The 140061-nt window shown below is 44.7% G+C and overlaps 8 protein-coding genes, 1 long non-coding RNA gene and 1 pseudogene across 15 annotated transcripts; 5 read left to right on the top strand and 5 right to left on the bottom strand.

The window, feature by feature from the left end:
* Positions 1-3069: 3069 nt before the first annotated feature.
* LOC133235866 (histone H2B type 1-C/E/F/G/I-like) lies at positions 3070-3495 on the bottom strand. The gene has a single exon (XM_061397667.1). The coding sequence runs from the start codon at positions 3459-3461 to the stop codon at positions 3081-3083; it is 381 nt and encodes a 126-aa protein (XP_061253651.1). The 5' UTR covers positions 3462-3495; the 3' UTR covers positions 3070-3080.
* A 26867-nt stretch (positions 3496-30362) lies between these two features.
* Positions 30363-37106, bottom strand: PSMB9 (proteasome 20S subunit beta 9). Of its 2 annotated transcripts, none has more exons than XM_061397858.1 (6): positions 37016-37106; positions 34874-34941; positions 32593-32724; positions 31797-31926; positions 31411-31552; positions 30363-30546 (listed from the first exon to the last, which is right to left on the bottom strand). In XM_061397858.1, the coding sequence occupies exons 2-6, from the start codon at positions 34930-34932 to the stop codon at positions 30419-30421; spliced, it is 591 nt and encodes a 196-aa protein (XP_061253842.1). In that variant the 5' UTR covers positions 34933-34941; positions 37016-37106; the 3' UTR covers positions 30363-30418. The 2 variants fall into 2 exon arrangements, with proteins under 2 accessions (XP_061253842.1, XP_061253841.1); XM_061397857.1 differs by lacking the exon at positions 37016-37106 and adding an exon at positions 36811-36958.
* TAP1 (transporter 1, ATP binding cassette subfamily B member) lies at positions 37088-46093 on the top strand. Its single transcript, XM_061397849.1, has 11 exons — positions 37088-38053; positions 38483-38597; positions 38736-38866; positions 39823-40028; positions 41151-41348; positions 42178-42306; positions 42469-42657; positions 43505-43678; positions 43912-44074; positions 44339-44475; positions 45466-46093. Exons 1-11 carry the CDS (start codon positions 37456-37458, stop codon positions 45676-45678), a joined length of 2253 nt encoding a protein of 750 aa, XP_061253833.1. The 5' UTR covers positions 37088-37455; the 3' UTR covers positions 45679-46093.
* Positions 46094-46611: 518 nt separating this feature from the next.
* On the top strand, positions 46612-50672 carry PSMB8 (proteasome 20S subunit beta 8). Of its 3 annotated transcripts, XM_061397855.1 has the most exons (7): positions 46624-46768; positions 47239-47449; positions 48224-48371; positions 48531-48642; positions 49425-49554; positions 49908-50112; positions 50351-50672. In XM_061397855.1, the coding sequence occupies exons 2-7, from the start codon at positions 47303-47305 to the stop codon at positions 50437-50439; spliced, it is 831 nt and encodes a 276-aa protein (XP_061253839.1). In that variant the 5' UTR covers positions 46624-46768; positions 47239-47302; the 3' UTR covers positions 50440-50672. The 3 variants fall into 3 exon arrangements, with proteins under 3 accessions (XP_061253838.1, XP_061253839.1, XP_061253840.1); XM_061397854.1 differs by having other exon boundaries at positions 46612-47449; XM_061397856.1 differs by lacking the exons at positions 46624-46768; positions 48224-48371 and having other exon boundaries at positions 46794-47449.
* A 545-nt stretch (positions 50673-51217) lies between these two features.
* Positions 51218-54303, bottom strand: LOC133236074 (uncharacterized). Its single transcript, XR_009732719.1, has 2 exons — positions 53454-54303; positions 51218-51634 (listed from the first exon to the last, which is right to left on the bottom strand). It is a non-coding gene; the product is annotated as an uncharacterized LOC133236074 (long non-coding RNA).
* Positions 54304-54408: 105 nt separating this feature from the next.
* Positions 54409-62367, top strand: TAP2 (transporter 2, ATP binding cassette subfamily B member). 2 transcript variants are annotated; one of them, XM_061397850.1, is made up of 12 exons: positions 54409-54573; positions 54993-55490; positions 55579-55693; positions 56451-56581; positions 56829-57034; positions 57483-57680; positions 58127-58255; positions 60201-60389; positions 60503-60676; positions 60830-60989; positions 61226-61362; positions 61588-62367. In XM_061397850.1, exons 2-12 carry the CDS (start codon positions 55001-55003, stop codon positions 61816-61818), a joined length of 2160 nt encoding a protein of 719 aa, XP_061253834.1. In that variant the 5' UTR covers positions 54409-54573; positions 54993-55000; the 3' UTR covers positions 61819-62367. The 2 variants fall into 2 exon arrangements, with proteins under 2 accessions (XP_061253834.1, XP_061253835.1); XM_061397851.1 differs by lacking the exon at positions 54409-54573 and adding an exon at positions 54679-54843.
* A 9272-nt stretch (positions 62368-71639) lies between these two features.
* On the bottom strand, positions 71640-75179 carry LOC133236066 (tRNA wybutosine-synthesizing protein 5-like; annotated as a pseudogene).
* Positions 75180-78175: 2996 nt separating this feature from the next.
* On the top strand, positions 78176-86992 carry LOC133236064 (HLA class II histocompatibility antigen, DO beta chain). Of its 3 annotated transcripts, none has more exons than XM_061397846.1 (6): positions 78176-78358; positions 84190-84456; positions 84901-85182; positions 85828-85938; positions 86188-86219; positions 86377-86992. In XM_061397846.1, the coding sequence occupies exons 1-6, from the start codon at positions 78268-78270 to the stop codon at positions 86404-86406; spliced, it is 813 nt and encodes a 270-aa protein (XP_061253830.1). In that variant the 5' UTR covers positions 78176-78267; the 3' UTR covers positions 86407-86992. The 3 variants fall into 3 exon arrangements, with proteins under 3 accessions (XP_061253830.1, XP_061253831.1, XP_061253829.1); XM_061397845.1 differs by having other exon boundaries at positions 78178-78358; positions 84187-84456; XM_061397847.1 differs by lacking the exons at positions 86188-86219; positions 86377-86992 and having other exon boundaries at positions 78177-78358; positions 84187-84456; positions 85756-85920.
* A 93-nt stretch (positions 86993-87085) lies between these two features.
* LOC133236065 (rano class II histocompatibility antigen, A beta chain-like) lies at positions 87086-104365 on the top strand. The gene is made up of 5 exons (XM_061397848.1): positions 87086-88412; positions 95927-96038; positions 99883-100152; positions 102315-102596; positions 103142-104365. The coding sequence occupies exons 1-5, from the start codon at positions 88296-88298 to the stop codon at positions 103321-103323; spliced, it is 963 nt and encodes a 320-aa protein (XP_061253832.1). The 5' UTR covers positions 87086-88295; the 3' UTR covers positions 103324-104365.
* A 19906-nt stretch (positions 104366-124271) lies between these two features.
* Positions 124272-130670, bottom strand: LOC133236063 (SLA class II histocompatibility antigen, DQ haplotype D alpha chain-like). Its single transcript, XM_061397844.1, has 5 exons — positions 130469-130670; positions 128350-128598; positions 126604-126885; positions 125779-125956; positions 124272-125080 (listed from the first exon to the last, which is right to left on the bottom strand). The coding sequence occupies exons 1-4, from the start codon at positions 130542-130544 to the stop codon at positions 125802-125804; spliced, it is 762 nt and encodes a 253-aa protein (XP_061253828.1). The 5' UTR covers positions 130545-130670; the 3' UTR covers positions 124272-125080; positions 125779-125801.
* Positions 130671-140061: the final 9391 nt, after the last annotated feature.

Genomic DNA, 140061 nt, shown 5'->3' with positions numbered 1-140061 from the left:
TGTATTAACACACAATGTTACATTCGTTTCAGTTTACGACAGTGATCCAAATCTGTGTGTATGACATGGTCACTGCAATAAGACCAGTTACTCTGTCACCACACATAGCTGATACCATAGTCTTTACTATACTCCCTATGTGTACGTTACATTCGGGTGACTTATTTACTTTATATCTGGCAGTTTGTACCTGTGAATCTCCTCCACTGATTTCATCCGCCCTCCCAGCCCCTCGCCCTCTCAGCACCGCCAGTTTGTTCTCTGTATCTGTGAATCTATTTTTTGTTGTTGTCCATATTTTTTTTTCTGTCACTGCCTATGTGGATCCCTATATAAACTCACATGGGATTTGTTTTTCTCTGACATTTCATTTAGTGTAATACCCTCCAGGTCCATTCATGTTGCTGCAAATGGCAAGATTTCATCTTTTTTATGGCTGAGGAGTATTCTGCTGTATATTTATGTACCACATCTTTTTTCTTCATCTATTTATTGATCCACATTTAGGTTGATTCCAATCTTGGCTATTGTAAATAGTACTTCAATGAACAGAGAAGTGTGTAAAATTAGTGTTTCATGTTCCTCAAATAAAGACCTAGAATTGCTGGGTCCTAGGCAATGGCACCCCACTCCAATACTCTTGCCTGGAAAATCCCATGGATGGAGGAGCCTGGTAGGCTGTAGTCCATGGGGTCGCTAAGAGTCGGACATGACTGAGTGACTTCCCTTTCACTTTTCACTTTCATGCATTGGAGAAGGAAATGGCAGCCCACTCCAGTGTTCTTGCCTGGAGAATCCCAGGGACGGGGGAGTCTGGTGGGCTGCCGTCTATGGGGTCGCACAGAGTCGGACATAACTGAAGCAACTTAGCAGCTGCAGCAGCATGATAGTTCTATTTTTAGGTTTTTGAGGGACCTCCATGCTGTTTTCCACAATGATGGCACCAGTATTTCTGCCAGCTGTCCATGTGGGCTCCCTGTGCTCCGCACCCTCATGAGCGCTTGTTACTTCTTGTCCTCTCGTCGGCCGTTCTGACAGGTATGAGTGGTGTCTCATCAGGGTCTGACTTGCCTTTCTGCGATGATTAGTGAAGTTGCTCGCCTTCTCATGTGCTTGTTGGCCATCTGTGCATCTTGGGGGAAAGTGTTGCTTCAGGTCCTCTGCCCAGGTTTTAACCGGGTTGTGCTTTTCTGCTTTAGCTGCATGAGTTCATTACACAGTTGGGATACCAGCCCATTGTTGGGTATGTCATGGGCAAATGCTGGCTTCAGTTCAGTAGGGGCCTTTTTGCGCTATTGGTGATGTCTTTGCTGTACTTTTCAGTTTGGCGTAATCCCATTTCTTTATTTTTTCTTTTGCCTAAGGAGACATATCAAAAATATATAAGGGACTAAGTGCTGATTGTTTATCTTTTCAAAGAATTAATTCTTAGTCTCTTAATTAATCTTCTCCTTTTAAAAAGTCTGTATTTCATGTATTTCTGCTCTAATCTTTATTTTCTTTCCTCTGTGAACTTTGGGCTTTATTTGTTCTTCTTTTTCTAATTCCTTTAGGTGTAAAAGTAGGTTATGTATTTGAGATTTCTCTTGTTTCTTGGGATTAGGCCTGTATTGCTTTGAACTTCCCCCTTAGGATTGCTTTTCTGTGTCTCATAGATTTTGGACAGATGTGTTTCTATTTTCACTTGTCCCAAGGTACTTTTTGACTTCTTCCTTGATTTCTTCCTTGACCCACCGGTTGTTTAGAAGCGTGTAGTTTAGTCTCCACGTGTTTGTGTTTTTTGCAGCTTTTTTCCTGTAGTTGATTTCTACTTTTATACTGTTGTGATCCCAAAAGATGCTTGATATGATTTCAGCCTTAAATTTCTTGAGACTTATTTCGTCACCAAACATGCGATCTGCTTTGGAGGATGTCCCCCGTGCACTTGAGAAGAACGTGTGTCCCGCTGCTTTTGGGTGGAGTGGGCACTGCAACTGGGCGGAGACATGAGGGTCATTGACTCGATGGGTCAAGAGATTGGGTGAGGATGCGGCAGCCCGCTTGTGGGAGGCTCCTCCTTCAGCACACACACCCTCCCTCCATCCAGGGAGACTTAAGGGGAGGAAGGTGTTCAGATTCAATGTATATTTCTGCAATTTCACTTCAGCTAAGGAAAAAATGTATATATTTGTTATCAGTATGTATCTTTTCTCAAGATTCCATTATTCCATAATGCATCTCAATTATTCAAATTTCTTTTTTTTCCCAGAAGTCCTTAAAAAAATTTTTTTTATCTTTTAAGCCCAGAGAGAAAGGTTGAATTAACAGATTTTAAAAAACCCATGTCTCTGAACCTCTATAGTTTCTCTGTTAGATCTTCCATGGAAGAGACAATCAACAATCTAATTCTTTCCTTCAGGATGCAAAGTTGTTACATCCAAATTCCTCAACTCCTTAGAGTAAAAGTCTCAAGAAATAGTATCACATAGTATCATAACAGTGAAACTTCAATAATTAATTTTAAGAAACCCTTTCAGACTTCTGCAACCAAAGAAACCAAGCTTTTTATACTTCTTTTTTTAATTGAAGGATAATGGCTTTACAATGTTGTGGTGGCTTCAGCTGTACATCAACACGAATCAGTCATAATTGTATATATATATCCCCTCCCTCTTGAGCTCCACCCCACATTCCACCTGTCTAGGTCATCACAGAGAGCCAGGCAGGGCTCCTGGTATTATGACTGTTCAATTTCAGTAGAAGTACATCTCAGGCCAGTTTTCAGAAAGGCAGGTTATAGGAGAATGTGACCAGAAAAGCGTTGCTCAAATGCATAAATCTGTTATCTAATGTTCATGAAGCAATGAAACCTCAGACTGAACTTCTAAATAAACATTTGTAGCTACAAATGAACTAGAGCCTTTTCTTCTCAGCTTAGTATTTCCTTCTGCCCTATAGTGAAGTCACTCAGTCGTGTCTGACTGTTAGCGACCCCATGGACTACAGCCCACCAGGCCCTCCATCCATGGGATTTTCCAGGCAAGACTACTGGAGTGGGGTGCCATTGCCTTCTCTGTTAATAGCGGCTAGGCATATTATATTTACTTGGAGCTGGTATACTTGGTGACAGCCTTAGTGCCCTCGGACACGGCGTGCTTGGCCAGCTCCCCAGGTAGCAGCAAGCGCACGGCGGTCTGGATCTCCCTGGATGTGATAGTCGAGGGCTTGTTGTAATGCGCCAGGCACGATGCCTCGCCAGCGATGCGCTCGAAAATGTCGTTGACGAATGAGTTCATGATTCCCATGGCCTTGGACGAGATGCCGATGTCCGGATGGACTTGCTTCAGCACCTTGTACACGTACACGGAGTAGCTCTCCTTGCGGCTGCGCTTGCGCTTCTTGCCGTCCTTCTTCTGGGCCTTGGTCACAGCTTTTTTAGAGCCCTTTTTAGGGGCAGGAGCTTTTTTAGCCGGTTCAGGCATGTCTATAATGACAACACCCAACAACACAGAAAAATCTGAAAATGCCCTATAGGTTCAGACTAATACTGATTGTAATTCTCTACTACCACCTAGTGGAAAATCCATCTGTTTCTTATTTTAAAAATTCCATAGTAAATTCCATAGTAATTCCATAGTAAATCAGATCAGATCAAATCAGATCAGTCGCTCAGTCATGTCTGACTCTTTGCGACCCCATGAATTGCAGCAGGCCAGGCCTCCCTGTCCATCACCAACTCCTGGAGTTCACTCAGACTCACGTCCATCGAGCCAGTGATGCCATCCAGCCATCTCATCCTCTGTCGTCCCCTTCTCCTCTTGCCCCCAATCCCTCCCAGCATCAGAGTCTTTTCCAATGAGTCAGCTCTTAGCATGAGGTGGCCAAAGTACTGGAGTTTCAGCTTTAGCATCATTCCTTCCAAAGAAATCCCAGGGCTGATCTCCTTCAGAATGGACTGGTTGGATCTCCTTGCAGTCCAAGGGACTCTCAAGAGTCTTCTCCAACACCACAGTTCAAAAGCATCAATTCTTCGGCGCTCAGCCTTCTTCACAGTCCAACTCTCACATCCATACATGACCACAGGAAAAACCATAGCCTTGACTAGATGAACCTTTGTTGGCAAAGTAATGTCTCTGCTTTTTAATATGCTATCTAGGTTGGTCATAACTTTCCTTCCCAGGAGTAAGCATCTTTTAATTTCATGGCTGCAGTCACCATCTGCTGTGATTTTGGAGCCCAGAAAAATAAAGTCTGACACTGTTTCCACTGTTTCCCCATCTATTTCCCATGAAGTGATGGGACCAGATGCCATGATCTTCGTTTTCTGAATGTTGAGCTTTAAGCCAACTTTTTCACTCTCCACTTTCACTTTCATCAAGAGGCTTTTGAATTCCTCTTCACTTTCTGCCATAAGGGTGGTGTCATCTGCATATCTGAGGTTATTGATATTTCTCCCGGCAATCTTGATTCCAGCTTGTGCTTCTTCCAGTCCAGCATTTCTCATGATGTACTCTGCATATAAGTTAAATAAGCAGGGTGACAATATACAGTCTTGACATACTCCTTTTCCTATTTGGAACCAGTCTGTTGTTCCATGTCCAGTTCTAACTGTTGCTTCCTGACCTGCATACAAATTTCTCAAGAGGCAGATCAGGTGGTCTGGTATTCCCATCTCTTTCAGAATTTTCCACAGTTTATTGTGATCCACACAGTCAAAGGCTTTGGCATAGTCAATAAAGCAGAAATAGATGTTTTTCTGGAACTCTCTTGCTTTTTCAATGATCCAGCAGATGTTGGCAATTTGATCTCTGGTTCCTCTGCCTTTTCTAAAACCAGCTTGAACATCAGGAAGTTCACGGTTCACATATTGCTGAAGCCTGGCTTGGAGAATTTTGAGCATTACTTTACTAGCCTGTGAGATGAGTGCAATTGTGTGGTAGTTTGAGCATTCTTTGGCATTGCCTTTCTTTGGGATTGGAATGAAAACTGACCTTCTCCAGTCCTGTGGCCACTGCTGAGTTTTCCAAATTTGCTGGCATATTGAGTGCAGCACTTTCACAGCATCATCTTTCAGGATTTGGAATAGCTCCACTGGAATTCCATCACCTCCACTAGCTTTGTTGTAAATATCTGGAGAATACCTTGGAGAAGGAAATGGCAACCCACTCGTGTTCTTGCCTGGAGACTCCCAGGGACAGCAGAGCCTGGTGGGCTGCTGTCTATGGGGTTGCACAGAGTCGGACACAATTGAAGTGACTTAGCAGCAGCAGTAAATACCTGATTTCTTATAAAGTTATCTTGTTATAAAAAGTTCAAACCCTACAGAAGAGTGTAAAAAGGGTAAAAGGGCTCCTTTTCTCACTTCCCCTTCCCCTATCACTCTGCTTCCCAAAGGTAACTGTGCCCTGTGTCCTGTATCCTGCAAGAACACTTCCTGTATTTTTTACATATTCAGATGTACAGCAGAAAAATTCTAAGACATCAGCTGAAGATTGTTTTGTCCTTCTATTATAGAGACAGATAAAGCATCACCACTTCATGCCTTGAGTGGCCACAGGCAGACAAAGATGGTCAAAAGGTTAAACTCTTGGAGGGATAGATTAGGAGTTAGAGATTAACATAAACACACTACTATATAAAACAGATAACTAAGATCCACTATCGGAGAAGGCAATGGCACCCCACTCCAGTACTCTTGCCTGGAAAATCCCATGGACGGAGGAGCCTGGCAGGCTGCAGTCCATGGGGTTGCTAGGAGTCGGACACGACTGAGAAACTTCACTTTCACTTTTCACTTTCATGCATTGGAGAAGGAAATGGCAACCCACTCCAGTGTTCTTGCCTGGAGAATCCCAGGGACAGGGGAGCCTGGTGGGCTGCCATCTATGGGGTCGCACAGAGTTGGACACGACTGAAGCGACTTAGCAGCAAGATCCACTGTATAACACAGGGAACTGTTCTCAGGATTTTATAATAACCTGTAAGGGGAAAGAATCTGGAAAAAATGTATAACTGAATCACTTTACACCTGAAACTAACATAGTACTGTAAATCAACTATACTTCAGTTTTTTTAAAAAAAGATAAAAAATGGTGAAGCTTTTGAACTTAAAGTTTACTTTTGAAAACTATGGTAGAAGAAAGAAGAATGAAAGGCCTAAATTAGTAAATGTCTGGTCAGTAAATGGTAGATTTGGGAAGGACTCCTGATGAAGTTAGTGCCACTTTTCTTGCCTGGAGTTGATACAGGATCTATGGGCTGAGGAGAGTGTCAGGGACTGGATCGGAGCCTTACACTCTAATCCTTCTAAACTGTGTCACAGATGCTTTTGTTTTAGTTTAGTTTAAATAATTTGAGTTTAAAAATCTGACCTACTAAATTCGGGAGCAAAAAAGGAAACAGTATATTTGATGTGCTCTTCTTGACCTATAACCTATTTGGTTTTGCTGTCCCAATAACTAGAGTGACGATAAAACATTTAAAAATAAATGTAAGCAGGTAACATGATAATTATAAGAAGTTTTAGGTCTCTTATACTCAAAGGGTTTTGTTATTTGCTTTTAAAATGATTTAAGAACATGAAAAACTTTATTGAGGTGTAATTTACCTAAAACCCAATGGAACCATTTGAAGTATTCAGCTTGATGAGTTTTTTTTTTTTTTTTTGAAACTTTTTTTTTTTCCTCTAATTTTATTTTATTTTTAAACTTTACATAATTGTATTAGTTTTGCCAAATATCAAAATGAATCCGCCACAGGTATACATGTGCTCCCCATCCCGAACCCTCCTCCCTCCTCCCTCCCCATACCATCCCTCTGGGCCGTCCCAGTGCACCAGCCCCAAGCATCCAGCATCATGCATCGAACCTGGACTGGCAACTCGTTTCCTACATGATATTTTACATGTTTCATTGCCATTCTCCCAAATCTTCCCACCCTCTCCCTCTCCCACAGAGTCCATAAGACTGTTCTATACATCAGTGTCTCTTTTGCTGTCTCGTACACAGGGTTATTGTTACCATCTTTCTAAATTCCATATATATGCGTTAGTATACTGTATTTATGTTTTTCCTTCTGGCTTACTTCACTCTGTATAATAGGCTCCAGTTTCATCCACCTAATTAGAACTGATTCAAATGTATTCTTTTTAATGGCTGAGTAATACTCCATTGTGTATATGTACCACAGCTTTCTTATCCATTCATCTGCTGATGGACATCTAGGTTGCTTCCATGTCTTGGCTATTATAAACAGTGCTGCGATGAACATTGGGGTACACGTGTCTCTTTCCCTTCTGGTTTCCTCAGTGTGTATGCCCAGCAGTGGGGTTGCTGGATCATAAGGCAGTTCTATTTCCAGTTTTTTAAGGAATCTCCACACTGTTCTCCATAGTGGCTGTACTAGTTTGCATTCCCACCAACAGTGTAAGAGGGTTCCCTTTTCTCCACACCCTCTCCAGCATTTATTATTTGTAGACTTTTGGATCGCAGCCATTCTGACTGGTGTGAAATGGTACCTCATAGTGGTTTTGATTTGCATTTCTCTGATAATGAGTGATGTTGAGCATCTTTTCATGTGTTTGTTAGCCATCTGTATGTCTTTTTTGGAGAAATGTCTATTTAGTTCTTTGGCCCATTTTTTGATTGGGTCGTTTATTTTTCTGGAGTTGAGCTGTAGGAGTTGCTTGTATATTTTTGAGATTAGTTGTTTGTCGGTTGCTTCATTTGCTATTATTTTCTCCCATTCTGAAGGCTGTCTTTTCACCTTGCTAATAGTTTCCTTTGATGTGCAGAAGCTTTTAAGGTTAATTAGGTCCCATTTGTTTATTTTTGCTTTTATTTCCAATATTCTGGGAGGTGGGTCATAGAGGATCCTGCTGTGATGTATGTTGGAGAGTGTTTTGCCTATGTTCTCCTCTAGGAGTTTTATAGTTTCTGGTCTTACGTTTAGATCTTTAATCCATTTTGAGTTTATTTTTGTGTATGGTGTTAGAAAGTGGTCCAGTTTCATTCTTTTACAAGTGGTTGACCAGATTTCCCAGCACCACTTGTTAAAGAGATTGTCTTTAATCCATTGTATATTCTTGCCTCCTTTGTCGAAGATAAGGTGTCCATATGTGCGTGGATTTATCTCTGGGCTTTCTATTTTATTCCATTGATCAATATTTCTGTCTTTGTGCCAGTACCATACTGTCTTGATAACTGTGGCTTTATAGTAGAGCCTGAAGTCAGGTAGGTTGATGCCTCCAGTTCCATTCTTCTTTCTCAAGATCGCTTTGGCTATTCGAGGTTTTTTGTATTTCCATACAAATTGTGAAATTATTTGTTCTAGCTCTGTGAAGAATACTGTTGGTAGCTTGATAGGGATTGCGTTGAATCTATAAATTGCTTTGGGTAGTATACTCATTTTCACTATATTGATTCTTCCAATCCATGAACATGGTATATTTCTTCATCTATTAGTGTCCTCTTTGATTTCTTTCACCAGTGTTTTATAGTTTTCTATATATAGGTCTTTAGTTTCTTTAGGTAGATATATTCCTAAGTATTTTATTCTTTCCGTTGCAATGGTGAATGGAATTGTTTCCTTAATTTCTCTTTCTGTTTTCTCATTATTAGTGTATAGGAATGCAAGGGATTTCTGTGTGTTGATTTTATATCCTGCAACTTTACTGTAGTCATTGATTATTTCTAGTAATTTTCTGGTGGATTCTTTAGGGTTTTCTATGTAGAGGATCATGTCATCTGCAAATAGTGAGAGTTTTACTTCTTCTTTTCCAATTTGGATTCCTTTTATTTCTTTTTCTGCTCTGATTGCTGTGGCCAAAACTTCCAAAACTATGTTGAATAGTAATGGTGAAAGTGGGCACCCTTGTCTTGTTCCTGACTTTAGAGGAAATGCTTTCAATTTTTCACCATTGAGGATAATGTTTGCTGTGGGTTTGTCATATATAGCTTTTATTATGTTGAGGTATGTTCCTTCTATTCCTGCTTTCTGGAGAGTTTTTATCATAAATGGATGTTGAATTTTGTCAAAGGCTTTCTCTGCATCTATTGAGATAATCATATGGTTTTTATTTTTCAATTTGTTAATGTGGTGTATTACATTGATTGATTTGCGGATATTGAAGAATCCTTGCATCCCTGGGATAAAGCCCACTTGATCATGGTGTATGATCTTTTTAATGTGTTGTTGGATTCTGATTGCTAGAATTTTGTTAAGGATTTTTGCATCTATGTTCATCAGTGATATTGGCCTGTAGTTTTCTTTTTTTGTGGGATCTTTGTCAGGTTTTGGTATTAGGGTGATGGTGGCCTCATAGAATGAGTTTGGAAGTTTACCTTCCTCTGCAATTTTCTGGAAGAGTTTGAGCAGGATAGGTGTCAGCTCTTCTCTAAATTTTTGGTAGAATTCAGCTGTGAAGCCGTCTGGACCGGGGCTTTTGTTTGCTGGAAGATTTTTGATTACAGTTTCAATTTCCATGCTTGTGATGGGTCTGTTAAGATTTTCTATTTCTTCCTGGTCCAGTTTTGGAAAGTTGTACTTTTCTAAGAATTTGTCCATTTCTTCCACGTTGTCCATTTTATTGGCATATAATTGTTGATAGTAGTCTCTTATGATCCTTTGTATTTCTGTGTTGTCTGTTGTGATCTCTCCATTTTCGTTTCTAATTTTGTTGATTTGATTTTTCTCCCTTTGTTTCTTGATGAGTCTGGCTAATGGTTTGTCAATTTTATTTATCCTTTCAAAGAACCAGCTTTTGGTTTTGTTGATTTTTGCTATGGTCTCTTTTGTTTCTTTTGCATTTATTTCTGCTCTACTTTTTAAGATTTCTTTCCTTCTACTAACCCTGGGGTTCTTCATTTCTTCCTTTTCTAGTTGCTTTAGGTGTAGAGTTAGGTTATTTATTTGACTTTTTTCTTGTTTCTTGAGGTGTGCCTGTATTGCTATGAACTTTCCCCTTAGGACTGCTTTTACCGTGTCCCACAGGTTTTGGGTTGTTGTGTTTTCATTTTCATTCGTTTCTATGCAAATTTTGATTTCTTTTTTGATTTCTTCTGTGATTTGTTGGTTATTCAGCAGCGTGTTGTTCAGCCTCCATATGTTGGAATTTTTCATAGTTTTTCTCCTGTAATTGAGATCTAATCTTACTGCATTGTGGTCAGAAAAAATGCTTGGAATGATTTCTATTTTTTTGAATTTACCAAGGCTAGCTTTATGGCCCAGGATGTGATCTATCCTGGAGAAGGTTCCATGTGCACTTGAGAAAAAGGTGAAATTCATTGTTTTGGGATGAAATGACCTATAGATATCAATTAGGTCTAACTGGTCTATTGTATCGTTTAAAGTTTGTGTTTCCTTGTTAATTTTCTGTTTAGTTGATCTATCCATAGGTGTAAGTGGGGTATTAAAGTCTCCCACTATTATTGTGTTATTGTTAATTTCTCCTTTCATACTTGTTAGCATTTGTCTTACGTACTGCGGTGCTCCCGTGTTGGGTGCATATATATTTATAATTGTTATATCTTCTTCTTGGATTGATCCTTTGATCATTATGTAGTGACCTTCTTTGTCTCTTTTCACAGCCTTTGTTTTAAAGTCTATTTTATCTGATATGAGTATTGCTACTCCTGCTTTCTTTTGGTCCCTATTTGCATGGAAAATCTTTTTCCAGCCCTTCACTTTCAGTCTGTATGTGTCCCCTGTTTTGAGGTGGGTCTCTTGTAGACAACATATGTAGGGGTCTTGTTTTTGTATCCATTCAGCCAGTCTTTGTCTTTTGGTTGGGGCATTCAACCCATTTACATTTAAGGTAATTACTGATAAGTATGTTCCCGTTGCCATTTACTTTATTGTTTTGGGTTCGAGTTTATACACCGTTTTTGTGTTTCCTGTCTAGAGAATATCCTTTAGTATTTGTTGGAGAGCTGGTTTGGTGGTGCAGAATTCTCTCAGCTTTTGCTTGTCTGAAAAGCTTTTGATTTCTCCTTCATACTTGAATGAGATCCTTGCTGGGTACAATAATCTGGGCTGTAGGTTATTTTCTTTCATCATTTTAAGTATGTCTTGCCATTCCCTCCTGGCTTGAAGAGTTTCTATTGAAAGATCAGCTGTTATCCTTATGGGAATTCCCTTGTGTGTTATTTGTTGTTTTTCCCTTGCTGCTTTTAATATTTGTTCTTTGTGTTTGATCTTTGTTAATTTGATTAATATGTGTCTTGGGGTGTTTCTCCTTGGGTTTATCCTGTTTGGTACTCTCTGGGTTTCTTGGACTTGGGTGATTATTTCCTTCCCCATTTTAGGGAAGTTTTCCACTATTATCTCCTCAAGTATTTTCTCATGGTCTTTCTTTTTGTCTTCTTCTTCTGGAACCCCTATGATTCGAATGTTGTAGCGTTTAATATTGTCCTGGAGGTCTCTGAGATTGTCCTCATTTCTTTTAATTCGTTGTTCTTTTATCCTCTCTGATTCATTTATTTCTACCATTCTATCTTCTAATTCACTAATCCTGTCTTCTGCCTCTGTTATTCTACTATTTGTTGCCTCCAGAGTGTTTTTAATTTCACTTATTGCATTATTCATTATATATTGACTCTTTTTTATTTCTTCTAGGTCCTTGTTAAACCTTTCTTGCATCTTCTCAATCCTTGTCTCCAGGCTATTTATCTGTGATTCCATTTTAGTTTCAAGATTTTGGATCAATTTCACTATCATTATTCGGAATTCTTTATCAGGTAGATTCCCTATCTCTTCCTCTTTTGTTTGGTTTGGTGGGCATTTATCCTGTTCCTTTATCTGCTGAGTATTCCTCTGTCTCTTCATCTTGTTTAAATTGCTGAGTTTGGGGTGTCCTTTCTGTATTCTGGCAGTTTGTGGAGTTCTCTTTATTGTGGCGTTTCCTCACTGTGTGTGGGTTTGTACAGGTGGCTTGTCAAGGTTTCCTGGTTAGGGAAGCTTGTGTCGGTGTTCTGGTGGGTGGAGCTGTATTTCTTCTCTCTGGAGTGCAATGAAATGTCCAGTAATGAGTTATGAGATGTCTATAGTTTTGGGGTGACTTTGGGCAGCCTGTATCTTGAAGCTCAGGGCTGTGTTCCTTTGTTGCTGGAGAATTTGCTTGGTATGTCTTGCCCTGGAACTTATTGGCCCTTGTGTGGTGCTTGGTTTCAGTGTCGGTATGGAGGCATTTGATGAGCTCCTGTCAATGAATGTTCCTTGGAGTCAGGAGTTCCCTGGAGTCAGGGTTTGGACTTAAGTCTCCTGCTTCCGATTATCGGTCTTATTTTTACAGTAGTTTCAAAACTTCTCCTTCTATACAACACCATTGATAAAACATCTACATTAAAGATGATAAGTTTCTCTACAGTGAGGGTCACTCAGAGAGGTTCACAGGGTTACAATGGAGAAGAGAAGAGGGAGGAGGGAGTTAGAGGTGACCCAAATGAGATGAGGTGAATCAATAGTGGAGAGAGTGGGCTAGCCAGTAGTCACTTCCTTATGTGCACTCCACAACTGGACCACTCAGAGATGTTCACGGGGTTATACAGAGAAGAGAAGAAGGAGGAAGGTAACAGAGGTGGCCAGAAGGATAAAAGGGGGGAATGAAAAGGAGGGAGACAGATCCAGCCAGTAATCAGTTCCCTAAGTGTTCTCCACCGTCTGGAACACACAGAAATTCACAGAGTTGGGTAGAGTAGAGAGGGGTTAGGGAGGAGACACAGGCGACCTGGTGGAGAAAAAGGAGGGTCCAAAGGGAGAGAGAGCAGTCAAGCCAGTAATCTCACTCCCTAGTGAAAAATGGGTCCTGAAGATTGGGTCTTTAAAGGTACAAAATTGGTAACAAATACATAAAAGCAAAAATTAAAAATCTAGAGTAGAGTTTGGAATTTCAAAAATACGACGTTAAAGAAAAGAAGAAGGAAAAGAAAGAGAGAAAGAACGAACAAACAAAAACAAACAAGGTCGCGAAAATTATAAAGAAAGTACAGGTACAAAATTGATAACTAATACCAGAAAGCGAAAATTAAAAATCTAGAGTAGAGTTTGGAATTTCAAAAATACGATGTTAAAGAAAAGAAGAAGGAAAAGAAAGAGAGAAAAAACGAACAAACAAAAACAAACAAGGTCGCGAAAATTATAAAGAAAGTACAGGTACAAAATTGATAACTAATACCAGAAAGCAAAAATTCAAAATCTAGAGTAGAGTTTGGAATTTCAAAAATACAATGTTAAAAAAAAAAAGAAGAAGAAGAAAAATAAAGAGAGAAAACAAACAAACAAATACGAACAATGTCACAAAAATTATAAAGAAAATACAGGTACAAAATTGATATCAAATACCAAAAAGCATAAATTAAAAATCTAGAGTAACGTTTGGAATTTCAGGTATACAATGTTATATAAAAGAAGAAGAGAAAGAAACAGAGAAGAAAAAAAAAAAAAAGTCACAGAAATTATATATAAAAAAACTATAGGTACAAAATTGATAACATATACCAAAAAGCGAAAATTAAAAATCTAGAGTAGAGTTTGGAATTTCAAAAATACAATGTTAAGGAAAAGAAAAAAAAAACAAAACCAAAAAAAAAAACAAAAAAAAACACAAGGTCAAAAAATTATAAAATATATATATATGAAGTTTGATGAAGAAGAAAAAAATAGGGTCTTTTTTTTTTTTTTTGCAAAGTAATAGGTTATAAAAGTGAAAATTAAAGGAACAATAGAGGACTTAAAAATTTTTTTAATTAAAAAAAAAAAGAAAGAATGATCGTAAAAATAATAAAAATATATCTAGGACTTTTTTGTTTTTGTTTTTGTGGGTGTTGTGGGTTCAGTTCATTTTTGGCTAGTTCCTTGGTCAGATTTATATTTCTCAAGATCTATAGGCCCCTTCCTATGTAGTCCGTAGTAACCACAGGGTTTTGATCTATTGCCTGTAGCTTCCAAGGCGCTTCCCTCTGTTATATCTTCTTCTGTTTGCTAGTCTCTTCAGTATCTGGTTTCCGCCCTGACTCAAAGGGCACGGTGGAGGACACTTTTTTTTTTTTTTTTTTTAGGCTTACTTGTTCAGTCGCGCTGTGGGGAGGGAGGGAGGGATGCTGCAAACAAATAACACTGGCGTGGGCTCGCAGTGCCTCAGCCACCCTGGGTCTGCCCCTGCTCACGGCGCGTGTAGCCTCCCTGTCCACACTGCTCGGACTCTAGGTTGTTCCGCCGGGAACAATCCGAGGCTGGCCCTGGGCTGCATGCACCTCCCAGGTCCAAGCCGCTCAGGTTCAGGCACTCGGGTAGTCCTCAGAGGCGCAGACTCAGTTGGGCCTGCGTTTTGTGCTCTTCCCAGGTCCGAGCGCCAATTTGCTCTTCCCAGGCGAGCGCCAATGCTGCGACTTATCGCCTCCCCGCCACTTGGTTATCTGGATGTAAAACCGGTGCACCTTCTCAGGCAGATGTTGACCGTCCAGACCCCCAAGAAGTTTTAGTTAGCAAAGAAGCCTGCTTACAATTTTATAGATACTGTCTCTCTGGGGCTGCGATTGCCCCCTTCCGGCTCTGATGAGTTTTGACAAATGAATACACGTGTAACCACCACCTCAGCTGATACATAGAACATTTTTCTTGCCTCAAAAAGTTCACTCTGTCTTGACATTTTGCAGCCACTTCCCACTCTGCTGCTGCTGCTGCTAAGTCGCTTCAGTCGTGTCTGACTCTGTGCGACCCCATAGACGGCAGCCCACCAGGCTCCCCCGTCCCTGGGATTCTCCAGGCAAGAACACTGGAGTGGGTTGCCATTTCCTTCTCCAATGCATGAAAGTGAAAAGTGAAAGTGAAGTCGCTCAGTTGTGTCTGACTCTTAGCGACCCCATGGACTGCAGCCCACCAGGCTCCTCCATCCATGGGATTTTCCAGGCAAGAGTACTGGAGTGGGGTGCCATTGCCTTCTCCCACTTCCCAGTCTAGTCACTTACTAATTTGATTTCTATCACTTTAAATTGATTTTGGGGGAAAAAAACTAAAGGACTTCTGTCCTCAGATTCATTTTGCTGTCTCAATTTCTGGGAAGCAAACCTAAATGTAGGCATACATATTTAATCTAATTAACACAGGACATGCTTTTATTTTTTAAACTATTGGTTCTTGTGACCTTTAGACAATGTTGCAAATCATTTGACAGTTTCTCCACTTACTTTCTCCCTAAAAATTTAAAATTTCACCTCTAAGTGAAAACTTCTAAGATCAATAGTGATTATGTTAACTTTGTAGTCTCACCTAAATGATTTTATAACTTTGGACTAATTTAAATTGAGCTAATCAAGAAATAACTTTTGATTACCTGCAACATGCTTAAAAGAAATAACAATTTATAGAGACAAAGGAAGAAAAATACTGACTCACTGAAAAAGACTGAATCAGCTTTTATGTATATACTCTTGACAATATTTATTTTTTGCAAAACTCAAATTAAGATGGTCAACTTAAGATGAATGGATTAAAAAATGTGGCATGTGTGTGTGTGTGTGTGTGTGTGTAATGGAATATTTCTCAGCCATAAAAAAGAATGAAATAATGCCATTTGCAGCAACCTAGATGGGCCTAGAGATGATCATATTAAGTGAAGTAAGTCAGACAAAGAAAGACAAATACCATATATAACCCAGGGGTCGAACCCTGGTCTTCTGCATTGCAGGCAGATTCTTTACCATCTGAGTCACCAAGGAAGTCCCATGTATAACCTATATGTGGTAATAAATAAAATGATATAAAGGAACTTGTTTATAAAACAGATTCACAGACAGAGGAAATAAAGTTATGGTTACCAAAGAGGCAAGGTTGGTGGGAGGGATAAATTAGGAATTTGGAAGTAACATACACACACACACACTATTATATATAAAACAGATGACCAACAAGGACCCACTGTATAGCACCGAGAACTATACTCAAAATTTTGTCCTGGTGTGCTGCAGTCCATGGGGTCGCAGAGTCAGACATGACTGAGCAACTGAGCTGAACAGATACAGGAAAATAATCTGAAAAAGAATATGTGTGCTCAGTCACGTCTGATTCTTGGAGACCCTGTGGACCATAGATCACCAGGCTCCTCTTTCCAAGGAATTTTTCAGGCAAGAATACTGGAGTGGGTTGCCATTTCCTACTCCAGGGGATCTTTCCAACCCAGGGATTGGACCTGCATCTCTTGCATCTCCTGCATTGGCAGGCAGTTTATTTACCACTGTGCCACCTGGGAAGCCCCCATACTACACTTGATCTTAGCCAGAAGGCCGAGAAATGAAAAAGAATATATGCACATACATATTTGCATGTGTGCATGCTCAGTCACTTCAGTCATGTCTGACTCTTTGCGACCCCATGGACTGTAGGCTCCTCCGTTCATGGGGATTCTCCAGGCAAGAATACTGAAGTGGGTTGCCATGCTCCCCTCCAGAGGATCTTCCTGACCCAGGGATGGTACCCACGTCTCTATATCTCCTGCTTTGGTAGGCAGCTTCTTTACCACTAGCACCACCTGGGAAACCCACATATATGTAAAACTATACGCCTGAAACTAACACAGCACTGTAAATCAACTATACTTCAATAAAAAAATGATGGTCAGCTCAGTGTCATACACACATTACTGTATTGTATTAATAAGATTAATTTACATTTAAAGCTGAAGCTGAAAGCTTTAAATAATATTGTCATCTAACTATATTTCTGTACATTTAAAACACATACATAATGATGAATTAAAATTAATAAGCAAAAAAAGAGAGGATTTGTTCAAATTTGCTCTTGGAATATTCACTGAACTCTTAAAAAGAAATAAAAAAGTTTTTTTTCCCCTTGAGTGTAATCAGCCCAGCCAACAGCCATTTCTTTTCAGAATACTCTCACTCACTCAGTATCCTGATAATTTGAATATTTTGCTGATACTTCCATGTTCTTAAATTGTTTTAAAAACAAATAACAAAACCCCTTTGAATCATGAGAGACCTAAAGCTTCTTATAATTATTATGTTAACTTCTTTATTTTAAAATGTTTTATTTTCACTCTGGTTATTGGGATAGCAAAAGCTTTAACAACTGCCCACTCTTAAGTGCCTGTCCATTTATATTAGTTAAGTGACCAGTTTCCATCTGAAAAAAAAATTTTTTTGTCCCCTTCCTGAAGCCTAAACTCTGAATTGAAAATACTAAAATTGTCCAGCTATTTTTTACTCTTAAAAAAACCCTTTCCCCCCCACTGCTGCTGCTGCTGCTGCTAAGTCGCTTCAGTCGTGTCCGACTCTGTGCGACCCCAGAGACGGCAGCCCACCAGGCTCCCCCATCCCTGGGATTCTCCAGGCAAGAATACTGGAGTGGGTTGCAATTTCCTCCTCCAATGCATGAAAGTGGAAAGTGAAAGTGAAGTCGTCCAGTCGTGTCCGACTCTTAGCGACCCCATGGACTACAGTCTACCAGGCTCCTCCATCCATGGGATTCTCCAGGCGAGAGTACTGGAGTGGGGTGCCGTTGTCTCCGTTCCCCCCACTAGATAGCCACTACTTATTTGACCACTAGGTGGCGCCAAAGGCTTAATCTGTCACCACATGAACTGCAGAAGGACGTTATTTAGGTGCACTTGGCAAGCTTCATACACTTCCCACTACGTGTAGCACTTAGCACACGCTGTGGTGAAGGACAGCACAGCGCATTCACTTTGAAGTCATTCCGTACTCTCAAAAGAGCTACCTTGTGTCTCAACCCCACAATGTAGAAAGAGCTGACAAAACACAGGGTGCTCAATCTTTCTTTGATTAATCTTGTCCGGATAAAAGTATTGCAGATTGTATGTGTGTGTGCATTAGTTGCTCAGTCGTGTCTAACTCTGTGATCCCGTGGACCGTAGCCCACCAGGTTCCGCTGTCCATGGGATTCTCCAGGCAAGAACACTGGAGTGGGTTACATTTCCTACTCCAGAGGATCTTCCCCACCCAGGGACTGAACCAGGGTCTCCTGCATTGCAGGCAGATTCTTTACCATCTGAGCCACCAGGGAGCCCCACTGCAGATTGTAGGGGTTTATTAATGACTGTAACCCTGGAGAAGGGCATGGCAACCCACTCCAGTATTCTTGTCTGGAGAACCCCATGGACAGAGGAGCCTGGCTGGCTGCAGTCCACGGGTTCGCAGAGTCGGACACGACTGGAGTGACTTAGTATGCACGCACATAGATGTTTCAGAAAGAGTAAAGCACACTCTGGTTCATATTCCAAGTCTGGCAGACTTATTTTAATACATTCATTTTAAAGAAGCTTTGTTTCTGGGTTTAAAATACCCTTGTTGATTAGTAGAAACCCTAGTCTTCAATTTACAGGCTGGATTAGAAGACCGTGGAAAGTGGCCAAAGTCCCTCAGTGTCCAGATGTGTACTTACCTTTGGGGTAATGACTGGTAAGTCTTTGTGAAACTGTGAGATTTCTAGATTCTATTCCTCTATTCTGATATTGTTGGTTACTGCGATTAATTAAACCCCGCTTGCCTGGAGAATCCCAGGGATGGGGGAGCCTGGTGGGCTGCCGTCTACGGGGTTTCATAGAGTCAGACATGACTGAAGCAACTTAGCAGCAGCAGCAGCAACAGGACCAAAGAGATGTTTTCTGTTTTTCTCTCATAATTTCTGAAGCCCTTTGCTAGAAGCTGTCATCAAAAGTGGGTCTTCTGGGATTTCCATGGTGGTCTGATGGCTAAGACCCTATGCTCCTGATGCAGGGGGCCCCAGTTCCTGGTGGAGGAACTAGGTCCCGAATGCCTCAACTAAGACCTAGCACAGCCAAATAAATAATAAAGAAAAACAAGTGTTAGAAAATTCGGTCTTCTGAGAGAAACAACAGAAAAGGACAATCTCAGGGCTCAGTTGAAATGAGATGACCATGATTTCTTGATCCTCACTCTTGCAGAGCATAGAATTATGAGAACAAACTGGTCAGTGTAAGCTGCCATTGCCACCTGTTGACACTTGTCAAACTGTACCAGGGACTTAAAAATGGGAACTTGTAAGACTGCTTTAGTACAGAAGCAGAGGAAGTCACTAACATAGTCTGTTAGCCCTTTTGTTGCTGTTGTTCAGTCGCTCAGTTGTGTCCGACGCTTTGTGACCCCATGGACTGCAGCACACCAGGCTTCCCTGTCCTTTACCATCTCCTGGAGCTTGCTCAAACTCATGTCCATTGAGTTGGACATCCAACCATCTCATCCTCTGTCGTCCCCTTCTCCTCCCACCTTCAATCTTTCCCAGCATCAGGGTTTTTTCCAGTGAGTCAGCTGTTTGGATCAGGTGGCCAAAGTGTTGGAGCTTCAGCTTCAGCATCAGTCCTTCCAATGAATATTCAGGACTGATTTCCTTTAGGACTGACTGCTTTGATCTCCTTGTAGTCCAAGGGACTCTCAAGAGTCTTCTCCAATACCACAGTTCAAAAGCATCAATTCTTTGGTGCTCAGCCTTCTTTATGGTCCAACTCACACATCCATACATGACTACTGAAAAAACCATAGCTTTGACTAGAGGGACCTTGGTTGGTAATGTCTCTGCTTTTTATTTTATTTATTTATTTATTTTTAAATTTTTAATTAAAAAATTTATTTCTTTATCTTACTTTACAATATTGTATTGGTTTTGCTGTACATTGACATGAATCAGCCATGGGTGTACATGTGTTCCTCATCCTGAACCCCTGTCCTGCCTCCCTCCCCATCCCATCCCTCTGGGTCATCCCAGTGCACCAGACCCGAGCACCCTGTATCATGCATCAAACCTGGACTGTTGATCCTTTTCACATACGATAATATACATGTTTCAATGCCATTCTCCCAAATCATCCCACCCTCGCCCTCTCCCACAGAGTCCAAAAGACTGTTCTGTACATCTGTGTCTCTTTTGCTGTCTTGCATACAGGGTTATTGTTACCTTCTTTCTAAATTCCATATATATGTGTGAGAATCCCTTGGACTGCAAGGAGATCCAACCAGTCCATTCTGAAGGAGATCAGCCCTGGAATTTCTTTGGAAGGAATGATGCTAAAGCTGAAACTCCAGTACTTTGGCCACCTCATGCGAAGAGCTGACTCATTGGAAAAGACTCTGATGCTGGGAGGGATTGGGGGCAGGAGGAGAAGGGGAGACAGAGGATGAGATGGCTGGATGACATCACTGACTCGATGGACGTGAGTCTGAGTGAACTCCGGGAGTTGGTGATGGACAGGGAGGCCTGGCGTGCTGCGATTCATGGGGTCGCAAAGAGTCAGACACGACTGAGTGACTGAACTGAACTGAACTGATACTGTATTGGTGTTTTCCTTTCTGGCTTACTTCACTCTGTATAATAGGCTCTAGTTTCATTTACCTCATTAGAACTGATTCAAATGTATTCTTTTTAATGGCTGAGTAATATTCCATTTTGTACTTGTACGACTCCTTCCTTATCCACTCGTCTGCTGATGGACATCTAGGTTGCTTCCATGTCCTGGCTATTATAAACAGTGCTGTGATGAACATTGGGATACACGTGTCTCTTTCAATTCTGATTTCTTGATGTTTATGCCCAGTAGTGTGATTACTGGGTCATATGGCAGTTCTATTTCCAGTTTTTTAAAGAATCTCCATTCTGTTTTCCATAGTGGTGTACTAGTTTGCACTCCCACCAACATTGTAAGACAGTTCCCTTTTCTCCACACCCTCTCCAGCAATTATTGCTTGTAGACTTTTGGATAGCATCCATTCTGACTGGCGTGAAATGGTACATCATTGTGGGTTTGATTTGCATTTCTCTGATAATGAGTGCTGTTGAGCATCTTTTCATGTGTTTGTATGTCTTCTTTGGAGAAATGTCTGTTTAGTTCTTTGGGCCATTCTTTGATTGGGTCGTTTATTTTTCTGGAATTGAGCTGTAGGAGTTGCTTGTATATTTTCGAGATTAATTCTTTATCAGTTCCTTCATTTGCTATTATTTTCTCCCATTCTGAAGGCTGTCTTTTCACCTTGCTTATAGTTTCCTTTGTTGTGCAGAAGCTTTTAATGTCTCTGCTTTTTAATATGCTGTCTAGGTTGGTCATAGCTTTTCTTCCAAGGAGCAAAGTGTTTTTTAATTTCATGGTTGCAGTCAGCATCTGCAGTGATTTTGGAGCCCAAGAAAATAAAGTCTGTAACTGTTTCCATTGTTTTCCCATCTATTTGCCATGAAGTGATGGGACTGGATGCCATGATCTTAGTTTTCTGAATGTTGAGTTTTAAGCCAACTTTTTCACTCTCATCTTTCACTTTCATCAAGAGGCTCTTTAGTTCTTCTTCACTTTGGTGTCATCGGCATATCTGAGGTTACTGATATTTCTCTTGGCAATCTTGATTCCAGCTTGTGCTTCATCCAGCCCAGCATTTTGCATGATGTACTCTGCATGTAAGTTAAATAAGCAGGGTGAAAATATACAGCCTTGATGTACTCCTTTCCCAAGTTGGAACCAGTCCCGTTCTGACAGCTTCTTGACCTGCATGCAGATTTCTCGGGAGGCAGATCAGGTGGTCTGGTATTCTCATCTCTTTAAGAATTTTCCACAGTTTGTTGTGATCCATACAAAGGCTTCAGAATAGTCAATGAAGGAGAAATTGATGTTTTTCTGGAACTCTCTTGCTTTTTCTATGATCTAACGGATGTTGGTCAGAGAAGGCAATGGCGACCCACTCCAGTACTCTTGCCTGGAAAATCCCATGGACGGAGGAGCCTGGTAGGCTGCAGTCCACGGGGTCGCTAAGAGTTGGACATGACTGAGTGACTCCACTTTCACTTTTCACTTTCATGCATTGGAGAAGGAAACAGCAACCCACTCCAGTGTTCTTGCCTGGAGAATCCCAGGGATGGGGGAGCCTGGTGGGCTGCCGTCTATGGGGTCGCACAGAGTCAGACACGACTGAAGCCACTTAGCAGCAGCAGCAACAGATGTTGGCAATTTGATTTCTGGTTCCTCTGCCTCTTCTAAATCCAGGTTGAACATCTGGAAGTTCTCCATTCATATTCTGTTGAAGCCTGGCTTGGAGAATTTCGAGCATTACTTTGCTAGCGTGTGGAATGAGTGCAACTGGGTAGTAGTTTGAACATTCTTTGGCATTAAGATAGTCTTCACAGAGCTAGAACAAATAATTTCACAATTTGTATGGAAATACAAAAAACCTCGAATAGCCAAAGCGATCTTGAGAAAGAAGAATGGAACTGGAGGAATCAACTTACCTGACTTCAGGCTCTACTACAAAGCCACAGTTATCAAGACAGTATGGTACTGGCACAAAGACAGAAATATTGATCAATGGAATAAAATAGAAAGCCCAGAGATAAATCCACGCACATATGGACACCTTATCTTCGACAAAGGAGGCAAGAATATACAATGGATTAAAGACAATCTCTTTAACAAGTGGTGCTGGGAAATCTGGTCAACCACTTGTAAAAGAATGAAACTGGACCACTTTCTAACACCATACACAAAAATAAACTCAAAATGGATTAAAGATCTAAACGTAAGACCAGAAACTATAAAACTCCTAGAGGAGAACATAGGCAAAACACTCTCCGACATACATCACAGCAGGATCCTCTATGACCCACCTCCCAGAATATTGGAAATAAAAGCAAAAATAAACAAATGGGACCTAATTAACCTTAAAAGCTTCTGCACATCAAAGGAAACTATTAGCAAGGTGAAAAGACAGCCTTCAGAATGGGAGAAAATAATAGCAAATGAAGCAACCGACAAACAACTAATCTCAAAAATATACAAGCAACTCCTACAGCTCAACTCCAGAAAAATAAATGACCCAATCAAAAAATGGGCCAAAGATCTAAATAGACATTTCTCCAAAAAAGACATACAGATGGCTAACAAACACATGAAAAGATGCTCAACATCACTCATTATCAGAGAAATGCAAATCAAAACCACTATGAGGTACCATTTCACACCAGTCAGAATGGCTGCGATCCAAAAGTCTACAAATAATAAATGCTGGAGAGGGTGTGGAGAAAAGGGAACCCTCTTACACTGTTGGTGGGAATGCAAACTAGTACAGCCACTATGGAGAACAGTGTGGAGATTCCTTAAAAAACTGGAAATAGAACTGCCTTATGATCCAGCAACCCCACTGCTGGGCATACACACTGAGGAAACCAGAAGGGAAAGAGACACGTGTACCCCAATGTTCATCGCAGCACTGTTTATAATAGCCAAGACGTGGAAGCAACCTAGATGTCCATCAGCAGATGAATGGATAAGAAAGCTGTGGTACATATACACAATGGAGTATTACTCAGCCATTAAAAAGAATACATTTGAATCAGTTCTAATGAGGTGGATGAAACTGGAGCCTATTATACAGAGTGAAGTAAGCCAGAAGGAAAAACATAAATACAGTATACTAACGCATATATATGGAATTTAGAAAGATGGTAACAATAACCCGCTGTACGAGACAGCAAAAGAGACACTGATGTATAGAACAGTCTTATGGACTCTGTGGGAGAGGGAGAGGGTGGGAAGATGTGGGAGAATGGCAATGAAACATGTAAAATATCATGTAGGAAACGAGTTGCCAGTCCAGGTTCAATGCATGATGCTGGATGCTTGGGGCTGGTGCACTGGGACGGCCCAGAGGGATGGTATGGGGAGGGAGGAGGGAGGAGGGTTCGGGATGGGGAACACATGTATACCTGTGGCGGATTCATTTTGATATTTGGCAAAACTAATACAATTATGTAAAGTTTAAAAATAAAATAAAATTGGAAGAAAAAAAAAAAATAAAGAATTGAAAGGCAAAAAAAAAAAAAAAAAGATAGTCTGCTAGCCCTAGATCAATGGAATAGGGAATAAGACTGAGTGAAACTGTTAACCCATATTTAATTGTGGTGATTTGTTTTAGAATATGGTTTTAAATGTTCTGTTTTCTGATAAGCTTGTGAATAAGCCATTTTATTTTCTTCTTATCTATCTATAATCCTCAACGTTAGCCTGTGCCTGTGGAAAATGAAACTCAGTGTTCTTTGAACCATGTCTTTCTTGTTCCAGTGAAACTTCAGAACTCAAGAAAAGTATTCTATCTAAATCTTAATATAGACTGAAAACTACTCAAGAAAAATGAAAGATAATGATGACCCTAATGACTGGAATTCCGACAAATGCTTTTACAATTTTTAAGCTTAGAAAAATCCCAACTCTTCTTGGTTAAAGGATAGTGAGTCAAATTTTGCTTTTTAGAGCTACCATACCTCTAGAGACAATGAAATATTTTTGTGGCCAGCCTCGCTGGTGGAATATATGATGATTCTATAGAAAATCTGGTATATGGTTCTTCTCTGCAAATACTATGCCAAGTGCTTTTATGGGTTGCTTTGTCTTTATGGCAATGTAGTGATAAGCAGTGGTTCACATCCCCTAATTCGGAATCCTGAGCAGGCCAGTAATGTCACATATAAAAGAAAATCTCATTTAATTGGGTATGACCAGTCAGTAATAAGAGAAAGGACTGAAGTTTATATGTGGAAACAAGGCCTACGAAATCCTCTGAGCACATCAGTTCCTAGTTTATTAAGTCACTGCCTGACAGGTTGAAAGGATGTTTTTTATTTCTGTTTTTAAAAAATATTTATTTACTTATTTGACTGCACCAGGTCTTGGTTGCGGCATAAGGGATCTAGTTCCCTGATTGAAATTATTGAACCCAGGACCCCTGCATTGGGAGCATGGAGTCTTAGCCACTGGGCCACCAGGAAAATCCCAGAAAGGATGTTAATTTCTGGTGAGCCAGGATCATTGATGAACTTCGGGTGTCTCAGAGAAAATGAGATTTCATCCACAGTGAAAGGCCCTATCAGCAAAGCTCTGAGAAGGTGAGTTGGGGGAGGGTTCTTGGAATCAGTAAGTTGATACATGGCAATAAAATTATTTCTGGTTATCAAAGGGGTAAATAAAACTATGACCTTATGGGCAAAAGTCTTCTAGAGAGACGACAACTCTCTAGTCTTAACATCACTGAGACCTCTATTTGTTAGCCACACAGCAAGGCGATCGTCACATCTTATTCTAAAACAGACCATATAAAACAGCCTGTCAGATTAAGGACATGGAGTTAGAACATTTCTGGAAAATTTTATTTGGTCAACTCATTACCTTAAGGGTAGGAACCATGTAGGGAAAATATTCCAAAAATTGGAAATAAGGCAAAAATCAGCTTTCTTGATTAATATTGTATGTGAACATTTTCTCATAATCCTGCCTGACCAAAATCTGAGTGTTTTCAAGGATTGTAACTTGACTAAAAACCCAGCTGGCCCTGTACCATGAGAGGTTGATCTGCAGAAAGCTGATAAGGTCTGATGACTTTGCCTTTTCTCTGGTGAGGAAGATAAGTCCATGGTTATGATTTTATTGCTTGTAGTACATTAACCATTCTGAATCTCCAACAGCCATTTCCCAGACTATGTATGTACATCTTTGGTTTGCAAATACTCTTTGAATCTAGCCTCTTATATTCTTCCTGATTCCGATTCATGTTTGGTAACACTTTAAAAAGTCTAACAAATACATTTCTGCAACATATGGGAGGCACATCATAAACAGATAAAGCACCCCCTGCAACTGCCAGCCAGAACCGATCTGACAAACCGCTTTACTTCTGCTTCTAAGTGTTGCTGTTTGCTGTGTCGTCAGGAATTAGACTTTACAGCAACCACCGCTCAAACCACTTCCAAGCCACTTCTGTGTCAGGAACTTCACCTTTTTTTAACGCTGCTTCTCCAAAGCCAGTTGCTTTTCTTGTCACCTTTGCCAGTGAAATGAATGGAGGGGAGATTCCCATTTCCTCCTGTTGCTTAACTGTGAATTGAAGTCTCAGGTGCATGAATTTGATTTATTAAAATTTTTTTAACTTATTTTTGGCGGTGCTGGGTCTTTGTTGCTGCTCTTGTTATGGCGAGCGGGGGCTACTCCTCATTGCGGTGTGGGGGCTTCTCTTGTTGCGGAGCACAGGCTCTGGGGCATGCAGGCTTCAGTAGCTGCGGCTCGTGGGCTCAGTAGTTGGGGCTCCTGGGCTCTAAGGCACAGGCTCAGTAGTTGGGACTCATGGTCTCTAAAGCACAGGCTCCATAGTCCGGGCTCCTGGGCTCTAAGGCACAGGCTCAGTAGTTGGGGCTCATGGTCTCTAAAGCACAGGCTCCGTAGTCCCGGCTCCTGGGCTCTAAGGCACAGGCTCAGTAGTCGGAGCTCATGGGCTTAGCTGCTCTGAGGCATGTGGGGTCTTCCTGGACCAGGGATTGAACCATGTCTCCTGCACTGGCAGGGGGATTCTTCACCACTGAGCCTCCAGGAAAGCCCAAATTTGATTTTTTTTTTAAAGTAGGACTTAGGTCCTCTATTGGTGCCCTGACTTCCAAGAGGGCCAGCAGCAGTGGGCTTTCCGCACTGTACTATGGAAAGGCACGGTCCAGAAAGTCCCGGGAAATTTTATGGCATTTTTAAGGTGTTCAAGTCTGATGGGACACATAACCAGTGTCCTTACATGAATTGTGAGGGGCTGTGTGGAGTGGCTGCTGTGATAAATGCTTTGGTTCATGGGTTACATCACTAGTTCTTCAAGTTCAGTTAACCCCCAGACTCACAAGAAATCATAAAATGATTATCTTTGTTTTAAGCCTCAAAGTCTAGGGGTGGTTTGTTCCACAGCAATAGATACACTATTTTTTTTTCTTTCTCTAATTTTATTGAAGTATACTTGATTTGCAATGTTGTGTTAATTTCTGCTGCACAGCAAAATGACTCAGCTATACACATTTTTTTTCATATTCTTTTCCATTATGGTTTGTTTCAAGACATTGAATATAGTTCCCCGTGCTACACAGTAGGACCTTGGTGTTTCAAAACATACTGTATTATGTAGCTTTGTGTATGTGTGGCTTTTTTACTCAAATTATTTCTATGAAATTTATCTTGTTGCATTATTAGTAGTTCATTAATATGCATTGCTTATGTAGTATTCTGTTGTATTAATAAGCTATGTTTGTTTCCTGTTGAGAAACTATTTTTTTAGGCCATTTGAGAAAATTTGTGGACATCATGACATTTTACCCTGAAATAGTTTGGCATGTGTATTTTAAGAATAAGGACATTTCTTCTACAGAAGCAGAATAACATCACCTCCAAGATACTCACGTAGGATATAATATTATCTAACACGCAGTCCATATTTAAATTTCCCCTGTGATCCTAGTAATGCCCACTTGTAAATGATTGTTACCTTAAGCTGCTAAATTTCAGTGTCATTTTTTACATAGCAATAGGTTACTAAGATCTGCAATGCAGGAGACCCAGGTTTGACCCCTGGGTTGGGAAAACCCCCTGGAGAAGGAAATGGCAGCCCACTCCAGTATTCTTGCCCAGAGAATCCCATGGACAGAGGAGCCTGGCAGGCTACAGTCCACGGGGTCGCAAAGAGTCGGACACGACTGAGCGACGAACACACAACACAATGCAGTGGGTATGATACCACTGTAGAAAATTTCCTTCCTTATTTCTTTAGGTTTGTTAATTGCTATTTTCCCAAAGTTTTAGGAGAATTTTTACATCATTTATTTTAAACATTTTTTTGTTCTAATAAATATATTTGAAGTTATAAAATTCCCAGCACTCCTTTAATCGTGTCTCACAGAATTCAATAGCTAACAGTTTTACCGTGTGCTCCTGAATGAGTAAGTTTCTTTTATGACTCATCTTTTAAATCTGCTATTTATCAAAATTTTCTTAGTTTGCAAACCATGAGAATTTTAGGTGTCCTTTTGTTATCAAGTTCTAATTTAATAGGGTATGGCTGCTGAGTGTGGTTTCAAAGATATTAATACTTTGGAGTTTATGGCATCATGCATATTCTCTTTCAGTAAATGTTCTACGTGACTTGAAAAATTATATATATAGTTGCTTTTGGATGATTTTCTTTCTTCCTTTATTATTATTTTTAAAATACTCTTAGAAGTTTTATTAATTTTTTTAGTTCAAAAATTAAAAACATTTTTTTTTGCCTGCACTGGGTCTTCAATGTAGCATGTGGGCTTATAAGTTCCCTGACCAGGGATCGAACCTGCATGCCCTGCATTAGAAGATGGATTCTTAGTCGCTGGACCACTAGGGAAGTCCCTATAGTTTTTTAAAAAGCTTTCCTCCTTATATTCATTGTATTTATTTATTTTAATCTTTTGGCCATAGCAGGTGGCTCGTGGGCCTTTGACAGTGCAGTGTGTTAACCCCTGGACTGCCAGGGAGGTCCCTGCTTTTTAAATGAATCTTTTGAATCTTGTACCTGATTTCATTTCCTTCTTTGCTTTCACTACCCTGTAGCTTAAAACTAACTAAGCTTGTGGATAGCTGGCTGGTCAATGCATGGCCTGGTAAACCGGCTTTCTGGGGAAAAAAAACAAACAAAACCCAAAGTTCTGATACGTAGCATTTCTGGTTTCTGTAGTATAAATATTTCTGCCGTGGTCAATGTCAAAACTACCAGTGGTTAACAACTGCCTTTCGAATCTCCTGAGTGTTTTACAATCTGCTCTTGTTAAGCTGTTCAAGACAGCTCCAGCATATCACTGCTCTTTTTTAAAAACAGATATTCATGTTGTATTTTAGTTTTACCTCTTGGCTTCATTTATTTAACTTTGTCTTTTCTCCAATTATTTTCTTCTTTTCCTCCTCCTCCTTTTTACATTGTAAGCTGCTACAAGCCCTTTGTGGAATGAGGGGCAAACAATGCAAATTTTTTGACCAATAAAGAAAAAGCCGGCCATCCGGTTTTTAAAGGTTGGTATCTACATTGAGTTCTCCAGTTTTTAAAGGTTGGTATCTGCATTACGTTCTCAAGGCCTCTGCTGTGCTGTCTGATTTTGTGGCGCACATGTGCAGTTTAGGTCGTCACAAGGATTCATCCCTAGAGTCAGGGAATCCCCATCCCCAGCTCTCTCATCTGGGAGATTCCCCTGCGCCCTCTGGCCCACAGGGGCCGCTTTCTCCCTTCCCCTGGCCAGAACCATAGTGTTTTTCTCGGAGATGAAGCTCAGGAGTGCAGCTCTGCAGTCGACGCTGGACTTCAGGGCAGAGCTGTGAGAGGAAAGTGGAAAAGCCTCTGAGCCCTCCTTTCCCCTCAGAATGCTGTCTCCTCCGGTTTTCAGTCTCTCCACAATCCACCTGTTTTTTGTTTATTTTTCAGAGTGGTTTAGTGCCTGCTTTTGTCTACTCTCCAGTGTTCTGAGTTGTTGTAATCAGCAGGAAAAATATACTCAAAACTATTACACTGAATTTCAAAATAAGTTAAATCTCGTGGCTAGAAAGAACTCAAGGCAATAGTAATTTTAGATTCATTTTCTCCAAACCGAATACATACTACCAAGAACATAGGGATGTCTTAGGGTGCTTTGTATGTTTCCCCTGAGATCTGGAAAGAAAAGCAGACAGAAGCTTCCTCGGTGGCCCACTAGGATTCTGTTAAATATACCTCTTGACTGCTCACTTGTGTGTCAAATGGCATTGACTGTCATTAAAGCATCTCAGAAGTCACTCAACACCCCATTTGACAGAAGAGAAAACAAGGGCTCAGAGGAGGGGGGTGGTTTGTCCTGTTTCTCAGGAAATGCCTGGCAAAGACAGGTCCAGAGCTCAGCCTGTTGAATACCGTTATTCAAACATCAAACAGCGTCCCAAGTGTTAAATGTTGGGCTGGGCTAATTCTTGCAGATTTCAGGGAGGAGATGGTATCTGAGTCTTGAGGGAACAGGTTTCACGTCAGTGGTAGAGGAAGGGCATTTGTAAACAAAATCCCACATCTCCACTTTTGAATTGCCATGACTTACTCATAGTAACCTTCCATCGATTCTTACATTGAAGAGTCAATAGTTGTAGCCCATACCTAAGGTCTTTTGGTTTGGGTTCTAAGACATAAAAAGTTTACAGGCATGTAGCCAATGCTCAGTTCAATAAATGTTGCTTTTTTGGGTTATTGTTACTATTCTTTGAAATTCACAAGTCCCCCTTCCACAAATATTTAAACACTTATCATGTTTTGGCTTCTAATGTGAATGAATGCGTTATGAGAGGAATCCTTTTCCATGTGATCTGGCTGGTGCTTCTAGCTAATTCTCAGGTGTGTAGCTGTCTTAGCTACCTGAGATCTGTCACGTACACCTGATTCTCACCTGCTCCCCCACTGCCCTCCTCTGGGAAAGATGTTTTAGAAGTAGGGGACAAAAGAATACAAAAGATACGCTAACATTTGGGTGGGCAGAAGCCCCCTTCCCAAGCTTCACCTCTCTGAGTGCACACGGACCATATCAGCTTCTGGTTCCAGAAAGTTTATTACAAAATAAAGAAGGAGAGTCCGAGGAAGGAGATTCACTCGTCATAGAATCTTGGCAGCTCATCGCCCAGGATGACGCGATGGTCCACCCCAGCGCCCGTGATGGTGGCCAGGTAGATGACGCCCCCGCTGGAGCCGTCCCGCTTCATGGCCAGGGCAATCGCTGCAAAGGGTGCCGGGTGGAGAGAGGAAGCGAGAGCAGCTTAGCTGCAGAAGTCGTGTCCCATGGGACCTCCCTGGTGGTCTGGTGGCTAAGACCCTGTGCTTCCAGTGCAGGGAGCCTGGGATCCATTCCTGGTAAAGCAACTAGATCCCACATGCTGCAACTAAGGCCCTGTGCAGCCAGATAAATAACTATTTTTAAAAAACGGTTTCCCTTCCCTTCTGCCCATATGCCTACTACTACATGCAGACTTCAGAGCACATCTCCTAGAGATGCGTATTTAGAGATGCAACTTAGAAAAATACAAAGGTCTTCATGCAATGTCCATGGTCTCAATACTCCCACCATGATGATTTTGTAACAAGTAGATAAGCAAGCAGCTCCCAAATCCTTGAATATGTAACAATTGGCTCTTACGGGCTGGCCCAAGCACACAACTCGTTTCCTGCGGTCACCCTAGATCTTTGGTGTGCGCAGAACAGTCTTGGTTTACGCCTTTTGTCCTGAAGTGCGTTAGTTCCTCAGTCGTGTCCGACTCTTTGAAACCCCATGGACTGTAGCCCGCCAGGCTCCTCTGTCCATAAAATTCTCCAGGTAAGAGTACTGGAGTGGGTAGCCATTCCCTTCTCCAGGGGATCTTTCCAACCTAGGGATCGAACCCAAGTCTCCTGCATTGCAGGCGGACTCTTGACCATCTGAACTTTGTCCTGAAAGCCCATCTCATTTAGCCTTTGCACCTTCACTCTCAAAGGTGTCCCATTTGGACATTTCGTTAGATGGGCATCGATGTCTTTCTCGTCCTCACACTCGACGTCCTTACCACGTGTAGCCCCTGCCCCAGGTGCCCTCCCACCTGCGTATTACCATTTGTGGTGAAGCGTCTGCACTCCTCCGGGGACATGCCTGGTTTATACGCTGCATCCACGTAACCATAGATGTAGGTGCTGCCAGAGCCACCGATGGCGAAGGGCTGTCGAATCAGCATCCCGCTCATGGTCCCGTACACCTGGGGAGGCACCCTCCGTTCAGACTCTGGGAGCCTGCATCCTCTGCTCAGCCCTGAGACAGGCAGGTGGTCTCCACGCCCTGCAGTGAAGCCCCAGCACCTCATACGCTTCTCCTTTGAGACGGTCCTATGCTTTTAGGGGCAGTGTCTTTGGAACTCAAGGCTGGAATGCCATATAACCGCCATCTCCCTCTCTGGGGGAGAGGGTAACTCCAAGGAAGGGGGGACGCTGGGAGAGACTCACCTGGCCCCCTTCGCGTTGGTCCCAGCCAGCTACCATGAGATGTGCGGACAAGTCCTCTCGATATTTATAGGTGATGTTTCTCACCACGTTGGCAGCAGCCAGAACGAGCGGGGGTTCCTCCAGTTCCATCCTGAAGGAAGGGTTAGGAATAGGTGGTGATATGCTTTCCTGGAGGTCCACCCTCCTAGACCATCATCCTCATCTCTGCCAGGTGACCCCTAAAAACTAGCTGTAAGGATTCAGACTCCAGCTCCCTTCCCAGTGGTGCAGGGGAACCAGAGTCTCACATTACCCACTAGGAAGAAGGTTTCAATTGTTAATTGTTCTCCCTCCTTTACTCTGTCCCCCGCCCCCCGGTCCCCAGTGACAAAAGTCTCCTGGCTGCCGGAGCCCTGCACATATGGGTTTAGCAGATAAGCATCACTTCTGCCCCGTGACCTTGGTTCCCACACGGTCACCACCTGATACCGTGGTGGGCGAAGTCCTCATTTTCTTCCTCACTATTTATATTAGAAGAGTGATCTGCAGTGTTCAAATCACTTTTACGCATATTTTTTGGTTTTGGAAATAACTATCTGGTGAGGTAGGGGAGGTGTTGTTAGTTATCTCTGCTTTACAGATGCAGAAACCAGCTTTGAGAGAGCCAAGTGCCAGTTCAAAGAGAAATGAAAGCTGAAGGCAAAGCAAGAAGTTTTCATTTTCCACGGTAGCACCCCTGGAATAGGACACGGTGCTGGCGTTCACTGAGTGGGGGAAACTCTAGGCAGCCTGGACGGGGGAGCCCACCGTTTCATACCCATGGAGCTCCAGCTGGTAGGCGGCCATGTCCGCTATGGCCTGAGCGTCAGCAGCTGAGCCGGAGAGAGCGCAGTAGATGTGCTGGTGCAGCGGGGAGAGCTTGTCAAACACTCGGTTCACCACCGCCTCCCTGTCAGCAAGCAGTGCAAAGTCATCAGCGTCAGAGTTGCCAATTAAAAAAAAAAGTATAGTTGATTTGCAGTGTTGTGTTAATTTCTACGGGGCTTCCCTGGTGGCTCAGCGGTTAAAGCGTCTGCCTGGAATGCGGGAGACCCAGGTTCGATCAGCAAAGTGATTCAGTTATACATATATACTCTTCTTTTTCATATTCCCTTCCATCATGGTTTATCACAGGATTTTGAATAAGTTCCCTGTGCTGTATGGTAGGAACTTGTTGTTTATCCATTCTATGTATATAACTGCGTCTGCTGATCCCAGACTCCCAGTCCTCTCCCCGCCCCCACCTCGGCAACCACAGGTCTGCTCTCTACGTCTGTGAGTCTGTTTCCACTTTGCGGCTATGTTCATTTGTCGTAGTTTAGATTCCATGTATACGTGATATCATATGGTATCTATTTCTGACTGTGCCTAATTTGATCATCTCTGCCATTGCTGCAAATGGCATTATTTCATTCTTTTTTAGGACTGATAGTCCATTGTGATATATATATACACACACACACACACAATATACATATATATCACATCTTTAAAAATTTTGTATTGGAGTATAGTTGATTTACACTGTTGTGTTACTTTGAGGTGTATGGCAAAGTGAATTATATACAGTTATCCACTCCTTTTTTAAAATTTAGTATAAAGACAGTCCTCAGAATGAGAGAAAATATTTGCAAATGATGCAACCAACAAGGGATTAATCTCCAAAATATACAAACAGCTCATTCAGCTGAATATCAAAAAACAAATAATCCAATCAAAAAACGGGTGCAAGATCTAAATAGACATTTCTCCAAAGAAGACATACAGATGGCCAAAAAGCACATGAAAAGATGCTCAACCACTGATTATCAGAGACACGCTCTATCCACTCTGTACATTAACAGTTCGCACCTGCCAATCCCAGACCCTGTCCTCCTCCTTTCTCCCACCCTAACATCCACAGGTCTGTTTTCTTTGTCTGTGAGTCTCTGTTTTTGTAAAAATAAAAACTACAATGAATTATCACCTCACACTGGTCAGAATGGCCATCATAAAAAAATCTACAAACAATAAATGCTGGTGAAGGTATGGAGAAAAGGGAACATCGTTAATACTGTTGATAGGAATGTAAATTGGTACAGACACTATGGAGAACAGTGTGGAGCTTCCTTAAAAATCTAAACCTAGAACTACCATATCACCCGGAAATCCCACTCCTGGGCATATTTCTGGAGAAAACTATAATTCAAAAAGATATATACACCCCAGTGTTCATTGCAGCATTATTTACAAAAGCCAGGACACAGCAGCAACCTAAATGTCCATCAACAGAGGAATGGATAAAGAACATGTGTACTGCTATGAACACAAGGGTGCAGGCATCTTTTTGAATTACAGTTTTGCCTGGCTATATGCCCAGAAGTGGGACTGCAGGATCATACATCGAGTTGTTAAAATTTCTGATGTTCTTTTGACAATAGAATGGCTTCAGAGTACATGAAATTTAATGCCTGGATTAAAGCAGGAAGGAAAAAATTGTCTCAGACAAATGAAACCCTGCAAGTAATAATCAAAATCAGACTTACATTTTATAATAAAACAAAAATACTACATTAAATTAAGAACAATCTTCCCCTTACTAATTTTTCTTTGCTATTAACCATCTTGAGAAAGTTGTATGTCCTATGGCATGTAAAGTAAGTAATGTTGATCTAATCCTGTATACTTTTCTTGTATGTGGGGAAACTGGCCAAAAGGGAGAAAGACAAACTTAGTTCACACAGTGGATCAGAAACCAGGATACCTGCTCGGCAGAACCATCTTTTCTATCTCTAAACACAGATGGAAGGAAGACCTCTGAAATCCCTATTTCCTAAACTGTTTTCAGACCCAATTCGATGACCCCCTGGGACAGGCCACGTTAGCATTCAGGCCCCAGATTGCTCTCCATGAATTCAGAGACCCAATCCCTCACCCAATATCTTATTATAGTGCCTTTCTGAAAGGTTCACTCAGTTTCTCCAGAGCTTCAGTATGCCAGTCTCTTTATGAATGATTAAAATTGTGCATTAGGCGCCATGGGCTTCCTTCCAAAAGTACCCAGGGTCACTGGTACTCACCCTGCAGACACCCGGGAATCCGATCCCACCACAACGCCCCCATCAAACTCTACTGCCATGATGGTTGTCTGCGGAGACATGGGATAGAACGTCAGAGCAGAAGAGCCTTGACCCTTTCATGTTAGATAAGGAAACATTCTCAGAGAGGGGAGGCAACTGGCTCAAGGTTATCTGGTAATTTAGGCCAGAGTTGACTCCCAGGATGGGATTTTTTTTTCTTCCCGTTTTGTCTATTGTCTTTCCTGGCTGCAAGGGAACGTCAGAGTCTGGCTGGTGGTATCACATAGAAAGAATGGCATCCCTAAAATTCTTCCCGCTGTGAAGAGAGAGGTGGGATGAAGCTCCCAGGGGCTTAAGTGCTCCCTCTGAGTGAAGGGCTCAGGGGGGCACTTCCAGGCCCTGATGACGCAGCTGCACAAATGAATGACCTCTGCTCGGGCTTGTTGTGTGAACAGATGTGCTGCAGATCTTGCCACACAGCAAGTGACCGTGACCTTGGGAAACAAGCTCAAGCCTTTTTATTAGCCCAGAATCGTCCACCCCACTCTCCCCTTAATCAGTTTACTGAACAAGGGAAAACATCTCAGAGGTCAGTGGTTACCATGGCCATGTGTCAAGGAAGGAGTAAAATATCAAGAAACACATGGGGCAGTTTAAAATAAAGGTCTCATTTAAGAATTTCTGATCAAGAGGTAAACAGCAAGGGGACTTCCTTGGCGGTCCAGTGGTTAAGACTGTGCTTCCTTTGTAGGGGCCATGGGTTTGATCCCTGGTCAAGGAACCAAGATCCCACATGCCATGTGGAGTGGCTAAAAAGTAATTTTTTTTTCTTTAAAAGAGTAAATAGCCAGGGGAAGAGATCTGTAGCAAGAGAGGATTTGATTGGGGAGTTTTAGCTGACTTTTCCAGGAAAAGTGAAGGAGAAAAAAGCCACATTTTCTTTTTTTTAACTTTAAAGATCCTACAAAGGAAGAAACTGCATCATACAGAAGGCAAGTGACTTGCCCAAGGTCACACAGGACTAAAACCCCCATCCAGCTCCCAGGGTTTGTTCTGACTTGTACTTCTTACTTTCCACTGTTCATCTGGTGGTGAGGGGAAGAGTTTCTAATTAATAAATGATTTCACTGCTATATTCCTCAGGGCTTCATAAGTTGTTCTGGCCTCCGGGGATATTGGCCGGGGTGCTCATTTTGACACACTGATTCATCGTGAAGAGCGGACCAGAGATCAGGAGTAACCCCACCTGAGAGGTTACTCCGTTATAACAAGGCTGCCGGAAGCTGAGAGTGGTGGCGGTCACTTGAGAGCAGAAGCCAGCCAGCCAAGGGCTGCCACCAGCCCCCCGGGGGCCCAGCCTGGGCAAAAGTCCTCTAGCAGGTTGTGGAGGTGGATGAGGAAGACACCGGGAGGGGAGCACGGTGCACCCGGCCCAAGTAGCTGCCTTCCTTCCTGGACCAGGCTGGGCACTGGCAGCGCCAGCTCACAGGGAACCCTCGTGAGCAGTGCCCGGTCCGTAAGTTCCCCCGCGCGAGTCCATCAAAGGTCTGTGGGACGCGTTCCTCCCCAAGTGCCGTCCTGTTCACTCTGGGCACCGTGTCTTTATCTCTGCGCACCTTCCCCAGCTCTCTCCCCTTCATTGAAGCAGCCCCTGTCTCTAGTCCAGAGTGAAAGCGAAAGCGCTCTAGAGCAGCTTCCCCTCAACGCTTTCAGATCGGAGCCCAAGCGCCCCTTCCCCGCCGGCCCCTCGCGCCCAGTCCCTTGGCGGCCACCCGGGCACCCTGCTTCTGTACGGAGACGCCCGTGTTCCTTTTGGGATGCGCGCCCCGGCTGCTGCAAGCGGTCTCCTCCCTCTTGCGAGTCTCCGAGTTCACCCTGTGGCGCTTCCAGGGTCCGCCCGTCCCTTCGTCCCTCAGCTGATGCTCCAGACTCATTACCCCGGTGTGGACTTCTCCTGCCCGGGGCAAGTCCCCGTTGGGGGCTCCGGTCCGCAGCATCCCGGCTCCGCGAGGCTCGCCGCTCCGGGCTCTGGTTTCCGACCAGGGACCGCGCGCGGCACGCTGCCCGAGGCCCCGCCCTCGCGCCGCGCCCGCCAGGGGGCGCCCGAGTCCGCGCCGCAGCGTGGGGCGGCCCGGAGCTAACCTGTGCGGGGCGGGTCTACCCGGAGATAGATGACGCAAGAGACCGGGGCCAGCGGATCTGCCCAGAGACGGATGACGCAGGAGCCCCGCCTGCAGACCCGGGGCCAGAAAGTCCCGGGCAGCGCGGCACCTGCAGGCGGGGCTCGGGTGGCGATCGAGGAGGTCAGCCTCGGATCTGAGGTCTCCGTGCTCCTCCCAGGTGCTCTGGGCCGGCCGCCTCCGTAGGGGCCGGGCCTGGGAAGCCGGGCCGCTTTCGTTTTCTCTTTCCCCTAAACCGCCCGCTTCTGGGCAGCGCCGCGGGCTCGGCTGGCTCCCGGGACTTTCCGAGGCCCCGCCCCGGCCCGCCCCGGCCCCTCCCCGCGGCGGTCCCGGCTCCAGCCCCGGGCTCGGAGTCCTACAGCACCCCGTCGGGGACAGCGAGATCCGGGACCGCGCGCGCCCATGGCCTGCTCGGGGTCCCCAGTTCCCCGCGGGCGCCCGCGCCTCCCCCGCGCCGCCGTCGGGTGGCTGGGGACGGCGCTGCTTCTCCTCGCCGACTGGATGCTGCTCCGGCCGGCGCTGCCCCGAGTGGCCTCGCGGCTGGTGCCCCCTGAGCTGCCGCTGCTCCGGGTCTGGGTGGCCGGCCTGAGCCGCTGCGCGCTGCTGTGGCTGGGGGCCCGCGGCGTCGTCGGGGCCGCGCTGGGCTTCCGGAGGGAAAGCACGCGAGTCCTCGGGTGGCTGGCTGTTTTGGAGCCGCTGGCGGCGGCGCTGGGCTTGGCCCTGCCGGGACTTGCCTTGTTCCGAGAGCTGGTCTCCTGGCGAGCCCCCGAGGATGCGGACAGCGCCGGGCACCTGCACTGGGAAGGTCGCCTGGACGCTTTCGCTTTCAGCTACTGGGCGGCACTGCCCGCGGCCACCCTGTGGTATAAGATCAGGAGCCTCTGGGTGCAAGGAGCTCGCGGGGCTTTTGGCCTGGCGATGAGTCGGCTTCTAGTCTTCCTGGGTCCGGAGAAAAGCCACGTGCAGTTCATTCTGGCCCTGGTGTTCCTCTCCTGTTTCGGTAAGGGGGGGTGGTGCAACGGGAAGGGGGACGGGACTGGAGGACTGGGTAAGAATCGAGGGGCATGGTCAGTGAGATCAATTGGTGTGCGTTCTCGGAAATGTGGGTGAGGGGAAGGGGACCCAGCTCAGGTCTTGATCACCCCACTGGAGCGGGAAGGTCCTGACTGGGTAATTGTCAGGGGTCCTGGACTCCAGGGCTGCCCTGCGTGTTGTTGCTTTACTGGCCACCGTGGACAAGGGCTTTTCCGGGGCAGCCCATCCTACAACCGCTAGGCTTCCTCATTAAACCTCTAAAGGTCTTTGGGCCCCGTGTAAGTGGAGATGGTGTCTTTCTGCCACTGCTCTGCAGAAGAATGAATAAAGGCCGGTGGGCCAGGGCCTGGTGAGAGCTGACCTGCTTAGACTTGCTATTTGTTCCCCTCCGCAGGGGAGATGGCCATTCCGTTCTTCACTGGCCGGCTCACCGACTGGATTGTACAGGATGAGACCGCCGCTGCCTTCACTCAGAACGTGACTCTCATGTCGGTCCTCACCATAGCCAGGTCTGGGCACTGAAGTTGGAAGGCTGGGGGACAGGGGATTCGGAAAAAGTGGGAATTGGAAGTTGGGGCTGCCGTCCAGGGTAAACTTCTGGGGGACCTCCTGACCGCCCTGGGCCCCCTTCTCTTGTCTCCCTGTAGCGCAGTGCTGGAGTTCACAGCGGATGGAATCTACAACAGCACCATGGGCCGCATGCATAGCCACTTGCAGGGAGAGGTGTTTCAGGCTGTCCTGCGCCAGGAGACAGAGTTCTTTCAAAAGAACCAAACAGGTTTCTCATGAAAATCTTTTCACTATCCATTCACTTACTGTTTATATACCCATAAAGTATTAAATTATTAGTCTCTCAGTCATGTCCGACTCTTTGGGACCTCATGGACTGTGGCCCACCAGGCTCTCTGTCCATGGAATTCTCTAGGCAAGAATACTGGAGTGGGTTCTCTAGGGGATCTTCCCGAACCAGAGATCGTACCCAGGTCTCCTGCATTGCAGGGAGATTCTTTACCATCCGAGCCACCAGGGAAGCCCATACCTCCTCTTTTACTTATAACCTTGATTTCTATCTCTCACACATAAACATTGTCATGTCTTATTCTCAACATGTCTCAAGAGCAAAACATACTCCTTTTATTTAAGAAAAGCCTAGTGTTTCCATCCAAGCCTTACAGACTTATCCCTCTGTGTGTGTTTAGATACAAATGAGTGGAATTTAAAACCTTGGAATTTTGAGATCACAGAGTCCAGCCACCTTGCTTTGCAGAGAAGGGAACTGAGGCCATCCCCAAATGCTGGCACTTGAATAGATCCGTATGGACAGAGATGAACTCGGAGACAGAACCCCTCTCTTGATTCTCAGTCCAGTGCTTGCTACAGTTTCCTGGACTGCTGTCTAACAGCAACTTTGTTTCTCTCCAGCTATGTTAGATGATCTGCTTAAGTTTTTCCTGCCCCTGTACCTGGGATATAAAAGTTCTTAGAGAACAGAAATCTGTCAGAGAAAAGGAAATTCACAAGTGCATCTTTTTTTTTTTTTTAAACTGGAAATCTTTAGCCAGTCTTTTCCTCTGGAATACTTTCTCCTTGTGTTGAGGTTCCAAGTCTCCCTAACCACTGACCTTGTCTTCTCAGCCTTCTTAGAACCCTTCCCTTGGCACCCTGGCTCACCTGTCCCTCCCATCACTCTGAGATTCTCATTCACACCACCCTCTTCTCCCCAACCCTTGACAGGTGAAATCACATCTCGGGTGATAGATGACACGTCCACCATGAGTGAGTCTCTGAGTTCGGATCTCAGCCTGTTGCTGTGGTACCTCATCCGGGGACTGTGTCTCCTGGGGCTCATGCTCTGGGCGTCCACGTCCCTCACTATGATCACCCTGGTCGCCCTGCCCCTGCTTTTTCTTCTGCCTGAGAAGATGGGGAAATGGTACAAGGTGTGTCTGGGGAGTTGCCTCAACCTACACTGACTCCTATTGCCCAGATGTGGTGGGCTCGCTTCCTGTCAGGGTTCTTTCCTGGCGCCTGCACTGATTCATCATCTCTGTGGGTCTATTTGTGCACATTCTTGGGCTGCTCAGTGTCAGTTTTCATGTTCTCCGTGTCTTCTAACGTCTCCCACAACCTGAGGTTAGGATTAACATATAGACACTACTGTATATATATTAATAAAATAATCAGTAACAACCGACTGGATAGCACAGGGAACTCTGCTCAATACTCTGTAATGATATATAGGGAAAGAATCTGAAAAAGAATAGATATTGTGTTGCCATTTCCTTCTCCAGGGGATCTTCCCAACCCAGGGATGGAACCCAGATCTCTTGCATTGGCAGGCGGATTCTTTATCACTGAGCCACATGGGAAGTCATATATATATGTATATATATACATAAATATCTATCACTTTCCTGTACTACTGAAGCTAATACAATATTATAAATCAGCTATGTTGTTGTCTAGTTGCTAGAAAGAAAGTGAAGTCACTAGTCGTGTCCACCTCTTTGCAACCCCATGGACTGTAGCCTACCAGGCTCCTCCATCCACAGGATTTTCCAGGCAAGAGTCCTGGAATGGGTTGCCATTTCCTTTTCCATGTTTAGTTGCTAAGTCATGTCCAACTCTTTGCAACCCCCGCCCTGGACTATAGCCCACCAGGCTCCTCTGTCCATGAGGTTTCCCAGGCAAAATACCGGAGTGGGTTGCCGTTTCCTTCTCCAGAGGATTTTCCCGACCCAGGGATCAAACCCATATCTCTGAACTGGCAGGTAGATTCTCTGCCACTGAGCCACAACAGAAGCCCCCAATATAAAAGAAAATAAAAGAATATGACACCGATCTCAGGAATATGACCCCCATGGCCCTTCTGAAGCATTTCCCTCTTTTCTGTTTCTCTTTGGTATGGGGGCGGGGGAGTTGGTGAGTGGTAGGAGCTGTGTCTTTTTCTCTCTTGTCCCTCTGCTGCCTCTCACCTGTAATCTCTGATTGGATAATTCAGGTCCTAGCATCCCTCATGGTTTGCCAACCTTGTGTGGTATCTCTGGTTCATATCTCCACAGGTGCTGGCAGAACAGGTACAAGAATCTCTGGCAAAGTCCAGCCAGGTGGCCATCGAGGTGCTGTCAGCCATGCCTACAGTTCGGAGCTTTGCCAATGAAGAGGGTGAGGCCCAGAAGTTCAGGCAAAAGCTGCATGAGATGATGGTGCTCAACCGGAAGGAGGCCCTGGCCTACGCGGTCAACCTCTGGACCTCCAGTGTGAGCACCTGGGCATGAATGCCTATCCCCTGATATCCCCTATCACCATTCCCCTTCCCCTGACCCTGCTCCGCACTCTTCCTTCACTGGGCAGGGGTGGGTTCAGTGTCTGTATCCTAGCAACCAGGGGCTGGGTGACCTAGTGTTCTGAACCCCCTCCTTCTTTCTAGGCATGCTACATGGCTTCTTTTCCCCATGGTGCACAGAATCTCCATGACCCCCTTTGTAGGAAAGCACCATGTCTTCCAGTCCCAGGACTTCTCCTTGCCTCATGGGGCAGCATGGGGAATGGCAGGTAGCTTTTGTTGGGCAGCTTCATGCTGGGACTATGCAGATGAACTTGTGAGAGACAAGGGACTAGCAGAAGCCAAGGAGGAGGGGCATCTTGTGATGTAATTGACCGAGAATTAGACCAGTGATCAGAAGTTCCTGCCTTGACGCTACCACTTGTTAGCTCTGTAGCCATGGGCTATTAATAGTAACTTACCTTCTCTGAGACTTATTTTCTTATTTTAAAAGATGAGAGTGCTATAACCTTGTTTATAAGATTCTTGATATGAAAATTAGATGACATCACGTTCATGAAAGCCTCTTGTGAACAGCAGAATGCTCCCCAAACAAGGCATTCCTGGTGATGGTGATGATGGTAGTTGACTTGTATCCTGTGCGCCTGAGTGATCACACCACGGGATGCTGTGATTCATCCTTTAATCCCCATTGAGCCCCATGTGTTACTTGGTGCAAAGGGACTTTCTCTCTCCTTGATATTAACCATTCTGGTTCTTGACTTTCCTGCTTCAGTCCCTTTTTCTCTGTGGTCTCTCCACAGCTCTCAGGGATGCTGCTGAAGGTGGGAATCCTGTATTTTGGCGGGCAGCTGGTGACAAGTGGGTCTGTCAGCAGCGGGCGCCTGGTCACCTTTATTCTGTACCAGATCCAGTTCACCATAGCTGTTGAGGTGAGGTCCCTCCGTGGCCACTCCCCAGTGCTTTTCCTTCCTGTGTGCCACCGCCATTCAAGTCGCTTCCCTTCCCTCCCTCACCCTCCTCACATCCTGTAACCCTAGCAACAGACTGGGTCCTTCCTGCATCCCACCGCACTATTCATACCTCCCCTCCAGGTGCTGCTGTCCAGCTACCCCAGGGTACAGAAGGCTGTGGGCTTTTCAGAGAAAATATTTGAATACCTGGACCGGGTCCCTAACTGCCCAAAGAGTGGATCATTGGCTTCCTTAACTTTGCGCGGCAGCGTCCAGTTCCAGGATGTCTCCTTTGCCTACCCAAACCGTCCGGATGTCCCCGTGCTGCAGGTACAACCTACAGATCCCTCCGTTCCTCCAGCCTCCCTCTCAACTCGGTCATCCTAAATGGTCTTCCTGCCTTCAGCCTGCTTAGCACCATGTACAGACCCTCCCTCACCCCTCAGAGGCAAAGATGAGTAGCATTTGTCCCCTAAAACTGCCCCAGGGATTTCCGTGGGTGGTCCGCTGGTTAAGAATCTGTCTGCCAATGCTGGGGGCATGGGTTCGACCCTTGATCTGGGAGGATCCCACACACCATGGGGCAATTAAGACCATGTGCTCTAGAGGCTGTGCTGTGTAACAAGAGACGCCACCGCAAAGACAAGTCCACACACCATAAATAGAGTAGCCCCTGCTTGTTGCGACTAGAGAAAGTCCGGATGTAGCAGTAAAGATGCAGCACAGCCAAAATACACACATAAATAAACAAAAAGCCGCCCCAAACTCAAGAATAGTCCAGATTTCCAAGGAGAATGGGAGTGGATGCTCTTAGGGAGAAGGTTCTCCTGTGAGGCATCACCGAAGCAGAGGCTGTGTCTCCAGACTTCCGTATTTCCTTTTTCTTTCCAACTGTGCTTTTGAATATGATTTTTTCTTTTTTCCCCACAGTGTCTGAGATCCAGCGTGTGGCTCTTGGTGCTTAAGTTCTGCCTTTGTCTTTGTTTCATCTTTCATCTCTACTCCACGGGGAGCAATCTATGTCTGTGGGAAGGGAGGAGCTGTTGTATTTCCCCCGCTTTTCTCCTTTCTTCTCTGGGGGAAGACGTAGGCGAGACACCATAATGAGTGGATGATACCTGGTCTTAAGGTTAGGGGCCTCTGGCTCTCCTTTAGTGTGTGGTTCTCTGGCTTCCAGGGGCTGACCTTCACCCTTCGTCCTGGTGAGGTGACGGCGCTGGTGGGGCCCAACGGGTCTGGGAAGAGCACGGTGGCCGCGCTGCTGCAGAACCTGTACCAGCCCACCGAGGGCCAGGTGCTGCTGGATGGGGAGCCCCTCCCCAAATACGAGCACCGCTACCTGCACAGACAGGTGAGCAAGAAGATGGCATGGGGGAGGGCAGGGAGCCTCAAGTCAGGAGAGCCTTCTCCGAGGGCACTCTGAGCGGAAGTTAGGAGACCCTGGGGGAGAGGTGGGCGTGTGGTCAGCAGAGAGGCCGTGTCACTCTGTGACAGGCTCTCAGTGGAGATGCTCAGCCTTCAGTCTCTAGATGACCACACTCCTGTGTTCCTTGTTCTATGACTCTGCACTGTATTTTGTCCTAGGTGGCTGCTGTGGGACAAGAGCCTCTGCTGTTTGGAAGAAGCTTTAAAGAAAATATTGCCTATGGCCTGGTCCAGGAGCCGACCATGGAGGAAATCACAGCTGCTGCGGTGGAGTCCGGAGCCCACGGTTTTATCTCTGAGCTCCCTGAAGGCTACGACACAGGTGCTTGCTCCCATCACCCCCCAGACATCTTTACCTTCACTGAAACCCCAGTAGTCTTGCCTTCATTCCTTAGGTCCTCCCACCCCACTGACATCAGTTTGAAGTTAAGATCCTGTTCTCGTGTCTCTTGCATCCTCATATTCTCAGAACTCCTTTACCTTCCCAGAACCTTTCTTACCCTGCTGCATCCAGCAGTCCTTGTTGGGTGTGCGTGTGTGTGCATGTGTGCTTACCCAGTCCTCGCCTTGGCCCTTGTCTCTGCAGAGGTGGGTGAGGCTGGGAGCCAGCTGTCAGGGGGTCAGCGACAGGCAGTGGCCTTGGCTCGAGCCCTGATCCGGAAACCACGCGTACTCATTCTGGATGATGCTACCAGCGCCCTGGATGCAAACAGCCAATCCCTGGTGAGACAGTCGTCTTCTTATCGCCTATTTCCCACCCAAGCTGCCTTGCCTCACTCGTCCTCTGTCATTATACTACGTGGAAATTTTCCAATCCAGTCCTTGTAGTTCTCAGTTCCCATGAGCTTCTCTCCAAGGTGGCCTAGTGCCTGGAGCCATATGCTCAGTCATATCTGGCTCTTTGCAACCCCCTGGACTGTAGCCCACCAGGCTCCTCTGTCCATGGAATTTCCCAGGCAAGAATACTGGAGTGGGTTGCCATTTCCTCCTCCAGAGGATCTTCCTGACCCAGGGATGGAATCCGAGTCTCCTGTGTCTCCCGCATTGTGGGTGGATTCTTTACCCACTGAGCCATCAGGGGAGCCCAAGAGGCCTAAAACTGGTTAGAAGAGATGATCTACAATCCTGAATCAGTGAAGCCAAACATGAGCAAAAGGCCATGCTTGTAATGCTAATGTGAATTGAACTTTTTCTACGTGCCAGCCATGCTGGATGGCCCTTCACATGTACTCTCTCCCTCACTTATCACGAACCCTTGTGAGCTGGCTCTTGTCATCCTCATTCAACAGATGAGCACATGGACACTAAGAGAGGTGGAATTACCTGCTCAGTGTTGTGCAGCTGTTGAGTAGCAGAACCTGGACCCCAGTTAAAGTCTGCTTGACTTGAATGCTCATGCTCTTTACTCAGTTTATTTCCTTAAAAGAATATAAAAATTAGGGTGGAGAGACTTTCCAGTACCCTCCCCTCTCTTGTTTTGAGTTTCACCCTAGGACTCTTTACTTTTATTCCACTGTTGCCACCTCATGTAAACAGCCCTTCACAGATCATAAGTTTGACAGAGAAGCACTCAGAAGGAGACTCTTCACTCTCTTTGAGGTTATTGGCAGAGGTGGTATTGATTGAGGCAAAGTCTCTCCCAGCTCTGGAAACACAGGTGTCTTCCTGAGCCGGGAGGGGTCCTCAGCTCTGACAGTCTGTGTCTTTTCTCAGGTGGAGCGGCTGCTCTATGAAAGCCCTGAGCGGGGCTCTCGATCAGTGCTTTTCATCACCCAGCGCCTCAGTTCGGTGGAGCAGGCTGACCACATCCTCTTTCTGGAAGGAGGCACGATCATTGAGGCAGGAACCCACCAGCAGCTCATGACGAATGAAGGACGCTATTGGGCCATGGTGCAGGCTCCTGGCGGGCCAGGGGCTCCAGAATGAAACACTCCTCAGACCCGCAGACTCTGTCTCCCTCCCTCACTCCCTCCTTTCTATAGTGGAGAGTTTGAGAACAGAGGTCTTACCAGAGCTGCAGCATGGGCAGCTGCTTCTGAAACGTAACCCCCTAGGTGATGCCTGAAATTTTGCCATGAGTGTTACCTGCTCTCCAAGCTCCTCTTGTGGTGATGCGGATTTCAGGCTTGAAAACAGGGGTGCTAACTCCTTGTGTAACTGGGTTTGGAGGCAGGGTTGCTGTGGCTAGCACCCAGACAATGAAGAGATTTAGAATGCACATGGAAGGTCGGCTTCTTTCCAGTCCGACCCCAGGCAGATGCTGGCCCATAAATACACTACAGTTTCTTGCGTAAGTACACTGTAGTTTCTTGATATTTATAATAAAATTGGTGTTTTGTTACCCTGGTTTCTCATGTTTTCATTGGCCCAAGTGGCCCGCCGAAGTTTGCAGCGCACTTTTCGGAAGCCGGATCTTTCCCTCCTTCGGCATCCTCAGTGATCCCCAGCCCGAAGTGTGGCATCTTCTCCCCTAAGTGTTCTGTTCCCATGGTTGCTCTCTCCACTTCTCCAGCCCTCTGTGCCAGCCCCCCTAAGAGTGAGCCAGACAGGGATGCAGCGTCCTCCAAGGCGCCAGCAGCAGCAGTGCCTCAGAACCTGGAGGAGGAGGCTGGAGGGTGAGCACGGCTGAAAGCAGTTCATCCCTCTCGCCAGCGCCGGCCCTTTGCAGCGGGGTTCACCGCGCTGTGCGGTGGAACCTGCCGGAGTCATCAGTGTAGTGGGCGGGGCGCTCTAGTACACCTCCTCCATTCAGAGCGCGCCGTGCTCGTGTGACGTCAACAGTTGCTGGGCAGATGAGGCCTAATCAGGTTGCAAGGAGAGGCGGGGTTTAGAAAAGGCGAGCTCCGGAGTGCTCGGTCCAGCAAGAATTACGCGAGGAGCTGGGGGCGGAAAGCGCAGTTCTTGTGGGTGGCTACAGGTTGGGGAGACCGTTGAACTGGGAGAGGCCCTAGGAGGCACCAGGCGGAAGTCTGGGGCTGTGCCTTCTCCTGGGCGCTCCGTTCCCCCACTCGTGCAGGTATATTCGGCGGGCGGTCGCCCCGGGACCTGTCCTGGGACTCAGGGCCGCCACGCACTCCTAGCCCTCCCCTACTTTTTATAAAACGAGGCTCCTAGGCGCCCCCCTCCTCCGTTTCCGCTGAAACTGCTCCCAGGTTCTCGCTGAGGTTGAGCCCGTTTGGGGTGAGGCTGCGCTTTTGATGCTATGACCCCCACCCCGCCCCGTAACTGTCCCCGGAGGATGCCGCAGGCTGGCCGTGTCTTTCGCTGAAACCTCATCGCCGGGTGGGGAGGGGGGTGGCTTTCGAAGCCGCTCTGTCTTTCTTCCTTTCTTCTAACGGCCTGGCACCCTCGTTTCCCCAATTTCCATGAAGGCGAAGCAGAGAAGCCTCTTCCCAACCTAACACTCCCCGTGCCCGGACTCGCACGGGACGGCTCCTCGGAAAGGGCAGGGGGATGTGGAAAACATTTTGGTTCCCTCCCCTTAAGGCTTCGGGCTTTCGCTTTCACTTCCTCCTCCGCGAGCCGCCAGATCTCTGGGTGCTGGGCGGCCATGGCGCTGCTAGACGTGTGCGGAGCCCCCCGAGGGCAGCGGGGGGACTGGGCTGTGCCCCTCGCGGGAAGCCGGCAGCGCTCGGACCCCGGCCACTACGGCTTCTCCCTGCGATCTCCGGAGCTCGCCCTCCCCCGGGGCATGCAGGTCAGGGCTCTAACAAAATCCCGTGGGAGGCAGGCGGGCGGGCGGGGGCGGGGGGTGCAGTGGGGGTGTGCGCAGAGTAACGGAGGGGCTGCCTGGAGGCTGTTCCGAGGCGGGGAAACGCGCAGGGGGCATCCTTTAGGAGAGCCTCGTTTGGGGTCCAGGGCCGGAGCTGGGGAAGAGGCCACGTGGGACCTGGGGGCTGGCCGCCTGAGGGCTAGGAAGTGCAGATTAGGACAAAGAGCTGAGGGTGGGATCCCCGTTCTCCATCACACACAGATCACGGAGTCTTCCTTATTGGGCGACCCTATGATACAGGGGCTGTAGACTCTCTTGGGAAACCTATGACCTTGAGCGGTTGGCCTGGCCCCGGCCATTCATTGTTGTGTGCCTTGGTCAAGTCCCCTAGCACTTGGTCTGGGTCTCCTGGGCCTCTCTTCTGTAAAGTGGGGATACAATTCATAAAACGTGTTTCCTGAGGATTAAATGACCTATGAATGGAAAATCATTATAGTTACCCTTAAAATGTTTAGTTATGGTAACTTAAAAAATTTTTATTTTCATTTCTGGTTGTGCTGGTAAATAGAAAAGGTCAGTGTCGTGGCCTCTTCTTTTTAGTCTCCCCAATCGTTTCCTTGCAAAACTGGGTTGTTAACTGCTTCATTTATTCGTGGTATGGCTATCTTCACCTTCCCACGCTCTGCAAATTTGCTTTCCTGGAGCATCCATCTTCGGAAGTTTGCAGTGGTCCTTTCTCTGCCTCTTCTGTCTCATTAGCCCACTGAATTCTTCCGGTCCCTGGGTGGGAATGGAGAAAGTAAGGTGCAGATCGAGATGGCTCATGGCACGACCACGCTGGCCTTCAAGTTCCAGCATGGGGTGATTGTGGCCGTGGATTCTCGGGCCTCAGCTGGGAATTACATTGGTGAGTGTGTGGGTTCCGGCTGGCGGAATCTAGGGAGCTGGGCCCTCCTCTCAGCAGGAGTCCAGTATCTGCACCAAAGTGGGACCAGATGTTGACTCGGAACATTCAGGGAAACCTGTGCGCTCATCCCCCCTCTCCCCAAACTCCATCTTCTTCCAGCCACATTAAAGGTGAACAAGGTGATTGAGATTAACCCTTACCTGCTCGGCACCATGTCCGGCTGTGCGGCTGACTGCCAGTACTGGGAGCGCCTGCTGGCTAAGGAGTGCAGGTAGGCCAGGCCTCTTACTCTCCTCTAAGCACAGGTTCTGCATCTTGCAGATCACTGCTCCTCCCCCAGTCTCCCTACATTCACAGAACATCTTAGTGCTAATGTCCTATCTCAAAAAGCCACCTTTTGGTGATTAAAAAACCTTCTCTTTAATCTCAAGCTTGTGCTCCTGCCAAGAAGCCAGATTGAAAGCGAAAGTGAATGTGTTAGTAGCTCAGTCCTGTCCGACTCTTTGAGACCTCATGAACTGTATAGTCCACCAGGCTCCTCTGTCCTGGGATTCTCCAGGCAAGAATACTGGAGTGGGTTGCCAGCCCCTTTTCCAGTGAATCTTCCCAACCCAGGGATTGAACCCAAGTCTCCTACATTGCGAGCAGGTTCTTTACCATGTGAGCCACCAGGGAAGCCCAGGTTATTTGTCAATTATTTAGTAATGACCATCCACCCTAGTGGGATATCATTTACTGGGATTTCTCTAGGTGATTTTGATGACTTCCCTGGCAGTCCAGTGGTTAAGACTCCACACATCAACATGGGGAGCATTGGTTTGATCCCTGGTTCAAGAACTAAATCCCACATGCTCCACCAAGAGCCCAAAGAATTAAAAAAAAGAAAAGAATTCTATATAAATTCCAGATCTTTGTCCATCCTGAGATCCTACAGAACCATTCCTTTTAGATGCTAATCTCTTCAGCCATATTCTGCTCATCAAGTAACCTGCCCAGAGGGCTGTCCTCCTGCCCCTTGTAAACTCTCTCCCTGGCTGTCCGGTCCTCACCCAGGCTGTACTATCTGAGGAATGGGGAGCGTATCTCTGTGTCGGCCGCCTCCAAGCTGCTCTCCAACATGATGTGCCAGTACCGGGGCATGGGCCTCTCCATGGGCAGCATGATCTGTGGCTGGGACAAAAAGGTGAGTCCCCTCCCTGCTGCGTATTCCAAGGTGTAGACGAGAGGTAAGTTTCCTGGCCTTACACTCCCCTCCCTCCCCTTCCCTGCACAGCACAGAGAAAGCTTGGTTGCGGAACTGTTGCTCAACAGCAATTTCTAGGTCCGGATGTGGACCATTGTTTCATAAGCTTGTCCCTTTGGATCAAATAGCTGATTTCAAGTTTGTTTTTCCTCCTCAAAGTTCTACGATTGTTTCCAAAGTGCTTTCCTAGTTCCCATGTTCCTGGGCTCATCTGTAGTCTCTGGTCCACTTCTTGTGGCTCACACTTGAATGTGGGTGTTACCAACAACTTCCAACCTTCTTGCTTCCTACAGGGTCCTGGACTCTACTATGTGGATGACAATGGGACTCGACTCTCGGGAAATATGTTCTCCACCGGTAGTGGGAACTCCCATGCCTATGGGGTCATGGATAGTGGCTATCGACCTGACCTTAGTATTGAAGAGGCCTATGACCTGGGCCGAAGGGCAATTGTTCATGCCACCCACCGAGACAGCTATTCTGGAGGCGTTGTCAATAGTAAGAGATCAAAGTGCCCCCCTCTGTCCCTGGGGTGGGGGCAGGGGGGTTGAGATTGGGAGGTATGGGGGAGGCAGGGTGGCAGAGAGCAGGTTTTCCGATCCGGAAGAGGGGCACTGAAGCCCCTGTCACAAGGGCTTTGAGAGCGTGTGCTGCTGTTGTCGCCGTTGATGTAACAGCGTCAGCAGGACCTCGCCGAGGGGACCATGACTCCACGCTCTTTCCCGTCTGCCTGCAGTGTACCACATGAAGGAGGACGGCTGGGTGAAAGTGGAAAGTACAGACGTCAGTGACCTGATGCACCAGTACCGGGAGGCCAGTCAGTGATGGTGGCGGTGACCCGCGGGCCTCCTCGGGGGAAGCCTGGCTGACTCAGGGACCTGGGCCGGATCGCACTCTGGGAGAAGGAGGCCTGACCTGGCCCAGAGATGGAGAACCAGCGGCCACTGGAAGGCAGCACAGAGTTTATCCCTTTGTGTATTCTCTGTCTCAATGAACGTCACCCCCACCCCCCCTCCTGGATGCCCCACTAAGCACAATAAAGGATAACGGTTATAAAAGCTGTGTGTTGTGGCTGTGGGCTCAGGGCTGGGGTGGCTGGGAGGAGGGGACAGGAAATAGAGACAGGTTTTTCCTGAGAAGAGAGAAACCCCTGCCTCAGAAATGGGGCCTCACCAAATATTTCTCCCGGGCTTCCACTCTCATTCCTCCAGGACCGCTGGAAGGCTGTGTTATCTGTGTTTAACCAAGGTTAGGGTCCTTTCTGCGGGCTCTCAACCAGGCGGCTCCTGTGTGGCTGCTTGTTAATGGTTTGGATATGTTGGAGGAGGGCACTTGGAACACCTGTTTTTAACTGCGTTAGAATGGGAGGAACAAGTTTCCTCCTCACATGTGTGCACGAATTGTGAACACAGCCCCATTTACCTCATATAGCCCCACGGAGATGAAACCGTTCACCTCAGGTTGGGACTCGAACACACGTGGCCAGGGTGTGAACCCAGACAAAACTCAGAATCTTCCGACAGATCACACACCTGGCTTAAGGACTTAATGGAGCTCAGGTTCTTGACGTCTCGTTGAAGAACGAATTCAGTGAGAGACGAAGTGATAGATGAGAAGTGGATTTATTCAGAGAGGAACACACTCCACAGATGGAGTGTGGGCCATCTCAGAAGGCAAGAATGGGCTTGAAACGTAGTACGGTTAGCTTTCATGGGCTGGGTAACTTCATAGGCTAATGAGTGGGAGGATTATTCCAACTATTTTGGGGAATGGGTGGAGATTTCCAGGAACTGGGCCCCCACCCACATATGGGTCTTTGCTGGTTGATCTTGGAACTGTCATGGCACCTTGTGGGAGTGTCATTTACCTGGATTATGTGTTACAGTGAGCATTCACCTAGGATCAAGATCTAGGGTGAGTCGACTTGTCCACCATCTTGGACCTGTTTGGTTCAGTCAGTTTGTGTTATGTCCTTGGGCTCCTTCATTCCTTTAAAGGTTGGGCCCTGCCCGCTTCCCTCCTGTGGAGTGGATATTACATGAAAAGATGCACGTTAGCCATTCAGTTTCATGATGGGTCACACTCATTGCAAGATGACAAGACTGTGATTGAAGTGGAAGAGGAGATAAAGGAGGCTTCCCTGAAGTTGGGAAAAAATGAGGAAAAAGTAACCGGTTAGAAAGATGAGACAGGCATAGTAAGATTTCCTTTTTCTTTCGGCTGTGCTGCATGGTATGTGGGATTTTAGTCCCCTGACTGTTAGGGAAATTAAAGTGGAGGTAGTCTTGTTCAGGCTTCAGAAGCAGGAGAGCAGGCCTCTGACCTGCTTCTGACCTGCCTGGACACTGCCCAATTCCGTGGCTGTCTTCAAGCAGAGCAAGTCAGGTGGCACTTGAAATAAAGATAATGGTGGGGCTTCCCTGGTGGCTTAGTGGTGAAGAATCCACCTGCCAATGCAGGAGACACGGGTTTGATCCCCAATCTAGGAAGATCTCACGTGTCTCAGAGGAACTAAGCCCGAGTGCTGCAGCCACTGAGCCTGTGCTCTAGAGCCCGGAGCCAAACTGCTGAGCCCGGGAGCCACAACTACCGAAGCCCTCCTGCCCTAGAGCCTGTGCTTGGCAACGAGAGAAGCCACTGCAATGAAAAGCCCACACAAGCAACTAGAGAGTACCCCCACTCACCACAACTAGAGAAAAGCCTGAGCAGCAACAAAGACCCAGCACAGCCAAAAATAACCAAAAATAAAATTATATTAAAAAAAGAGAAAGGGGTGCACCTTGGAATTCTTGAGCCCCTGGAGGTCTGGCCAATCCCCCAAGATATAATGAAATCCTATGACTCACAAGGTAAAAGAAACAGCATTATAAAAAGGTATTTTTGCACACAAACTCATGATGATATCAGTCTATGGTTTGGAATTATAATCAGGAGCCCCGGAAACTGCAATTCGAAGTCTCACTCGTGGGGTGGATGCACCACTCGGGAACTTTTCCTAACTAGGATTCCAGATTGCTGTTAATGAGGGACTTCCCAGCTGTTTAAGTCGGAATGTTGGTTAGCCCAATTTGGTGATGTACTTGTTGTTCAATTTTCTCAATTGTTTCTATTTCTCTTCTTTTAATGACTGTCTATTGAAATCAGGCCAGATAATCCTCTATTAAATATTAAAATCATTTCACCAGGGATCGAACCACGTCTCCTGGATTAGAAACGTCCCACTTGACAGCTAGGGAGGTCCCCACTGTGAGATTCTCTGAATTATGTTGGGCCTGCAGGGAGAAGCAGCACAGTGTCACTTTCCCAGGAGAATTAATCAAGAGAAAAGCCTGTAAGTAGAAAGCAGCTGAGTGTGGAGTTGTTTTTTTTTTTTTTTTAATTAGAGAGAGATCCTTAAAATTCCAGAATGAACAGGGTTGGAGAAGTTTAAATAATTTCCTAACTTCAAATCTAAATTTGAAGTGACTCATGGTAATTGTGCCAACAACATTCCAAGAGGGTGGTTTGGAATTCAAGTGGTCCTCCCTTGGGGGACATTTTGAGTCTGGGAGGTAGTTTCAACTAGAAGAGTTATTTCTGGAATAAACCCAGTTGCATGTTCCACAAATGGGCTCTGGGTCTGGTAGGACCTATAGAAACCCAATTACTGAGCTAATCAGTGTTAGAGTAGACCAAGAAACAAAGCCCACTTTCCTCATATGATGAAGGCATTCCCCAAATAACTGAGGCACACATTTAGAGGCTTCTGAGCACGTGCTTGCTCAGGAGCTCTGCTGAGGAAGACATGAAGATGTAGGGTGAGTGCCTTCTCAGATAAGAATCTGCAGGTGGAAACTCACACAGGTCCTGGTGAGAGTGGAGGGGCCTTCTGTTTTGCAGAAGTCCTGCTTGTTTCTCACTTGGTCTCCGCTCTCTTTTTTTTTTAACCCCAAGATCCCACAACTGGAACTTGGATGGGGGAAAGAGGGCTGTTCTCAAAATAGGCTCAATTCAGCTCAGTTCAGTTCAGTCACCCAGTCGTGTCTGATTCTTTGCAACCCATGGACTGCAGCACGCTATGCCTCCCTGTCCATCACCAACTCCCGGAGCTTACTCAAACTCATGTCCATCGAGTCAGTGATGCCATCCAACCATCTCATCCTCTGTCGTCCATCCCCTTCTCCTCCTGCCTTCAATCTTTCTGAGCATCAGGGTCTTTTCCAATGAGTCAGCTCTGCATCAGGTGGCCAAAGTATTGGAATTTCAGCTTCAGCATCAGTCTTTCCAATGAATATGCAGGACTGATCTCCTTTAGGATTGACTGGTTGGATCTCCTTGCAGTCCAAGGGACTCTCAAGAGTCTTCTCCAACACCACAGTTCAAAAGCATCAATTCTTCGGCGCTCAGCTTTATGGTCCGACTCTCACATTCATACATGACTACTGGAAAAACCATATTTTTGACTAGACGGACCTTTGTTGGCAAAGTAATGTGTCTGCTTTTTAATATGCTGTCTAGGTTGGTCATAGCTTTTCTTCCAAAGAGCAAGCGTCTTAATTTCATGGCTGCAGTCACCTCAGAGCGGAGGTAAGAAAATCCAGCGGTTCTTCAATTGCAAAGCATCCCAATCCTTGAAACAGCGTCATCTTACTTAACCGTAGTTTTAAGAAGTGCAGTAGTTTCCTACGACAGAGTACTTGTGGCTGAGGGTGGTAGACTCGCCCTGGCACGCGGAGCCGGCCTCGGGCACCGGTCCTGCGTTCCGCGGGTGTCGCGCGCCCCCGGCCGGCCGCCAGGCGCGCAACCAGGCGGCGGCTGCCGAGGCGGAAGCGAAAGCAAAAGCGAAAGCCCAGGAGCCTGGCCGCCCCCGGCTGGGGGAGCCTCGCCTGCCAAAAGAAGCGAGACGGAGCGGAGGCCGCGCGAGGGGACCTCAGAGCTCAGCCCTCGGCACGCCAGCAAAGAGCTCGGGAGCCGCCACTGGTGAGCTTGTGCGCGTGGAAACCTGGAACGCTGACACAGGCGCAGCCCGCCAGGCACGCGCGTGCGCCCCCGCCTCCCGCCCCTTTGGACCCGGGGCCTGGGGAGCGCGGCGGGCATCGTCTGGCCCCTGGGAACTCGGCGGCGGCTGGCGGGGCCGGGGTGTGCGGTGGGGGTCACGGGACGTGTTTTAGAGGACGAGGCTGCTGATGGTCAGGCTTCCCAGCTCCCTCTGTCAGGCCGAATGCCTTGGGTCCTAGGAGGGGGGTGCTGGTGAGACGGGGTACCCAGGGCATCTTTCAGGGCAGCACAGGGTTAAAAAAAAAAAAAAAGGAGGGGGCGGGGGGAAGCCAGCGGACGCTTGGGCAGAGTAGGAGTGGGGATAGGGACTGGAAGCCACCTCTGTCCTTTTCTATCCCTAGATCTCGCCATGCGGAGCCCGGACCTGAGACCCTGGGCCTCCCTGCTGCTGGCGGACTTGGCCTTGCTCTGGCTGCTGCAGGGGCCCCTAGGGGCCCTACTTCCCCTCGGGCTTCCCGGCCTGTGGCTGGAGGGCGCCTTGCGACTCGGTGGACTTTGGGGGCTGCTGAGGCTGGGAGGGCTGCTGGAGGGTGTGGAAGCACTGCTTCCGATCCTCTGCCTGGTGAACCCCCTGTTTCTCTCCCTGAGGGCTCTTGTCCTGGGGGCCTTGAGCGCCCCTCTGGTCAGAGTGGCTGCAGCCACCTGGGCCTGGCTGCTGCTGGGGTATGGGGCAGTGGGGCTGAGCAGGGCCCTGTGGGCCGTGCTGAGCCCTTCAGGAGCCAAGGCGGAGGGGCAGGGCCAGGAGAACAGAGTCTTGATGTGGAGGCTGCTGAAGCTGTCCTGGCCTGACCTGCCTTTCCTGGTTGCCGCCTTCTCCTTCCTCTCCCTGGCCGTGTTGGGTGAGTGGGGAGAGGGCGCAGGGACTTGGGGGTTGGGAGGAGGCCCTTCAGCAGCCGCACTCTGACTGGGCCCTCCTGGCTGTTGCAGGTGAGACCGTGATCCCTTACTATTTTGGCCGTGTGATTGACATCCTGGGGGGCGACTTTGATCCTGATGCCTTTGCCAGTGCCATCTTTTTCGTGTGTCTCTTCTCTGTTGGGAGGTAGGTGATGAGCGATTTGTTAGCCCCCAGTTTTTACAGGGGACCTCACTTTGCTGTTTTCAATCCCCTTTGTGCACAAAGCACAAAACTCTTAAATGAAGAAAAAGCCTGTATGAGTTCATTCACCGTCTATATCAAGCATCCATCCATTTACTCCATTCGCCGCCTGGCTCCAACATCTTCAAAGTTTATATTGCTTATTATAGTTCAGATACGAGTGAGTGTAGTACAATAGGTGTTTTTGTGTGGAATGGAATGTCTCTCAGTTGCCTGTGAGCATTTTTATCTCCGTGAAGTTCTGTTTCTCTTTTCTGATCTGACCTCCCGGCTCATGTTTGTTTCCACAGTTAGCCTATTGTCAGGGTGGGGGGCATGTTTGTTCATCCTGACCCTTTTTCCCTAACTCATCTTGTCAGTCTTGGAAGCTCTTACTCTGAGCCTTGTCACCTTTCTTTCCAGCATCTTTACTCTTTCCCACTGTATTTACTTTCCCTTTTGTTTTTCAACACAGCCAGGAATCTGCTGTCTACAAACTACTTGGTAGGGGTTGGGACTAGGATGAGGCTCACTGGGTCCTCTTTTTTCCTTCCTCTGTTGATTCCTGCCCCTCGTGTCTCTTATTTGTTTCTCTTCTGCTGTCTTGATATACTACCCCCAACTTTGTACTTCTTTTCCTTCTGTGCTTTTTCTTCTCCTTCCCTCCCCCTTCCTCTCTGCATCTCTCTCTCCTTCATCCTCCAACCCTCTTTCCCCACAGCTGTCTGTGTGCAGGCTGCCGAGGAAGCATCTTCACCTTCACCATGTCCAGAATCAACCTGCGGATCAGGGAGATGCTTTTCTCTTCCCTCCTGCACCAGGACCTCCCTTTCTTCCAAGAGACTAAGACAGGTAAGGCCTGGGGTGCAGGTCTGGGGTCCCCCTGCATGTTCCTTGCCCACCTACTGCCGCCTACCTGCACCCAGCTGGGCCTGCCTGCATCCTTGGTGCCAGGGCCGGGAGCTGTTTTTCCTCTCTTTGGGGACCTGTCTCTCTGCAAGGAAGGGGGGCTCCGTGAGATGATCGGGAGGTCAGGATGGAATTTCTGGGGGTTCTGCATTACAACACATGGTTTCCTTGCCTGCTCTGTCCTGCCCAGGGGAGCTGAATTCCCGGCTGAGCTCGGATACCAAACTGATGAGTAACTGGCTTCCTTATAACACCAATGTGCTGTCTCGAAGCCTGGTGAAAGTGCTGGGACTTTACGGCTTCATGCTCAACCTGTCACCTCGACTCACCTTCCTCTCTCTGTTCGAGGTGCCTCTCATGATAGCGGCTGAAAAGGTGTACAGTGCCCGCCATCAGGTATGTGCGGATGCTGGGGAATCCCCAGGGAAGACCTCGTCCCAGGGACTTTATGTGAACGTGTGTGTTTTTGAGAGAGGAGTGGGGGGAGAGGGAGAGATTTTCAGATGTTGAATGTGGTTCCCTGTGCTATACAGTAAATCCTTGTTGCTTATCTACTTTGTGTCAGTGATTTATATCTGTTAACCTCAAACTCCAAATGTATCCCCTCCTCCACATTTGGTAACCATAAGGTTTTTTTTTATTTTTTATGTCTGTGAGTCTGTTTCTGTTTTGTGTATAGATTCACTTGTATTTTTTTTTTTTACATGGCGCATATAAACAATATCATATAATATTTGTCTTTCTCTGTCTTACTTCACTTAGCATGAAGGGACTGGAGTGGGCTGTGGGGGTTGGCTGTCTTCTGCCAAATTGGCCCGCTCCATCGTTGGCCCCACTGTTCCAGGCAGTCCTTTGGGAGATCCAGGACGCCACGGCGAAAGCTGGGCAGGTGGTGCGGGAGTCGGTTGGAGGGCTGCAGACCGTGCGCAGTTTTGGAGCCGAAGAGCAAGAGGTCTGTCGCTATAAGGAGGCCCTTGAACGATGCCGGCGGCTGTGGTGGCGACGGGACCTGGAACAGGCCCTCTATCTGCTCTTAAAGAGGGTGAGGAAGCTGAGGGCTGGAGGGGGGGCACAGGTGGGGGCTGGTGTTGGGGGTCCTTGGGGTTCCTGATGCCTTTGCCAGTGCCATCTTTTTCATGTGTCTCTTCTCTGTTGGAAGGTAGGTGATGAGCGATTTGCTAGCCCCTAGTTTTTTCAGGAGACCTCATTCTCCTGTTTTCAACCCCCTTTGTGCACAAAGCACAAAATCCTTAAATGAAGAAAAGTCTGCGTTTGTTCATTCACCGTTCTGTGTCAAGCATCCATCCATTTACTCCTTCATTCGCCACCTGGCTCCAACATCTTCAAAGTTTATATTACTTATTATAGTTACAGAGTCGAGTGAATGTGGTATAACAGGTGTTTTTGTGTTGGATGGAATGTCTTGTCATAGGGGCAGGGAGGCCAAAGAGTGGAAGGTCCTCAGGCTCTCCTTTCTTCTCCCTCCAGATGCTGCACTTGGCAATGAAGGTGCTCTTGCTGAACTGTGCGTTGCAGCAGATCCTGGCCGGGGACCTCACCCGCGGCGGGCTCCTCTCCTTCCTGCTTTACCAGGAGGACGTGGGTGACTACATGCAGGTGAGTTGGGAGCTGTGCGTGCTCTCATTTTCCTCCTTTGGTTTCTATTTGTTCCCCTTAAAGAAACAAACTGAAATAACCCCAACTCATTGTCATTTAAAATTTCAAACTTGGGTTAAAAAAAGAGGAAAACGATAAATCTATAAACGTGAACCTCCTTGTACTCAGCATCTTTTTTTTTTTTTTTACTTTTTGTTTAACTTTTTAAAGACAACTTTTTACTTTATATTGGTATATAGCCGGTTAACAACGTTATGTGTACAGCAAAGTGAATCAATCTCCATTCTTTTTTAGATTCTTTTCCCATGTAGGTCATTACAGGGTTTTGAATAGAGCTCTCTGTGCTCTACAGTAGGTCCTTATTAGTTATCTATTTAATATATAATTGTGTGTATATATCAGAGGATATAGACTATACTTCTCTGTGCTATACAATGGGACCTTGTTTTTTATCTCCCAGCATCTAACAGTTATCAACTCATGGCCAATGTTATTTCATCTGTACCACCCACCGACTTCTCCCCATCCATATTACTTTGAATCAGAGGCAAGATATGGTTTCATCTGTAAATATGTATCTCTAAATGTAAACATTACAAATATATAACCACAAAGCCATGATCATACCACAAAAATTAACAATAACCTCACCAAATACAGTCAGTGGTCAGATTTCCACATGTTTCATAGAGATATGTATTATATTGATCTCTTTTTTCCTCTCTCATATACATCTGTGGTGGCAACAATCAATAAAGCTTAGTGTCACGATCTATTGAATTATTCAGGGTTGCAAAAATGGTGACACTCTGTCATTCCTTCATTTATTAGCCAGGATGCATCTCTCAGGGGAGATGTCTTCTCATGTGCTGATAAGCTGCTGAGGGGTATAGTTTGATTAGGAAAGGCAGAATGAGTATTTAGTTCTTTCCCTATAGACGTGTGCTCACTCGCTCAGTCCTGTCCGACTGTTTGCAACCCCATGGACTGTAGCCCGCCAGACTCCTCTGTCCATGGGATATTAAGGCAAGAACACTGGAGTGGGTTGCCATGCCCTCCTGACCAGGAATTGAACCTTTGTCTCCTGCATTGGCAGGCAGATTCTTTACCAGTGAGCCTCCTGGGACACCCTCCTTATATAAACTAGTTTTGAAAAGTAATTAGTTACTGCACCTTGGGCTTTAGTTTATAACTTTTATGAACACCTCTTACGTGTGGAGAGCTGTGTGAGGCAGTCTGGTGGCTGCAAAGATGAGGTGGGCACAGTGCTTGCATTTAAGGAGTCCCTGTCTCACCAGGCTAGACAGCTGTGTACAAGTAACACAGCACAGTAGCTGGAAAGGTCTGGAGATGAAGGTGATGCTGGATGGGAGGGGCAAAGATGTCTCCATCCTTTACAGTACAAATTGGAATAATGGGGTGTTGGTGCCCATCTTGAGTCAAATTGCACACTTACTCCTGATAGTCCAGTTGTTAGGACTCTGTGCTCCCACTGCAGGATGCATGGGTTTGATCCCTGGTGGGGCAACTAGGGTCCCACTTGCCACCTGGGGCAGCCAACATTTTTTGTAAAAATCTTTTTCTTTTTTTTAGACTCTTATACTAATTATTTCATATGGAAGCCATCTGCCTCATTATTTAGGAAAGTGAGTGTTAGTTGCTCAGTTGCATCCCAGTCTTCAACCCGCCAGGCTCCTCTGTCCATGGAATTTTCTAGGCAAGAATACTGGAGTGGGTTGCCATTCCTTTCTCCAGTTAAAAAATCTTTTCTAAGAAAGTTTTTTTTTTTTTTTTTAATCTTTAAATTTAAAGGTGGTGATCTTTTTTGGGACAAGGGGAGAAGCCCAGCTCGGGTGGAGTGTGGCCGGGCTGTGTGAGGAGCTGGGAAGCTGGTTCGTGGCCCAGCTGCCTTTGCTTAGCTGAGCCCCGCCTTCCTGTTTTGCAGACTCTGGTGTACATGTTTGGGGACATGCTGAGCAACGTGGGGGCAGCCGAGAAGGTGTTCCGCTACCTGGACCGAAAGCCAGATCTGCCTCCACCGGGGACTCTGGCCCCACCCACTCTGCAGGGCAGGGTGAATTTCCAGAACGTCTCCTTTGCGTATCCCAGTCGCCCCGACCAGCCTGCGCTCCAGGTGCCCGATGGGGGGAGACTGGGCCCCTGACTCCCCGCGCGGATGATCGGCCTCCAAGGAGAGGGGAGGCCGGGGGAAGGGGCAGGCCTCTGACTCTTCCCCGGCTGTTCTAGGGTCTGACGTTCACCCTGAGTCCTGGGCAGATGACGGCGCTGGTGGGGCCTAACGGGTCTGGGAAGAGCACGGTGGCCGCGCTGCTGCAGAATCTGTACCAGCCCACCGAGGGCCAGGTGCTGCTGGACGGGAAACCGGTCTCCGAGTATGAGCACCACTACCTGCACCGTCAGGTGGGGAGGACGGAGAAGGGTGGGCAGAGGGCAGGGGAGGGTGTGGGGCGGGAACCCAAGGGGTCGGTGGTGAGCCGGGCGAGCGGGGAGGAAGGGCGGGTCCCTGCCGCGGGGGATGATGCACAGCCCTCTGCTCCCGTCGCCTCCGCTCAGGTGGTCTTGGTAGGGCAGGAGCCCGTGCTGTTCTCGGGCTCGGTGAGGGACAACATCACCTACGGCCTGAAGGGCTGCAGCGACGAGAAGGTGCTGGCTGCGGCCCGGGCGGCCCGCGCGGAGGAGTTCATCCGCGAGCTGGAGCTCGGGCTCGATACAGGTACCTGCGGCCACGGCGTCGCCCCCTGCGCGCGCCAAGTGGGCGCTGTGTTCTCCCGACCCCCTCGGGAGCCTGTGTTCCCAGAGGAGCGGCCGCCGCGGAGGTCCCCCGCCCCACCCCCGTCCACGGGCGCTCGTCCTCCGGAGCGGTGCCCGTGGAAGTACCAGCCGCGCCTGTGACGCGGGCGTTGTCTGGGCCCCTGCCTCTGAGGAGAGGGGGTTTCTCGGTCTCCTCAGAGGTGGGGGAGAAAGGCAGCCAGCTGGCAGTGGGGCAGAAGCAACGCCTGGCCATCGCCCGGGCCCTCGTGCGGGACCCCCGCGTCCTCATCCTGGATGAAGCCACTAGTGCCCTGGACGTGGAGTGTGAGCAGGCTGTGAGTGCGGGGCGGCGGGACCCCTCTTGGGGCCGGGGCCGGGCGGGGACCTCCCCGATCCTCTGAGGCTGCCTGGCCCCGCGGAGGGAGGAGGGCAGCTGACCTTGCCCTTCTGCTCTGTGCTACCTTCTCGTGGCTCACGCCTCTTCCCCCTAAGCCCCGTGGGCCCCGGCCTCCAGCCCCTTCTGAGCCGGCACCCGGGGCATCGCGATCCTCCCCCTTCAGCTGCAGGACTGGAGAGCACAGGGGACCCGCACGGTGCTGGTGATCGCCCACAGGCTGCAGACGGTTCAGAGCGCCGACCAGGTCCTGGTGCTGAGGCAGGGGCGGCTGCAGGGCCCCGAGCAGCTCATGGACGGGCAGGACCTCTACTCCTGGCTGGTGCAGCAGAACCGGAGCGTGGAGACCCCAGACACAGCCGGCCCCGTCCAGGGCCATCTCAGCGACCCGGAGTAGCTCCTGCCTTGGCTTTCCCTGGGTGTGTTCCCCTGGCTGGTTGTTTTTGGAGCTGGATTTAGACCGTGGGTACTTCTGCTGGGGCCGTGGGAGGGCGGGGGACGGGAGGCGTGGTATCTGTCTGCATCCAGGAACCTTAGTTACTTGACGAACAGAGCTTTGCCTGGTGCTGAGTACTGTATTGTGGCATCTTGAAGATATTTAAAACTATTTTTTCTTACATAAATAGCATACATTTGTATAGTAAATTTAGACAATAGAGACAGTCTAAAGGAGAAAAGAGAAAAGAAAAGAGAAAAGAGTCTAAAGGAGAAGGAGAAAAGTAAAATTATGCACTGTTTCATGTCCCAGAGATAATCACCATGACTATTTTGCTGGCTGTCTGATCAGTCTTTGGATTGTTCTTTGAGATACATAACTATTCATGAGTTTGCCCTTCCCTGTCTTTTTGTCAGTTCCCACCAGGGTCTGATATTTTGGGGACCACTAGGATATGGGGGAGCAGAGCACTGTTCCCTAATTAACGGTTTTAATAAAATTTTGATAACAGCTACTGTGTACAGTGTTTTAATATGTGTAGGAAATATGCAAAGTCTTTTCCATGTGTTATCGTTTTTAATGCTTATCCTCAACCCTTTGAGGTTGTTTACCCTTATACCCATTGTATGTATGAGAAAACTGAGTCTCAAAGAGATTAAAGGACTTTCCCAAGGTTGCACAGTGGTGGAATTGGACTTGGAATCCAGGCCTGACCCCGGAGTCCACACTCTCAACCAATTATATTGCACCTTGTGTTATAGTCTACTGAATAATCAAACCTCGTAAAGCTCTTTCACTTCTGGTTGTGAACAGCTCTGAATCCCTTATCTTCTAATTCCATTGTTACAACTTTCATTCATTGTGTTGTGAAAGTGAAAGTGTTAGTCACTCAGTCGTGTCTGACTCTTTATGACCTCATGGACTGTAGCCCACCAGGCTCCTCTGTCCATGGGATTCTCCAGGCAAGAATACTGGAGTGGGTAGCCATTCCCTTCTCCAGGGGTTTTTCCTGATCCAGGGATCGAACCTGGGTCTCCTGCATCATAGGCAGATTTTTGTACCATCTGAGCCACCAGGGAATGATCTCATGTCCAAAGAGGTTCCCCTACCATTGGTTCATCTCTTCCAGACATTGTTAATGAAGTCATTTTTCTTTCTAGGGGACAAGTAAAGCAGTATCACTCCTGAAAAATCCTTCCTGTGTCCCTACTCTTTTCTGCACTGATATTTCTTCCCCAGAAACACAGCTTATCTAGCCCATTTCTCTCTGCTTTGCCTTTTGGAAAGGACGTTCCATCCATGATAAACTTCCTGCCCTCCTGATACCTTTGTGCCTCTGTATATGGCGCGCCCTGCCATTCCCAAAATGGCTCTCCCCTTAGGCCCTAGTTCTTTAAGATTCACCAGCAGCAGCAGGGTTTAAGTCTCCCAGGAATCCTTCTCTAGATGTCTCAGAGCTCCTTTCCATGCGCTCCAGCTGCTCTGCTCCGGGGGCTCACCTCTCTCACTGTCCCTATTAAATTCTCCACCCCCACCATCGACCTCCATCCTTAAACTAGACCGTGAGCCCCTGCAGGGGAGGCCATCTGTCTTATTAAGCTTTATGTCTACTGCCTGGCACAGGGCTCCGTTCACACTGAATGATAAATAACTGTTATGGGTAAATGAATAAATCTCCTTCCTCTACTGTCTTCCATCTCAATATTCCTTACACATACAAATCACTGACATTCCAGAGCTCTACATGTCACTGGTTCCTGGAGGGTCTTACATTTGCTCTTTTTTAGAAAACTGAAACTTGCACTTTCCCAGAAGTGGCAGGTACTTTCCAGACTAGCACTGAACTCCCCAGAACTTTTGTTGTTTGGGGTTTGTTTCTGCCTGGCAACTGTTGGCATCAGGGTGAGGCCAGAGTACATAACTTCCTATGCGTGCAAACCTTTACTTCATCCATGGTTGTCCTGCTGCTCCACACCTGTTCATTGTTCAAATTTCACGGAGGGCGAGATAAGCATTGGGAGAGAGAGAAAGTGAAAGTCGCTCAGTTCTGTCCGACTCTCTGCGACCCCATGGACTGTATAGTCCATGGAATTCTCCAGGCCAGAATACTGGAGTCAGTAGCCTTTCAAATGTCACCGAGGGCGAATTAAGCATTGGGAGAGAGAAGACTGGCCTGATTCTTTCCCCTCCCCACCAAGTGTCCTTCCTCCATCTGTAAAATAGGAATAATAAGTTCTATATCCCCTACCTTGTGGGAACTATAGTCTTCATGGAGAAAAGGATCTATTAAAATTCTTTGGTAACCTCAGCAGCCATGAAATTAAAAGACACTTACTCCTTGGAAGGAAAGTTGTGACCAACCTAGATAGCATATTCAAAAGCAGAGACATTACTTTGCCAACAAAAGTCTGTCTAGTCAAGGCTATAGTTTTTCCTGTGATCATGTATGGATGTGAGTTGGACTGTGAAGAAGGCTGAGTGCTGAAGAATTGATGCTTTTGAACTGTGGTGTTGGAGAAGACTCTTGAGAGTCCCTTGGACTGCAAGGAGATCCAACCAGTCCATTCTGAAGGAGATCAGCCCTGGGATTTCTTTGGAAGGAATGATGCTAAAGTTGAAACTCCAGTACTTTGGCCACCTCATGCGAAGAATTGACTCATTGGAAAAGACTCTGATGCTGGGAGGGATTAGGGGCAGGAGGAGAAGGGGATGACAGAGGATGAGATGGGTGGATGGCATCACTGACTCGATGGATGTGAGTCTGAGTGAACTCCGGGAGTTGGTGATGGACAGGGATGCCTGGCGTGCTGTGATTCATGGGGTTGAAAAGAGTCGGACACGACTGAGCGACTGAACTGAACTGAACCTCAGTATAATTACACCCATGGATTCATAAAACCTAAAACTTGAAAGACATCTTAAAAATAGTATAGCTGTCAAATCTTTTACAGATAGGGAAAGGGGCCTGAAATCACAGAGCCCATCAGTCAGAGAGCTGGGAGGGAAACTCAGGCATCTGGATGGGCATACGGGAAGGTGCAGCAGACCTTAGGATCAGAAGGGGTCATGAACATATGTTATCCTTGAGGGACAGTCCCAGGTAAGACTTACTTCAGAGACACAGAAAAACATTCCCCGACAGTGTATTCAACAAACTCCTACAAGTATGTTCTGCCTGGTAACCACAAGCATTAGTAATTCTGATTTGTCCAGAGTTCCGGTTCTTTAAAAAAAAAAAATTATGTATTTTTTGGCTGTGCTGGGTTTTGGTTGATGCTTGCAGGCTTCCTCTAGTTGTGGTGAGTGGGGTACTCTCGAGTTGTGGTGCAAGGGCTTCTGATGCGGTGGTTTCTCTTGCTGCAGCGCACAGCCTCTAGGGCACTTGGCTTCAGTAGTTGTGGTGTGCGGTTGCCACACAGCACGTGGGATCTTCCCAGACCAGGGATCGAACCTGCAACCCTGCAGTGGCAGATGGATTCTTAACCACTGGACCACCAGGGAAGTCCAGTTCTAGTTCTTTTCATTTTCCCCTCCCACTGCCCATCACCATTTCACTCCCACCCCTTAAATTCCCCATCTTCTCGTCACTTACCTTCAGTCTTTCCACTTAGCCATGTGCTGCTCTTTCCGAAGCAAGATATGAATGGCGAAGAGGAAACTTAGGAGACTCTCAGATTACTGTGGGTCCCCAAACAACCTCCCACCCTGTCTGCCCTGCCCAGTGTGGGAACGATATTGAACTCCAAGTCTTTCACGCCCCAGCTGAGTGGGGCAGCCACTTGCCTCTGAATGGCAGTGGGGCCTCAGAAGGAAGTGTGGAGTTATCAGAATCTGCAGAGAAAGGACTGCTGCTGTTGCTGAGTCACTTCAGTCGTGTCCGACTCTTAGCGACCCCATGGACTGCAGCCCACCAGGCTCCTCCGTCTATGGGATTTTCCAGGCAAGAGTACTGGAGTGGGGTGCCATTGCCTTCTCCAGAGAAAGGACTAGGGGGAAGGGAAAACAAAGATCTTCCCTGTTTTGGGTGCTGAGTGAGAGGAACATCCATTTTCTTGAATCCAGTGCCATCTGCTGGTCCTGGGAAATACTGAGTTTCAAGGATTTTATGAATTACAATATTCAGTATCAATGATAATCATTCATGGAGTGCTTTCTGTGTGCTCCTGCTGTGCTAAGAACCTGCCATACCCTACTTTACCTTTAAGGTAATCTTATGTGGCATGCATTATGTTCCCAATTGTAAGAATGAGAAATGGAGACTGAGAAACATTTGCTCACTTGCCTGGGACACAGAGCTACGTAAAGGTGGACTTTGTGCAACTTCACATATTTAGAACATACTTAAGAACACAAAGGTATACACAGAGACAACTGAAGAGAAAGGGAGAGAATATAAGCTAGTTTTCAGATATTTATAGTAGAAAACTAATAAGAACTATCTAACTGCATTATACAAAGGTAAAATCAAGATAATGCCAACATAAACAGCTTCCCCCAAATCTGAAAGACTGCAGTTTAGAAAAACACAGAAAGATATAGTGAAAGATTTTAAAAACGCAATGCTCATATAAACATATTTAACAGAAAATAATAATCTCCAAATTAGACTGAATCCATTTGCCATATTAATAATTGTAAATGGACTGAACTCATTAAAATATTAAAATTAAAATATTTTCAGATTAGATTAAAAAAAAAACTCTGCTGTTTGCAATATACAAAAGATATGTTTAAAAATACAGTGACTCAGAAAGATTCTTTTTTTTTTTTTCACTTTTAAATTTGAATTTTTTGGCCACTCCATGTGGCATGTGGATCTTAGTTCCCTGGCCACAGATCAAACCCACTCCTCCTGCAGTGAAAGCATGGAATCTTAACTACTGGATTGATAGGGAAGTCCTGAAAGATTCATTCATTTATTCAACAAATAAAATGATAGACAAAGGCACAAAAGAAAGAGAATGTAAACCTAAAGAAAGCAGAGGTCACAATCTTATTATTAAAGAAGGTGACATTCAGATCCATCTCCCCAAATTGATTGAGATAAGAAGGCAGTTTATAATGGAAAGTGTAAAATTAAAAATGGATATCTAAGAGATATGTAAGTTCCAAATAGTATATAAGTAACCATCACAGAGCAGAAATTAAGGAAGATACTAGGAAACTATTCGGAAAGGTAGTAATAGGTGATTTTAATTCACTTTTCTTAGGACTAGAGAAATCAAGTAGACAAAAGTTAGGAACACAGAAGATGCTACTAACTTAGTCAAAAGTTAGATCTGATGGATCTATATTGACATCTTCTCACTGAAAACTGGGAACACAATTTTTCAAATTTCAACAAAGTATTAATGAAAATGGACCACACATTCTGGCACAATAAACTTCAGTAATTTCCCCAAAAAAGTAGGCATGATATAGATACAATTCTCCGACTATAATGGAACAAACTAAATAATAATAATAAGGTCAGAAAAGATAAATGCCCTTCCACATGGAACCTTAAAGAAACGGTCTTTCTCTTGGGACAGACAGTGAGAAAGCAACAACTGGAAAATTTCTAGAAAAATGACAATTGAAAATCACACATCAAAATTTTTAGGATACGGCTAAAGCAGTGTTCAGAGGAGAATTCATGACCTTAATTACTTATATCAATAAAAGGAAAGACCAAAACAAAGTGAATTAAATGAAAAGGAAACAAAATCAAGTGGAAACAGCCTAAGTGTCTATCCGTAGATGAATGGATCAAGAAGATGCGGTACATACATACGATGGAAAGTTACTCAGTCATAAAAAAAGAAAATCATGCCATTAGCAACAACATAGACGGGCCCGGCAGGCATCACACTAAGGCAAAGTAAGTCAGAGAAAGACATACACTGTACGGTTTCACTTACATGTGGGATCTGAAAAACAAGTGAACAAGCAAAGAGCAGAAAGACACGTGGTACAGAGTGGTTGCCAAAGGGGAGGGGACTGGGGAGTGAGTGAGATAGGTGAGGGAGATTCAGAGGCGTAAACCTCCAGTTACCAAATGAATGTGTCACAAGAATGAAATCCACAGGGTGGCTAAATCAGTGAATCCTATGGTAATAACTTTGTATGATGACAGATGGCATCTAGATTTATCATGTTGATCACTTTGTAATGTCTAGAAGTATCAAATCACTATGTTGTACACTTGGAACTAACATAGTGTTGTAACCTAATTATATCTCAAAAAAAAAATAATAAAGTCACCAAGATAGTGACTGAAGAGATATTTTTGCCAGGTAATGAGAGAATGATTTCTTTAACACCCTCAAGGAACAGCTGCATCTACCATGCCCGACTTCTCTCACTCTCTAGAGAACAGGGAGGGAAAGCGGATGAGGGGTGCAAAATGAGGGGTGAGTTTTGGGGGAAAATCATAGAAAAGCCCATATCTCTATGAAGTAGAGCTCTTGGTTGAAGTCAGGCAGGAAGAGAAAAATAAAAATCCCCCATCTTAGTTTTCAAACTCATACAAGTAGAACAAAAAACAAAAATGTGAGAGAAGGCAACTAGGCATGACCTCTCTCTTTATTAGCTGTCTCCCTGCAATGTCTAGTTTCTCTGAAGAGCCTGGGAAACCCAGATCCTCCCGCTGGGGACGGTAACGAGCAGCACAGAAAACGACTCAACAACAGAGCTTCTGATTGGACCAACCTGATGCTTTCATTTATTCAAGCTGTTTCAGAGGCCACCGGTAAGGGAGATTCCCAGGTTGGTATTGCCTTCTCTCTTCGGTTGACTTTGCTACCTTTTCCTACAGATGGTCTCCCTGTCATTCCTTGTTCCTGATCCATGAGACCACTGACTTCTTTTTAAGAGACAGGGATGGAGATCTATCCTGGCACCAAAGTTGTAGTGCGATTCTTCAGTCATTTTGACCTTTTGTGCATCTTATTGCAGGGATGTTAAAGATGTAGAAATGAGGTTTTCCTGGGTTCCCAAGTAAGAAATACAGTGCAATGAAAACAGCATAGCCCGTGGACTAACTTCCTGTGAACTCTGGTTCATTCTCTCATTACTTCACCTGTAGAAGGGACGTCATGATAGTATCACAGTGAAGAGTTGTTCTGATGATTCTCTCTCCCTCCTCCTGCCCCCCATATTCACACTGTGCCTAGAAAAATGATTCGTAACAAGCAGCTGACAGATATTAACTCTTATTGTTATGATGCAGTCAAGTTAGATTTCAGAACGTACGTGGTGCGGACACATTCACACCGGAAGTAAGAAAGAACAGGCCTGCTAACTTCCGGTTCAGCATCCGTATCCTCCAATCTTCCCGATCTAAGGACCTCCTCCTCCCTCCAAATGCACGCACAAGCCCCATTTACTCTGTGTTCTCTGGGCCCCACGGTCCTCTTCTCCCCACGGGCTCTTGTTTATCTCTGAGAGAAGGTGCAGGAGCCCGGCCAGGGGGCTGGCAGCAGAGGAGGGGAGACAGGCTGAGACCCTTGGGGCCTTCTTATCTCCGACTTTTTCTGCTTCTGGTACCCCCAGGTCACGTCCTCACTCACTCAGCCGCAAGCAAAACACTTTTCTTCATTTTCAGATGAGGTGAGATACATGGGAAAGATACATAGGCATTTGTGTGAAGAAAGAAGGAAATTAAAATTCAGCGGCTCAAGCTCCTTCTGATGGCTACCTTTTTTTTTTTTTTTTTTTTACTCAGCGCCACACACACCCTTCCAACTGGGAGCAACACCCCCACCCAGCTCTAGAACACTCACAACCATAACACTCACACTCACAACAGGTGACACATCCCCACACTTAGTCAATTTCTGACCTGTGGTCAGGCTCCTAATTCATAAATATTTGAATCTACCTGAGGACTTGGGTGACATTCTGGTTCCTGTTCTAGCAAGTTTAGTGAGGCTGTGGTAACAAGGACTGCTGGTGCCTTTTTTTTTTTGGCTGCACTGCATGGACTATGGGATTTTGGTTCCCTGATCAGGGAGTGAACCTGACCCCTTGCAGTGGAGTCCCAATCACTGAAGCTCCAGGGAGGACCCATTATCAAATGCCTTAATTAAGCTCCAGGGACCTTCTTTCCCCAATGACTCATCTAATTAGATTGCTTTTATATAATGATTCCAACATTTGAATACAAGCCTGTTTTGGTTGACTTGGTGATGTTGCCAAAATTGGACCTCTTTACAACAGTGCCAGATTACATCTTGGAGACAGAGTTTTGGTGAAGTATAAAGAAATAACTTTATTCCTTTGCCACGCTGGGCGGGGGGTCATAGGAGGAGGAGGTAGTGAGGAGTCTCACAGTGTTCAAGCAGCAGGGGGCTGGTCAGCTCGTGGACTGCTCTTCTGATTGGTTGGTGATGAGGTAATCTGGAGTCAGCATCATCAACCTCCTGGTTCCCGGGATCTGGGGTCTACACGCTTTTGGGCAGCCTACAGTTAACGTCTTCCACCAGGGAGTGCTCAGTATCTTCAAAACAGCTCACAGGATATGACTCAGAATACTATCTATAGTCCTTGAGGAAGAACTCAAGGTCCTTGCCTTTGTATAACGGCTCAGATATTATTATTTTGTCTTGTTTCACTATTTAATTTTTTTTCTTTTTTTGTATTTTCTCATTTCTTTGATTGAGGTTTTTCTACAGACGAAAGGCAGGTGGAGAATGTGGGTGGGGCGTCTATTCTGGGAAGACCTCATAGGATTCTGGTTGGTTACAGTAAGGGAAGAGAAAAGTCCTCCAGAATTTAACAATCAATGCGGTGGATTCTTCTCTCAGGGGGGCTAGAACTAGTCTCTAGCAGCTATAGGAGAGTAGGAGCTGCAGTTTTCTGTATGCCTAAGGAATAGAGAAAGTTGGTGAACACCAATAATGTCTTCCATACTGCCCCATCTGTTTCTTTCTTTCTTTTAAAACTTTGATTTTATTTTTGTTTCTCATGGCTTGGGGAATCTTAGCTCCCCAACCAGGGATCAAACCTGGGCCCATGGTAGTGAGAGCACAGTCTTAGCCCCTGGACCCCCAGGGAACTCCCTCCATCTTTTTCTTATTTTTCCTGTCATGGCCTTCCAGGGGAAGAAGTATTTATTCTGGAGCCTCAGATCCCTGGGCAGAGCATGCATACTAACAGTGGAGGGGGAGGGGCGTCACAGGACACTAAATGTTACAAAGTTGCCTTTCACCTCCCTCACCTTCATACTTATTTAATTTATAAATCTGAGATTGAGCTGCCTTTCCTATTTTGTGGGTGTGCATGCTTAGCCGTGTCTGACTCTTTGTGATCCCCATGGACTGTAGCCGCCGGGCTCTTCTGTCCATGGGATTTTTCAGGCAAGAATACTGGAGTGGGTTGCCATTTCTTACTCTAAGGGGTCTTCCCAACCCAGGATTGACCCCATGTTTCTTATGTCTCCTGTACTGACAGGCAGATTCTTTACCACTGGCACCCCACTCCAGTACTCTTGCCTGGAAAATCCCATGGACAGAGGAGCCTGGTAGGCTGCAGTCCATGGGGTCGCTAAGAGTCAGACATGACTGAGCAACTTGCCTTTCACTTTTTACTTTCCTGCATTGGAGAAGGAAATAGCAACCCACTCCAGTGTTCTTGCCTGGGGAATCCCAGGGACGGGGGAGCCTGGTGGGCTCCGTCTATGGGGTCACACAGAGTTGGACATGACTGAAATGACTTAGCAGCAGCAGCACCCCTCTGAGAAGAATAAATCTTTAAAAAAATAGCTTACATCTTGTTACACTTTTACAATATTTGAACTGAATTGTGTTTAAATGTTTATGCTCTTTGCATTCAGTTCATTATTTATTCAAAATTTTTGCTATAGGCTTTATCTTGAATGTGCAAAACCATTCGCCCTGCATAGAAATCCCTATGTTCCTCTGGCAATTCTTTGAGGGTTTTTAAGGCTCTCATGAGAAACGCTGGGCTGGAAGAAGCACAAGCTGGAATCAAGATTGCTGGGAGAAATATAAATAACCTCAGATATGCAAATGACACCACTCTTATGGCAGAAAGTGAAGAGGAACTAAAGAGCCTCATGATGAAAGTGAAAGAGGAGAGTGAAAAAGTTGGCTGAAAGCTCAACATTCAGAAAACTAGGATCATGGCATCTGGTCCCATCACTTCATGGGAAATAGATGGGGAAACAGTGGAAACAGTGTCAGACTTTATTTTTTGAGCTCCAAAATCACTGCAGATGGTGATTGCAGCCAGGAAATTAAAAGACGCTTACTCCTTGGAAGGAAAGTTGTGACCAACCTAGATAGCATATTCAAAAGCAGAGACATTACTTTGCCAACAAAGGTCTGTCTAGCCAAGGCTGTGGTTTTTCCAGTGGTCATGTAGGGATGTGAGAGTTGGACTGTGAAGAAAGCTGAGCGCCGAAGAATTGATGCTTCTGAACTGTGGTGTTGGTGAAGACTCTTGAGAGTCCCCTAGACTGCAAGGAGATCCAACCAGTCCGTTCTAAAGGAAATCAGTCCTGGGTGTTCATTGGAAGGACTGATGCTGAAGCTGAAACTCCAGTACTTTGGCCACCTCATGTGAAGAGTTGACTCATTGGAAAAGACTCTGATGCTGGGAGGGATTGGGGGCAGGAGGAGAAGGGGGCAACAGAGGATGAGATGGCTGCATGGATGGCATCACCGACTTGATGGACATGAGTTTGAGTGAACTCCGGGAGTTGGTGATGGACAGGGAGGCCTGGTGTGCTGCAATTCATGGGGTCGCAAAGAGTCGGACCGACCGAGTGACTGAACTGAACTGAACTGAACTGAAGGCTCTGTCCAAAATTTGTGCAGCTCTTGATGCTGCTGTAGGATCTTTGTTTCCATAGGTATCCTTCAGGGAGCCGGCGTGAGGACCTCCACCCGTGGCAAAGGTCATGAGGAAGGAGGCTTGACATACGCAAAGGCAGGATCGAGCCTCAGGAGTCCCCCTGGAAATTCTCGAGCATCTACCTCGAAAACCAGAGTCTGCCTACTTTACTACTTTGTGCTCTCACCTACACCTCTGACTTTACATGGGGCTGTCCCCCACCACCTCTTTCAGAGAAGGAGTTAACTTAGAGCTCCAGTTAATAATAATTCCTGGGCGTGATAGGAGTGTTTCAACCTACAATCTCCTCTGAAGGTTCTCTAGCCTGCCTTACAGGCTTGTCTGGCCACATGTGATTGCTCACAGCTTCCCAACCATGAGAGGCACGAGATACTTTAAACCTTCTAAAAACAGGTTCTTTAGAGAAGTTAGAAAACTATTAGTATAAGTATAGTGGGCTGATTAGAAATTGTATTGGTGAAGGGTTTTTCATTTGTTGAGCCAATGTTTACTTCTAAGTCTCCACATCCCCTGCCATTAATGAATATATAGAAGAAATATGTATTAACCTTTGATATTAATCACGTTAGACCTTAGGCTAAGTAAATTCTTTCCTTAATTAAAACCCACTACACCCTCACCCTATAGGAATGTAACTTTATCTGGTACCTTCAGAAGGTGGCGTCTGTTTCAAAAATAATCACCCCTGGAGAAATAAGTGTTCTGGTTGACTGACCGCTATCACAAGGAGAGGGTCATAAATTGTCAGCAGGCCCCCCTGGCCAGAAGATGATGTAACACCCCTAAGACCTCTGTATACATTTGTATGAAGCACCTGACTTTGATAAAAGTCAGGACTGCTGTCCCCACGTGAGTTTTGTATAACATCTCAGTGTATAAAAACAGACTCTGGAAAATAAAGAATTGGGATCAGTTCCTCCAAATACTGGTCTCCCCATGTCTCTCTCTCTCTCAAACTCTGGCTGAGTTTCCATCTGGAGCACAGAGCCCGCCAAGCTTACTAACTTTGCCTGGGCTTCTAAGATCCGACCGGGGAGGCCTCAGTGTCTCCTCTCCTTTGGGAGAACGGAAGGACGTCTGCGGCCTACATAAGTGGTGCAAGCTTCTTGTCTTGAAGTTTTATTGGTTTCCCGCGTAAACCAAGCTACTCAGCCTCTTTTCTCCACTGAATTTTCCTAATGAGCTATCCTTATTCTATTACTCTTTATATCTCTAATTAATATTTAATTAAAGCCAGTATACCCAGTGAACTCGCCGAAGCCATCTCCCCTTCGAACATCCTGGATCAGCTGGGGCTGGACCTCGGCAGTATCCATTTTACCATAGCATTCAGAGGGAAGTTGCTTCCAAAAGACATTCACCCTCACTCCAAACTCTTCAGAAATTATATTATGAAATCATAAAGCAAGAATGAACAATACATCTCCAGCTTTAAGGGAACATTTGTACCACCTAGCCTTGGAAAACAGTAGATATTTAGATAAGTCTGGGTTATCTATGTTCAGCACTTCTGATTTAATACCTGATAATTATAAATATTGGGCATCTTGAAGACTGAATAGTATAATGTATTTTTTCCACTGTTACTTGTATTGAGAAGTTATCCATTACATTATAGTGGATCCAAAGTTGTACCTTTGGTGAGCTTAATTTGAAAAGCACTGGAAAAGAACCATTCTTTGAAGAATTTTGGAAACTCGATATTGCAGAAATTGCTTTCTGATATTTGCAAGATCCTTTCTAGGTTCTTTCCCAAGTGATCCTAGGTCGTCCTTCTCAGTCTTTTCTATTAATGCTCTCCGGTGGCCTTATGAAGAAATGTCTCTATATATGCTTGTAGTAAAAAGTGGATCCACAAAGCATGAAGTACAGTAGATCCTCTGATATAAAGAATTCCTTATGGTTTTCTTCAGTTGCCCTCTGTACCAGCTTGCTAAAAGTTTAAGAAAGTCCATGGGGCAACTGCACCAACATGACTCTTCACTTCTCTCCTTCTGATTTGGCTTACGTGATCCACTGTCCATCTGCTTGTGAAAGTGAAGTCGCTCAGTTGTGTCCGACTCTTTGTGACTCCATGGACTGTAGTCTACCAGGCTCCTCCATCCATGGGATTCTCCAAGCAAGAGTACTGGAGTGGGTTGCCATTTCCTTCTCCAGGGGATCTTCCAGGCCCAGGGATAGAACCTGGGTCTCCCACACTGTAGGCAGATGCTTTACCATCTGAGCCACCAGAGAAGTCCTCTGTCCATTTGCTTGTACATGCTCCCAAATCAATTCCTTTCAACACCAGAGGTTTTCTCTGCGGATCCAGGTGTCCCATGAACTGCTCCTGCGAATCACCCTCGAGCTGAGGTACAGGGACGTGCTGCCCATTCTCCTTCAACTCTGGGGAACCTCCACGTTTTGCCTTTCTTTTCTGGAACATTATTTCCGCCATCTTCAACAGAGTTCCTTTGTGACCTGCCATCTTTGTTCTTCCTACACTTCACGTGCTTGGAAGTTCTAGTCCTTCAGGATTTACAGCTGGTTAGTGGAGGGCAATGGCACCCCACTCCAGCACTCTTGCCTGGAAAATCCCATGGATGGAGGAGCCTGGTAGGCTACAATCCATGGGGTTGCAAAGAGTCGGATACGACTGAGTGTCTTCACTTTCACTTTTCACTTTCATGCATTGGAGAAGGAAATGGCAACCCATTCCAGTGTTCTTGCCTGGAGAATCCCAGGGATGGGGGAGCCTGGTGGGCTGCCGTCTATGGGGTTGCACAGAGTCGGACACAACTGAAGTGACTTAGCAGCAGCAGCAGCAGCAGCAGCAGCAGCAGCAGTGGTAAAAGTGGAAACATGAGAACATTGCTTGGGGTCTCATGCTTCATAGAAGCTTTACCATAAAACCCTCTATTAAAGCACCAGGGATTTGACCGGCCTTTTATTTACAATTTGCTGTTACATTTATGAGTAAGAGTATTGCATTTATTACATTATGGAAAGAATATTGCATTTGTGGGTAGCTGAGGGCCTCTCGGCATGTTCGGTAACACATAACTCAAGTATTCCAGACTCTCTGGATCTCCTACCATTACAGTCCCACCTTACACACCCATCAAAATGTGTGTTCTCTTAGGGAAGTGAAAAAGAAAAAAATTCTACTGTGTTCTTCTCCCACTCAGTGAATTAGTGGGCATACATATATTTATTGTGGCCAAACAGTAACTTTTAAGGAATTCCTGGCACATTTTTTGTTTCACTGTTTATTTCTTCTCTATTGTCCCCATGCACTGGGTATTCCAAATTATAACATCTCCTGTTAGCCGCTTGTGTGAAATGTCAACTTTATCAGCTTCATCATGAACGCCTTCTAGGCGGCTCGAATTTTCATGTGTGCCCAAGCTTTAAAGCTCATTTGATTCTTCCTAACATTATAGTGGATTGTTTCTCTGTCACTCCACCTAAATTTTACATTTCTCGTGGACAAGAAACATGTCTGTTTCATCTTGCAGGATTCACAATATTGGGCCATGGATTGAGAGGCAAATTAAATAATAATACACTTATAGATCACTTTGGAGAAAAAGAAGTCTTGCTCTCCTTACTTATCAAATATTTTTTTCCAGTTTCTTTTTAGCAGAAGATCTTGTCTTGTTCTAAAATAAGTTTGTTGAAGCCACACAGCTTGAACTTCCTCATTCCCCTGTTTTTCAAATCTTCCTACTTTAATCATGTGTCTGAAAAAGTGTTTTTTCTTTCTTTTTTTTAAGCAATGCATTTTATTCTTTTTACCTTCTATTTATATGTACAAATCTAGCTTAAAAGTACACTCAGATTCATACATCCCTTATACGTATCAAATTAGCCAATTTCACAGAAAAAAAATAATTTTAAACCACTGTTACTCACTGCTCACTTTCATCACTGCAGAAGGTAGCTATAAAAACAAGTATTAACGTTAAAGGTGACTGACCCTCAGCATAGAGACATATCACTTTTAAGCCACCAGAAACTATTGGGTTGGCCCAAAATATGTTTGGATCAATAGAATTTTTTGGCCTACCTAATAATATCATTAATTAAGAAGTTTATGGGGCTTCCCTGGTGGCTCAGATAGTAAAGAATCTGCCTGCAATGAAGGAGACTCTTGAGAGTCCCTTGGGCTGCAAGGAGATCCAACCAGTCCATCCTAAAGGAAATGAGTCCTGAGTATTCATTGGAGGGACTGATGCTGAAGCAGAAGCTCGAATACTTTGGCCACTTGATGCAGAGAACTGACTCTTTGGAAAATACCCTGACGCTGGGGAGGATTGAAGGCGGGAGGAGAAGGGGACGACAGAGGATGAGATGGTTGGATGGCATCACTGACTCAATGGACATAAGTGTGAGCAAGCTCCAGGAGATGGTGAAGGACAGGGAAGCCTGGCATGCTGCAGTCCATGGGGTTGCAAAGAGTCGGACAGAACTGAGCGACTGAACAAATAACAACACAGTGCACATATGTCAACTTCCAAAATTCCTGAAGTCCTGGTACATCTACTGCCTTCATTTTCTCATTTTAATTCACTCTTCGCTTTTTTAAAATATAGCCTCTTCTTTTAATGCTCTGTTCCACTGAAAGCTACTGGTGCCCCATTAATTATAAAACATAATAATGCTTTTTTTCCCTTTTATCCTCTTTAAAGATTGTTTCAAATCTACCTTTATTAGCTTAAGAAGTTTAACATTTAGATTCACTAAATGTTAAATGTTAGAAATGTTAGATTTCACCAAGTTATTATAAATATAAATCCATGAGAGCTATTGTCTCCCAGATATACACCAAACTCTTTTCATATTTTTAAATTTTTATTGGAGTATAGTTGATTTACAATGTTGTGTTAATTACTGCTGTACAGCAAAATGAATCATATCCACATATCCACACTCTCTCTTTTTATCCTTTTAAACATTTTTTTGCAGCATTTTATTCTTTCGAGAAGCTTCTCTCCGTGTTTGTTTTTTCCTCCCTCTCCTGGTTTATAGGAAATCCTCCTCTCCAGATAATTCTCAGTCTCTTCCATTTTTTCCCCAATAGCCCTTCCCCTGAGTCCTCATAAGGCCCGTGCCTCGGAATGCTGTCCGCTGTCGTCTCCATTTAGGTGTTCTCTGTTGGCAGTGTCAGTCACCGCATCATCATGGAGATCTACTGGCCACAGCAGGCCAGGGACCGTGCTGGATGACAAAGATCCACAGTGAACAATCTGCCTTGTCCTTCTGAGACCACATACCCTGTAGAGTAGTTTTCTTTTTTCTCCTAGTCTAGTTTCCAAGGACCTGAACTGCAGTCAGTAATTCTGCAGGTGAAAAATTCTGGAGTGGTATCACATGGCTTTATGAAGGCATCCTACCCAGCACCTAATGACACTAAGCTCCTCTAGCTTGATTGGTTATCTGGATGAGGAGTTTCCAATCCCGGGGTAGACAGAAAGACATCTCTGCTCTGCATGAATATTTGACTGAGTGTGTGTGGCCAAGCCCCGTTCTAAAGAGGTGAAGATTTTCCTGTCTTGTTGGTTTTCTTCCAGAATGAGTCCTAGCTGGGTTCCCTGGGTGGTGGCCTTCTTATCCACGGCTCTCAGGCTGGATGCTTCTGTGACTCAAGGCAGAGATTCTCCAGGTAAGAACATAGTGATTTCTTTCAGGTGTAAGGCACACATTGACACGGGGGAGAGAGGCCTTTCCCTACAGGTCCAGGCTCCAGTCCAGACAGGAAGCAGATCTGGCTTCAGAGAATCTTCTTTTTTCTCACAGAAAAGCTTTCCCTCCCGCTTTACCACATGAAATGGGCCGGCGGGGAAAGGGACTTCCTGTCTCAGAGCCGCTGATTCAACAAAAGGGAAACATACTGCTTGCTCAGGGTCCTTATGGTATTGATGGCCATCTGGAGAACTGGGAAAAATTGAGGCAGGCTGAACATAGCCACTGTCCTTCAGCCAGGAGTTTGAAGATTGTGACTGCTTCTATTTGTGACTGCTTCTTTATGCACATATGGACTTGACTGCTTCATTGGACATTTTTAAGCCTCTGTAACATGGTCAGATTGTACCGAGCAATTGGACAAACAGGAGAAATTGAATGTGTGATGCCCGTCCTCAGGTTGCCAGGTACATATGCTTACTGGTATCTGTCTAGCTGAGAAGTTAAGCTACGAAAGGGTGAAGTGACAGTACATTCCAAAAACATATTTATCAGAAGAAAACAGGACACAGCATTCTAAAAACAGAACCCCTTTGAACGTCAGTCTCGTTAAACACAAAAGAGGAACAAAACCCTAGGGGTGGGGAGGGTGGGTGTGAGGAGATCATTGTTCTTGGAGAACAGAAACCTCTCTGAGCTTATAATTTCTATTAAACAAAAACAGCAACAACACACACACACACAATCAGTAAGACCTAAACTCTGACACAGATCTGGCTGAAAAATAATTATTTTTCTAATTTAGACTGTAAGATGAAAGAGGGAACTGGAGATTAGAGACTCATCTGAGTTTGAGATCAGTCTGGCTGACCCAGGAAGAATGTTGGCCTCCTGACACTCAGCCCAGCAGTTCCTCTGCGCTTAGACATGAAGGCAGGTCTGCATCTGAGGTCAGGATCACCCTTCACATCTCAGCCGAAATGCCGTTTCTTCAGGGAGATCGTCCCCAGTTAATTTGCGCTACCAACCCATCTGAAAGTCCTTTTGCGTTGTTCTTAAGTGCACAGAGTGGAGTTCTCTCTCCCAGCGAGCTCACAGCGCCTTGTCATCACTCCCTTCTCTTTATCCTCACTCCCTCCCTTCCATTCCAACTAAGTATCAGGGTGCCTTTAGAAAAGATGTAGCAGTTTTCTGTGTGTATTTAAAATATTAGTAAATGTTATCATGTGAATTACATTCTGCTTTTTAAAAAAGTTTAATTTTTAAAATTAATTTTTATTGGTGTGTAGTTGGTTTACACTGTTGTGTCTGTTTCTACTGTAGAGCAAGGTGGGTCAGCTATACACACACATGTATCCCCTCTTTTTTGGATTTCCTTCCCAGTTAGGTCACCGCAGAGCACTGAGTTGAGTTCCCTGTGCTCTACAGTAGGTTCTCTTTAGTTTTCTGTTTTATACAAAGTATCAATAGTGTATATACATCAATCCCAATCTCCCAGTTTCATCCCTCCGCCCCACCTCCCATTCCCCACTTATCCACACGTTTGTTCTCTACGTCCGTGTCTTTATTTCTGCTTTGCAAATAAGGTCATTTATGCCATTTTTTCTCGATTCCACAGACATGCATCGATATTTGATATTTGTTTTTCTCTTTCTGACTTGCTTCACTCTGTATGACAGTCTCTAGGTCCATCCGCATCTCTACAAATGACCCCATTTTGTTCCTTTCTGTGGCTGAGTAATATTCCACTGTACACGTGCAGCACGTCTGCTTTCTCACATTCTGCTTCTTTTCTTACTTGACCCAAATGCTCTTGAGTTCTACCTTGGTGGTGATGTGTGTGAACTGAAGCCCCGTCTTTATTGATGGGGAAGCAGGTCAGGAAGTGGAAGTGTCTGTTTCTATGTGACACCAGTATATGCAGAACTAAAACTCCAGTCAACTGAGACCTAGCCCACGGCCAGGTACCAGTTTCTGTCTTAAAATTACCCATATCTTCAAGTTTAAGACAGCTATCATTATCTTAGTCTGTTTGGACTGCTATGACAAATACCACAGATTGGGTGGCTTATAAACAACAGACATTTATTTCTCAAAGTTCTGGAGGCTGAGGAGTCCAAGATCAAGACTCCAGCCTGGTTGTGTCCTGGGAAAGGCTGTCATCTTGGTTCGGAGCTGGTGCCTTCTCTGTGTCCTGACGTGGTGGAAGGGGCTGGTGCGCTCTCTGGAGCCTCTTCCCTAGGGGTGCTAATCCCATTCATCAGGAGCCCACGCTCCCAACTGAGGTACCTCCCCTGATACCACCAACTAATTCCATCACCCTTGGGATTTGGGATTTCAACATATGAATTTACCATAGTAAACAGTCACACTTTTCCTCACCTATGAAGATTGATTAAATAACTTTGGAAAATTAAAACTGTTTTGGAGAACATGAGCCATTTAGAAATGAGGTACAGTGTATGAAAGTTAATATAGAGCTCAAACTAATCGCTACCAATACTAGGAACATACTTTGAGAGTAGAAAATCATAATGGAGAATGAGTTTGATTTTTATTTTTTTACTTATTTACTTTAAATTTATTTTTATTGAAGTACGGTTGAATTACATGTTGTGTTAATTACTGCTGTATGGCAAAGGGACTCAGTTATATGTGTATATATATATAAATATGTACATACTGTCTTATATTCTTTTCCATTATGGTTTATCAGAGAATATTGAAGGATTTAGATGTTGTTTTTGATTTGGAGTTTTAAAAATAATTCTTAGAAATTTATTTAATTACTTTACAGTGCTTGGTCTTCATTGCTGCGTGGGCCCTTCTCCAACTGGGACAAGCAGGGGGGTACTCTCGAGTTGCTGTGCGTGGGCTGCTCGCGGCAGTGGCTCCTCTTACTGCCGAGCACGGGCCCCGGGGCGTGCAGCTGCAGTAGTTGTGACTCCCGGGCGCTCGAGCACAGGCTCAGTCGTTGTGGCCCACGGGCTTGGTTGCTTCGCGGCAGGTGGCATCTTCCTGGATCAGGGATCGAACTCGTGTCTCCTGCATTGGCAGGCGGATTTTTTTTTTTTTTAAACCACTGAGCCACTAGGGAATCCCTGGATTTGGATTTTTTAATTCACTCTTCAGTGGAAGTGCTTAATATTAAAGGCTCCAGAGAAGGTTTAAGTTAAGCTTATATTCCTTATCACCATGTTATTACAACCACTAGAACTGTACATATAGGGCCAGTGATGGTGATGATGATGATAAAGGCATATTCAAACCAGGAATTAATATTATTTTGCCCAAAGTTGATAGAGGTAATGAGGTCATTACCTTATTAGAGCCAACAGAGGGGATGAGGTCTCTGAGTAATCATGCACAGGAAAAGGTACAGGAGAAAATTCTTGAGAAAACCCATATGAGTGGAAAGTAGAAGGGAAATTTCTACTACTGTGAATCTGCTCTGCATTTTTTTTTTAACCCCACTTCCATCTTCCTTTCATTTTACTCCAGAAGGAATATACAGAATGATCCTGCTAATGGCAAGAAAATTGAACTATTCCGTACAGGGATGGTTGGTTTTGACTTGATAATAAGGAGAATTAAAAGTCTGGGCTTCTGCAAGCCTGGGCTGGAGACACTTAGCACTTTCTGGCAAAACACAAACAGTCTATACATACTGGACAAATAATTGTATATTTGTTGAATGAATGTTCGTGTCTCTGGACTCATTCTGACTTGCTTCTTTGGGTGACATGTCTCCTATTTGGCTGGCCTGATAGGCTGCACCTCAGGCTTCTTTCAAAGAAGAAAGGGTGTTCTTTTTTAAAAAAATTTATTGGAGTATAGTTAATGGCAACCCACTCCAGTGTTCTTGCCTGGAGAATCCCAGGGACTGGGGAGCCTGGTGGGCTGCCTTCTATGGGGTCACAGAGAGTCGGACACGACTGAAGTGACTTAGCAATAGCAATAGTTAATTTGTAATGTTGTGTTAGTTTCAGGTGAACAGCAAAGTGAATCGGTTATACATATACATACATCCACTCTTTTCATTATCTTTTCCCCCATATAGGCCATTACAGAGTACTGAGTAGAGTTCTGTATGCTGTACAGCAGGTCCTTGCTGTTAGCTATTTTATATACAGTAGTATATATATCTCATTTCTGATCTCCCAATTTATCCCTCCCCTTCTTACCCCTGGCGACCATGAGTTTGTTTTCTATATCTGTACTCTATTTCTGTTGTGCAGGTAAGTTCATTTGTACCCCTTTTTTTTTCTGATTCCACATTTAAACAATACCATATGATATTTGCCTTTGACTTACTTCACTTAACATGATAATCTCTAGGTCCATCCATGTTACTGCAAATGGCGTTATTTTGTTCTTTTTTATGGCTGAGTAATCTTCCAGATGTTCAAGCTGGTTTTAGAAAACGCAGAGAAACCACAGATCAAATTGCTAACATCCGCTGGATCATCAAAAAAGCAAGAGAGTTTCAGAAAAACATCTATTTCTGCTTTATTGACTATGCCAAAGTCTTTGACTGTGTAGATCACAATAAACTGTGGAAAATTCGGAAGGAGATGGAAATACCAGACCACTTGATCTGCCTCTTGAAAAACCTGTATGCAGGTCAGGAAGCAACAGTTAGAACTGGACATGGAACAACAGACTGGTTCCAAATAGGAAAAGGAGTACATCAAGGCTGTACGTTGTCACCCTGTTTATTTAACTTATATGCAGAACATATCATGAGAGACGCTGGGCTGGAGGAAGCACAAGCTGGAATCAAGACTGCCGGGAGAAATATCAATAACCTCAGATATGCAGATGATACCACCCTTATGGCAGAAAGTGAAGAAGAACTAAAGAGCCTCTTAATGAAAGTGAAAGAGGAGAGTGAAAAGTTGGCTGAAAGCTCAACATTCAGAAAACTAAGATCATGGCATCTGGTCCCATCACTTCATGGGAAATAGATGGGGAAACAGTGGAAACAGTGTCAGACTTTATTTTTGGGGGCTCCAAAATCACTGCAGATGGTGATTGCAGCCATGAAATTAAAAGACGCTTACTCCTTGAAAGGAAAGTTATGACCAACCTAGACAGCATATTAAAAATCAGAGACATTACTTTGTCCACAAAGGTCCATCTAGCCAAGGCTATGGTTTTTCCAGTGGTCATGTATGGATGTGAGAGTTGGACTGTGAAGAAAGCTGAGTGCCGAAGACTTGATGCTTTTGAACTGTGGTGTTGGAGAAGACTCTTGAGAGTCCCTTGGACAGCAAGGAGATCCAACCAGTCCATCCTAAAGGAGATCAGTCCTGGGTGTTCATTGGAAGGACTGATGCTGAAGCTGAAACTCCATTACTTTGGCCACCTCACGTGAAGAGTTGACTCATTTGTAAAGACCCTGATGCTGGGAAAGATTGAGGGCAGGAGGAGAAGGGGATGACAGAGGATGAAATGGATGGCATCACCGACTCAATGGACATGAGTTTGGGTGGACTCTGGCAGTTAGTGATGGACAGGGAGGCCTGGCGTGCTGTGGTTTATAGGGTTGCAAAGAGTCGGACAGACTGAGCGACTGAGCTGAACTGAACTGAATATTCCATTGTATATGCGTACCACTTCTTTTTTAAAGAATGGATGTCTGTTTGCTAAGAGGAACCAGGGTGGGGCCCAGAGGAGCAGAGGCTACTTTGTCAGATTTACTGAGGTCAAAGCCCTCCTCTCCAATCCATATGGTCCATAGTAATATACCAGGTATGGGTTTCCTAAAGATGGGGGCTAGTTCATAGTCTTTTTTTGTTTTTCCAGAAGATTTTGTGACCCAGGCAAAGGCTGACTGTTACTTCACCAATGGGACAGAAAAGGTGCGGTTTGTGGTCAGATTCATCTTCAACCTGGAGGAGTATGCACGTTTCGACAGCGACTTGGGGATGTTTGTGGCCTTGACGGAGCTGGGGAAGCCGGACGCCGAGCGGTGGAACAACCGGCCGGATATACTGGCGAGGAGTAGAGCCTCTGTGGACATGCTCTGCAGACGCAACTACTATCTGGGTGCACCCTTCACCGTGGGGAGGAGAGGTGAGGTGGGAGTTGGGGTCTCCTTGGTGGGAGCCTGGGCGTGGCTCTTCTTCCTTGTCCTGGGCAGTTTCCTGCTTCAGGATATCTATCCATCAGGGTCAGGTGCAGGGGAGACTATATATGACCTGTCCCCAGTTGTGACTCTGTCCTCAGGGGTCAGGTCACTGTGGTCTTGGTCCCAGATACCAGTTCTCGGCGCCTTTGAGGGCTAGTGTCTTCCTGAACACAAGGAAAATTGTGGGTGTGTCTGATAAAGCCCACATCCTCCTTGCGGACACTGACACTTTCATGTCTGAGTCCTGGGGGTGAGCTTTCCCCACATTTCCGGTTGCCACGTGGGTGATCTGGGGAAGAGATTCAGGGCAGAGACAGCCCCTAAAGGCACTCCGGGGTTGGCTTTGTGGATTTCCTTCACCACCTCTCATTTTTTCTCTCCCCTCCTAGTACAACCAGAGGTGACGGTGTATCCAGAGAAGACCCCAGCCCTGCAGCACCGCAATCTGCTGCTTTGCTTGGTGACAGGTTTCTACCCAGGGGACATCAAGGTCACCTGGTTCCGGAATGGGCAGGAACAGAGAGAGGGGGTCATGTCCACTGGCCTCATCAGGAATGGAGACTGGACCTTTCAGATGACGGTGATGCTGGCCATGACGCCCGAGCTTGGAGAGGTCTACACCTGCTTCGTTGACCATCCCAGCTTGCCAAGCCCTGTTTCTGTGGAGTGGAGTGAGAACCAGCTTGTACTTTCTGGACCCAGCTGGGGTCGATCTGACTCTAGACAGGGCCTGTGTTACCTCCCTATTCATCTTGGCCAGAACACTAGCTCCTCCCTCTGACCTGAAGGAGTCATAGAAATTGGGGTTGTTGGGCTGGGGTGGAGAAAAATCATGGCAGATAGCTATCCTTGGATCTCCCAAGAAATAAGGAGGTCTAATCACCTTGTCACTCACTTCTGGTTTTGGGAACTCGCGTCCTCTGGTACTTTGGCCTTGGCATTTAGGGGGGCATTCTTTTTGGCCATCAGAATCATTAACAGAAACTCCATGAGTACAAAACTTGGACCCAAAGATGTATTCTTTCTCGGAACAGCATTGTACTGCTGTCCAGCACGGGCCCTGGGATTTCAGGAGAAAATGTTAGTCACTGTCATGTTCGACTCTTTGGGACCCCACGGACTGTAGCAGCCAGGCTCCTCTTTCCATGGGATTTCCCAGGCAAGATTACTGGAGTGGGTCACCATGCCCTCCTCCAGGGGATTTTCCCGACTCAGGGATTGAACTGGGGTCTTCTGCATTGCAGGTGGATGGAGTTTCAGGAAGGAGCACCAAATATTGGGAGCTTTTGGCCAACTTTGAGACCTGTTTCCCTTAGGAGCTCAGTCTGAATATTCTTGGAGAAAGATCCTGAGTGGAGCTGCAGCCTTCCTGGTCGGGCTAGTCTTCTTTCTGGTGGGAATTGTCGTCCACATCAGGGCCCGGAAAGGTAATAAGTTTTGAGGAGCACCCTGCCACCTACCCCCGCCTCCAGCTTCCCCCACTTTCCACTTTTCCTAACGTCTAAGATGTGTGACAGCGGAAGGCTGACCATACTTCTCAGGGATCACTGGGATAATCTTTTCTGAAGCCAGAAACATTCCAGGGGGTCATTGGGTGTCACCTCCCACCACTCAGGATAATCACTTTTGATCCTAATTGATGCATTCTATTTCTTCCTTCTTTTTTTTAATTCCAGGACGTGTGGAGACTCCGTTGCCTGGCAATGAGGTAATGTCTCCTTCCTTGTCTCTGGGTCCCAGATCAATCACCCAGCCTTTGGCAGAGGGAGGGATAAGATGTAAGTGGCTCTGGGTGGGTGCGCTGCCTGCTGAGTCCTTGCCCAGGAGGGTGGGGACCTCACGAGACTTTATCGCTCTCCCTGCAGGTCCCAAGAGCAGTGCTTCCACCACCGTAGCAGCCGCACTAGGTTCTCATTGATGCTTCTCCCTGGGAGCCTGAAGATTCATCAGGTGGCCCTGGACCAAGTGAAGGATGCTGTGAGGTCAATGTTCAGGATGTCTCATTCTGTGAGATCTTGGAGGAGTCCTGAACTAACTCTGGAGTGCTGTGTTCGGAGATCACGCATCTCTTACCCTCCTGCCCTTTGTCCTCCTCCTTGTCTACACACATCCTCATTCCCAAGGACAGTGCCCAGAAATTCCCCCAAGACCTAGCTCCTTCCAGCCCCAAATGATTTACTTTTCTGTGGTCCAGCCCTAGCCCTCTGAGTCGTGGTCTTCAACTTTCTCTCCTCCAAACGCAGCCCCGAAGTCTTCAGAAGACAAGTGTTCGGATAGTCACTGCTCCCTTTTCATTGTTTTTTGTTTGTTTTTGGCTGCACTGTGAGGCCTGCGGGATCTTAAGCGCTGTGACCAGGGATCAAACCTGTGCCCCCTGCAGTGGGAATGAAGAATCATCACCCCTGGGCCACTGGAGAAGTCCCGTTTTCATTGATTTTTAAAGTCTTTTTTTCCTTTAAAATAAAACCGAGGTACCAACAACCACGTAAAATGTGTTATTTAATACATGACTTAAGACAAAACCCTTGTAATCAATACCCAGTTCAAGAAGTAGAACTTTTCCAGCTGCTGCAGAAGTCTCTCTGCTGAGGGCCAATCAAAGCTCCTCCTCCCTCTTCTCAAAGGGAATTATACGTTTGCCAACTATTATACACAAGACGGAGGAATAAAAAGGTCTTACTCTTTAGCACAGGGAACTATATTCAGTATCCTGGGATAAACAATAATGGAAAAGAATATATACAAATGAATCACTTGGCTGTGCAGCAGAAATCAACACAATATTGTACATCCACTATAACTCAATAAAATTTGCAAAAGTAATCCCTGGTGGTCCAGTGGCTAAGACTCTGCTCCCACAGTGGTGGCCTGGATTCAAGCCCTGGTCGGGGAACTAGATCCCACATACTGCAACTAAGTTTGCACACCACAACTGAACAAGATCCTATGAACCACAGCTAAGACCCATTGCAGACAAACAAATAAATAAATATTTTAAAAGAGTAAATTAAATTAAAAAAAGTAATCATATCTGGACCATTATAACTGACTGACTGCTAAGTCACTTCAGTCGTGTCCGACTCTGTGCAACCCCATAGACGGCAGCCCACCAGGCTCCCCCATCCCTGGGATTCTCCAGGCAAGAACACTGGAGTGGGTTGCCATTTCCTTCTCCAATGCAGGAAAGTGAAAAGTGAAAGTGAAGTCGCTCAGTCCTGTCTGACTCCTAGTGACCCCATGGACTGCAGCCTACCAGGCTCCCCCATCCCTGGGATTCTCCAGGCAAGAACACTGGAGTGGGTTGCCATTTCCTTCTCCAATGCAGGAAAGTGAAAAGTGAAAGTGAAGTCGCTCAGTCCTGTCTGACTCCTAGTGACCCCATGGACTGCAGCCTACCAGGCTCCTCCATCCATGGGATTTTCCAGGCAAGAGTATTGGAGTGGGGTGCCTTTGCCTTCTCCGGGACCATTATAACAACTACTTTAAAAAATTTCTTGGTGGTCTATTTACTCAAGTATAAATTTTTGGACATCTAGCTTAGGTGTCTCTTTAAAGATTTAAATTTCTTTATTTTTAACCAGATAATTGCTTTATAATATTGTGTCGGTTTCTGCCATACATCAGTATGAATCAGCCACGAATATAGGTATGTCCCCTCCAGCGTGAACCTCCGTCCCACCCCCCTCCCCATCCCAGCTCTCTGGGTGGTCACAGAGCCCTGATTCGAGGTCACGGGTCATACAGCAAGTCCCCCGGCTCTCTAATTTCACACGCGGCAGTGCGCATGCTCCAGCGCTGCTGCCTCAGCTCATCCCGCCCTCTCCTCCCGGCTCTGTGTCTGTCCTCTGTCTGCGTCTGCGTTGCTTCATCAGTGCCACGAGAATGGATGGCTCTAGATTCCGTATGTATATACGTTGATATATGATATTTGTCTTTCTCTTCCTGACTTACTTCACTTTGTATAATAAGCTCTAGGTTCACCCATCTTATTGGAACTGAGTCCAATGTGTTGTCATTTATGTTTATTCACATTTACAGGTTTCTCCTCCATCCCTTTCTGTTCCTATGATTAGCACAGTGGCGTTCCTGAGCTCTTGGCCCACACAGTTGTCTGCAGCCTGGATTTGCTGACTGAGACAGCCGGTGCCGTTTGCCATGTCCCTCTGTCCTCTGCAGGTCTTGCACATCAGCATCTGCTTGAAGAGGTTGGATTAGACTTAGATGTCATTCCTCTGAAACGTCCATAGGTGGTGCTGTGACCTCACCATGAGACACACACCCTGCTTGTCTCCGTGAAGTTAGTAACCATTGCCTGCGTCAATTAATTCCCTGGGAAATGTAGAAATGAGTAAGCTCCTGGAGTTGGTGATGGACAGGGAGGCCTGGCGTGCTGCAGTCCATGGGGTCGCAAACAATCGGACTCGACGGAGAGACTGAACTGACTGAACTGAATGTAGATAGGGGACGAGCTAATTCTATCATCCCTTCTTCATTTACATGCATTGTTGCTTCTGTAAAGAGCTGCTTCCCTTCGCTGAGGAGTGGTTTGCCACATGGTACTGCGGAAAGAAAAGATCAAAGTTGAATTATTCCCCTTGATTTACTAGTGTCCAAGTTAAAGTATTGTTTGTAGTCTCATAAACTCAAGGATTTTAACGGTGACCTCTTAGGATTGGGCTCCACAGTGTGCTTGGGAGGGGAAGGTAATAAGGCGAGAGAGGCAGTCACAGGTCTTATGTGGATGGGCTTTTGGGGACAGAACAATCTCAACCGTAGCATCCTCGGCAAACCAGGGATGAGCTGAAAGAAGGCTAGGTTTCACGTCCAGGTGAGGGAAATGGTCACAATGCTAGATTAACCATCGAATAAAATTTCCGTTGAGAAAAGTTCAGAAATGTAATCATCTTTTTTTTTTTTTTTACTCTAAGATGTTTATTTATTTATTTATTTTTTTACTTTACAATATTGTATTGGTTTTGCCATACAAAGTGTAGACGTGTTCCCCATCCTGAACCCTCCTCCCACCTCCCTCCCTGTACCATCCCTCTGGGTCATCCCAGTGCACCAGCCTCAAGCATCCTGTATCCTGCATCAAACCTGGACTGGTGATTCATTTCTTATATGATATTATACATGTTTCAATGCTATTCTCCCAAATCATCCCACCCTCTTTTTTTTTTTATATTTACTTTTTTTTCTTTTCTTTTCTTTTATTTTTAAACTTTACATAATTATATTAGTTTTGCCAAATATCAAAATGAATCCGCCACAGGTATACATGTGTTCCCCATCCTGAACCCTCCTCCCTCCTCCCTCCCCATACCATCCCTCTGGGTCGTCCCAGTGCACTAGCCCCAAGCATCCAGTATCGTGCATCGAACCTGGACTGGCAACTCGTTTCTTACATGATATTTTACATGTTTCAATGCCATTCTCCCAAATCTTCCCACCCTCTCCCTCTCCCACAGAGTCCATAAGACTGTTCTATACATCAGTTTCTCTTTTGCTGTCTTGCATACAGGGTTATCGTTACCATCTTTCTAAATTCCATATATGTGCATTAGTATACTGTATTGGTGTTTTTCTTTCTGGCTTACTTCACTCTGTATAGTTGGCTCCAGTTTCATCCACCTCATTAGAACTGATTCAAATGTATTCTTTTTAATGGCTGAGTAATACTCCATTGTGTATATGTACTATAGCTTTCTTATCCATTCGTCTGCTGATGGACATCTAGGTTGCTTCCATGTCCTGACTATTATAAACAGTGCTGCTATGAACATTGGGGTACATGTGTCTCTTTCAATTCTGGTTTCCTCGGTGTGTATGCCCAGTAGTGGGATTGCTGGGTCATAATGCAGTTCTATTTCCAGTTTTTTAAGGAATCTCCACACTGTTCTCCATAGTGGCTGTACTAGTTTGCATTCCCACCAACAGTGTAAGAGGGTTCCCTTTTCTCCACACCCTCTCCAGCATTTATTGCTTGTGGACTTTTGGATCGCAGCCATTCTGACTGGCGTGAAATGGTACCTCATTGTGGTTTTAATTTGCATTTCTCTGATAATGAGTGATGTTGAGCATCTTTTCATGTGTTTGTTAGCCATCTGTATGTCTTCTTTGGAGAAATGTCTGTTTAGTTCTTTGGGCCATTCTTTGATTGGGTCGTTTATTTTTCTGGAATTGAGCTGTAGGAGTTACTTGTATATTTTTGAGATTAGTTCTTTGTCAGTTGCTTCATTTGCTATTATTTTCTCCCATTCTGAAGGCTGTCATTTCACCTTGCTTATAGTTTCCTTTGTTGTGCAGAAGCTTTTAATTTTAATTAGGTCCCATTTGTTTATTTTTGCTTTTATTTCCAATGTAATCATCTTAAACCCGAGTTGGCTTTGCTTAGGCAACCATGGGTAGCTGCTCTGAAAATGTGATGTGGTACTCCTACAGCCAGTGGCGATCGCGGTGGAATTTAAGTTGGTTTTCTCCAAGTTCAAGAAATGCAACAAGGCAAATGGTTGTCTTAGGAGGCCTTACAAATAGCTGTGAATAGAAGAGAAGTGAAAGGCAAAGGAGAAAAGGAAAGATATACCCATCTGAATGCAGAGTTCCAAAGAATAGCAAGGATAGATAAGAAAGCCTGCCTCAGTGATCAATGCAAAGAAATAGAGGAAAACAACAGAATGGGAAGGATTAAAGATGTCTTCAAGAAAATTAGAGATACAAAGGGAACATTTCATGCAAAGATGGGGAATAAAGGACAGAAATAATATGGACCTAACAGAAGCAGAAGATATTAAGAAGAGGTGGCAAGAATACACAGAAGAACTGTACAAAAAGGATTTTCACAACCCAGATAATCACGATGGTGTGATCACTGACCTAGAGCCAGACATCCTGGAATGCGAAGTCAAGTGGGCCTTAGGAAGCATCACTACGAACAAAGCTAGTGGAGGTGATGGAATTCCAGTTGAGCTATTTCAAATCCTGAAAGATGATGCTGTGAAAGTGCTGCACTCAATATGTCAGCAAATTTGGAAAACTCAGCAGTGGCCACAGGACTGGAGAAGGTCAGTTTTCATTCCAATCCCTAAGAAAGGCAATGCCAAAGAATGATCAAACTACCACACATTTGCACTCATCTCACATGCTAGTAAAGTAATGCTCAAAATTCTCCAAGCCAGGCTTCAACAGTATGTGAACTGTGAACTTCCAGATGTTAAAGCTGGATTTAGAAAAGGCAAAGGAACCAGAGATCAAATTGTCAACATCCGTTGGATCATGGAAAAAGCAAGAGAGTTCCAGAAAAACATCTATTTCTGCTTTATTGACTATGCAAAAGCCTTTGACTGTATGGACTACAACAAACTCTGGAAAATTCTTAAAGAGATGGAAATACCAGACTACCTGAGCTGCCTCTTAAGAAATCTGTATGCAGGTCAGGAAACAACAGTTAGAACTGGACATGGAACAACAGACTGGTTCCAAATAGGAAAAGGAGTACGTCAAGGCTGTATATTGTCACCCTGCTTATTTAACTTCTATGCAGAGTACATCATGAGAAACGCTGGGCTGGAAGAAGCACACACTGGAATCAAGATTGCTGGGAGAAATATCAATAACCTCAGATATGCAGATGGCAGAAAATGGCAGAACTAAAGAGCCTCTTGATGAAAGTGAAAGAGGAGAGTGAAAAAGTTGGCTTAAAACTCAACATTTAGAAAATGAAGATCATGGCATCTGGTCCCATCACTTCATGGCAGATAGATGGGGAAACAGTGGAAACAGTGTCAGACTCTATTTTTTGGGGCTCCAAAATCACTGCAGATGGTGACTGCCGCCATGAAATTAAAAGACACTTGCTCCTCAGAAGAACAGTTATGACCAACCTATACAGCATATTAAAAAGCATAGGCATTACTTTGCCAACAAAGGTCCGTCTAGTCAAGGCTATGGTTTTTCCAGTGGTCATGTATGGATGTGAGAGTTGGCCTGTGAAGAAAGCTGAGCGTCGAAGAATTGATGCTTTTGAACTGTAGTGTTGGAGAAGACTCTTGAGAGTCCCTTGGACTGCAAGGAGATCCAACTAGTCCATCCTAAAGGAAATCAGTCCTACATATTCATTGGAAGGACTGATGCTAAAGCTGAAACTCCAATACTTTGGCCATCTGATGCGAAGAACTGACTCACTGGAAAAGACCCTGATGCTGGGAAAGATTGAAGGCAGGAGGAGAAGGGGATGACAGAGGATAAGATGGTTGGATGGCATCACCGACTCAATGGACATGAGTCTGAGTGAACTCCGGGAGTTGGTGATGGACAGAGAGGCCTGGTGTGCTGCAGTCTATGGGGTCGCAAAGAGTCAGACACGACTGACTGACTGAACTGAACTGAACTCTCCAAATTCATGGAGGGAATCCCCGTGGAAATCTGAGATTTTCTAAGGGGATTTCCGCACTAGCCTCCGAATCTCCTTTTTCTCGTATTACCTCTGTCTGCAAGGCTCTGAATGGACCACTGGGGGACATGGAAATTCATGGAAGGGAAAAGAGGTCATGAGGTGCTTTCCAGTCCAGCCAGAGAAGCCCTGTGTTTCTGTCCCCTCACGGCCTGTATCCTTCCCTCCATCCTTAGGCCACTGTTCCTAATTCTTGCTGTCACCGACCTTACAGAGGAAGTCTGCAGCTGTATCGGTACAGATCTGGGTGAAGGACACATTGAATTTAATATTCTATAAAAGGATCTTGTAGATACAAACCCAAATCTGGTTTATTATAACTCGAGTCAACAAGAAGCAAGTCTATTTGGCAAACTGACTGTTCTGTGGCCTCAGGGCACTGACCAGCTCCCCAGTCACCACGAGATGTCACCTCATCACAGGCTCTAAGACCTAGAAGGGACAGTAGCGATGATCCAGTTCAACCCACGCATTTTTCAGAGTATAATGGAGGCAGTCCTGCTAGAACTGAGCTTCAGGAGACAAGGAATTCTTTCTTCTTCCCCACCACTGATGGATTCCCGGTGCCTAGAACAGAGCTACTCAATAAATGTTGATTCAGTGAGAGTAGGAAGTCAAAAAATTCAGGCACACAGACGAGATTAGAAAAAGAAACACATTTCTCTTTTTGATAGTCATATAAAAAATTGAAGCCGTTATCTATTCTAGTAAAAGTAACACAGGCCATTCTGTAGTACATAGCCTGTCCATTGCTGTTCATAACAACTGGCCTCTAGGGTGTATATCAATTTTTACAAATTTGGAAACATCTACTAATTCAGTTTCTTCATTTGTTTCTGCAAAGTGAAAAAGAGAATACCCGTTTCACTTTCACTTTGTAATTTGAAAGAGGAAAGGTATGACAGAAGAGTTCTCTAGATACGATTGGCAAAATTAACGCAACTGGTTGCCCAAAGATGGTATGGGTGAAAAATGTGCAAACTTCAAAAATATTGCAAAGAAATTGATTAATTAGTAGATGCTAATGAAGACGATCACGACTTAATGACTAAACCACCAGGAAAGGAGACAGTGGATTGGAGAATACCTAAGATTGCTGAGGTTGGCAGAAATAAAATCACAGAACAATTTCATCATAATTCTTGGTTTCCAGATTAGATACAAAACAAGACATTTGGTTCTCCGATAGGAGAAGATTCTGATGGTGACACTGAAGTCTACCCATAGAGCAAAGATTCTGAGATGCTGGCAAAAGAAGTTAGTGCTTGTCCTCAACAAACTTCCGAAGCTCATAAAACTGGCCTTTCATAGATGTGCTCACCAGAGGAGTCTCTCTTGACTGTTCTCCACTCCTCCGGTCCATACCCACTGCTTTTCCTTCTCAGTCTTTATTTCCAGGTCCACATCTGTCTATGAAAGTGTGTTAGTCGCTCGGTCATGTCCGACTCTTTGCAACCCCATGGACTGTAGCCCACCAGGCTCCTCCATCCATGGAACTCTCCAGATAAGAGCACTGGAGTGGGTAGCCAATCCCTTCTCCGGGGGATCTTCCCGACCTGGGTCTCCCGCATTGTAGGCAGATTCTTTATCATCTGAATCATCAGGAAAGCCCCTCTGTCTATACTCGTTGCCAAACAGGATCATTACAAGGACTACCCAGAATCAAAATATTTTCTTGCTCCAAAGAAGACATACAGATGGCCAAAAAGTAGATGAAAAGATGCTCAGCGTCATTAATCATCAGAGAATTGGAAATCAAAACTACAATGAAGTATCACCTCACACTGATCAGTGTGGCCATCATCAAAAAGTGTACGAACAAAGGCTGGGGACTTCCCTGGCGGTTCAGTAAACGAGGCTCTGCCTCCAGGGTAGAGTGGCTCCTGTATGGCCCCCAGGGACAGGCAGCGTACGGATGTCTCTGCTTCCCCAGTTGGCTGTGGGGTGAGTGGTGGTGGGTCTGTGGATGGGGTTTAGGCGAGAACTTACATAATGTTATCAACCAATACTACTTCAAAAAAAAGATCTCTACTAGAGATTATATAATTTGTTGAAGGTCACAGAGTCTATTTGTTGTAGATTTCTTTTACTCTACAGCATGTCAAATAACTCTACATTATAATTTTCAGTGGTAGCATAATACTTCTTGTATGAAATTATGTTATAATTCATTTGCAAGTCCTCATTAGATAGTTTGTCTTCTTCTTAATTTTGAAAAATTTAAAACCTTTTTTCTATGTTTTATTCTATTATTTTTAAAAATTAATTTTTATTGGAGTATGGTTGCTTTATGATGCTGCGTTAGTTTCTACTGTACAGCAAAGTGAATCAGCCATACATACTCATTTATCCCCTTTTTTGGGGTTCCTTCCCATTTAGATCACCACAGAGCATTGAGTAGAATTTCCCTGAGCTATACAGTTACAGAGTTCATCCTTTTGATACAAGTACATTTTCCTCAAAATCTGTTGTTTTATGTCATATCTCATGGTGTCTCATAAGTCAAGGAAGGTAGTGAACAGCTTTTAGACAATTATCTTCTTTTCCAAGGAATATCATTTCATTTCCTTCTACCTCCATACAGTCAAACCTTGAATATGAGAACCAGAAAAGTTGAAAAAATGTCCCAAGAAGAAATACGCCAATTCACTTTCCTTTTCTGGTTCCTAAAGTCTCCAAACACGTTTTCAGCGACCCAGTTCAGTGGGTTTTGGTGATGACCTAGTGATGGGTACCTATCAACGGTGTATGAATACTTTTTGAATGGAGAACTTTCTTTGAAGGTGTTCACCCAGAGACAAATGAGATCCCAAGTCACCGGATTGATTGGCCTTTTGCCTAGGCGCTGTCCAATCCTAAATTTCACAGGTTTCCTCATTTTCCTGCTCTGCAAAGTGAAGCGTCAGGTCCATTGGTAGCAGCTGCGGTGACTGCCAGAGCTTCCCTTACACCATTTCTGTTTCAAGGCTGGAAAGATGAGGGTGACCATCCCCAGGAACCCCGGGACTGTGGCTGGAATGGTGATGGCTGTGTTCCTGGTGCTGAGGATCCCCGAGGCTCACTGCAGAGACACTCCGAGTAAGTGCTCGACGGCTGCTTTTCAGAGCTCTCCAATCTGGGAATTAACCTCCGATGTCTCTTTGGTTTAGGGTTGGATGCAGTGCACTCTGGCCAAATCGCAGGGAGAATTTAGAAGAGCTTCTATCAAGGTCCAGGGTTCTCCTCTTCAGAAAAAAGAATGTCGCTAGGTTCCTTTTTTCAACCTCTGCATTTGGAGGAAGGCTAGTGTCTCTCAGGGAAAAGATTTTGGGATCGCAGAGTTCCGGCAGAAAAAGAGAAAGTCCGTTTCTACACCAGAGGCCAGGCAAAACAAGAAGTGTTAAGACTGCTCAGAGAGTCAGTGGCAAGGATTTACTGACCTAGGTAACTCTTTGGGGTGAGGGGTGTTTATGTCCGCTCTGACTGAAGGTTGGAGAAATTCGAGACAGCTTTAGTCTCTGCAGCTTCACTCTCTGAAGAGGGTGAGCTCCTTGAGTGCGAGCTGCAGGTCCTCAGGCCCTTTGTCAGGTCTGAGAGGAGAAATGGGAAGGGTCCAGGCAACGATTGTCACTAATTCTGAGTTTATGTACAACCCTGAATCCATATTGCTGCGGAATAGGGCTGTGAGACTAGTGAGAAAAGAGAATTAATATTTACTGCGCTCTCCAGTACTCTCTCCTGGAAAATCCCATGGACAGAGGAGCCCGGTAAGCTGCAGTCCATGGGGTCACAAAGAGTCGGACATGACTGAGCGACTTCACTTTCATTTTTCACTTTCCTGCACTGGAGAAGGAGATGGCAACCCACTCCAGTGTTCTTGCCTGGAGAATCCCAGGGACGGGGGAGCCTGGTGGGCTGCCGTCTATGGGGTCGCACAGAGTCGGGTACGACTGAAGCAACTTAGCAGCAGCAGCGCACGCACAAATTTCCAAACCCTGTAGTAATACATTATACACATTTTTCTAAAACACAAACACGCGCACACAGATGACTCTGGGGTAAGTGTTATTAGCCGCTGTTTATTTTTAAACATTGCTTATTTTGGAATACAACATTATTGGTATAACGCAGACATTATGCAAAACATATATGGAAAGTTTAATAAAAGTGATACAGAAATATCCAGAAAACCAACAACCAGGTCTGAAATGACTATGCCCAGCACCCCAAAAGACCCCCACGTCTGTCTTCCCAATCACACCCACTTCTAATTTCCAGAAGTCAGCTCTATTATGACTCTTATAATCTTAATATTACTGCTTTTCTTCACGGTTTGGACATACATGAACATATCCTTAAACAGTATACATTAGTTATTTCCTTCTTTAAATGTTACTACAAATTTTTTATTGTTACCAAACTATTTTTTGTTGAAGAATAGTTGGTTTACAGTGTTGTGCCAATTTCTGCTGTACAGCAAAGTGACTCATTTGCTGAGTCACATTTACACACATTCTTTTTTTGTTCTTTTCCATTACGGTGTATCACGGGATGCTGAATAGAGTTCCATGTGCTCTACAGTAGGACCCTGTTGTTTATCCATTCTGAATGTAGTAGTTTCCACCCCTAAACTCCCAGTCCATCCTCTCCTTCCCCACAAGCTGCTAGAAACCACACACCTGTTCTCTGTGTCCGTGGCTCTGTTTCTGTTTTGGAGACAGGTTTGTTTGTGCCGTATTTTAGATTCCACGTTTAAGTGATATCATATTATATTTGTCTTTCTCCTTCAGACTCACTTCATTTAGTATGATAAGCTCTAGTTGCATCTGTTCCATGAATGGATTGTCTCACTTCTCAGGATAATGTTTGAGATCTGTCATAGATCTTTCATGTAACAGTCACCAACCTGTTTTCATTGTTGTGTAGGAGATTCCATGTTATGAGTGTGCTACAATGTACTTACCCATTCTTTTTTTTCTTTTATTTGAATTTCAAAGGTAGCACATATTCATTGTAACAATTTCAAACCTTATTAATATGAAGTCAAAAGTAGAAGTAACTTCTTTCCCCTTCGTCTCCTCTTCCCCCACCCCCAATTCCACTTCCTGGAGAGAATCCCTTTATCAGTTAGGTGATAACTGTCCAGATTTTTCTCCGTGCAATGGCAAATATATATGTTAATTGCCAAGCTTATCTCTGCTTGCTGTCTCACAGGACATGCAAGCTTAACAAAGACAAATGGACTGTGGACTTTCTCCACTAAACTTCTTTCTCTCCCAGATTTTCTCCTCTTTGTAAATACCACCACCATCCCACCCAGACGTTCAGGCCCTGAGGCTGGGAGACATTCTTGAGTCTTTCTTCACTGTAGGATCCCAAGTCCAATCTGCTAGCTCTACCTCCAAAATGAGCCCCTGTCCAGACACTTGTCACACCCTCCACTGCGAACCACCTGGTCGAAGCCTTCATGTACTTACCATTTCCATGCACACCTTTGGATTGCTTCTACTTTTCCCCCTGTGTATCCTGAAGCCTGTGAGCCTGCTTTTTCTTCGGCTATATATTTAGAATGGAATTGGAGGTTCAAAATGGAATATGTATCTTTACAACAGAATATGCAAAAGTTATTCAAATTGATTGCTTCTTATAAAAAGAACCCAGTTCTTGGCACTTTTGATATTTTAGATGTTATGCTTTCATATCTGGTAGATATAGAGTTCAGAGAAGGTGATGGCACCCCACTCCAGTACTCTTGCCTGGAAAATCCCATGGATGGAGGAGACTGGTAGGCTGCAGTCCATGGGGTTGCAAAGAGTCAGACACGACTGAGCGACTTCACTTTTGCTTTTCACTTTCCTGCATTGAAGAAGGAAATGGCAACCCACTCCAGTGTTCTTGCTTGGAGAATCCCAGGGGTGGGGGAGCCCGGTGGGCTGCCATCTATGGGGTCGCACAGAGCCGGACACGACTGAAGCGACTTAGCAGCAGCAGTAGCAGCAGATATAGAGCTGTATTTCACTGTATTTTTCTTTTGAAGTATAGTTGATTTAATGTTGTGTTAATTTCTGCTGTACAGCAAAATGATTTAGTTATACATATATATATATATATATATATATATATATATATATATACATTCTTTTAAAAAATTATTCTGTTCCACTATGGTTTATCAAGGACATTTAATACAGTTCCCTGTGCTGGACAGTAGGAACTTATTGTCTGTCCATTCTTACATAACAGTTTGCATCTGCTCATCCCAAACTCCCACTCCATTCCTCCCCTCCCAAAGGCACTATCTGTATTTCACTGTGTTTTTAACTTGAATGTCTTTGATTTTAATGAGCATGGGCAACTCTGCCTCTGTTTATTCTCTACTTGTGTTTAGTCTTTATTGTAGTACCTATTTTGACATTTCTCCTTTCTTTTTCTATTATAGTATCTGTCTTATTTGTTTTTAAGAAATAAAAAAAATACTATACTCCAAACCAAGCACATGGTCACCACATGCTTTGCCAATATTTGTTGGCGCTTCCTGGCTTGTCTTCTTTATTCTCTTAAGATATCTTTTGATGAGCAGAAGCTGTTATTCTAATGAAGTTGATTAATAATTTCTTCTTTATGGCTTGTCATTTTCATGATTTGCTTAAGAAATCCTTTATACTTCCAGAGTCATGAAGATGTTCTCAGATTTCATCTCTAATGTATTGGTAGGATTGCATTTCATACTCAGAGCTTTAATTCATCCAGATTTAGTTTGTACAGGGTGTGAAGAATGGTCTAGCTTCATCTAAATTTTTCCCGGGGATACAACTCTGAGGGTTGAGAGCAGATTTTATTTAATCCTTTGGTATTTCCCTTCTGTTGTCCATGCCTCCCTAAGACAAGTGGCTGGTTGGGATGCAAGGCTGAACTAAATCTCACTCCATGGGCTCTCCCGCAGAGAATTTCGTGTACCAGTTTAAAGGCATGTGCTACTTCACCAACGGGACGGAGCACGTGAGGCTTGTGGCCAGACAGATCTACAACAAGGAAGAGATCCTGCACTTTGACAGTGACCTGGGCGAGTTTGTGGCTGTTACAGAGCTGGGCCGGGTGTGTGCGGAGATCTGGAACACCCAGAAGGACCTCCTGGCGGAGTTTCGGGCCTACGTGGACATGCTGTGTAGACACAACTACAAAGAGACGGCCAGCTTCACTGTCCAGCGGAGAGGTGGGCTTAGGACGGGCCGAGATGCCTTCACACAGAGCCTTGTGGGGAAGGACGCAGGAAAGTGGGCTTTTGTGGTTTCCCAGCATCTTGGGGGGACCAGGAGGGGTGTCAATCTCTAAGGAGGAAAAATGTTGGAAAATCTGGCAGGGCAGACTTGGGAGGGTGTGAAAATCATTGGGGGCTTCCTTGGTGGCGGTATTGGTAAAGAACCCACCTGCCAATGCAGGAGACGTGAGACGCATTGGGAACAGTGACTGGCAACTGCAATCCTTCGAATGTCCCAAGCCCTGGCCGTATCTGGTGGGGGCTTCTGAGTCCCTCTCATCTCCTAGGCTCCACACCTTCCTACAGCATCTGACTCTTGTGTACTTCCTTCATCCTTACCCTCACAGAAGTAATTCCTCCTCCTTAAAATGCTCTCCTTTTCTCCACCTTCCCTTTCTTTCTCTATTGAAATCTCTCATCCTTTTAGTCCCAACCTCAAGAGCAGTGCTTCTGTCAGCTTTGCTGGGGCAGCTGGGTGGAGCTGGCCTTGGTCCTCCAGCTGTGAGCACAGCACACTCGGCATATATGTACCCGTGCGCATGTATGGTAGGCATATACAGTTTAAACGTTATCCCGTCTAGTAGCAGATGCAAGCTATCATATACCGGATGGATGAACAACAAAGTCCTGCTGCAGAGCACAGGGAATGATGTTCAGTATTCTGTGATGAACCACAATGGGAAAGAATATGAAGAGAGTCTATATGTGTACACATATATAATTGAGTCACTTGGCTGCACAGCAGAAATGAACACATTGTAAATCAACTATGTGGTGGTTTAGTTGCTAAATCGTGTCTGGCTCTTGCGACCCCATGGACTGTAGCCTGCCAGGCTCCTCTGTCCACAAACATCTCCAGGCAAAAATACTGGAGTGGGTTGCCATTTCCTTCTCCAAAAAAATCAACTGTACTTCAATAAAAAAATCAACCGTACTTCAGTAATATCAACCCTACTTCAGCAAAAAATTATCCAGTCTGTGTTACAAAGACCTTTCACATAAATGATCTTGTTCAAGAAACCAATGATGGCTAAACAAAGGTATTCTTCTCTTACAAAGTAGGCTAGCATATAAGCTAAATAAACGCAGAGCTGGAATTCTAATAGGCGACAAATATTTGTTATCTTTGTGTGTGTGTGTATGTGTGTGTGTGTGTGCATGCAAGCATGTTAAGAGAGCATTATTTATAACAAAGCCTGAAAACAACCCAACTTTTTGTCAAGAAACAAATTGAGGCATAGCTATATAATAGACTACTACTCAGCAATAAAAAGAAATAAAGAGGGATTTCCCTAGAGGTCCAGGGAAAGTGGGGTTACCCACACCTTCCAGTGCAGGGGTAGTGGGGTTCTTGGCCAGAGAACTAGGATTCCACATGCCGTGTAGCAACTAAACCGATGTGCCAAACAAAATATCCATGCTGTAATGAAGACTCCCCTGCCACAGCTAAGACTTGATGCAGCCAAATACATAAATAAAATGTTAAAAAAAAGAAACAAGCGAATGGACAAATGAACTGAGTTATAACCATACAACAGAATACTATGCAACAATGAAAGGAACGGGAAACCATTACATGGATGGGTCTCATAGAAATTATGTTGAGATACAGAAGCCAGAAACAAAATAGCACATATGGTAATGTTCCATTTACATGAAAATTACAAACATGTAAGATGAATCTATGGTGTTGGAAATTAGAATAGTAATTGCCTCTGGTTAGAGGTGGTGGTCGGATAAGGCAATGGCACCCCACTCCAGCACTTTTGCCTGGAAAATCCCATGGATGGAGGAGCCTGTAGGCTGCAGTCCATGGGGTTGCTACAAGTCAGACACGACTGAGCGACTTCACTTTTACTTTTCACTTTCATGCATTGGAGAAGGAAATGGCAACCCACTCCAGTGTTCTTGCCTGGAGAATCCCAGGGACGGGGGAGCCTGGTGGGCTGCCGTCTATGGGGCTGCACAGAGTCAGACATGACTGAAGCGACTTAGCAGCAGCAGAGGTGGTGGTATACCTGTTATCTGGTCTACTGTAGTTTCTAAGGACAGACTGCAGCCCCTGGTAAGAATTTCTTTGTCGCCTCATTCTCTAATATTGTCTCGTTTCCTCCTAGTGGAGCCTACAGTGACTGTCTCTCCAGCCAGTACAGAGGCCCCGAACCACCATAATCTGCTGGTCTGTTCAGTGACAGATTTCTACCCTCGCCAAGTTAAAGTCAAATGGTTCCGGAATCAACAGGAGCAGACAGCTGGAGTTGGGTTCACACCTCTTACTCAGAATGGGGACTGGACCTACCAGATTCACGTGATGCTAGAGACAATTCCACAGCTTGGAGACGTCTACGTTTGCCACGTGGACCACCCCAGCCTCCAGAGCCCCATCACAGTAGAATGGCGTAAGGGCCGCTTCACTGACCCTACGGACTCGACAGGAAAGAAAAAGTTCAGGGAGAGCGCTGGGTCTGGTGGGGGTGTAGTCCGTCTTCATCCCTCGTGTCCTATGTAACTCCCTGATACAATTTCTGGGCTGGAAGTGACCGAGGACTAGATCCCAGTATCATCTGTTGAGTCCTTATCTCATTTCCCCCCCCAAGATGTGATGGTGGTCCCTTCACACGACCGGACCCCTCTCCCCTCTCCTCCAGGCTGCAGTTCAGCCTGAGTAATGTGCCTTCTGAAGTGTTCAAGCTCTGGGCTTTGACGTAGAGGCTGGTATCTGAAGGTGACCCGTAGAGGACAGACAAACAGATGGACATGCCTCCTTGGGGCTACCATCCTCCCCCAACCATCCATCAGAGCCCCCCGGGATCTTTGCCTGCCCTCCCCTCTTCTATCTGGTTTCTGAGCCCCTCTGTCTCTTATACACACAACCAGACTCCAGGCTTCCGGAGGAGGATGCTGTGGGCCTTGGGGACACTGACATGAGGGCTTTTACTTCCAGGGGCACAGTCTGAATCAGCCCAGAGCAAGATGCAGAGCGGAATTGGAGGTTTTGTGCTGGGGCTGATCTTCCTTGGTGTGGGCCTTTTTGTCCACTTTTGGGATAAGAGAGGTAAGGCGCCTTGGGAGAAAAAGGGGGAAGACAGGTGCTGGGCTGAAAAGCCTCTGTTGATCCTTCTCTAGTGACTGTCTCAGTGACGTTGGGGTGATCTTCTTTTGTGGCAGTTGAATCCTTATTGTATGTGGGTGGGAGCAAAGAACGTTCTGGAACTGCCCCCCTCATTTCCTTTCGGAGGCTGAGATAAAGAGAGATGTTATTTTCTCACCAGCCGGGTGAATGAGTTTTTGTTTCCCTTCCTTCCAGCTAGCCGATCCTGAGGCCTCATCCACAGGTAAGACCCCTCCCCTTCTGGTCCGGAACAATGACACACACAAGATAGAAAAAGTTGTGGAGTGGGTTGGTCTGGACTCTGTCACCTGCCTCTGTTATTCCTTTCTTGGTCCACACCACATTCACTCATGTGAGTTGCGGTCAAGGAAAAGTCTGGAACCTTCTGTGCAGTCTCTGCAGGAGACCTCAGAAGTGGTTTCTCCAGAAGAGGACCCAGCCTTTCCTATCAGCCATTCAGGAGTGTCTGAATGATGCCCCAGACTCCACCATGACAGGAAGTACTCCTGAACTTGCCGGTAGGAGAAAGGGTAGGACCCACAGTTTTCACCCATCTGATAGTCCATGACCTGTGCTCAGAAGCTGGCCTCGTGGCCCTTCAAGCTGAAGATGTGTGTTCATTTTGGTAGAATATGGTCCTTCCTTAGTTCCAGGAGACATAGTGAAGAGCAGATGTTAGACGAGATTAATCTCAGTGTCCCCAAGGGAGCCAGAGGGGCTAGGGCTGAGTCTGCTTCAGGGGTGGGTGTGACTTATGAGTCCTGCGTCTGTCCTCCAGGTTCTTCTTCCTGGGGTCTGTCATGACTCTTCTCTGATCTTGTCCTGCGATTCTTCTCCGTGGTTCCTGCCTCCCTTCTCTCAGGACCTGTGAACAAGCCAGCTCCGCCCGCATCATCCATCAGGACCTGACTCCCGGTGACCCAGAAGCAGCTGTCATGTGCTCTTTTTGTTTCGATTTTTCCTGGATTTCTGCCCGTGACTCGGCTCTCCTCTTTGGCTCTCTGAGCTGCCTGCTGAGTCTGTTTGAACCATAAATGCCCTCAACAGGCATTTCTGATCTCGGTCTCTTCTGAAGACTGCCCGTGAATTCAGTGTCAGACTCTTATCTGTCCATCAAATAGTTTTCAAAATTAAATAGATTTGTGTATCCCTTGTGTTCCCAATTCTTATTGAGTGTGATGGTGGAATTCTTATTGAGTGGTGGTCCTGGGGAAACACTGACAAAGAAAAGGTTAGATTCTCAAGTTCAGTTATGTCCCCAAGAAGGTCAGATCCAGGCAAGGAGACTAGAAAGTCATGGGTCCCCATCCTTGGTCTAATTCAGGTATCACGTAACAACATGAAGTGAGGTGTGAAGTAAATTCAGTTTTCCATCGTCTGTGGGTCCCGGAAGCTGGGATTGTGTGCAGCAGACTTTTCTGGCTTCTACTACAGTCTGACAGGTTTTTATATATTTGTGTAAGTGAAACGGTTTGGTCCCTTCATGGACCCAATGCCCAATGTGATGAATCAAACTGATAGCAAGTATCTTCTGTCAAGTGCACTGTCTCCCTGGGGCAAAAGATCAATAAAATTATTGCTCATTGAATCCAAACTATCGGAATGTATAATCAACAGTGGAAGCTTTTATTAGCAAGTATTTTTTTCCAGTGCATATGATGAAAACTCTCCTAAAATCAGCCTAACGGAAAACATTCATTTGCGGGTTTCATGTAATTGAAAAGTTCGTGTTCGGATTTGACTTCAGAAAAATGCCTGGATCCCAGGGCGTCAGTGAGACCGTCCCCCCTCTCTCTTAGCCCATCTCTGGGCCCTCTCCCTGCCTTCTGCCTCAGTCTCTCCTCTCAGCGTACCTCTCTGTAGCTCTCTCCATCTATATCTCTGTTTTCCTCTTTCTGTCTTTCTCTCCATTTCTCTCTTGCCGTCTGTCTGAAGGACCCTTTCTCTCCCTGTTAATCTATTCGTGGGTTTTCCTGTCTTTCTGTCTCTGTGAGTGCTTTGTTTCTTCTATCCATGTTTCTGCTTTGAGTGTTTCTCTTTCTCTGTTGCTACCTCTTCTTTCTCTCTGCCTCACGCGTGTGTTTCTTCACTTGCTGTGCCCGCCTCTCAGAATCTCTCCCGTCCACCTCTGCACGCCTCACTCTGCTGGCTCACGTGCCTGACTGTCAGTCTTTCTCTTTCTGTCATTCTCTCTGCCCGTTATCTTTCTGTGTACATTCTCTCTTGATATTGTTTGTCTCTCTGCTTCTCTCTGCCTCCACTTCTGTTTTGGGATACGGGTTCCTTGCTTTCTCTGGCTCATGCTCTGTGTACGTCTCTTGAGTTCTGCTCTTCCCTGTTTGTGTCTCTTATTTTCTCCTATGGGAATCAAGCATTTTCCACATGGCTAGTAATACAGCCATCTCAAATTTTCAGCCCATCACCCAAACGACAAAAGACCATTATGTTGAGTTCAATTTAATGATCTAGATGAAGTCTAGGTATGAGGGACTCTGACTGACCAGGCTTTGGGCTTGAACTCAATTCTCTGTCATAGATGGAGACTTTTTTTCCTTTCCCAAACCAAGGGTGGAAAAGAGTAAGACTGGATGGATAAGCAACACTTTCACCACCACCATCCATTATGCAAAACTTTGATACCTGAAGTTTCTCTGTCTCTGCTTTTCTGTTTGAAAAAAAAAATTCAGAAGCTGTTTCCTCTATGTAGAATTTATGTAGTCTGTATACAACCAATGCTTTACTTTCCTATTCTAAAGGGAGAAATACCAGATCACATTGACCTCCAAATCTAGGATCTCTGATGATGTAAACTTCTTTTTCTACCATGGATAGGGCTCTTAGTGGTCCAAAAGCTGTGGTGAAATGATAAGTTCACCCCCTATTAATACAGGAAGAAATGATAGCATAACCACAACAAGACTATAATCATCAAATGAGTGAAAGGTTCAGAGTGCGTCCAACTCACTGAGCTGGCGGAGGAGCATCACAGGTCACAGAATCTGGCTGAACCCTGGCTCTGCTCCTGAGGAGGGTCTACACTGCCCCAGTCCTACCTGGCCCCTCTGTGAGATGGCCCAGGATGGGGCTCTTCTGTGTCACACACTTTAGAAGTCCTCTTCATTTTGGTGGGTTTAAAGGGGCATGTGGCTTTGTGTGGGCACTCTGGATGCTGAGGACTATCTTAGGCATGTAAAATTCTTTTTTTTTTTTAAATTTACCCAAGGTTTTTTTTTTTTTAATGATTTGGAAATAAATTAAGGATACTATCTCGGTCTACCATTCTGAAGAATTATTCATCTACTCTACATAGTAAGCTTTCATTGACATTCTTCTGCTATAAAACGAACAATCTTTAGATAGATTTAACATAACATTTAGAAATTTTTAACTTTTAAGCTTATGTGTGTGTTTTTAATAGTGCATTAGAAAAGATGCAGAATTTCATAGAAGACAACTTCATATTCGAACTTATGCAGTTATTCCACTCAATGCAAAATCCCTAATTCTTTTTTTTTTTCTGCTGGGAATTTTTTTTTCTCTCACTTCTTTCTTGTTTTTTCATAACCTTTCTTTATTTTTTAAGTATAAATTTATTTATTTTAATTGGAGGCTAGTTACTTTACAATATTGTATTGGTTTTGCCATACATTGACATGAATCTGCCATGGGTGTACACGTGTTCCCCATCCTGAACCCTCTTCCCACCTCCTTCCCCATCCCATCCCTCTGGGTCATCCCAGTGCACCAGCCCTGAGCACCCTGTCTCATGCATGAAACCTGGACTGACGATTCATTTCACATATAATATTATACATGTTTCAATGCCATTCTCCAGAATCATCCCACCCTCACCCTCTCCCACAGAGTCCAAAAGACTGTTCTATACATCTGTGTCTCTTTTGCTGTCTTGCATACAGGGTTATCGTTACCATCTTTCTAAATTCCATATATATGCATTAGTGTGCTGTATTGGTGTTTTTCTTTCTGGCTTACTTCACTCTTTATAATGGGCTCCAGTTTCATCCACCTCATTAGAACTGATTCAAATGTATTCTTTTTAATAGCTGAATAATACTCCATCATGTATATGTACCACAGCTTTCTTATCCATTTGTCTGCTGATGGACATCTAGGTTGCTTCCATGTCCTGGCTATTATAAACAGTGCTGTGATGAACATTGGGGTACACGTGCCTCTTTCAATTCTGGTTTCCTCAGTGTGTATGCCCAGCAGTGGGATTGCTGGATCATAAGGCAGTTCTATTTCCAGTTTTTTAAGGAATCTCCACACTGTTCTCCATAGTGGCTGTACTAGTTTGCATTCCCACCAACAGTGTAAGAGGGTTCCCTTTTCTCCACACCCTCTCCAGCATTTATTGCTTGTAGACTTTTAGATAGCAGCCATTCTGACCAGTGTGAGATGGTATCTCATTGTGGTTTTGATTTGCATTTCTCTGATAATGAGTGATGTTGAGCATCTTTCCATGTGTTTGTTAGCCATCTGTATGTCTTCTTTGGAGAAATGTCTGTTTAGTTCTTTGGGCCATTCTTTGATTGGGTCATTTATTTTTCTGGAATTGAGCTGTAGGAGTTGCTTGTATATTTTTGAGATTAATTCTTTGTCCACTGCTTCATTTGCTATTATTTTCTCCCATTCTGAAGGCTATCTTTTCACCTTGCTAATAGTTTCCTTTGTTGTGCAGAAGCTTTTAATTTTAATTAGGTCCCATTTATTTATTTTTGCTTTTTTCCCAATATTCTGGGAGGTGGGTCATAGAGGGTCCTGCTGTGATTTATGTAGGAGAGTGTTTTGCCTATGTTCTCTTCTAGGAATTTTATATTTTCTGGTCGTACGTTTAGATCTTTAATCCATTTTGAGTTTATTTTTGTGTATGGTGTTAGAAGGTGTTCTAGTTTCATTCTTTCACAGGTGGTTGACCAGTTTTCCCAGCACCACTTGTTAAAGAGATTGTCTTTTCTCCATTGTATATTCTTGCCTCCTTTGTCAAAGATAAGGTGTCCATAGGTGCGTGGATTTATCTCTGGACTTTCTATTTTGTTCCATTGATCTATATTTCTGTCTCTGTGCCAGTACCATACTGTCTTGATGACTGTGGCTTTGTAGTTTTTCTGGGAATTTTTGCAATAATTTATCATTTTGTGTGGTGTATTACGAAACCCTAATGGGGGAATCTGTTAGGCAGTAAGTACTGATAAAACTAAATTCTTGATGAATCGAGACCCTGAAATGCAGGCTCAATTACTGTAGCTTATCTGTCTTTTTGCTACGACTTCAAGTATTTCAACTGCAGCCCCAGGTCCTCAGTTTATCTATCCTTTCCTCCTGTGAATGAGCAGGAAAGGATGACAAAGAGACAGATTCCTCTGATCCATCTTCCCAGGTTACATTCTAGTGAAAAAGTTTCAAATGAGAGGCATTTAGACCTTTATTAGGAAAGAATTGCATCACATTTGTAAGGTTCCTAAGTGGTCATTCTACCCCTGCCGAGGTCCAGCCCTGGCTGATCCAGGGTATTTGAAGGAGAGACGGCCTAGGCGACTATTTATATGCTAATTAGAGATATAAAGAGTAATAGAATGAGGATAGCTCAGTAGGAAAATTCAGTGGAGAAAAGAGGCTGAGTAGCTTGGTTTACGCGGAAAATCAATATAACCCATGACACCAGGTTAGCTCTGACCACAGAGGCCGCAGGCGCCCTCTCGAATAGCAGAAGGTGCCCCACCTTAGACACCTTCTCGAGTGGGTCTTAGAAGCCCAGGCAAATAAATGGTCGCAGAGGATATCTGCGCTCCAGATGGAGACTTCAGGCAGAATGTGAAAAGAATGACATGGGGAGACCAAGCGTTGGTGAGCAAGGCCCGTAGCTTTATTTTCAACAGGGGCTTATATACCCTAAGTTACACATAGAGGATAATAGGGGATGCAAAGTCAGCAGTTTTTGATCCTTATCAAAAACCAGGGTTTCTTTCCTGCAAATTTATCATATACAAATGGTTTAGGTGATTTACACCATCTTCTGGCCAGAAGGCCTATTAACATTTTATGACTCTTGACAAGGACTTATCAACAAAGACTTATTTTCTCTAAGAGTAATTATTTTAAGGTTTGGCGCCATCTTCTGAAGATAAAATTGCATTCCTATAGGGCGGATGTGTAATGGGTTTACAACAAAGGAAAGAATTTATTACCTTAAGGGTCTAAAGTTACTAACACCAAGGCCACTACTTATTTTTTCTACATACCAACTATATTAATTAATACACATTCAAGGATACAATTCAGGGGATGTGAAAACTTGGCAACAAGCATTGGCTCATCAATGAAATCTTTTACTAGTTTATTCTGACAGTTTCTAACTCTCTGAGAGGCTCTAAGCTATTTGAATATCTTAAGCTTCCCGTGCCTCTCGAGGCTAGGAGACTGTAAACAATCGTATGCATAGCTGTAGGAGTCCGGGTAAACTTGTCAGGCGAGTTAGAGAGCCATCGGAGGGGTTTGGATTTAAACACTCCTAATTGCCCAGGAACTTTATTAATTGAAGCTGTAAGTTAACTCTTTGACAGACAGAGCGAGATGGTGGTGGGGGACAGCCCCCAGTAAAGTCAGAGGTGAGAGCACAAAGCAATAAAGCTAGGCAGACTCTGTTTTTTTTGGGGGTAGATGCTCGAGAATATACAGGGGGACTCCTGAGGCTCGATCCTGCCTTTGCGTATGCCGAGCCTCCTTCCTCACTACCTTTGTCACGAGTGGAATGTCTCTTGCTGGCCCCCGGCATACCCCCTCACACAGATTTTCCCTGGCTCCTCCTAGGCAGCAGTCACATCTCACCCTGAGTGTTCCCTTTTTGTCTAACTTTACTTCTAACAATGTCTTTATGGAGCAGGTACTTTAATTTTTAAACTATTCAACTTAGTTATGTTGGATTTTTGGCCATGAGCAGAAAGTAGGCCTCTTAAAGATGATTTATATTTATGCTTTTGATGGACTGGATTGAAGAGATTTGATTCTTTCCTGTTTAAGACACTGTCGTTTCTTTTCAGAATTATTGAAACAGCCTCCCACTCATTTCTCTACTCCTCTCTCTATTCCTACAATTTACTTTCCACAGAGCAATAAGAAATATTCTGAAAAGCTAAATCACATCACATCTACATAAGGCCTAAATATCTCAAGTGTTTTCCTACAGTACTTAAAATTAAATCTAGATTCCTCAGTTGGCTAACAAAATCCTCTGTGACTTGGTCTTTGTTCATATTTCTGAGTTCATCATATGCCTTTCTACTGTTCCACTTCATCTGTTTGGGTTATACTGGATGCTCTAAGAAATCAATCTTAAAAAATTCAGAAGACCAGCAAAGCTGCTGAAGAACATGTAATTCCCACCTTTTAGGGTGTGCACACTTTCCTGTCAATACCAGTATAGTCCCTGATACAGAATAGGCACGTGGTACATATTTATGGTTGGCTTCATGGAGATCTCTGGTTCAGGGCTTCATCTGTCTCTGGAATCTTTTCTATTTGGGTGTATATTTGGTGTATATTTGTACTCTTGTGCCAATACCACACTTCTAATGACTATAATTTTATCATGTGCTTTGGTATCTGGAATGTCTTCCCTCTTCCACTCTAGATTTTCTTTCCAGAATTGTCTTGGCTACTTTTGCACACCGACACACACAGAGGCCTTCATACAGCAGGATTACATCATTACCATCCCATGTCACTTTGGTGTTTCCCATATTTCTCTTTGATGAACAGGAAATGGTACTGTTTGAGGGGATTTAAAAGTTGTCTCCATACTGTGTTCTCTACAGGAACAGAATTGCTTCATCATACAAGATCTTAAAGTCAGCAATCATGCTTAATTCTTATAAACCTCAAAAGTGACTTTTTTTGATTCCCTAGCAGCATGCAGAACTTGCCCAACCAGAGGCTGAACCCACACCCTTTACCGTGAAAGCCCCTAGACCATTGGCCCACTGGACTGCTGTGGGGGGCCCCTCTTGTAAGTGATCTTGAAAAATTTTTTGATTGCCCCTAAACACAGTTTTTGTACACAGGTAAAATGTATTAAAAATAATAGGTTTGTCTCTTCCTTTCTGACCTTTATAGCTTCTTTCTTTCTCTACTTCTTTGAAAGAGATATCCAGTAAACTAGTGAATAGATGTCATTACAAGCTGCTATACTTGTTTTGTTCCTGAACCCATATCATCCATCTGTTTTGAAGTTCTCATTCAAAGTATCTCTTTTGGGGCTATTAGTGCCAGACACAAGAGGAAATGGTGTTTATCTAATTTCTGTTAAGCTCAGATAACATGTTAAAAAGTGATGGCTTCTCCAAGAGAACCTCTTCAGTACTCAAAAGTTGACATTTTTATATGATTCAGAGTACATCTAACTCCAGTGTTCTGGCTTTCTAGAAATGAATAAGAAGTCAATATGTCATCCATTGGGACTTGGTACCCTGAAAGAAAATGCCCATGAAGATGATGAATTGGTGGAAAGACTTAGAAGCAGGGTCTTGGCCCTTGGGTGGAGATGCCAAGGTCTACTTCTGATGAAGGTAATAAATTAGCACTGACATAGACAGTAATTGTGAATGCTGCTGCTGCTAAGTCGTGTCCGACTGTGTGCGACCCCATAGACGGCAGCCCACGAGGCTCCCCCGTCCCTGGGATTCTCCAGGCAAGAACCCTGGAGTGGGTTGTGATTGTGAACATGCATTCCTAAATGTAAGGCTCCACTATAGTAGGCGCTCAGCACTATCATTTATTTATGGCAGAAGCGGGCATTGATTTGGCCTAAGGAGTTTCCCTCCCCACACCTCCAGCTGTTCAAGTAATAAACATAGCCTGTTTGTACAAGAAGAGCCCAGAGGAACAAAATTTACTTTAAATGCTTTTAAGCAGAATGGAGTTTATTAGAAGGCTTAGTATGGCTCAGAGAATCAGCAAGACACGAGGTGGAACCAAATCAGGCAACCTGGGAAGCTAGCTTGAGTCAGAAGCATCACATTACAGAAGGTCCTGACTACAGGAAGCCACTGTGACACCTGTCTCTTTACGCCATGAAGTGACAATATCTCCTAATTCTGTGGCCACAAAACAAAGCGCACCCACACTGGTGTCTTTTCAGGAAAGAAAGCCGTTAGCATGTCCAAGCTTCTCTAGAATGCCTCTGATCAGCCAAAGCCAGATGACACTTAAGATCATCCAGGAATGTGGACCTGGGTATGATTATACTAAGTGAGGTAAGTCACCCAGAGAAAGATAAATATCATATGATATCACTTGTGTTATATGATGCAAACAAGAGACATCACTTTGCTGACAAAGGTCCATATAGTCAAAGCTATGGTTTTTCCAGTAGTCATTTATGGATGTGAGCTGCTGCTGCTGCTGCTAAGTTGCTTTAGTCGTGTCAGACTCTGTGTGACCCCATAGACGGCAGCCTACCAGGCTCCCCCGTCCCTGGGATTCTCCAGGCAAGAACACTGGAGTGGGTTGCCATTTCCTTCTCCAATGCATGAAAGTGAAAAGCTAAAGTGAAGTCGCTCAGTCGTGTCCAACTCTTAGCAACCCCACTCTTAGGGGGGTCGCTAACTCTTAGGAGCCTACTAGGCTCCTCCGTCCATGGGATTCTCCAGGCAAGAGTACTGGAGTTGGGTGCCATTGCCTTCTCCTATGGATGTGAGAGTTGGACTATAAAGAAAGCTGAGTGCTGAAGAACTGATGCTTTCAAACTGTGGTGTTGGAGAAGACTCATGAGAGTCCCTTGGACTGTAAGGAGATCCAACCAGTCAATTCTAAAGGAAATCGAGCCTGAATATTCATTGGAAGGGCTGATGCTGAAGCTGAAGCTCCAATACTCTGGCCACCTGATGCAAAGAGCCGACTCACTGGAAAACACACTGATGTTGGGAAAGCCTGAGGGCAGGAGGAGAAGGGGGTGACAGAGGATAAGATGGTTGGACGACATCACCTACTCAATGGACATGAGTTTGAAAAAACTCCAGGAGTTGGTGAAGGACAGGGAAGCCTAGTGTGCTGCAGTCCATGGGGTTGCAAAGAGTCAGACGCGACTTAGTGACCGAACAACAAATGACTTGTATGTGGGATCTAAAAAAGTGGTACAAATGAACTCATTCATAAAACAGAAACAGACTCACAGATGTAGAAAACAGATTTATGGTTACCAGGGGGAGAAGTGAGGGATAAATTGAGAGATGGAGACTGACACACACACACTGCTGTATATAAAATAGGTAACTAAGAAGGACCTGCTGTATAGCACAGGAACTCTGCTCTGGACTCTGGAATGGCCTATGTGGGACAAGAATCTAAAAAAGGATGGATGGATGTATATGTATAACTGGATCACTTTGCTGTATAGCAGAAACTAACATGATATTGTAAATCAACTATACTCCCAATATTTTTTAAAAATCATATGATATGATTATAGATGGAATCTCAGAAAAAAATGATACAAATGAACTTATTTACAAAACAGAAGCAGACTCACATAGAAAACAAACTTATGGTTATCAAAGGGGAAAGGTGGGTGGGAGTGATGAATTAGGAGCTTGAAATGAACATGTACACACTATTATACATAAAATAGATAACTAACAAGGACCTATCATGTAGCACAGGGAATTCTACACAATATTTTGTAATAACATGAATGCAAAAAGAATTTGAAAAAGAATAGATATGTGTATATTTATAATGGAATCAATTTGCTATACACCTGAAACTCACAGAACATTGTAAATCAACTATATAGTCTAATACAAAAAAAAAAGTTTTTAAAAAAGAATGAAGAAAAAAAAGATTATCCGTGAATGTGCTTTCTGTCTATAGCACAGCACAGAAGCATTAGAAGTCAAGAGGTACATTGTTTGAAAACCCACTACACATGGGACAGCAAATCCTTAAAAATACTTTATTTCTCTTAGTAATATCAGTTATTTCCAGATAGAACCCTCTACAATAAAAAATAAGGGGGGATGATATTGTTACTTTGCCAACAAAGGTCCGTCTAGTCAAGACTATGGTTTTTCCAGTGGTCATGCATGGATGTGAAAGTTGGACTGTGAAGAAAGCTGAGCACCGAAGAATTGATGCTTTTGAACTGTGGTGTTGGAGAAGACTCTTGAGAGTCCCTTGGACTGCAAGGAGATCCAACCAGTCCATTCTAAAGGAGATGAGCCCTGGGATTTCTTTGGAAGGAATGATGCTAAAACTGAAACTCCAGTACTTTGGCCAACTCATGCGAAGAGTTGACTCATTGGAAAAGACCCTGATGCTGGGAGGGATTGGGGGCAGGAGGAGAAGGGGACGACAGAGGATGAGATGGCTGGATGGCATCACTAACTCAATGGACGTGAGTCTGAGTGAACTCCGGGAGTTGGTGATGGACAGGGAGGCCTGGCGTGCTGCAATTTATGGGGTCACAACGAGTCGGACACGACTGAGCGACTGAACTGAACTGAACTGAACTGATATTGTTACACAATAGGTGATGTGCAGATCAACCACTTTTGGGTTCAGTAGATGTTTTCTACTTAGAACAACAACAACGTCTAGTCAATCTTGGGTCTCAAACTCACAACCAGTTCATTTAGGTGTGATTCTCAATGAGAAATCACTGATTTGCCTGTCTCTTTATGCACTATTTTAAGCTATTTTTAGGGCTTCCTTCTTTTAGTGACTGACAACTGGCCTGAGAATGGTCGTATCTTGCAGACACGGCTTTGGTTTCACTGAGGAGAAGCCAGCATTACTGCACTTTCCCTTTCAGTCTGCTGTGGGCCGGGAGTTTCCAGAAAAGCACAGAGTAATCTGGGTAACTCTTCCACAGGGCGTCTGTCCCTCTCCCTGCTTTCACTCAATTTCTGTCCTCTCATTCCAGAAAATCACATTCTTCATCTCTTTATGGCTGTAAAACATTTTACTTGAAGTGGTAAAATAGAACTCTATATAGAAAAGCAAGTTAAATCCATTGATATCACTACACATACACAAATGGCTAAATTAAAAAAAAAAAATGGAGACTATCTAATGTCAAGATGTCTTGTAACCCAAATGCTCACCTTTTGCGTACAACCAGTGCTTTAAAAGTCTGGCTATTTTTTGGAAAGATAGACTTATTCTATGACACAACAATGTTGCTTGTAAATCCTTACCTAAAGAAATATAAACATATGTCCATAAAATGACTTATTAAAAATGTTCAGAGCCACTATTTGTTATTTATATTAGCCCCAAACAGAAAATAACTAAGAAGTCTCTCAGCAAAATCAGAAATCAACAAATTTCCTTTCTTCAGAGAATAACAAGGAGCGAATTATTCATACAGGCAACATGGATGAAACTCACAGGCAACAACAAGCCTCACGGTGGATGAAAGAAGCCAGGCAAAAGAGAGCACAGACTGTACAATTTCTTGTTTGTGAAGTTTTGGAGGTCTACCTCAACCCCAGGGAGCTGTGACAGTAGTAACTCTAGCACAGTGCTCCTTCAGATGAGACATGTGGGGGTGACTAGGGATTTACCAGACGTGTATCTCCAGAAAAGGGCTTCCCAGGAGGCTCAGCAACAAAGAATCTGCTTGCCAATGCAGGAGACGCCGGAGACGCAGGTTCAATGGCTGGGTCGGGAAGATCCCCTGGATGAGGAAATGGCAACCCACTCCAGTATTCTTGTCTGAGTAATCCCATGGACAGAAATTAAGACGACCCTGGACAGTGTATTAAAAAGCAGAGACATCACTTTGCTGACAAACACCCATGTAGTCAGAGTTACAGTTTTTCCAGTAGTCATGTATGGATGTGATAGTTGGACCATAAAGATGGCTGAGCACCTAAGAATTGATGCTTTCAAACTGTGATGCTGGAAAAGACTCTTGAGAGTCCCTTGGACAGCAAACCAGTCAATCCTAAAGGAAGTCAACCCTAATAAGGGACTGATGCTGAAGCTCCAGTACTTTAGCCACCTAATGCGAACAGCCAACTCCTTGGAAAAGACCCTGATACTTAGAAAGATTGAGGGCAGGAGGTGAAGGGAGTGACAGAGGATAAGATGTTTGGATATATCACTGACTCAATGGACATGAGTTTGAGCAAACACCAGGGGATAGTTGAAGGACAGGGGAGCCTGCTGTGCTTCTGTCCATGGGGTTGCAAAGAGTTGGACACCACTGAGCAATGGGATATGCATGCGTGCATCAGCAAAAATGACGAGGTTGTGAACAAATGGATATGATGAGTCACCACACTGAAAAATTACAAAAGCCCTTGTCTTAGACTGCTTTTAGGAGAACTTGATTTAAGACAAATGCTTTGTGCAATTATTGTCAAGAGCCAGGTTAAATGTAAATTTGTTGTTATTTTTTAGTCACTAAGTTGTGTCTGACTTTTTGTGACCCTCATGGACTCTAAACTGCCAGGCTCCTCCATCCATGGGATTTTCCAGGCAAGAATACTGGAGTTGGTATTTGGAGTTGCCATTTCTTTCTTCAGAGGGTCTTTCTGACCCATTGGATCGAACCTGTGTCTCCTGCTTGGCAGGAGGATTCTTTACCACTGAGCCATCAGGGAAACCCATATATATATGCTTAGTTGCTCAGTTGTTTCTGACTCTTTGTGACCCCATGGACTGTAACCCACCAGGCTCCTATGTCCATGGGATTCTCCAGGCAAGAATACTGGAGTGGGTTGCCATGCCTTCCTCCAGGGACTCTTCCCAACCCAGGGTTTGAACGTTGGTCTCCTGCATTTCACACAGATTCTTTACCATCTGAGCCACCAGGGAAGCCCAAGAATACTGGAGTGGGTAGCCTATCCATTCTCCAGGGGATCTTCCTGACCCATGAATCGACTGAGAGTCTCCTGCATTGCAGGTGGATTCTTTACCAGCTGAGCTACCAGAGAAACCCAATCTGTGCTGTGTTTTTCATGTTTCATCAAGAATATGGACCTAGAGAATTCCCTGGTGGGCTCGTGCTTAGGATCCAGTGCTTTCACAGCTCATAGCCCAGGTTCCACCTCAGTCAGGGAAAATGGGAACTAAGATTCCACAAGCCTTTGTGGCATGGTCAAAAATAATAATACTAAATAAATAAAATGCAGACCTATCATTGTTTACCTCGAAGCACACTTCATTGCATTCCAATTACAATTTCTCATCTCAAAACCAGTAACAGATGTCCAGTAAGATTTAGTTCCCTGTAAATTTAAAGCGACAGTATATTAATCTACTAAGTTTTGCTTATGAGGTTCTTAAAATCACTGCTATACCTTGCTAATCCAATAGCCATCAGCTCCATTTTTGTTGTTAACAGAGCTCCCAAACTGAGTTTAAGAGTATAGGAGTAATTATCAGCTCTTTCTGTGTGCCTTTATCAGTAAACATTTTCCTTCACAATCTTACAACACATTAAAAAAGTAATTTGTTGAGATCCAGACAATTCTTTTTTTTTTTTTTTGACAATGTAAAATTCAAGAGAAAATGGTTCTGATGAAGTACCCCTAATTACATGTCAGTATTCACTTTTTTCCAGTGTATATCTACATGAGTGAAATCCAAATCAAAGGTCTTCTGCAGGGCACACAAGCCTCACTCATTATATTACAACAATTTATATAATTTTTTGATAGGGTCAGGTCTTAGTTCCTCCATGTGGGATCTCTAGTTCCCTGACAAAGGATGGAACCTGGGCCCCCTACATTGGGAACACCAAGACTTAGCCACTGGACCACAAGGGAAGTCCCTCATTCATTATTTTTAATTCTCTGTTTTGCCACTTCTGTTTAGGAAACCATTGACCAAAACCACCTGCCTTGGCCAGACACAGTGATAACCACTTACATGAGTTGTCTCACAAAAGGGTCTCCCGATAAGGAACAAGGTGTGGCCACCGAAAACCAACTGGGAGAATCTGGGAAAGGCCCAAAGTGGGAAGGAGACACCTGCCCACTGTATGTGCTACCAACTTCCCAGAATCCTTCACTCTGGAATTCATCTCGGCTGAGTGACGTGTGAGCCACCAGGAAGGACCTTGAGTCAAAACGATTGGCCAGAGACAACCGGGAAACTAACCTGTCACGGTAAAACCCAGGACCGCAAACCAGGGGGCGGAGCAGTCCTCCGGGGCTCCCCAACCCTCCTGCTCTCAGCCAGGCGCCCCTTTATAAAGTCTCTTGCTCTGTCAGCTCTGTGTCTCCTGGGACAGCTCATTTCCGAGTGTTAGACAACTGTCCAGTCTCGGGCCCTGGAGGGGGTTGGGTCTCCCTTCCTGCAACTCTTCCGGTATCTGGCTGTACCAGTGATTCACTCCCCTACCCTCTGTTTTATTTTTATTCTTTGGGTTTTTATTTTTCCCTGAAGTGCTTTCTTCTTCCTTCTTATCTTGCTTTCTGAGGTACATGTGAAGTGACCACTTCCAGTTTCTCAGTTCTCAGTTCAGTTGCTCAGTTGTGTCCGGCTCTTTGTGACCCCATGAACTGCAGCACATCAGGCCTCCCTGCCCATCACCAACTCCCGAAGTCCACCCAAACTCATGTCCATTGAGTCGGTGATGCCATCCAACCATCTCATCCTCTGTCGTCCCCTTCTCCTCCTGTCTTCAATCTTTCCCAGCGTCGGGGTCTTTTCAAATGAGTCAGCTCTGCATCAGGTGGCCAAAGTATTGGAGTTTCAGCTTCAACATCAGTCTTACCGATGAACACCCAGGACTGATCTCCTTTAGGATGGACTGGTTGGATCTCCTTGTAGTCCAAGGGACTCTGAAGAGTCTTCTCCAACACCATAGTTCAAAAGCATCAATTCTTTGGAGCTCAGCTTTCTTTATAGTCCAACTCTCACATCCATACATGACCACTGGAAATACCATAGCCTTGACTAGACGGTCCTTTGTTGACAGGTCTTTCCTAAGCCTGCATCTGTCGCTTGACATAAAACATCACTGGTGATATTCCTTTTGAGACTTTGCCACCAGAAGAACTTTCCCAAGAAGGAGTCCCATCATCCAACAGAAGATGTTGACTATTTTCCTCTATTGTGTCCAACAATATACACTTCATGTAACCTTTTTACCTTGAACTGAGCCTGGGGGTGCTTTAATGACGATAGGATAGGTAAAAGTCATCACGATCCTTCCAATTATTTTCCTTATTGATCCACATCCTTGGGAATTGGATCTTAAATTTCTGTTAGTTTAAAAGGTCTTCATGTCTCTTAAGTGTGCTGCTAAGTCACTTCAGTCATGTCCGACTCTGTGCGACCCCACAGACAGCAGCCCACGAGGCCCCCCTGTCCCTGGGATCCTCCAGGCAAGAACACTGGAGTGGGTTGCCATTGCCTTCTCCAATGCATGAAAGTGAAAAGTGAAAAGTGAAAGTGAAGTCGCTCAGTCATGTCCGACTCCTAGCGACCCCATGGACTGCAGCCCACCAGGCTCCGCTGTCCATGGGATTTTCCAGGCAAGAGTACTGAAGTGGGGTGCCATTGCCTTCTCTGCTCTTAAGTGTAAACACATCATTTTCCTTAAAGAGCACATTTCCTGAAGTAAATTGGATTTATATTTCCTGAACTGGATTTATATCTAGGAAAGCTATGCACACAATTCTTTAGCTCATGACTTGAGAATAATATTTTTATAATAGGAGATATAATAATGCTAACATTTCTTTTAGAGTTTCATGTAACTTCTGTAGAGAGTTTCATAAACCTGTGTGCAGAACTTCATCAACAACAAACCATGCAGTTCATGCAGTTTATAAACCAAAACACAACCAGCTTCTTAGGAGCATCTTGTGTGCACCTTTTTTTTACTATCTTTTCCTTTAAGAGGAAAATATTACTCTCAATTTTTTGAAAATTATCTTATTTTTCTTATGCATGCATGACTTTGAATTTAATATAAATACAAAATAACTTTATTTATTGGTTCTGTTTGTTTCTTTTAATAAATATTTTGTTTATGAGAATCACCATTTTCTTGTGTGTAGTTATATGCACATCCATTAGGATGGTTATTATCAAAAACTCAGAAAATAACAAGTGTTGTCATGAATGTGGAGAAATAGGAACCCATGTACATTGTTGACAGGAATGTAGAATGGTGCAGCCATTGTGGAAATCAGTATGGCGTGTCCTCAGAAAATTAAACATACGATTACCATATGGTCTAGCAATTGGAACTCTCTATTATATCTCCAAAGAATGGAAAGCAGGGACTAAAACAGCAATGTCCACAGAAGTATTATTCACAGTATCCAAAGGTGGAAACAACTCAAACGTTTGTTGATGGATGACTGGATAAACAAAATGGAGTGTACGGATACAACGGAATACTGTGTGAGCTCAGTTGCTCAGTCATGTCCAACTCTTTGCAACCCCATGGACTGTAACCCTCCAGGCCCCTCTGTCCATGGAATTTTCCAGGCAAGAATACTGGAGCGGGTTACCATTTCTTTTTCCAGGGGATCTTCCCAACCCAGGGATCAAACCTGTGTCTCTTGTGTCTCCTGCTTTCACAAGTGGATTCTTTACCACTGAGCCACCTTGGAAGCCCAGTGGAATATTATTTAACCTTAAAAAGGGAGGAAAAATGGACAAAGGCTACAACATGGCTGAGCCTTGAAAATATTATGCTAAATTTAAACGAGCCAGTCACAAAAGGACAAATACTGTATGATCACATTTATGTGAAGGATCTTGAATAGTCAAATTTATAGAGACAAAAAGTAGAATCCCTGGTGGTCCAGGGACTAAGAATCTGCCTGCCAATGCAAGAGATGGGTTTGATCTCTGGTCAGGGAAGATCCCACACGTTGCGGGGGAACTAAGCTGATGAGCCACAACCACTGAGCCTGGTCACCTAGAGCCGGACTTAGCAACAGGAGAAGCCACCGCAATGAGAAGCCCGCACACCCAACTAGAGAGCAGACCCCACTCTCTGCAACTAGGGAAGGCCCTTGCACAGCAGTGGAGACCCAGCACAGCCACACACACACATACACACACAAAATTAATTAAAAAAAAAGTAGAATGGTGGTTATCAGGGGCTGAAGGGAGGTGGAAATAGAGGCATCATTTAGTAGTTACAGAGTTTCAGTTTAGGAAGATGAAAAAGTAATGGTTGATGGTAACAGTTGCACAACACAATGCAAATGTATTTAACACTCCTGAACCACAGCCTCAAAATGGTTAAAATGGTAAATGTTAGTTATGCCTCTTTTACCGCAATCGGACACGACTGAGCGACTGAATTGAACTGAACTAACCATAATGAAACAGAAAGCGAAAGCGAAAGAAAGAGAAAGGGCAAGAAACAAGAAAGTTAAGAATGCCTCATGCCTGGAATTGGTGTACAGATGTATATAAAATTAAGTAGTTTAAGCAAAAAGAATGCTCAGTAAGGACTCAATGTGACCCCTGGAGTTTGGACATTGAGATTGGAGTTTGGTTCCAGATAATATGAATTACAGTCAGAGGTAACATAATGGATGCTTTCCATGTGACACCCATTAGGCTAAGTGTTTTATATGTATTACCTCGTGGATCCTCTCTGCCGGGAGCCAGTGTGAGGACCTCCGCCCATGGCAAAGGTCATGAGGAAGGAGGCTCGGCATACGCAAAGGCGGGATCGAGCCTCAGGAGTCCCCCTGGAAATTCTCGAGCATCTACCCCCAAAACCAGAGTCTGTCTACTTCACTGCTTTGTGCTCTCACCTACACCTCTGACTTTACGGGGGGCTGTCCCCCACTACCATCTCTCTCTCTGAAAAAGAGTTAACTTACAGCTCCAGTTAATAAAGTTCCTGGGCGTGACAAGAGTGTTTTAGTTCACAAACTCCTTTGGAAGTTCTCTAGCCTGCCTGAACAGGTTCTTCCGGCCACATGTGATCGTTCACAGCCTCCCAACCATGAGAGGCACGAGATGTTCTAAACTTTCTAAATACAGATTCCTTTGAGCAGTTAAAAGATTATTAGTATAGTATAGTGGGTTGATTAGAAATTATATTGGTGAAGGGTTTTCATTTATCGGGCCAATGTTTGCTGCTAAGTTTCCATATCCCTTACCTACTGTGTCCCTGGGAGTGTATTGATTAATATAGTTGGTGTATAGGAATGTGAGTAGTAGCTTTAATGTTTGTAACCTTGGACCCTTGAGTTAATTCTTTTCTTTTGCCCTATAGGAATGCAACTTTATCTAATGCTTTTGGAGGGTGGCACCTGACTTTAGAATAATCACCTTTAGAGAAAAATAAGTTTTCTGAAGAAAGGGTCATAAAATGTTAACAGGCCTCCTGGCCAGAAGATGATGTAAATCACCTAAACTTTTGCATATGATAAGTTTGCAGGAAGAAAGCCTGGCTTCGATAAGGATCAAGGACTGCTGACCTTGCATGACTCTACCCTTTCCTCCATTATCCTCTATGCACAACTTAAGATATAAAAACTACTTTGGAAAATAAAGTGCGGGCCTTGCTCACCGAAGCTTGGTCTCCCCATGTCGTTCTTTCTCTCACCTTCTGGCTGAATTCCCATCTGGAGCGTGGAGGCTCGCCAAGCCTATTAATTTTGCCTGGGCTTCTAAGATCTGACCGGGGAGGCCTTAGTGTCTCCTCTCCTTCGGGGGAATGGGAGGATGCCTGCGGCCTACATAGGTGGTGCAAACTCCTTGTCTTGGAGTTTTATTGGTTTTCCACATAAACCAAGTTATTCAGCCTCTTTTCTCCACTGAATTTTTTCACTGAACTATCCCTATTTAACCACTCTTTATATCTCTAATTAACACTTAATTAAGCTATGGTTTCCTGATCTCCGAAACCGTCTCTCCTTTGAATTCCTTGGATCCACCGGGGCTGGACCCCGGCACTCTCAACAGCCCTTTGTGGTTACTAAAGGATTATATTGCATAAAAATTTGAAATAGGGTGGTCTTAATACATTACTGAAATCTCAGTCTATTTACAAAGTCTCATAAAATAGAACAACACCAATTAAAGATAGTATGTTAATAAACCTAATTTTGGGACTTCCTGGGGTGTCCAATGGTTAAGATTCTCACTTCCACTGTAAGGGTCATGGGTTCAATCCTTCGTCAGAGAACTTAGATCTCCCATGCCGTGCAGCACAACTGAAAATAAAATACATTTAAAATAAAAAACCACATAATTTATGAACTTGAGGGTGGAGTGCATTTACATTGTACTTATTGTATTGCTAAATGGGGGTACCTGCAGGGCAGCGAGGTTGCCCCTGCTGTGGGCCTGTTAGCCAGTCTCTCCTTTCTCCTTGATATTAACCCAGATAAGAGAAAGTGCGGGGCGTTTTCTGAGATACAGAAAGCATTATCTTACTCTATCATTCTCACTTCTACGCTCTGTCTCATTCCTACCTGGAGACTTTCTGTCTCATCAGGATGAAAATGGGGAGGAGAGATTTACATCATTCTGCCTCCTTCACGGATCCATGGTTCTGACTTTGCACTCTCAAAATCCAGTTTTGATGTTTAAAAGATTTTATTTCAATGTCTGGTCTCCTGCACAGACTTAGACTTCTCTTTTAAAATTAAACTCTTGAACACTGGCACCATTCCCCACCCCCCCGCCACACACACTTTTTTGCATGTTAGATATAAACACTTTGCCCTGAGGGGAGAAATTTTGCTTTATGTTCATTGATACTTAATGTAAGAAGAGAGAGAGAGCAAAGAGGAAGTTTAGGGAGGAAAAAAGGTCCCCACTTAAGAACATCATTTTCACACTTTGGCTGCGTGGTATTAACGTGATTTGAGAAACAGGTTCCATGGAGCTGAGATTTCCATGAGCCTTCCAACACAGGGGCTTCCATGCTTATACAGGAGTTAGCCCTAGGAACAGAGAAAATGGACACACTGAACAAAAATACCCTAGAAAGAGATTTGTCTTCTTTAAAATTTTCTTTTTATTGAAGTATAGTTGAATTACAATGTTGTCTTAATTACTGCTATACAGCAAAATGACTCAGTTATACATACATACATCTGTATATATTCTTGTGGTCGTTTTCCATTATGGTTTATCACAGGATACTGAATATAGGTCCCTGTGCTACACAGGAGGACCCTGTTGTTTATCCATTCTACATGGACCAGTTTTCATCTGCTAATCCCAAACTCCAAGTCCAGCTTTCTCCCATCCCCCTCCTCCCTTGGCAACCACCAGTCCATTCGCTATGTTCCTGATCCTGCTTCTGTTTCATGGGTAGGTTCACTTCTGTCATATTTTAGATTCCACACGTAAGTGATATCATATGGCATTTGTCTTTCTCTTTCTGACTTACTTCACTTAGCAAGACAATCTCTTGGTGCAAGATTTACTTATTTGTTTGGAACAGATGTTGGATTAGGGTGACCAAGAACTAGGCGGCTGGGTGGAACAATCCAGGTCTCTCTGTGACAGGTAGTCAATGAATCAAAGACTAAGTTGGGAGAATTCATAAGGGTCAGTGATCTTCGAAGGAAAATTCCTCCATAAAGTCCACCCTGGCAGGGAGGGCAGGAGGGCGTGGAAGGAGCTCTGTGATGAAGTGGAACAAGGAGCACGTCTCAGTCAAGGTCAAGACAGGGAACTGGAGTCTGAACCAGGCCTTTTTTTTCTTGTAAAGACTGATCACCTGAAACACCAAACAGCATGAGGCTGATGGTCCTGGGCTCCTGATGCTGCAGCGAAAACAGAAATGAAGACTTTCCTCTCCTGAGAACAAGTAAAGGAAACAGTGAACAGATGAGAGAAGAAGCATAAACAGACCTGAAAGAGTTAATCACTCCTGGCTTTCCTTTCACTGTTACTAAACTGTAGCCTGTATCTCACAGAAGGAACCTGACACTATGTAAATTATATCCGGTACCCACTGCCCCTTAACCCTATGCAAATTCCATCCTGCACCTGGCGCTTACCTTCCCAGCGCTCCCTTTGCAGACCACCCCTTGTAGCATTTTGCATTGCAGAAAGAGGGCTGCAATATTATAAATCAGAGACAAACTGACCCAATTATCCAGTTTCTTGAAGCCAGTTCTGATTATTTTGAAACAATAAAGAAGAATGCAAGACTCCCACTACTTTGTTCCTGATCACAGACCTCAGACTGTGAGCCCCAGCTATATGGTCCCCTCCAATTCCCCATCGCGCAGGGCACTAGCCTGCTATGTTCTGCTGTGTTCTTCCTGCAGCCGACTAAAACCATCTTTCTATCTCTCTAAACTCTGTCTCTGTATTTTTTATTCAGCATCGGTGGGCAGAGAAAACCAAGATTTTGGCAGTAACTCTGTCCCAACGTCAACCCATCTCCAATTTGCCCACAGTTGTTCCAACACATGTATGTATCTTGGATGCCAATTTTCCACCCTTGCCTTCCCTGCCTGAAGTGCCATCTTTCTAGATCTGATCCTTACCTTCCCATCTTTCAGGCCATGACTCACATGGCCCTTCGACGTCTGGAGGCAGCACCCAAGCACCGGACTCGGAGGATGAGGACAGTGCCCACCACGATGCCCATGAGGCCCATGGCCAGCCCCAGGGCACAGACCACAGTCTCTGTCAGCTCTGATGTAGGGGTTGGAATCTCAGGCTCTGAGAACAAAAAGACTTACAGGGTCAAAGTGATACTGAGCAGGGTCTTGTGATGCTCCTGTGTACAAAAGCCTTTTTGTGTCTCCCCATTTCTTGTTTGCAGGAAACGGGCTTCATTCAGCCTCCGTGACCTCTCTGAGTTCAAGAGGCAGGCTCAAACAGATGTTATTCAGGGAAGGGAGGGGATGTGGAGACACAGGAGGAGCAGTTAAGAAACTGTAGTGGTCTTGGGGCAGGGTCCTGGTTCCCCGTCAAGGGATACACACAGCACTGTCTTTGAGCTGTTTGGCAGTTGTTGAAATCTCCAACCGGTGGAGAAATTAACTATATGCTGCCCATGACACACTGACCCCAGACTGGCTGTCAACATCAGAAGAATGTTCAGGAGCTGGTCATACCCTCTTTATCACGCCATTACTATAAAACTCCTTGCTACCCCCTCCGGGTGGGGACACACAGTTTTGAGAGCTGTAGTCCACTGGGGCCCCCTTTGCCTGGCAAAGAAATAAAGCTGTTCTTTCTACTTCACCCAAAACCCTGTCTCCAGGATTTGATTCAGTCTCAGAGTCCGGAGGCCGGATTCGGAAGGACACTGTCTGCAGGTGGATTGGATGTGGAGAAGGGTGTGGGTTTGGGAATGCACGTACCCCAGTGCTTGACGAGGGGCTCTTCCAGGCCCCAGTGCTCCACTCTGCAGTCATAGAAGTCTTCACTGGCGGGAAGAAAGGTGAGGTAACTGAACTTGAGGAAAGAGTGGTCACTCTTGGGGTAGAAGGTGGTCTCAGCGATCCCTTCTGCAACAAAGTGTCCGTTGTAAAACCAAGTGATGTTGATCACAGGAGGAAAGATGTTGTCCACTTGACAGATGAGGGTATTGGGAATCCCCAGGACCACGGAGGATTTGGGAAACACAGCCACTTCAGGGATTTCTACAATGAAGACCAAAGATGGATTGGAATTTCTGACAACTGTGCCTTCTGCTCCTTAATCAGTTTAGGGGAGGCTTCCCCACCCCATGCACAATCTCCCCAGCTGTTAGTGTGTTATTTCCTATGTCCTTCAGACTCACTTTACAGTCAGCCATAACCTCCCTTTATTTTCACCTGTTTCTTATATTATATATTGATCATCATTATTATTATTTTACTGGTAGGACCGTCCAAAACTTAGACCTTGGCTCTTCCACCTTCTGAATGAGGAAGATTAGTGCTTTCTACAGTGACTTCAGAACTGGTGCTGACATCTTTATCTACAGATGCCGAACTGTCCTCTGAACTGTGCTGCGAATTCTCTTCTGAACTGTCTTCTTTAGGGTCACTATGAAGCTTAGAACACGTTCTTCTCGCTGGGAATCCACAGGGCAGAGTGGGTCGGTGTGTGAGAGCTAGGAGACAGATGGGCCACGGGCTGAGCAGCTGCAACTGGTCTCCTGCTGATGCTTCAAGACATGATACCAGCAGGAGCATGGGGCCCTGATTAGGTGAAAGACAAAGTGACCACAGCTTCCTCGTTCTCGTGGTCAAGGGGATTTCCCAGCCTGATGCATGTGCAGAAGAGGCCTTCAGTCTAGGGAGGACAAAGGAGGAAGGAGATGCCAGCCCAGAAGATGTCCTGCCAACCCCCCAGAAACCTTGGCGCCGGAATCCACCTTGGCTGACAGATGCATGCCCATCAGGAAGAACCCTGAGTCAGGTGAAAAATGGGCACAAGCGAGATGACTGGCCCGAGACAGCCCAGAAAACTGCCCCCATATAAGCAAGCTAAATCCTCGCTACTGTGTGCAACTCAGTCTATTTGGAGTGATTCGCCATTTACGTTTAATAGTAAAAGACTGGTTAATAATAACAAAACATTGTAAAAACTTCAGAAGGAAAGGAGAATCTTTTACGGACCATTTGCTTTGTGTGTGGCAGTTTTCAGTTATTAGTTTTTAAAATCAGTACTTTCTAATGGAAACAGCTTGATAAAAAATCCGTCACAGGATTTTGAGGCCCATTAAAAAATGTTAAAAAAAACCAAATTCCAAACTCTGAGTTCTTTTATGAGTTCTTCCACAAGTACCTTGTTTTTAATAAACACTGTCTCGATTTCACAAGCTTGGTCTCTTTGCTGAATTATTTCTTCAAAGGAGACAAGGGCTGAGGTACTACTTGGCTACTTAGGCCAAGAGCTTGAGAATATCCTCTTTTAGAACTACTGCAAGGAGTGGGTTCTTGGAACTCAGGGGAGGGATATTTCAAGATTAAATCTGTAGCCGAGGACTGGGTATTTGCCAGGAAATGAAATAGAAAGGGGGAGCAATTTAGAGTGTCGGGGGGGAAGACTAGCTACCCGGGGGAGGAAAAAGAGACCAGGAACACGAGGTAGATGCGGTGAAGAGAGGCCACACTTACCGTTGGTGGCAGGTGTAAAGCTGGAATTTTTTATCAAGATGTCCAAATTTCTTTTTGACATAACAATGTTTCTCAGGGCGCTCTGAACTTCAAATTTGGTGATATTGCTAAACTCGGGCAGCCGCCAGACAGTCTCCTTTTTCCCCAGGTCCACGTAGAAGAGCTCGTCTCCATCAAATTCAAACGTGAACTGGCCAGAGGCGCCGTACGTCTGGTAGACATTTGTGCCGTAAGTGCCCACGTGGTCAGCTGGTGCGTGGCCACGCCAAAGCAGAAAGATAAGAACAGGGACGCAGGATACAGGGGCGGGGAAAGAATTGGATTAAACAAAAACACATGAGAAATGGTCCGTGTAGGAGTGTAGGTTCATATTTGGCCTGGGCCGATACCACTTCCTATTTCTGTCTTTTCTATCCTAGGGTTAGGGATGGTGATGTACACGCCATGAGGTGCTGAGACGCTGTCTTATTCACTCTGTATCCCTAGTAACTTGAAGGGTTCATGGCACATAGTAAGATTGCAGTAAATAAGTTAATGATGAATGCTTGTGTGCGTGCTCACTCTCTTCAGTCATGTCTTGCTGTTTGCAACCCTCTGAACTGTAGCCCACCAGGCTCCTCTGCCCATGGGATTCTCCTGGCAAGACTACTGGAATGGGTTGCCATGCTTTCCTCCAGGGGACCTTCCTGAGCCAGGGATCAAATCTGTGTCTCCTGCATTGCAGCTGGATTCTTTACCCCTGAGCCACTGGGGAAGCCCTAGATAATGATTACATAATTTTATTTCTAATCACCTAATCTCTTACTTCTCATAGCACCTATCTCATTCTTACCACACTATGGAATTTATTTACTTATGAAATGTGTTTTTTTTTTAAGTTATCTGTCTGATTATAAGAACATGAGTTTCCCGTGGATAGGAATCTTTACTTGTTGTTGTTCTTTGTCTGTGCCACATAGCATGAGAGATCTTAGTTCCCTGACCACGGATTGAACCCGTGCCCCCCGTCAGTAGAAGCGTGGAGTCCTGATCCCTGGACCACCAGGGCATTCCCAGAAATCTTGCTTTATGCCCAGAGGAGTGCTTGATACCTCGCTAAATATTTGTTGACTTCATGAATCACAATTAGGAAATGTTCTGAAGATTCCATTCCATTCCTCTTCTCTTTTCCTTGACCCCCCACACCCTTTGGGTTTCAATAACCATTGTCAATGCCCATGACACAGTAGGACAAAGTTTTGGACAGGAGACTGAAATTTAGTGGAATAAGCCACCTTCAAGAAGGTGTTGTGAATACAGAATGGAGGAGCTGAGGGGGCTGATTAACTAAAATTAATCTGTTTTTATCCTCTTTTTAGAGCTTTGTTGGCTGGAGGTGACAGGACTGGTAGTTTGGGTTGACAAGCTGAGACTAACCTATTTTAAGTTCCTAGGTTTTCCACCAACATTACCCAAATTTCTGAAGCAAACAATCAAATTTGAAGTTATACTTATAATAAATCATGCTATACTTTGGCATTATATTGCTTTTTAGTCCATGGGGTCTCAAAGAGTTGGACACAACTGAGCGACTTTCACACACATACACATACACACAACTCTTTGTTATTTAGAATGCATATCTGAAAATAGAGTTGCCATATGGTCCAGCAATCCCACTCCTGGGCATATATCCAGAAAGAACTATAATGCAAAAAGATAAATGCACCTTTATTTCATAGCAACGCTATTTATAAGAGCCAAGACATGGAAACAACCTAAATGTCCACTGACAGATGAATGGATAAAGAAGATGTGTGTGTGTGTGTGTGTGTATATATATATATATATATATATATATATATATAGTTGTTTAGTTGCTAAGTCATGTCGGACTTTTTTGTGACCTCATGGACTGCAGCCCACCAGGCTCCTCTGTCCATGGAATTCTTCAGGCAAGAATACTGAAGTGGGTAGCCATTCCCTTCTCCAGGGGATCTTCCCAGTCCAGGGATCAAACCTGGGTCTCCTGCATTGCAGGCAGATTCTTTACCATCTGAGCCACCATACTCCAATATAAAATAAAAATTTTAAAAATTCTTCACAATTGTAAACCCACACCCCTCAACTGTACACTCACCCACGATGTCTTCACCTCCATAGGGGCTCATCATGGTGGCCAGAGTGAGAGCCCTCAGAATCAGAGCTTTCTTCATCCTCCTCCTCCTCCAAGGGTATCCTCAGGAGTGGCTGTTCCAAGTGGTGCCTCTCCCGGAAGGTGGTCTAAAGAGAACTGCTGGAAGAAATCATGTTGGAGCAGTCTACGCCTCACCCTGCTCTATCGTGTCTCAGCCCATCAGAGAAATTCCCTGAGCTGACACCTCAGTTGCCAGCTGAAGCATTTTTAGGAAGAGACCTGTAAGAAGCCTGGAAAACTCCCTTGTTTTGAATTATCTAAGGGCATAGATTCGAAAGGGAGCAGAAGGATATCATACATAGGAGGAATCATCAAAGAGTAAAGCTTGTAGCAAGAAAATTTGAACGGTTTTGAGAGATCCTAAAGAGAGAAGCTTGTGGCTTCCCTGGTAAAGAATCCGCCTGCAATGTGGGAGACCTGGGTTCGATCCCTGGGTTGGGAAGATCCCCTGGAGAAGGGAAAGGCTACCAACTCCAGTCTTCTGGCCTGGAGAATTCCATGGGCATACAGCCCACGGGGTCGCAAAGAGTTGAACACGACCGAGCAACTTGCACACAAGGGCACAGATTCAAAAGGGAGCAGAAGGAACTTCCATTGTATAAATGAAAGGAGAAACACTCTGACAGAAAATTCCAATTTCATGGAGCTTACCTCCTACACTTTGGATTAAACTTCTCCTCAAAAAGATCTTTACTAGTAGGAGTCAATAAACGCCCCCCCCTTTTTTTTCCTACCCTAATATTTTTCTGCTTGGTGTGCATTTTATGATCTGTTTTAAACTGAAATTTGTGAACAAGGTACACGTCAAAGAGAATTGTCCCCGTTAGTTGTAGGCTCTGAGGTCTAACGCGAGGCTCCACACCTGTGCAGAGTCAACTCTAGAATTGCTGGTGTGTGTATTCGAAACTACCTGTGGTCTCGCGCTCCACTGTCTCCTTTAACATGTGCCTTTATGGACTAGGAGATATTTCTGGGTCCACTCAGAATCTACCCGTTTACCAGGAAGCCTCCCACTTTCTGTGTTAGAAAACCGGATTTTCATCATATCATTCTAACCTACTTTCTATTTTGCAGAAATCTCTTGAGATGCTAGCAGCAGACAAAATACTGTTTTTTTCAGTAATACTAGATTTCACCTATGTTTATTTTCATTTTTTATTTTTTTTCATTCACTTAAGAGGCTGAATTTTTTATACATAAGATCAGAACACCATCAAACATTTAGAGACCACAGAAACAGCACAGGAAACCCAGGCAAAGTCCTGCTACAAGGTAATAGACAATAGGGGTGCGTGCGTGTGTGTGTGTGTGTGTGTGTGCATGCGCGGTTGTCAGGGAAGGTTGTAGGAAGATCTGTTACTATGACTTTCTGCTTGCCCGTCTGTCTCATCCATCCATCACACATTTAACCACTTCCTAGATGTTTTTGTGCCTCGGATGGTAGTTTTTCATTTGGACACTGACTAAAATGAAATTTTTTTTCTCAAAGGATACTCTCTAGTTTTTAAAATTTATTAATTTCAAGTGTACAAAGTAAGGATTCAATATCTGTATATATTGTAAAACGATCACCAAAACGAGCAGTTAAATTCCCTCACCATACATGATCACAACACTGTTTTCCTTGTGATCAGAACTGTTAAGACCTACTCTCTCCACAACTTTCTGATATACAATACAGTATTATTAACTATAGTCACCATGCTATACATTACATCTCCATGGCTTTTTAACTTTATAGCTGAAGGTTTGTATCTTTTGATCCTCTGCTCCTATTTTGCCCACCACACCTTGTTGTCTTTGGCAACAAGAAATGTGTTCTTTGTATCTATGAACTCATTTTTGTTTGTTTTTCTGCTGCTGCTGCTGCTAAGTTGCTTCAGTCGTGTCCGACTCTGTGCGACCCCAGAGACGGCAGCCCACCAGGCTCCCCCATCCCTGGGATTCTCCAGGCAAGAACACTGGAGTGGGTTGCCATTTCCTTCTCCAATGCATGCAAGTGAAAAGTGAAAGTGAAGTCGCTCAGTCGTGTCCGACTCCTAGCGACCCCATGGACTGCAGCCCACCAGGCTCCTCCGTCCATGGGATTTGTCAGGCAAGAGTACTGGAGTGGGGTGCCATTGCCTTCTCTGGTTTGTTTTTCCAGATTCCACACATAAATGAAATCACACAACATTTGTTTTTCTTTATTTGACCTGTTTTACTTAGCATAATATTTTCAAGGACCATTCTTGTCTCAAATGGCAAGATTTCTTTTGTTTTTCTTTTTGGTGACTGAGTAATATTTTCTTGTATGTGTATCTATCTCTGCTGTCTTATCTTTCTTTATTCAGTTCATATCAGTCACTCAGTCATGTCCAGCTCATTGCGACCCCAAGGACTGCAGCACGCCAGGCTTCCCTGTCCATCACCAACTTCCAGAACTTACTCAAACTCATGTCCATCGAGTCAGTGATGCCATCCAACCATTTCATCCTCTGTTGTCCCCTACTCCTCCCACCTTCAATCTTTCCCAGCATCAGGGTCTTTTCCAAGAAGTCAGCTCTTCACATCAGGTGGCCAAAGTATTGGAGTTTCAACTTCAGCATCAGTCCTTCCAATGAATAGTCAGGACTGATTTTCTTTAGGATGAACTGGTTGTATCTCCTTGCACTCCAAGGGACGCTCAAGAGTCTTCTCCAACACCATAGTTCAAGAGCATCAACTCTTCAGCACTCAGCTTTCTTTATGGTCCAACTCACATCCATACATGACTACCAGAAAAATCTTAGCTTTGATGATATGGACCTTTTTTGGCAAAGTAACGTCTCTGCTTTTTAATATGCTGTTTAGTTGCTCATAGCTCTTCTTCCAAGGAGTAAGTGTCTTTTAATTTCATGGCTGCAGTAACCATCTGCAGTGATTTTGGAGTGCCCCCAAAATAAAGTCTGCCACTGTTTCCATTGTTTCCCCATCTATTTGCCATGAAGTGATGGGATTGGATGCCATGGTTTTCGTTTTCTGAATATTGAGATTTAAGCCAACTTTTCACTCTCTTCTTTCTTTCATCAAGAGACTCTTTAGTTCTTCTTCGCTTTCTGCCCTAAGGGTGGTGTCATCTGCATATATGAGGTTATTGATATTTCTCCCGGCAATCTTGATTCCAGCTCATGATTCATCCAGCCCAGCATTTTGCATGATGTACTCTGCATATAAGTTAAATAAGCAGGATGACAATATACAGCCTTGATGTACTCCTTTTCCTATTTGGAACCAGTCTGTTGTTCTATGTCCATTTCTAACTGTTGCTTGTTGACCTGCATACAGATTTCTCAGGAGGCAGGTAAGGTGGTCTGGTAATCACATCTCTTTGAGAATTTTCCACCGTTTGTTGTGATCCACATAGTCAAAGGCTTTGGTGTAGTCAATAAAGCAGAAGTAGATGTTTCTATATTACATTTTCTTTATCCATGCATCCATTGACAGGCACTTAGGTTGCTTCCATATCTTGGCTGTTATAAATAGTACTGCAATGAACATGGGGGTGCATATATCTTTTTAATTTAGTTTTTTCATTTTCTTTAGACAAATACCAAGAAGTGGAATTGGGGGGTCATAAGGTAGTTCTCTTTTTAATTTTTTCAGCAAATTCCATAGGGTTTTTCATAGTGGTTGCACAAATTTACACTCCCACCAACAGTGCACAAGTGTTCGCTTTTCTCCACATTCTTGCCAACCATTGTTATTCGTTGTCTTTTTGATAAAAGCCATTCTAATAGGTGTGCTGCTGCTGCTGCTGCTGCCAAGTTGCTTCAGTCATGTCCGACTCTGTGTGACCCCAGAGACGGCAGCCTACCAGGCTCCCCCGTCCCTGGGATTCTCCAGGCAAGAACACTGGAGTGGGTTGCCATTTCCTTCTCCAATGCATGAAAATGAAAAGTGAAAGTGAAGTCGCTCAGTCATGTCCGATGCTTCACGACCCCATGGACTGCAGCCTACCAGGCTCCTCCGTCCATGGGATTTTCCAGGCAAGAGTACTGGAGTGGGGTGCCATTGCCTGAGGTGATATGATATCATATTGTGGCTTGATTTAAATTCCTTTGATAATTAGTGATGTTGAGTACCTTTTCATGTACCTGTTGGGTATCTGTACGTCTTCTCTGTAAAAATATTTATTCAGATCCTCTGACCCATTTTTAATGAAATTTTAAAAATTAAGCTATAAAGGCTCTTTATATATTTTGGATATTAACCTCTCATCAGACATATCATTTGCAAATACTTTCCTCTATTCAGGAGGTTATGTTTCCTTTTATTGATGATTTCCTTAGCTGTGCAGAGAATTTTTAGTTTGAAATAGTTCCACTTGTTTATTTTTAGATTTTTTGCCTTTGTTTTTGGTTCAAATCTTAAAAATCATTGCCAAGACAGGTATAAATTACGTTCCCTTTAGTTATTGTCCAGGAATTTTATACTGAAATCAGATTGATTATGTTTTTTGCAGCTGAAGATGGAGAAGCTCTATACAGTCAGCAAAAACAAGACCAGGAGCTGACTGTGGCTCAGATCATGAGCTCCTTATTGCAAAATTCAGGCTTAAATTGAAGAAAGTAGCGAAAACTACCGGAGTCCAGCCCTGGTTGGATCCAGGGATTCCCTCAGGATGACGGCTTCGGCGATTTAAAGGGATAGCGTCAGCGGAGAGAATCAGAGGCCTAATTATAATTGGTTTACATGGGAAATCAATATACCCCCACGCTCCAATTACTTTGGCCTGAAGAAAGAGTAGAGACAAAAGGAAAGAAAAGGAGACGAGAAAGAACGACACGGGGAGACGGAGCTTAGTGAGCAGGGTCCGTAGCTTTATTTTTAGCAGGGACTTTTATACGTCAAGTTGTACATAGAAGATAATGAGGGATGCAAAGTCATGTAAAGTCAGCAGACCTGAATCATTATCGCAAATACAAAGGCTTTGGGTGATTTACATCATCTTCTGGTCAGGAGACCTGCTAACATTTTTCTTCTGATAAGAATTAGTCAACCAGAAAAACTTATTTTCTCCAAAGGTGACTTTTCTTAGAGTTTAGTACCACTCCCCTAAAGCACTAAACAGAGTTGCATTCCTATAGGGCAAGAGTGTCGTGGGGGTAATTAAGGGAAGAATTTATTAGCTCAAGGGTCTAGGGTTATTATTAACAGCTTCTACTTATATTTATATATTATATATATATATATTATATAAAGCTTCTACTTATATTTCTTATATACCAACAATATCAATCAATATACTCCCAGGGACACAGTGGGCAAGGAATATGGAAACTTGGCAGCAGGCATTAACTCAACAAAGAAATCTTCTATTAGTTCTATTTTTAACAATTTCTAACTCCCCGAGAGGCTCTGCGCTGTTAGGATAACTAAGTCTCCTTGTGCCTCACCTGGTTGGGAGGCTGCAAACAATCACAGGCGTAGCTATAGGAGTCTGGAAACCTGTTAGGTAGGTTAGAAGGCTTTCTGAGGGGATCACAATTGGAACACACCTTATTATACCCTGGAGACTTGTTAACTAGAGCTTTAAGTTGCTTTTCTTACAGATAAGAGTGGTTGGGGATAGCCCCTCGTGACTGTCAGAGGAGTTGGTGAAACTCATGAAGCAGTAAAACAGAGGCTCAGGTTTTGGGGTAGACGCTCAGGCAGGCCCAGAGGGGCACCCCTTGAGTTCTGGCTCGCCTTGCCCACCAGACCTCTCTCACATGACCTTGTCATGGGTGGGGACTCACATGCTGGCTCCCGGCAGAAAACCACTAGGCCATTTGTGTATGACCTAAATCAAATTCCTTGTGATTGTACAGTAGAGGTGATAATTAGATTCAAGGGATTAGATCTAGCAGACAGAGTGCCTGAAGAACTACGGATGGAAGTTCATAGCATGGTACAGGAGGCAGTGGCCAAAACCATCCCAAAGAAAAAGAAATGCAAGAAGGCAAAGAGGTGATCGAGGAGGCTTTACAAATAGCTGAGGAAAGAAGAGAAGTGAAAGGCAAGGGAGAAAGGGAAAGATACATCCAACTGAGTTCAGAGTTCCAGAGAATAGCAAGGAGAGACAAGGCCTTTAAACTTTTTTTTAATTTATATTTAATTGAAGGATAATTGCTTTACACCATTGTGTTAGTTTCTGCCATACATCAAATTGTTAAGAAGGTCTTCTTAAGTGAACAAAGCAAAGAAATAGAGGAAAACAATAGAATGGGAAAGACGAGGGATCTCTTCAAGAAAATTGGAGATATCAAGGGAATAGTTCATGCAAGGATGAGTATGAGGACAGAAATGGTAAGGACCTAAAAGAAGCAGAAAAGATGAAGAAGAACCAGCAAGTACACATGGAAGAGCTATACGAAAAAAGGTTTAATGACCTGGATAACCATGATGGAGTGGTCACTCACCTCGAACCAGACATCTTGCAGTATGAAGTCAAGTGGGCCTTCGGAAGCACTACTATGAACAAAGCTAGTGGAGGTGATAGAATTCCAGCCGAGCTCTTTAAAATCCTAAATGGTGATGCTGTTGAAGTGCTGCATTCAATATGTCAGCAAATTTGGAAGACTCAGCAGTGGCCACAGGACTGGAAAAGGTCAGTTTTCACTCCAAACCCAAATAAGAGCAATGATAGAATGTTCGAACTATCATACAATTGCACTCATTTCACAAGGTTATGCTCAAAATCCTTCAAGCTAGCCTTCAGCAGTACATGAATCAAGAACTTCCAGATGTACAAGCAGGATTTAGGAAAGGCAGAGGAACCAGAGATCAAATTGCCAGTGTTCACTGGATCATGGAAAAAGCAAGGGGATTCCAGAATAACATCTACTTCTGGTTCACTGACTATGCTAATGCCTTTGACTGTGTGGATCACAATGAACTGTGGAAAATTCTTAAAGAGGTGGGAATACTAGACCACCTTACGTGTCTCCTGAGAAACCTGAATGCAGGTCAAGAAATAACAGTTAGAACCAGACATGGAACAATGCCACTGGTTCAAAACTGGGAAAGGAAAACAAGGTTGTATATTGTTAATCCACTCATTTAACTTCTGTGCAGAGTGCATCATGTGAAATGCTGTACTGGATGAATCACAAGCTGGAATCAAGATTGCTGGGAGAAATATCAACAGCCTCAGATATGCAGATGATACCACTTTAATGGCAGAAAGTGAAGAAGACCTAAAGAGCCTCTTGATGAGGGTGAAAGAGGAGAGGGGAAAGCTGACTTGAAACTCAACTTTCAAAACAACTAAGATCATGGCATCTGGTCCCATCACTTCGTGGCCAATAGAAGGAGAAAAAGAGACAGATTTTTTTTTCTTGGACTCCAAAATCACTGTGGCTTCAAAGTCTCTCCAAAATGACTGCAGTCATGAAATGAAAACATACTTGCTACTCAAAAGGAAAGCTATGACAAACATAGACAGTGTTTTAAAAAGCAGAGACATCATTTTGCCAACAAAGGTCCATATAGTCAAAGCTATGTTTTTCCAGTAGTCATGTATGGATGTGAGAGTTGGACCACAAAGAAGGCTGAGAGCCTAAGAATTGATGTTTTCAAACTGTGGTACTGGAGAAGACTCTTGAGATTCCCTTGGATTGCAAGGAGATCAATCTAGTCATTCATAAAGATAATCAACCCTGAATATTCATTGGAAGGGCTGACATTGAAGCTGAAGCTCCAATACTTTGGTCACTTGATGAGAAGAGCTGACTCATTGGAGAAAAAAAAAATACCCTGATTCTGGGAAAGACTGAAGGCAAAAGAAGAGGGCAGCAGAGAATGAGATGGTTAGATCGCATCACCAAGTCAATAGACATGAATTTGAGCAAATTCCAGGAGATAGTGAAGGACAGAGGATCCTGGTGTGCTGCAGTCCATGGTGTCACAAAGAGCTGGATAAGACTTAGCGAATGAACAACAACTAGGAGTTTTATGACTTCAGATCTTTAGTCAAGTATTTAACCCATTTTGAGTTAATTTTTTGTATGGTCTAAGTTAGTGATCAACTTTTATTGCTTTGCATGCAACTTTCCAATTTCCCCAATATCCCAATAATTTATTAGAGTCTGTCCTTTCCCCATTGTATAGTCTTGACTTTAAAAAAACAAAATTCATTGACTATATGTGTAGGTTTAATTTCTGTTTCATTGTTCCATATGTCTATTTTTATGCCAATAGCATACTGTTTGGATTACTATCAGTTCAGTTCAGTTCAGTTCAGTTGTTCAGTTGTGTCCGACTCTTTGCAACCCATGGATCGCAGCACGCCAGGCCTCCCTGTCTCCCAGCATCACCATCTCCTGGAGTTCACTCAAACTCACGTCCATTGAGTCAGTGATGCCATCCAGCCATCTCATCCTCTGTCGTCCCCTTCTCCTCCTGCCCCCCAATCCCTCCCAGCATCAGAGTCTTTTCCAGTGAGTTAACTCTTCGCATGAGGTAGCCAAAATACTGGAGTTTCAGCTTTAGCATCATTCCTTCCAAAGAATACCCAGGGCTGATCTCCTTTAGAATGGACTGGTTGGATCTCCTTGCAGTCCAAGGAACTCTCAAGAGTCTTCTCCAACACCACAGTTCAAAAGCATCAATTCTTTCGGCGCTCAGCTTTCTTCACAGTCCAACTCTCGCATCCATACATGACCACAGGAAAAACCATAGTCTTGACTAGACGGACCTTTGTTGGCAAAGTAATATCTCTGCTTTTCAATATGCTATCTAGGTTGGTCATAACTTTCCTTCCAAGGAGTAAGCGTCTTTTAATTTCCTGGCTGCAGTCACCATCTGCAGTGATTTTGGAGCCCAAAAAGATAAAGTCTGACACTGTTTCCAATACCAGACCACCTGACCTGCCTCTTGAGAAACCTGTATGCAGGTCAGGAAGCAACAGTTAGAACTGGACATGGAACAACAGACTGGTTCCAAACAGTAGAAGGAGTACATCAAGGCTGTATATTGTCACCCTGCTTATTTAACTTATATGCGGAGTACATCATGAGAAACACTGGGCTGGAAGAAGCACAAGCTGGAATCAAGATTGCTGGGAGAAATATCAATAACCTCAGATATGCAGATGACACCACCCTTATGGCAGAAAGTGAAGAGGAACTCAAAAGCCTCTTGATGAAAGTGAAAGAGGAGAGTGTAAAAGTTGGCTTAAAGCGCAACATTCAGAAAATGAAGATCATGGCATCTGGTCCCATCACTTCATGGGAAATAGATGGATTACTATAGCTTTGCAATATAGTTTGAAATTAGGGTGCTTGATGCCTCTAGCTTTGTTGTTGTTTCTGAAGTCTGCTTTAGCTAATCAGCATCTTCTGTACTTCCTTACAAATTTTAGGAATATTTGTTATAATTCTGTGAAAAATGCCATTGGAATTTTGATAGGGATTGCATTGATTCTGTTGATTACTTTAGTAGGATGGACATTTAAACACTATTAATTCTTCTAATTTCATCAGTTTGGTATATCTTTTCATTTATTTACTGAACCTCTTACAGTTTTCAGAGAT

The sequence above is a fragment of the Bos javanicus genome, chromosome 23 (genome assembly GCF_032452875.1).
Source record: "Bos javanicus breed banteng chromosome 23, ARS-OSU_banteng_1.0, whole genome shotgun sequence".
Taxonomy (NCBI): Eukaryota; Metazoa; Chordata; class Mammalia; order Artiodactyla; family Bovidae; genus Bos; species Bos javanicus.
Note: the sequence above shows the minus strand (reverse complement) of the source record. Positions and strands in the feature narration are given on the sequence as shown.

Excerpts from the sequence above, each read along its gene's own strand:
- LOC133235866 (XM_061397667.1), bottom strand. The coding sequence starts at position 3,461 with ATGCCTGAACCGGCTAAAAAAGCTCCTGCCCCTAAAAAGGGCTCTAAA.
- PSMB9 (XM_061397857.1), bottom strand. The coding sequence starts at position 36,870 with ATGCTGCGGACCGGAGCCCCCAACGGGGACTTGCCCCGGGCAGGAGAA. Across the intron at positions 32,725-34,873 it reads GATTCCCGGGTGTCTGCAGG|GGAGGCGGTGGTGAACCGAG; the intron begins GTGAGTACCAGT and ends GCTTGCTGACAG. Across the intron at positions 31,927-32,592 it reads TACCAGCTGGAGCTCCATGG|GATGGAACTGGAGGAACCCC; the intron begins GTATGAAACGGT and ends CCCTTCCTTCAG.
- TAP1 (XM_061397849.1), top strand. The coding sequence starts at position 37,456 with ATGGCCTGCTCGGGGTCCCCAGTTCCCCGCGGGCGCCCGCGCCTCCCC. Across the intron at positions 40,029-41,150 it reads AGATGGGGAAATGGTACAAG|GTGCTGGCAGAACAGGTACA; the intron begins GTGTGTCTGGGG and ends ATATCTCCACAG. Across the intron at positions 41,349-42,177 it reads TCAACCTCTGGACCTCCAGT|CTCTCAGGGATGCTGCTGAA; the intron begins GTGAGCACCTGG and ends GTCTCTCCACAG.
- PSMB8 (XM_061397854.1), top strand. The coding sequence starts at position 47,303 with ATGGCGCTGCTAGACGTGTGCGGAGCCCCCCGAGGGCAGCGGGGGGAC. Across the intron at positions 48,643-49,424 it reads CTGCTGGCTAAGGAGTGCAG|GCTGTACTATCTGAGGAATG; the intron begins GTAGGCCAGGCC and ends GTCCTCACCCAG. Across the intron at positions 50,113-50,350 it reads TTCTGGAGGCGTTGTCAATA|TGTACCACATGAAGGAGGAC; the intron begins GTAAGAGATCAA and ends GTCTGCCTGCAG.
- TAP2 (XM_061397850.1), top strand. The coding sequence starts at position 55,001 with ATGCGGAGCCCGGACCTGAGACCCTGGGCCTCCCTGCTGCTGGCGGAC. Across the intron at positions 55,694-56,450 it reads TGTCTCTTCTCTGTTGGGAG|CTGTCTGTGTGCAGGCTGCC; the intron begins GTAGGTGATGAG and ends CTTTCCCCACAG. Across the intron at positions 57,681-58,126 it reads TCTATCTGCTCTTAAAGAGG|ATGCTGCACTTGGCAATGAA; the intron begins GTGAGGAAGCTG and ends TTCTCCCTCCAG.
- LOC133236064 (XM_061397845.1), top strand. The coding sequence starts at position 78,268 with ATGAGTCCTAGCTGGGTTCCCTGGGTGGTGGCCTTCTTATCCACGGCT. Across the intron at positions 78,359-84,186 it reads TCAAGGCAGAGATTCTCCAG|AAGATTTTGTGACCCAGGCA; the intron begins GTAAGAACATAG and ends TTGTTTTTCCAG. Across the intron at positions 85,183-85,827 it reads CCCTGTTTCTGTGGAGTGGA|GAGCTCAGTCTGAATATTCT; the intron begins GTGAGAACCAGC and ends TGTTTCCCTTAG.
- LOC133236065 (XM_061397848.1), top strand. The coding sequence starts at position 88,296 with ATGCTCCAGCGCTGCTGCCTCAGCTCATCCCGCCCTCTCCTCCCGGCT. Across the intron at positions 88,413-95,926 it reads AATGGATGGCTCTAGATTCC|GCTGGAAAGATGAGGGTGAC; the intron begins GTATGTATATAC and ends TTCTGTTTCAAG. Across the intron at positions 102,597-103,141 it reads CCCCATCACAGTAGAATGGC|GGGCACAGTCTGAATCAGCC; the intron begins GTAAGGGCCGCT and ends TTTTACTTCCAG.
- LOC133236063 (XM_061397844.1), bottom strand. The coding sequence starts at position 130,544 with ATGAAGAAAGCTCTGATTCTGAGGGCTCTCACTCTGGCCACCATGATG. Across the intron at positions 128,599-130,468 it reads TGGAGGTGAAGACATCGTGG|CTGACCACGTGGGCACTTAC; the intron begins GTGAGTGTACAG and ends GCCACGCACCAG. Across the intron at positions 126,886-128,349 it reads CTTTACACCTGCCACCAACG|AAATCCCTGAAGTGGCTGTG; the intron begins GTAAGTGTGGCC and ends TCTTCATTGTAG.